Raw genomic sequence first — 141,464 nt, 5'->3', positions numbered from 1 at the left:
TAAAAAAACATCTGAATTGTAAGTTTATATAAGAATTATATAAGACTTTTTTTTATCAGAATGAGAGTTTGTATCTCACAATTCTGACTTTATAACACGCAATTGCAAGTTATTTGCGAGACTAACAACTTATCTGAGAAAAAAAGTCACAATTGTGAGTTTATGTCTTGCATTTCTGACCTTATAACTTACAGTTGTGAGTTTATATCACAATTCTGATACAAACAAAAAAGTTTTGTTTTGAAGCATGGCTGCTGGTTTGAGCTGGTTTAAGCTGGTCCTTAGTTGGTCATGAGCTGGTGTAAGCTGGTCATGTTCTGATCCTAAGCAGGAACTAGTTGCTTAGGACCAGCTTAGGACCAGCACGTGACCAGCTAAGAACCAGCTTAACCCAACTCATGACCAGCAGCCATGCTTCAAAACATACCTAACCAGCATATGCTGATTTTTCTTAACAGGGTTGCAAGTTTCTATCTCACAATTCTGAGAAAAAAAGTCAGAATTGTGAAATAGAAAGTTGCATTTATTTTGTAATTTTTTTTTATTCAGTGGCAGAAACAGGCTTCCAGAATCAGAATCAGAAAGAGCTTTTATTGCCAAGTATGCTTGCGCATACTAGGAATTTGTTTTAGTGTCATTAGCTTCGAGTACACAGAGACAGTAACAACATACAGACAATAAACAAAAAATGAGAATAAAATACACATATGTAAACATAAATAGACAAAACTTAGAAAAATAAGATAAGAAATAAATAAATAAGTGGTATGTACAGTTGTGCTATAGATGATAGAATAGAAGAATAGAATAGAATAGAAAGAGGTAGAGATGCAGGGATGTGCTAGGATGGGGGTGGTAACTAATAAATAAAAAGTTATTGCACATTATTTTGCACAATGGGGGAACATTTAACTGTTCATAAGGAGAATTGCCTGGGGGAAAAAAACTGTTCTTGTGCCTGGTTGTCCTGGTGTTTGGGGCTCTGTAGCGCCGGCCAGATGGTAAAAGCTCAAAGAGATGATGACTTGGATGTGAGGGATCCAGAGTGATTTTCTGAGCTCTTTTCCTCACTCTGGATAAATACAGTTCTTGAAGGGTGGGCAGGGAAGCACCAATAATCCTTTCGGCAGTCCGAACCATTCTTTGTAATCTTCTGATGTCTGATTTTGTAGCTGAGCCAAACCAGACAGTGGCACTTTCCAACAAAAAAAACACACACTAGAATAAGCTATTATCACCAAATACAAAATGTACAGATAACAAAAATCACTTAACCTTCTCTTAAGCACAAACCTAAAACCCAGCATTAACAGTAAACATTTTCATGCTTATCCACTGTAAGGTTTGACTCTATATCTATCTGAAGCTCCTATTCCTGAAGAATAAATGACAATTAATAGCTATAATTCTGAAAAGTTTTCAGTTGTAAACACATTCAGTCTTGTATATTTAAATCATTTCTGAGCAGGTCCACATACAGCTCAGTATAATAGTAGGTGAAAACTTGCAGCTCAGCTGTGGCTTTTTTGTCTGATTTCTGTAGAACTCAGAGGTAGTTAAAAGGAAACAGCTCTGATGTGTCTAAAAAAAGCTTGCACGTTTGAATTTCAAAGTTGACAAAAAAGCACGCTTGACGTGTCAAAATGTGATTTTAGTACTTATTCTGTATTTTGCTTCCCGATTTGCATTATAACAGTTATGCGCAAAGGTTAAGATGACTGACATTAAGATGTTAATCCACAAAGACACGCTGAGAAGAACAAAATGTGCTTTGTTCTGTGGTCTTGTGGCCAGCTCTGCTCAAAGGCCATTAAGTACTGAGCAGCACTGCGCTGATCATTTTCCTGCTTACGTGTTCTCAGTACAGTAGAATTCAAAATGTTTTTGGTTCTGTGAAACTCTGTAGCCATAGAGATAATAAGGAAGACAGCATTATCATCACCAGGGGAAAAGGAACCACGGAAACGTAACGAGGGACTCTGAGCGTATGTTCTGTACACAAGGCCCCTCCTTGAGTCAAAGAAAACCCTGTTGTCTTCTTCTCATTACTGCTTTGAAATGATGTCGCACTGTTCGCATACAGAGACCTCCTGTCACCTCAGAAGTGTGAAAAGGGATGTTGTTGCTTTTATCACATGTTTTTGAGTGCTCAAAGCATGTAAAGCTGCCTATGCGTACAAAACCAAGCCAGAGCGAAAGACAGACTACTGCTTTCCATTTGAGACCATTAGCTCTGTGTCCCCCTGAGGGTTGTCCTTTTAATAGACATTAAGCAGACTATTAGGCTTAATTTCCTGCAGAGTCTTCATGGCATAGAAAACTCATCATCTAGGCTGTCTGTAGTCATACAGCACGCCATGTGTGTGCAAAGTGAGAATTGTGGGATTGTGGTTCCGCTTTAAGTTGCAACAATTGTTTATGTGTGTAAAGTACACTACTGTTGAAAAGTTTGGGGGCAATACAATTTATTTGGTTTTGAAAGCCCACAAAGGTTGCTATTTCTATTTAAAAAAAAAAGTAATAAAAAAGATTGATATTGTTACTTTTGAAATAACTGTTTTCTTTTTTCTGTTTTCTATTTATAATATATTTTAAAAGGTAGTTTTGATGGCAAAGCTGATTTTTTACTTTGGTCTTCAGTGTCACATGATCTTTCTGAAAGCCTCCTTTTAATATGTTGATTTTGTGCTGAAGCAACTATTTTTATTTATTTATTTTATTACTGTTACTATCAATGTACAAACATTTATGCTATTCAATATTTTGGTGGTCAATGTGATATAGGCTACGTTTTTCTTAAAATAACTGAATTAAAATTTCTGGAATAGAAATCTTTCCTATCATCATAAATGTCTCTACTATCACGTTTGAATAATGCATCCTCGCTGAACAAAAGTATTAATTCCTTTTTTTAAAAAATGTAACTTATTTAAACAAAGTGAATGTGAATATTAGAATGATGTGACTGGAGTAATTATGCTAAAAATGTAGCTTTGATCACAGGAATAAATTGCATTTTAAAATATATGCAAATAGAAAACTGTTATTTTATATAATAAAAATATTTCAGAATTTTACTGTTTTTTTACTGTACTTTGGATCAAATAAATGCAGGCTTGGTGAACAAAAGAGACAATAAAAATCTCAATGTTCAAAAACTTTTTTTGGGGCCTTTTGGCTTTACTAAAACAGGACAGATCATAGTTGACAGGAAGTGAAATGGGAGAGAAAAAAGGGGGAGGGATCAGGAAAGGTCCTCAAGCCAGGATTCGAACTCAAGAAGCTCATAGCGCAACTGCACTGTATGTTGGCGCGCTGCCCACAAGGCTATCGGTGCCAACAGTGTTCAAAAACTTTTGACTGGTAGTGTATATACACACACATATATAAATTGTCTTGTCAGTCACAACCTACAAGTAGTGTTATTGACATAATTTTATATAATTTATAAACTTTTTCCTCATTGGGACCAAAAAAAATGTCCCCAAAAAGTCAAACATTTGGTCCCCATGGAGTAGTGAATACAAGGAAAACACACACACACACACACAGAGAGAGAGAGAGAGAGCAGGGTATGGGTCAGATTACAGACATTTTGACAACAGAATCTTTCTACACATTCAGCCACACCTTTAACTCATTAGCACTGATCAATAATGCAGTGCTCCCAGCACATTTATCTCACTACCCCTGTTGCCATGGCAACATAACAACCACAGCATTGTGGCACCAAAGTGGAGATGAAAAGATCAGTCAGAAAAAGAGATCAGAAAAAAATCAGATTAAGAAATGGGAACTACTGAATCAAAGAGCCAATTATATTCTAATTTGGCATGAAGACATCAACATATAGAGGTGAAATATCTCCCATCTCTGTAATTCAGTTGCCATGTAGCAGATGCCTCTTACGCAAAGCCAATTAGAATCTATCTATCTGTGGAACCACCTACATGGAGAAACCTGACTGACATTGCCGAAAAGCACAACGGTGATAGATCAGGTGATCCGAAGTTCACCGTGACTTGTAACTGAATGGGCTGTCACCAGCACCTGTGCTATTTTTCCTCTTTTTCTTTTGCAAGTCTTTATTGTTAATTTAGGATATGACCTCATTCAGACTCAGGGTCAGTACCTCATCGTCTTATGTAACATCGAACCACCAGATCTCCCGGATCTCCATTCTGCTGACTATGGAGTAAAAAAGAGCTTGTCTTTCAGCCCAGTCATTGAATCCAAGTGGGCGTTCTCTGTTCTCTCGGACACAGTGGACCAGCTGTCCTCAAGGGGAACAGTTACCTGTACCTAAAGGATATGTCTTCACAAAACTAACCTAAAACATCTGAATTTTATCTTTACACTGGGTAAATATTTATATCTGGCATCTTTGTATCATCTGGTATCTCCAATCATTTAACCTAGTATAATTACTATCTTATTTCTAGTGAATCCAAATCTTAAAGTCACAGCAGACAATGGCATTCTATAGAATTGTGTGCTTTCAATCATTTACTAATTACATTCTTTATGTTTTGAATGAAGATCAATAATCACGAATAAGATCTTTTATTCCCATTTCATCTCATTTTAGTTGTTTCATTCAACTCTTCAGTGCAGAGACTTAATGCAGAGTAGACTTTTACTTCTTGCTTCTCAGAAGAAGCTCACATGTGTTATCTATAGAATTACATAACATATCTTAAGTGCATTTATACATAATCCTCCGGTTTCACAGACAAGGCTTAAGCCTGGTCCTAGACTGAAATGTAAGTCTGAGCTGTTTCACCTGAAAGAAACTGACTGATCTTAAAATATATCAGTGTCTTTGTTTTGTCTTAAGATGCACACCAGTAATGTTTTCTAATGCATGTTTATAAAAATTATTTAAATGTCTTAATTGAACTATGACCTAGTCCTGTTTTAGGCTAAGCCCTGTCTATGAAACCCAGGCCACTGGGTTTTTTTTTTTTCATTTAGACTAAACCATTAATTAATCATTTTTATATATAAACTAGCCCAACTGAAATTGTAGCAGTATGTTTGTTAAACTTTTGACTACTTATTGTATGCATGCAATACAAGCTAGGTATCGTACCTGGGCAGTGACACCTAGAGTTGTTTCTGTAATGATTAGTGTAAGACCTTTAGTCACAGTAGTGTTTTGAATGCTAAAATACAATTAGCTATTGTTGGGACTGAATGGATTCAAAGATAGATAGCACAAAAGTTTAATCAAAAGCAAGTCTTTGGGAACAACTAGAAACTATTTGGAAGCCAGTAACAATCAGTAACAATTGAGACTGTGGAAAAGTGCATAAAAATTATGATAGAAAGAATGCATGCTTTATCAAGGCCAAAGGAAGCCATACAAAATAAAAAAACAAATATTTGTTTATTTCTATTTTTATTTATTTCTATATCTGTATTTCTCGGTTTTATAGGATGGTTTTGTTGTTATCAATTAAATCTTTTGACGCCCAATTGCCGCTAATTCTAAAGTGAAAGTAAAATTCGCATTTGCACATTTGCAATGCACGGGCATTTACAAGCTATTTAAAAGTGAATAAAAGCGAGGAAAAGAGGGAAAACTCTGCCTCGCTGTCACAACCCTACTGGAAAGTGGGAGAGGCAGACAAGTTGCCAGCTACGTCGTCAATATAATTTTTTGTGTTAAAAAAAAAGTTGCTATAATAACAAGTGGTAATTGGTGGTATAATACATTTGTTAAGAACTGTATATAGGTACATAGTTTTGTGAGGATTTGAACTGAAAATTAAACTTACAAGATGGTTATAACACCCTTTCTTGATTGCCAACGGCTACAAACTACAACATGAAAGCATAAGGCACATTCAGATTCATACATCTGTGAGTGAGGAAGTTTCATTTCAGTTGCAGAGAATTGTGTGACACCGCACACCATGCTCCTAGAATCTGTTTGAGTAATATATGGGCGTCGAAACAAAAGCGCGCGGGTTCACCTAGTATGTGTACATCCGGCGATAGATCGCGCATCCACTGATTTACGCGGGAGGAAACAAAAAAACTTTTAACAAAGCATTTAAGCAGTAGGCTACGTTCTGGCGAAAGGGTATAAGCCATGGCTAGATGGACATTTGAGAATACATCGCTTGCATTTGAGAATACATTTCTTGTCTTACACGAGAAAATTTATTTGCGTGGTGCCCCCCTGGACGTGGTGCCCCTGGGCACCTGCCCAACTGCCCATATGGTTAATCTGCCTATGCTATCAGCCAACTTAAGATAGCCATAAGTTTGGTTTCGTTCAAGCTATGGACAAAATAAAAAGTTTTGGAAAGGGCTTGAACCCAGGTTTCACATGGTACCTAAAAAAAGATAAAATTTCACCACGTGTTGGGTTTTCCTTCATCACATATAGAGTGACAGGAGAAGATCACTGAGAGGAAGATAACATTCAACAGCGATCATGAATCAGATTCACATCTATAACTATGAGGGCATAAAAAAATGCTAAAATAAAAATAAGCATTCATTAATTGTAATCAAGGTAAAACAATCAATTAATCGAGATTTTGATTTTAGGTCATATCGTCCAGCCCTACGTGTGGTGTTGCTGACGTAGAACCTGGATTCACCCTCATGAATACGGGTCAAAGACTGACACAGAAGAGAAGAAACTGTTGAATAAAATTGTCGTTTTTTTACACAAACAGTAATCTCATAGCTTCATAACATCACAGTTGAACCACTGATGTCACATGGACTATTTTAACGATGTCCTTACTACCTTTCTAGGCCTTGAAGTGGTAGCTTCATAACTGTCTATGGAGGGTCAGAAAGCTCTCAGATTTCATCAAAAATATCTTAATTTGTGTTCTGAATATGAACAAAGGTCTTACTGGTTTGGAACAACATGAGGATGAGTAATATCCCTTGTGGGTGACCTATCACTTATTGAGACATACTGTGATTAGATGCGCTAAAATACTCTCTTATGCAATCAAACAACATAGAACTCAAACACTCAACACTCAAACACTTGACAATGACATTATCTCAGCTACGCTATCTATGTTAACCATAGCGCTATCATAGTGCTACTCCCTCTTTGTCAATAGTTGTCTAATTGATCTAGATTTTAAGGATTAAGTAGAAACATCTGAGACCAAGTTGACATATTAAACAGTCCTAAGAATGGCATCAAGTCTCATGAGGTATGAAATTAGGTTATCAAAAAAAAAGAAGGCTATTCAAATATTTCATAATGAGCAGTATGCCTGAGATTCGGATCACATGTTTTATGAAGGAAAGTGATCTGCTGACTGCCCCATAAATAAACAGGACAACCCACAATCCTAACATCTCAAATCTACACTATACACAAAGGGATTTCTGCATCAAATTCCCCAAGGAACATAGGACAACAAAAGGATTTCTGATAGGTTAGCTGTGAACTTTACACAGCACCTCCCTTCTGCTTTCTGTCTTGCATCTCATCTGTTACATGACATGATCTCTATACTGGAAAACGAGAGCGAGCACATAAATACATGCCTTTTTAACTTCCAACACACTTGTAAACACAGGCCTGTGAAGATTCTTAATGTTCCATAGACAAAGAGAGAGAGAGCGCAGTAGTTCACCCACTGTTTACTTTATCCAGACTCCTCTCTCCAGCTATAAAAGGCAAAAGTCTTCAGGCCTTGATCTCACTCTCAGCCAGCTAAAAGCTCTTCACAGGCTCTTGACAAGGCTTGACTTGTGTGTGTGTGTGAGGATTTGTTCTTAAATGCTCGCTACACAAGATTGCGAGCAATGCAAGACACTATTTATGGAACCAACAGTGCCTATACTACACACACTTTAAGGTCAGAGTGCAAACTCCCTTCAGACTCTCCTCTTGATGGAATCACAAAGAAAAGAACAGAGAGAATTTGGATTAGTTTGTCAGTATTAGAAAATGAAGCAGCATGGAAATTATTAGGGAGAGAGAGAGGAGAAAAGAGAAGGTCCTTCTGAGATCTAGAGCGCTGATTAAATCCGGAAAATAAAGGAAGCCTGTGTTCTTAGAGTAACTGGACAAAATTACCCAAGAACACAGTTACACAATTATGTAGAGCCAGTTTTTCATAGCCAACAGCATAAGTCAAACACAGAGAAAGGATTTTTAGAAAAATATAACGTGCGAATACACGTAAACATGAAAGCAAGGCCCGAGATGGACTACATTTCGATGGTAATCTGAAGGAAGACTGGCAATGTGTGTGAGAGAGGAACAAGATAAGACTGAGAACAGAAATATCAAGATACAACACAAAGAAAGTATGTGAGACAGAGAACGATTCAAGATATACCTGGACACAAATCCTCTTTCAGTTTCTGTTCTTGCAAATTCCTTGTACTTCTGGCCTTGATGTGGCTTTGAACAGAACAGGAAGAAGAATTCTGTTGAACCACAAGTGTGCAGCATCAACAGTGTTTGTTCTTCTGCGGCTAAAAGGGAAATTACAGTACCCTCACTGCAAAAAAAAAAAAAAAAAAAAAAAAAAAAAATTTACAAGCATTTTAGTCTTGTTTTCCTATACAAATATTAAAGTGCCCCTTTTATGGATTTTTGAAAATTATTTTTCATGCAGTGTGTAACACAGCTCTAAGTGAATGTAAATATTCAGCAAAGTTTAAATCTGAAAGTGCACTGTGTATAAAGTTATTGCCTCTCAAAAGAAAGAGTCGACTCTGTTCTCGTTTTAAACGAGTCATTTTTAAAAGGAATCCTGTTTACGTCAGCATGAAACATCAGCTTATTGCCCGACCTGGGAAAACTGGAACACTGTAGCGGATTCCTGTGGATAGCATTACGTCAAAAAGATGCTGCACTCTGCACTGTGAGTGTGAATCCATTAGGGTACAGTTAGTGTATGTCAAAAAACTCCCATTTTTGCCTCCAACTTCAAAATCGTCCTACATCGCTGCAGAAGTAGCGAGCATGCGAGGAGGGTCAAACACCCTTTACAAAAAAAGGTAAAACACAGATGTAGGATGGTTACGAAGTTGGAGGAGAAAATGAGATGGGAGTTTTTCGACATACCCTAACTGTCTTGAACTAGAGCGCACAGTACACTTGCGCATGCATATCGCAGAGTTAGACAAGATCATCATTTGTGGTTAAAAAGTGTATAAATATTCATTTTTTTAAGAAAATGACTGATCATTTCACTAGACAAGACCCTTATTCCTCGGCTGGGATCATTTAGAGCCTTTTGAAGCTGCATTGAAACAGCAATTTATCCTATAATCTGTTGAGCACCATTGAAGTCCACTATATGGAGAAAATCTTGGAATGTTTTCCTCAAAAACCCTACTTTCTCTGCGACTGAAGAAAGAAAGTCATGAATATCTTGGATGACATGGGGGTGAGTAAATTATCAGGAAATTGTTATTTTGAAAGTGGAGTAAGCCTTTAAAAATAGTTGTTCTCATGTATTCCGTAGCATGCAAAATACGTATTTAGTAGGTCTCTGGTTAACCAGCAATATCTGTTTTCTCGGAATTGTCTAAAAATGTGTCGATGAACAGTGGATGTTTGTTGTTGATACTTGGAGTTCTGATAAAGAATAGAGCAATATGTTGGTGTACAGACTGTAGTGCTTTATCAACACATTTCTGTGTTGGGCTAACGCACATACCATGGATGTTTGGGTGTTCAGTGTAATGGTGATGGCCGTTCCGTTTCCGACATGCACTTCACGCAGTAGACCAATCACAACAGACTGGGTCATCGGACAATCACAGCAGATTGTTTATGATGATCAGACAATAAATCTTGAAATAAAGAAATAGTTTAGAAAATGAAAACTCTCAATATTTTTTTTTTCTTTTTGGCTTTACAATGACAGAAAAGTGTAGAGGAGACAGGAAGTGAAGTGAGAGAAAGCGGGTGGGCTCGGGAAAGGTCCTCAAGCCGGGATTAAAACTCGGGATGCCTGTAACGTAATAGCACTATGTGTCGGCGCGTTGCCCACAGGTCTTTCAGTGCTGACAAAATTCTATTATTTACTTTCCCTAACAGCACTGTAACTCTGTTTTCATTTTTTTAAAAAAACAGCTTATATTGAAGCCAGTCTGCCAAAATGACGGGATTTGGAAAGTTCTACTCTATGATGTAACAGTGTGGCTAAACACCGCCTCCGCAGATGAAAATTAAAGGAAGTGAGTACAGATAATGTACTCACCCCTTTTTTATCCAAGATGTTCATGTCTTTCTTTCTTCAGCTGTAAAGAAATTATGTTTTTTGAGGAAAACATTTCAGGATTTTTCTCCAAAGGAGAATCAGACATTGAAGATCACAGACTGCTGAGCATTTGAAGTTTATCGTCAAGCCAGATTGGACAACAATTTTGCTTGCAAAACTTGAAGTATTAGTATCCTCAATTCCAAACACTGTCATTTAAAAAAAAAAGTTGATGTGGCACAGTGTTAAACATGCCTCCATCCCACCTTTTTTGGAGTGTGTTCCAGCCATTCAAAATCAAAATTTGGTTATATTTACAAAATAAAATTCAAAGTTGGCCACTGAAAACTCTGGAAAATATTCTTGATTTTATGGCTTTTCACGAAACGTCCCAACTTTTCTGGAATTGGGGTTGTATAAGAGGACCTCAGAGAACAGTACAAAATAATAAAAAACGCAGATCATGACCCCTTTAAAACATTTTTGTTCTTTGTTAATAGTATATAGCTAAAGCTGAAATAATAAAATAAACTATAAATACAGATTAAAATAAATGAGAAATGTTGCCTTGGCAGCTAACTGAAATAAAATGAGTTTAATTTAAAGTACTAAAATATAATAAAATGACAAAAGGATGTTAACTACTAAAACTATGATTTAAAAAAGGAAATGGGTCGCCACCAATAGCCTTCTGGGTAGCGCACCGATATACAGCACTGTTGCTCTGTAGACATCCTGAGTTCCCGCCCCCTCTCTCTCCCAGTGTAGTGCTGCTTCCTGTCAGCTCTACACTGTCCTATCACAATAAAGGCAAAAAATGAAAGCGGAAAATATAAAATAAAAGCTAATTCAAAATATTAAATACTCTAATAGTATCTAAATAACACACACACAAAAAAAATCTGTTTTAAGTATAAATTACAATGCTTAGTAAGCATTCGTAAACATATGAAAAACAAAATTAAAACAAATGTTTTATGCGTGGCAGTACTGAAACTCTGTCTAAACTGTTTGCCAATCACAACGCACTGGGACAACTAACATATCACAACACATTTCGTTTTTCGGAAGGCGGGTCTTTATCAAACCCGGAACTAATCAAGCCGTTTGTGCCAGGCTGAGGAGAAAGATATTGTACAAATGTAAATTATGTAAAAATTAATGTGTTTTTTGAACCACCAAGCATGAGAGCATGTTCTAGTACACCCCCAAAACAAAATCAAGACTTCGTAAAAAAGAGCATAATAGGACCCCTTTCAAGTCTGAACAGATTTTAAAACAGTGGGCATCATACACCAACTGACTAATGATCAGTTTAAGGTTGTTCCAGTCACAACAAACACAGGAAGAAATGTGCACCCTGTTGACAGGAGACGCACGACAAATGAAAACAACGTGTTCTAATATCAGCTTAAAACATCAGACATGTTTGATATTCTCTGACTAGACAGAATCATAGTCTAAAAAATCTGTGGTCTGTGACCATCATACACTATGCAATTTTCGATGAAATCTGTCTACTCAAATCTGCAGACTGGCTCTGACTTTTGGCAACTAGCATCAATTTCTCCAGACAGCACATCAGCGAAAAATCGGGGCAAAAATCGTGCAGTGTATTCCAGCCTTTAAAATAATCCTGGTAAAAAACATGTTTTATTATATGTGACCCTGGACCACATTTATACATCATCTGAAAGCTAAATAAATAATCTTTCTATTGATGTATTGTTTTTTTAGGATCAGACAGTATTTGGTCGAGATACAACTACTTGAAAATCTAAAATCAAAGGGTGCAAAAAAATCAAAATATTGAGAAAACTGCCTTTAAAGTTGTCCAAATGAAGTTCTTAGCAATGCATATTACTAATCAAAAATTAAGTTTTTATAAATGAATGGTAGGAAATTACAAAATATCTTAATGGAACATGATCTAATTTCCTAATGATTTTTGCATTTAAAAAACGATAATTATGATCAATACAATGTATTTTTGGCTATTGCTACAAATATACCTGTGCTACTTAAAGACTGGTTTTATGGTCCAGGGTCACATATTATGGTTTTATATATCAAGTACACTCTTAAAAATAAAGATGCTTAAACGGTTCATCACAGCGATGACATTCACACGATGACACCATTGGGTCAAAGGTTCTTTAAATAACCATCTCTTCCCTTTTTATAATCCGAAGAACCTTCTTTTACCACAAAGAAACATTTGTGAAACAGAAAGGTTCTTCAGATGTTAAAGGTTCTTTATGGAGCCATTTAAACAAAAAACGTTCTTCTATGGCATAGTGAAGCACCTTTATTTTAGTGTACGTTTTAAAATTTTTAAGATATTTTTACTGGCATACCGCACAGAAATCCTGATTAAGAAAGTGGTTTTTCAGTGGTTTCTGGCCCCACACAATTATAGCAGAAAGCAAGATCTTGACGGACTCGCACATCCAAGTTAAACATACGCATTCATACATGTTTGGCTGCAGTGGGAGCAAGGCTTGTTTACACAAACTGTCCTTTTACAGAACACAGGGCTCTTTCATATCCAGATCAGAACAAGAAAACCACAGTCTTGTCCAAGAGCACATGTGACGTTACTGTGACGCTCCACCCAGGTGATGTTAAAGGAGAAGAAGGAGTCACCTCATTATGCTAGCAGACTTTCAGAATGATTTTGTGTTAGGGAAGAGTTCTTCTGGGCCTGTACATTTTTAGCCACACTGGCCTATAAACACATTCCGTAACTTTCCGTTATTCATAGCTGACCTCGAGTAAGGCATCTCGCAAATCATTGTCTAGTGTACTCTGAATTGCATGACCTTCAAAGGAAAAAATTCCCACACATTTGAATGAGAGCACTGGTGTGAGGAACTTGTGATTATAGGTCACACTGACGCAAGTGTGATTTGACACATTTGGGGAAGTGCAAAAAGAGGAAGAAATGTGAACGAAACAACTAAATTTGAAAGCCTACAATGCTCATAATCACATGGTTTACTTTATGAGAAATGCACGTGTGTTTAAGAGTAATGCTGCAATAAACAGATCACTTAACCATCAGCAATGACCAAATGAGACAGACTGGAAGTAAAGCAAAGTTCCGCTTATGTCTAACGTAATAACTGACAGATAAACAAGCTGAACATTTTACAAAGTGTGTTGCAATCCTAAACCTTACAGTACCCAAAAATGTCCTCTGGTTTAAGTATCCTTTGTCTCACTATTACCCGGCAAATCACAACATTAGTCTGACTACTTAAGAACAACAACGCCCCCTTATGGACAATATGAAATATAATCAGCTGCTTAAAAGAAGTTTTTGTGTTTTTCCAGAGCTGCTGGCAAGCTGGAAATCTCAGTTTAGAGGGAGTTACAGAGGTTGAGATCCTTGTAGTAGGCCTACTCACTAAAAGGCAGGGTGTCAGAATTAGACTAGCAACTAGGTTGTTGTGTGCATTTGTTTTTGTTTAGCAGATGGATTGGCAAACTAAAGTGTCAGGTGTTTGTTAGCTGTAAGAGTGTGAACAGGTTTCTAAAGTACACTGATTAACCCTGAACACATATGCACAGCACAAACAAATGCATGCATTCATTAGGCAGAAATTTTCGCATTGTGAAATGTCAAGCAAAAGTTGCATAAATGATGCATAAAGTCACAATATTGAGATGCAAAGCCTCAATTATAAATAAGTTGCAATTTTGATTTACAAAGTCACAATTGGAAGAAATAATGTTGCAATTGTAAGTTACAAAGCTGCAATAAAAGAAACAAAGATGCAGTTATGAGTTATGAAATGCAATTGCGAGATGTTAAATCACAGTTTCAAGACAGTCACAATTGGGAAAAGAATATTGTAATTGTGGGATACAAAGCTGCAATTACAAGAAATAAAGATGCAATTGTAGGATATGAAATTGCAATTGCGAGAAATTATGTTGCAATTACAATAAACATACTTCCAATTGCACAACTGCAAGAAAGTCAATAGAGTGTTTTCACGACACGTCATCAGTCGGCCATATTGGCAGCACTGAATGTAAACAACGCCACTGAACCGAACGAAACTCACATATTTTGCTGATTATTGCTGCTGAAAATGGTCAATTATTGTCATGTTTTGGGCTGTAGTAATCGGTCGGACTGGGAAAAAACATTTGGAGTACTATAGACTGCCAAAAGTTATAACAAATCAAGGAGAAGCGTGCAAAAAACTGTCTGAGGAACAAAATGCATTTGTGGTTGGCCAAACTAAAGGGCAAGGGCAAGAATCTTGACAACATTCGTGTTTGTTCTTATCATTTCCAGTCAGGCAGGTGAAATAGTAGGCTAATATCTTAATTAAACTGCTCATATATACAGTTGAGGACAATAGTTTACACACACCTTGCAGAATCTGCAAAATGTTAATTATATTACCAAAATAGGAGGGATCATAATTTTATATGAATATGATATACATTTACATATAGTTCACAAGAGAAAATAATAGTTGAATTTATAAAAACGACCCTGTTCAAAAGTTTACATACACTTGATTCTTAATACTGTGTTGTTACCTGAATGATCTATAGCTGTTTAGTGATAGCTGTTCATGAGTCCCTTGTTTGTTCTGAACAGTTAAACTGCCTGCTGTTTTCCAAAAACTGCCACAATTTCTTTGTTTTTACAGCATTTTCATGTATTTGAACCCTTTCCAACAATGACTGCATGATTTTGAGATGCATCTTTTCACACTGAGGACAACTGCGGGACTGCAGTGGGCAGAGCTAAACAGGCAGTGAGTGGAAGCAGATGTTTTTGATCTTCTTCTGCAGAGGCGGTGCTTATCTACACTATTACATCACAGAGTGGCACATTTCCCAGCCTGTCGTTTTGGCAGACTGCCTTTAATATACAAGCTGTTTTGGACTAACCAGAAAGTTTTGAGTTCTGAAGCGTACAGGATGTTTTTATAGTACAGTGACCTTTTTGGTGAATTTTGGTTTCTCGGTTCATGAGCCCTTTAATGACTAAATACTTTTCATACACCAAAAAACAGCTTGTTCAAATTTTATAAACAACTTTTAGGCAACTATTATAGAAGGTTCAAATGCTCACTGATGCGTCAGAAAGAAAAACAATGCATTGATAGCTGGGGGTGTGAACTTTTGAACAGAATGAAGATGTGTGCATTTTTCTTATATTGCCTAAATATTTTTTGAAGAACAGCTGGCAGTTTAACTGTTCTGTTTAACTGTCAGCTAACAACTATCACTAAAAAAAGAAAACAGCTGTGGATCATTCAAGTAACACAGTATTGAAAATCAAGCATATGTAAACTTTTGAACAGGGTCATTTTTATAAATTCAGCTATTGTTTTCTCGTGGACTATATGTAAACTTACATCATATTCAGGTCAGTACTAAATAAAAAATAACATGCATGCAACATTTTGTATAATCTCTTTAATTTTTGTAAAACAATTCACATTTTGCAGATTCTGCAAGGCGTATGTAAATTTTAGGTTGTCAAAATATTGCGTCCTTTCCTGCTTATTAAATCCTTCTCTGTATGATTTAGCAGCTTTTTTCCATGGTTTAAACAGCATAAATTAACAGAACAACGTATTCAGTAGTACATTAACTGTGCAATCCATGCTGTTGTTCACAACCAAGTATCACTATTATGGCCATGCATCCGGGTAACTGATGTAAGTGCAAACCCTCTATTGTGAGAAATAATGTTGCACTTGTAAGATAGAAAGCTGCAAATACAAGAAATTAAGTTGTTCAATATTAAGTCACAATTGCAAGAAATAGGCACACTTCTGAGAAATAACGTGCAGTTGTGAGATATGAAATCACAACTGCAAGAAATAGCGTTAGAATTGCAAGAAACAATGTTGAATTTCTGGTTTCACGCTGTAATTGACGTTGTTGTTAATCTCTAAATCTGATTTGAGGTTTGGAATGGGACGGTTTACTTCAAATCACATTTGAAGGTGTAAATCTGGGTTTAAAGAATGTATGGGACATATGGCGAACAGGCCTCTAAATCGTGACCCTTCGGGGCTTATCCACAGGGATAAACTGTGATTGGCACATCTGAGTGTGAATGTGTGTGGTTAGAAATCCTAACCTACTGTAGTGTGGCAGTCCCACACCTATGAGAGGAGCTAACGAAATCAAAAGGCGAAAGGAAGCAAAGAAATACTTATCTGAAGCTATATGAAAGCTGACTGACGAGCTGTGCTGTACTAAAGAATAAAGCGACTGGAACATGACCTCGATACTGCGCGCAGAGAGGCTGCAGCCGAGTGAACTTCAGGCTCTGTTTGGAGAGGAAAAGGATTATACATGCTCCCTGAATGATATTGTTAACCACACAGAGGTAGATATCTGACATTTTAATATAAAAGACCAATAAGTGATACTCTGTAATGGACGAACCACTTGATAGACTTTTTTTCTGTACTATAACATGTGGTAATTTTGGTTTAAATGTATCATTTGAACAGTAGTTTGCTTACGGTTTGCTTGCTTTTGCTTCTCAGGAGTGTGAGCTGCAGTCTGATAGTGATAATATAGCAGTGTGCAACTTGAGCTCTCTTTCCGATGTTGACTATGGGAAGCCATGTGGAGCCCCTCATCTGTTCTCCAAACAGGAATACTACACCAAACTAGAGGAGCTAAAGAGAGAACACCTGAGAAACATATCTGAGCTGGAAAAACTCTATGTGAGCCAGACCAAACCTGGTCAGAGAGAAAGACAGCTCATTACATGCTGGAGACAACATGGAGAAGATACAGAGAGGTCTGTGATTTTAATGAGAAAGAAAAAAAGGAATTACTAGAAAACTGATGGTTTATATTCAAAGTAACTTGCTTTCTTCACTATATTGTATCTAAATCCTCAGATTACACACATGGTGTTTGATCCCTGACCTTTGACCTCTTTCATTAGCGGACAGGTGGAGCTCATCCAGCTTGGGAGCAAGGCATCAGTGGGACGTCTGAAGAATGGTTTTTCTCATCTGAAGTTAAAGGTCAGTAAGTCAATCTGAAAATGAGAGCTGAGATGAACTTAAGAATTTGCTTATCATATTCAACAATCTTTTAAAACTCAGAAAACAGGCATAACTAAAAGTTGTTTATAAAGTTTGAACAAGCTGTTTTTTGGTGTATGAAAAGTATTTCGGCATTAAAGGGGTCATGAACTGAGAAACCAAAATTCCCTTGATTTTTTGACATATAAAAGGTCACTGTACTATAAAAACATCCTGTATGTTTCAGAACTCAAAACTTTCTGGTTAGTCTAAAAACAGCTTGTATATTAAAGGCAGTCTGCCAAAAAAACGAGAGGCTGGGAAATGTGCCACTCTGTGATGTAATAGTGTAGATAAGCACCGCCTCCGCAGAAGAAGATCAAAAACATCTGCTTCCACGTCACTGCCTGTTTAGCTCCGCCCACCAATTTGAGCATATAGTGTAAATAACGAGAGGTGAACGCACGTCTATGCAGAAACCAAACAAAAAAACATGGCTCTGAAGACGAGACACTGTGCAGTGTGAAGCTGTGGAAAAACAGCCTGCTGATCTCAACGTTATGAAAAAGTGGATGTACTTTATTTTTAATGACGTTCCAGACCACATCAATAAGAACTTGTCCTTTGTTCACTTCATTTTACTGAGATTAATTCACAAAAAAGGCACAATTTGACATGGTATTTTAAAAAAGATTGAAACTAAGACTATGCAGTGCCGACTATATTGGATCTGACAGTAATGTGGCACCACACGAGTGTGAGCAACTGTTTTTATTACATGGTCACTATTGCTTTGTCTGTTATTAGGGATCGTCTGATATGTACTAAGTATACGTTTTTATCCTTAATCTCAGCAGCGTTCAATTATGAAGGATGTAGCTGTCAAACATACACAACTATTAGCCAATCGTAGCAGTGGCCGTTTACTTCGGAGTCTACAATCCACCACACCTATTCAAACAGAGCGTTCTGATGAAGGGTGTTAAAAACAGGACAGAAATTAGCCTATTACTTCCAAAATATGTTTTTTGATGTAAAAATCTTAATACCACTATAAATGGACCTCAGAGAACAGTACAAAATAAAAAAGGCAGTTCACGACCCTTTTAAAAGAACTCTGTTTACTGAAGGATGTCATGGTGCATAGATATGCAGATTTAGATACATTATAAATATGTCCATTACAAAAACCTTTAAATTAGTCACCAGTCTAAATTTATTCAGCAGCATTCATTAGCCTTTTCTAGTAAATTGTACTTTCTATAAGAACGACAGTTTCCACTGAAAACACTGTTATGAGTCAGCACATGGTTATTTTTGGATGCTTTGCAGTTATGCAGGAGGAGTTGCAAGATCCGGACAGTTGTTGAGTGTAAAGGCCACTAATCAAATAAGCCAAGTTGCAACATTAATCATGTGAACCTCTTTTGTATGGACGATCAGATGATCTTGTTCCACTGAAGCACAAGAAGCTATTTAGATCATTCTCAAATCATGCTGGAGAATATGATCATCAGGTCAGGTGTTATACAAACTTATGAAGGTCAAGCGGCTCAAGTATTAGTGTTATTAAAACAAAAGGAGGACAAAATAAATACTGACATTTTGAAATTCGTGCTAATATTTCACAGTTTTTGTCATTCAAAATGTTATGCTGATAATGTAATTTGGAGACAAAACTGAAAGTAATAAAATTGAGAAAAACAAACACGTAAATAAGTGGTTTTCAGCACTTTAAGATCCACCTTTGTCTAAGACAATATTCACAGTCTTCTCCATCTAAGCTGACATGTATTTCTGTTGTAATAGAAATAAACTTAAAAATATTGTGTCAGTTTAATATTGTAAATCTTTATTTTCAAATTTTATTAATGTAGCTACATTTAAATCATTTTAAGGTTTATTTGGGGCTAGCAAGTTTGCTGAGGTCACCTAGTTGAGAACTATTGCTCTAAATTGTAATTCTTATTGTAATTTTTAGATATGTAAGCACTGCATATTACTGAAAACAATATCACATCACATTATTTTAAATATTAAAGGGGTAGTTTAACTAAAAATGAAAATTAACCCACGATTAACTCACGCTTAAGCCATTTTAGGTGTATATTTCTTCTTTCAGATGAATACAATCTGAGTTTTATTAAAAATTGTCTTGGCTCTTATAAGCTTTATAATGGCAGTGAATGGGTGTTGATATTTTGAAGTCCAATAAAGTGCATCCATCCATCATAAAAAGTACTCCACACGGCTCCGGGGGTTAATAAAGGCCTTCTGAAGTGAATCGATGCATTTGTGTAAGAAAAATACCCATATTTAAAACTTTATAAACCTTACTAGGTTCTGCTAACCGTCCTACGCATGTTTGCTTGATTCACTTCGGATGAATGCACTTTACTGGACTTCAAAAAATCAACACCAATTCACTGCAATTATAAAGTCTGGAAGAGGCAGGACATTTTTAATATAACTCCAATTGTATTCATCTGAAAGAAGAAACTCATATACACCTGGGATGGATTGAGGGTGAGAAAATCATGGGGAAATTTTCATTTTTGGGTGAACTATCCCTTTAAGGGAAAAAGGTAAATCTTTTGATTTTGTTGTTCTGATTTAATCCATTTTTTATTAAAGCGGTCTCGTCAGAATTCCTTAGAGGAGCAAAGGGCGTTGTTTCACTCTCAGGAGAACTCATCTCACAATGCAGCCAATCAGGGGATGGAAAGCCTGAGACGGAATTCCAAAGTAACCATTCCCAAACCGTTTCGCATGATGCTTCGTGAGGAGGATCGCAAGCGGCGCAATGTGAAAACTCGCTCTGAGATGGAGCTAGAAAACGACAGACTGAAAAAAGAACTGGACGAGCTGAAAGAATGTAGCAAGAAGTTTCGCGCTAAGCCAGCCCCCGCCTCCACTTACTTGCTCTTCTATGACATCATCAGTAAGCGCCCAAATAAGCTCGAGCAGCAAAAAAATCAAATGGATCACACTCTCCACGGAAACCACCACAAACAAGGCACCCAACACCAAACCCCACCTCTTCCGCAACAGCCATTTAGCTTCATCGAAAGAGAGCGAAAGAAAAGAGAGAAAAAACTAGCGGATGAGTTAAACAACCTGACTCCCAAATCAGAACGAAGGGCGTTCAAAGCTAGACCCGTACCGAGGTCTCTATATAGGCCCAGCTCACCAACCTGCCAGATATATGAGTCAGTTAATCTGAATCATAGAGGCTCAGCACTGCCTCCTAGCATCCTGGAGGACACACTGCAAGAGGGAGAAGAGACCGAGAATGAGGATGATGATGAATTTTCAAGGCCACAGAGCACAGATATATCACACTGCAGCAGCAACCTCAGGAAATGGAAGAACAAGGCTGCGCTGCAGGTGGAAGAAGAGATGGAGAGAAAGAAGAACAGAGAAAAAGACAGAGACTGGTCCTATTTTCATACCCTACGCAGGACAAGCCTCTGCCTCAGCCAAGAACCCCTGAACACCTGCAAGAGTGACTACATCAGTGTTTAAATTCTGACACATATAGACTAAACCACAGCCTACAATAGTACTATCATCAGTACTTTAACTCTATATCCACATGGTGTGATAGAAACAGATACAGTTTTTGGTTTTTCCTTGTGTTACTGTGGAGAAAAAAACAAATAATCTCATGATCATTTAATAGTCTCTATTACATGTATTTTGGTTGGACACACTTTTAGCTGGATTTTAAATGGACTCCAAATTAAGTTATTGCATTATACAACTGAAATGTGACCCTGGACAACAAAACCAGTCGTAAGGAAATTTATTCAATATATATAAATCTCAATTTAAAAAAATTGACCCTTATGACTGGTTTTGTGGTACAGGGTCACAAATGTCTTTGGGTGTCAGTTTCATTCCTTTGTTAACAGTGTTTTTTCTTTATTGTTCCCCTAGCAATAAACTTAATACATGTGCATTTTAAAAAAATTGAATATCATGAAAAAGTTCATTTTTTTTATTGTAACTTATTTAAAAAACTTTCATATATTCTAAAATATGCATTTATATTCTAATAATGCATTTCAGTCATTACTTCCTCACTGTTGTGTTGTTCCTAATCTGTGATGACTTTGCTTCTTCCACAGAACATTAACAGATTGTGCTAGTCATTCTTGAACATGCAACTGCAGTAGAGACTGAAGCCTTTAATCTTTAGTTGCAAGAAGTTGCAAAAGCATCATTAAAGCATCATAAAAAGTAGTCCATATGATTCGCGTACTATATTCAACGTCTTCTGAAGTCACACCATAGCTTAGTGTGAGAAATAGACAAAGATTTAAGTAATTTACTGATAATCTTTTAGTAATTTTCAGATAATTTTCAGATTCAAAAGTACAAATCATTCATAAATTAGACACTCATGAAATCTCATCTACTCCCATGGGCTAAAGCCAATATTTTCAGTGAGTAACAACTTAAATGTTTGTCTCTTACTCACATGCAAGTTTTATGATAATTTTACAGTGCTTTCAAACCTTGAATGCTTCCTTACCCGTTCACTGTACACTCTAAGGGAAAAAAAATGGGGCGGCACCCTTTCAAAAAAGTCATTAGGGTAGTTTTTTGAGATTTATACATCATCTGAAAACTGAATAAATAAGCTTTCCATTGATGTATCACATCATTTGGCTGAGATACAACTATTTGAAAATCTGGAATCTGAGGGTGCAAAAAAAATCAGAATATTGAGAAAATCGATTTTAAAGTAGTGCAAATGAAGTTCTTAGCAATGCATATTACCAATCAAAAACGTTTTGATTTTTTTGGTTTTGATATATTTACGGTAGAAAATGTAAAAAATATCTTCACAGAACATGAACTTAATATTCTAATGATTTTTGGCATAAAAGAAAAATATGGATAATTTTGACCCATTCAATGTATTTTTGGCTATTGCTACAAATATACCCATGCTACTTAAGACTGGTTTTGTGGTCCAGGGATACATATGTACTTAAACTTACTAATATGTACCTTTAAGCTATTTATATGTACCATTCAGGGGTAAACAAGGTACAAAGATGTAGCGGCCCAAGTGACAGTTTTGTGCACTCTTAGGTGAACTATGCCTTGATTCAAAGGATAGCTTTTACTTTCCACCTCCCTCATTCACTCACACACAATAACAGTCTTTAGTCTATATCCTCAGGTCTCAGTCCACACTTCCTGAGTGTACGTCTGACGTATGGTATGGCATCCTGCAGAAACCACTCTCTCCTGTAGAGAACCAGCATCACATCCAGTAACAGACTGTGCTCCCTCCTCCTGCAGAAACAACACAGAACCCACTACATAAGCTCTGACAGTCAAATATAACTCCTGTAAACTCATATTCATAAGATAGATGCACATATGTTTGTTTTAATCAACAGATGCTCACAGCTGCTTGTAGATGTTGTGAGGTTTAAACAGAGGCTGTTCACAGTTGCTGTTGTTTGTGGTTTCTGATTTCTCTGTAAACTCCACCTCAGGATGCTGAAATCTTTCACACTGACTAAAGCTTCCTGCTGACATGACAAAAACAACATCATTAGCAGCCTAAACACTGAATAATAAATAAGGCTGATATAGCTGTTTTTTCAAATGATGAAAAAGAGAATAAGTGGATCTCTTGCCTTGTGTGACACCTGCAGGACACTGCTGAGACACATGGTGTGAGACAACAATCATCTCGGTATTCGTTGTGACTGCGTGTGTGCTGGATTCTGTAAAGGGGGCTGAGTTGATCTCCCTCACAAATGACTTGAGTTTCTGTCTCAAACCAGCATTTTCCAAGCACACCTGTAAAAGCAGCATGCATGTGCAAAACACTCAGTTATTATATATACTACCATGAAAAAGTTCAGGGTCAGTAAAACATTTCTTAAAAGAAATTAATACTGAAAAAATATTACAGTTTCTAAAAAAGCTGTTGATAATAATAATAAATGTTTGAGCAGCAAATCAGCATATTCGAATGATTTCTGAAGGATCATGTGACACTGAAGACTGGAGTAATGGCTGCTGAAAATTCAGCTTTGCGATCACAGAAATATTTGACATTTTAAAATACATTGTAGTAATATTTCACAATTTTATTATTTTACTGTATTGTTTATTAAATAAATGACTTGGTGAACATAACATATGTTTCAAAAACATAAACAAATCTTACCAACCCCAACCTTTTTATTGGTAGCATACATCTTTGGTTACCTTTTCATAGGAATGTTTTGAGTCTTCTAAGTGTGTCATCAGTTCAGCCTGTAAAACGTAAATAAACTGCAGTTCAGTAATCTACCAATAAAGTATAAAACACATTTAATTTCTTTCTCCATTTAAGATGTGGTGTTTTTTTTACTGTTAAAATACTTTATTCTTCCCTTAATATCCAGACACAACTTGAAGTAAACAATTTGTAGGTTAATTTCCCCAAAAAAGTCCAAAAACGTCCAAAAAAATGTTGCTTGTTTGAGTGACACAATATAACAACATTGGCTCAACCAATGGTGTGAATTTGGGGGCGGGACTATCTGTTTGACTAACCAATGCCAGACAGGGGGAGTATTTCTGAAACCTGTCTGAAAAGATGTTCATGTCTTTCTTTCTTCAGTGGAAAAGAAATTCATGTTTTTGAGGAAAATATTCCAGGATTTTTATCAGTATAGTGGACTTTAATGGTGGCCAATGGGTTGAAGGGCCAAATCGCAGTTTCAATGCTGCTTCAAAAGGCTCTACACGATCCCAGCCAAGAATAAGGGACTTATTTTTCTAAAAGAAAATTAACATTAATATACTTTTTAACCACAAATGCTCATCTTGCACTAGCTCGGCTTCACGCATTAAGTAATTATGCACGCGTAAGGTAGGCGGAAGTACCAACCCTGTGTTTACAAAGCGAACATGCAAAGAAAGTCAAATGCCTTTTTTTATAAAAAAAGGTAAAACAACGATGTCAGACGAAGTTGGAGGAGAAAATGAGATGGAGTTTTTCGCCCTACCCTACATTTTTGAAGCAAAGTACACAGATGAAGAACTGACCGCATGCAACCTTTCCAATGTAATTACGTAATGCATGTAGACAGGCAGAGCTAGTGCAACATGAGCATTTTTGGTTAAAATGTAGACTAATTTTTATTTTTTAGAAAATAACTGATCGTTTCGCTAAATAAATTATTCCTCGGCTGGGAGGCCTTTGAAGATGCACTGAAGTTTGTACCTTTAACCCACCATTGAAGTCCACTATATTGAGAAAAATCCTGGAATTCATTTCTTTTTGACTGAAGAAAGAAAGACATGAGCATCTTGGATGACATGGGGGTGAGTAAATTATCAGGAAATTTTTATTCTGGAAGGGAACTAATCCTTTAAGGTCTGGTAACAGTGTATTGTTTCCAATTTATCTCCAGAAAGATAATGATCGTATGAAAAACGTCTAATAGAAAAATAGAGCAAACAATAAAAATAAAATATTAAGAACAGAATAAATCATGAAACCTTTTCAGTCTTGAGCTGGCTGAGGGTAAGAGACGCACTCTCTTGAAATCTTTCAAGCTCGTCTCTGCTGGTCTGTAGTTGTGCCAACAAACTCTCCTATCATACAAACAGCACAATAATAACATGAATATTAAACTACAATCATAGACAAAAATGAAAACAATCTAATGTGATCACACTACACCTCTTTATTTAATCATTAATCAAACTAGGTTGTGTTGTTTCACATATTCATATAATCAAACAGATGTTCTATAACTCGGCTAGGCTTTGTGTGATTTGTACCCGCTGGTTGTTAAGGGCTGAAACAAGCTGGCTGTTTTTCTCTCTGGTGCTGTTGAGCTGTGTGAGCAGTTCCTGGATGTCCTCGGTCAGTCTTTCTCTCTCAGAGTGCAGTGTTTGTGTCAGCAACTTCTCTCTCTCATGACATGCGCTCAGCTCTGATCTCAGACCTTCTGCTTCTGACTGCAAACACACCTACAGGACAGTCAAAGACATTTCTTTACACTCTTCCAGTCATTTTTCCTTAGCAAAATATCTTAATATAAAAATTAATTTCTTAGTCAATTGAAATATAGGGATCAGTGCTTTCTCCACTATGCATTATTCTATAGAAACAATGTGACAAAATACTGTCACATAATTCGGCGCATTCTCTGGTACCTCTGCTGTCTTTAATATTCCTGGATCTGCAGATGTATTGCTGATAGATTCTTCATTTCCTCCTTTCTTCTCCCTGTTCGACCCCTCTTCTCTCGGCTGTGTTGCTCTCATCCTCAACTCATTCTCCAGTTCTGCTACTTTTTGACTGAGAGAATCTTTGTCTCTCCTAGCCTGAACGATAATCTTGTCATACTCCTCTCGGATCTTTCGTTCCCGGGAACAGTTAGGACACTCCACAACTGCTGAAGGAGATGAAAAAGGTTCAAGAGAGGATGTGGAGAGCCGTTCTAATGAACGGCGGTGTGAGGATGAAAACTCTGATCCCTTTCCGGTTCTTTCTTTGCCTCCAGCATCATGGAGAACTGCCCCTGGCAGGGAACGGGACAGGGAGCGCGTCCTACCTGCAAAGAAGTTCAAAGTTCTTGTTTAGTGTTTAAAAAATGACTACTGATTTTATTTGGAAACGCAGCTTGTTACCATCAGCTCTGTTTTTTTCATCTACAGGTCGAGATCCGCGACTGTAATGGCCAGGTGGTTCGGTTTGGCCTGGTTTCTCCAGCTGGGGGAGAAAACTTCTGAGCTCCAGCCCATCTCCACTTGAGCTGAGTTTAGGTTCAGAGGGACTGACTGAGCTCAAAAGAACGGGAAGCAAGCATGTCTGTGACTGAAAATACAGCAAATGAACACAAAATATGAAGATACAAGATCATACTGTGTCAGAAGAAACATGCAGTAAATTATATAATGTTCAAAAGTTATTTGAATCTCAAAAGCAAGACATTTTTAAAACAAAGCTTTGAAGGTCTAGTGTACCATCTCTCTACCAAACCTACTACATTGCATGCAGGTTTACAACCTGACATTAACTAAAAATCTCCATAGTTAGAATTGAAGCTTGTCAAATTTTAAAAGACATTGTTTACAATTTTCTCCTTTTTTACTTTCATACCTGATATATTCACAAACTGCAATTAGTGTGAAGGGCAATATTTCATTTTCATTCATTTCATTTAAATACTCATTCATTAAAATTAAATACTTTAAAGGAAAACTCCACTTCCAGAACAACAATTCACAAATAATTTACTCAACCCCTTGTCATCCAAGATGTTCATGTCTTTCTGTCTTCAGTCGTGAAGAAATTATGTTTTTTGAGGAAAGCATTTCAGGATTTTTCTTCATATAATGGACTTCAGTTGTGCCCCCAATTTTGAACTTCCAAAATGTAGTTTAAATGCAGCTTACTACTGAATCATGTCGAAAGGTCACGCGGAATTTAGGCGGAACCACAGACCCAGTGTTTACAAAGCGAACGCGCAATGACTAAGAAAGTGCAAGTAAGTCAAACGCTGTTTACAAACGAAAAGGTACAACGATGTCGGACGATTCTGAAGTTGTAGGAGAAAATAACATGGAGTTTTTCGACATACTCTACCTTTTTGAGCCAGAGTACACAGACGATGAACTTGTGGTGATTCGAAGACGTGATTCGTAGTAGTAATGGAAAGTTCAGATTATTTTAGCAACTCGGACCTTTGAGTCTCGTTAAGCAAAATGAACAATTTTTTTTTTTGAGTCATTTCGTTCATTTTAGCAAAATCAGCATCACGTGACAGCCCCATAAGATAAACGAACGACTCGAAAAATCCGAAGACTCGAAACAGGTGAACTAATTCCAGTACAGAACCTAATAGAATGTTGCGCATGCGTGACTGAACGAATCTCTCCCCGAGATGACTCGTTCTTTCTGAGTCACATTAAAGATTCGTTCAAAATGAACGAATCATTCAAGAATGACCCGTGGACGCGCATCCCAGAGCCTGTGCTACACGAGCTTTTGTGCTTAAAAAGTATACACATTTTTAATTTTTCGAAAAAAATGACCGATCATTTCACTAGATAAGACCCTTTTTCCTCGGCTGGGATCGTTTAAAGCCCTTTGAAGCTGCATTTAAACTACATTTTGGAAGTTCAAAATCAGGGGCACACTTGTCCATTATATGAAGAAAAATCCCAAAATGTTTTCCTCAAAAAACATAATTTCTTTACGACTGAAGACAGTAAGACATGAACATATTGGATGACAAGGGGGTGAGTAAATTATTTGGAAATTGTTGTTCTAGAAGTGGACTTCTCCTTTAATATAGAAGTAGATTTCCCAACAGAATTTTTTAACACATTTTTCTCACACATTTTATCTTTTGTCTTTAAAACTGTTGCAAAATGGGGCCCTGCTATATAACCTTAAAGGGTTTTGAAATATTTTAAATGCTATTTATAAAGATATTTTTTAGCTATCTGACCCCAGGCTTGTTCCATGGGAATTTTACAGTATTCGTATCCCAGTTATAACATACACGAGGACCGAATGTCCTAATAAAACATTATATATTGTATATTCAGATTAACACTGTCCTCCTCTGGCTCAGAGTGTCCTGATCATGTTCTCTCTCACTATACTGTAACTTTAGAAACAGGCCACAAGAGGCAAAACTATTCAAATGAAGAGTCAAAGTGATGAGCACCATAAAAGTTGCCCCTTTCATTTTTACGACTCACTCAGCTGCAAAAGGGCACTTGACATACAAACACATTCAGGGTTCAAAGTGAAGCTATAAATTATGTCTATGTGAATATGTGCTGTGTATGTGTGTGAGTTTGAGTCTCACCTTTCTGTCAGAACCGACCGGCGGTAAAATCTGCTGTCTGTTCAGATGATTAATGTCCTTCTTCCCATTCAAATATACACATGGATAGAATATTTTTGTGAGATTACTGAATGAGAATTTATGAACGACTAGATTTTATAAAACAGATAAGAATGGCATGTCTAAGATTTCACAATCATTGTGCATCTGAGTATGATCTGTAAGTGTAAAATGGTCATTGGAAACAACCAGTCAGTCATATTTAAAGAAATAGATCATCTAAAAATGAAAGGTTGTTGAAGATTTCTTCACCCTCAGGCTATCCAAGATGTAGATGAGTTAGTTTCTTTATCAAAACAAATTTTGATTAATTTAGCATTACGTCACTTATTCACCAGTGGATCCTTTGCAGGGAATGGGTGCCATCACGAGTGAATAGGAGTCCAAACAACTCATAAAAACATCATAATAATGCACAAATAATCCTCATGACATTATTGTGATGTTTTTATCAGCTGTTTGAGCTCTCATTCTGACGGCACACATTCACTTCAGTAGATCTGTTGGTGACATAATGCTAAATTTCTCTACATCTGTACAAATGAAGAAACAAAGTCATCTACATCTTGAATGAGTCAATTTTCAGATAATTTAAAGGGCTAAACTGTTGGAAATATTAGTACAAAGACATTTATTATAGGACAATACTGCTGTGGTGTTTTTCTGGTGAGGTGAATTATATGTAGAAATGTGATGTGTCTGGGAAGACTGTATATGCATTTGTTGAAGTATGTGTTTTTGGAATGAAAATGTTCCTGGGAAGAGTGTGTATACCTGTTCAGGTGTGTAATGTAACTGGGATGTGTATATGGGTCGTGAAGGAACAGCCATGGCTCTGGAAGCAAACTGTAGAGAGCTGAGAGTTTCAGATACTGAAGATGATTGAGATGACACTGTGACCACTAAACATGTCCGACAGTTCCCTCCTAAACTAAACCAGACAGCAAAATAAACATCAAACTTAGAAAAAGTCAACAAACTTACACAAATGTTGAAGAAATGGGAGAAATGATGATGCTGATCCTGCTCACCAGTCCCTAAGTGCTCGAGTTAGTTTGGATTCTCTGTATGGGACATGCTGGGACCCCGCAGAACTGAGAGCAAAAATTACCTAAAAAAAAACAAAAAAGAGAGACCGAGATTTTCTTACGTAGCATGGGTATATTTGTAGAAATAGCCAAAAATACATTGTATGGTTTAAAATGATTGAATGTAAATTTACTACCGTAAATATATCAAAACTTACATTTTGATTAGTAATATGCATTCTTAAGAACTTCATATGAACAACTTTAAAGGCCTTTTTCTCAATATTTTAAATTTTTTGCACCCTCAGATTCTAGATTTTCAAATAGTTGTATCTCGGACAAATATTGTCCAATTGTAACAAATCATGCATTATCTATATCTCATTGTCGAAAAATTTACCCTTAATGACTGTGGTCCAGGGTCTAATTTTTTATAGTACTATATACTTTATACCAGAACAGTTATCAAAACATTTGTATGCAATTTATGTCAAAAATGACTCTCATATTATGGTATTTCCCTTCAAACACAGTGAGAAAACTCATAACAAGAAGAGGAGGCCTCCACATTATCTAAATGCAAATAATCAAAAGAAGAGGCCAATATTCTACAGAAAGCATTTTCTCTGTGTTAATGTGACATGACATCTTCCCTTCCCTAAATGGAAAGCTATGTATCCCTACAGATCATTTCCTGCGTCTAATTTCCTGCATATGCAGCCAACACATTGATATGATTAAGATAGGACCCTCAGACTGATAAATAATCACTGGAGTACGTTTTGAGATACTCAAAACAAACTCTGCTCTTCAAAAATGCTGTTAGTCTGACCGGGACAACAGTGATAATAGATAAAACATGCTCTTTTTTTGCTGACATGTTTGAGGTATTACTAACATTTCCGAATATGGTGAGGGAGCGCTTCAGCATCTTGGTCTCTTGTAGGTTTTCATTTGTGGCATTGAAAGCTCTCTTAATGTCAGGAACCACAGAACGACGACACTGGGGGAAGAGAAAGAAAGTGTGAACATTAAAACATTCAGATTTGTTTAGATACAGTTACTTTGTCAGTTTATTTGAGCTTCGACACCAAAAACAGTTACACACAAAGCCACGTCTGTTGCGCGTCTCTGAGCAACACACACTTGTTTAGTTCCTAGAGGTGTTTGAATGAATCAGCTGAGTCAATAACTCAAAGACTTTGAATTACAGCATCAAAGACTGACACAAAAAAGAAGAAATTGTTTATTTTTGTTTTCTTTGTGCACAAAAAGTGTTCTCGTAGCTTCAAAAAATTTAAGTTGAACCACTGATGTCACATGGACTGTTTTAACAATGTCCTTACTACCTTTCTGGGCCTTGAATGTGGTAGTTGTGTTGCTGTCTATGCAGGGTCAAAAAGTTCTCAGATTTAATCTAAAATATCTTAATTTGTGTTCCGAAGATGAACAAAGGTCTTACAGGTTTGGAACGACATGGGAGTGAGTAATTAATGACAGAATTTTTATTTTTGGGTGAACTATCCCTTTAAGGCAGTCACTCGAATCAGCGTGTTTTAACAAATTGAGTGAATCAATACTTTAATGACTCATTACGATCACTTGTTACCACCGACTGGCATATCAATGTTTTTTCTTTAGGTAAACATTTTTTATAACTTGAAAAATAGTCCCATGGTTAAAATAGTAGTCAGTTTTTAGAATAATTATAATCATTTAATAATATAATAGGTCAATCAGTGGTGGTCAATCAATTTCTGACTAAAATTATCAGTGAGGATAGAAAGAAGCATTTCAGAGTAACATATAAACTTACTTTTCCTGAACTTGCCAGATCCACCTACCAAAAGGCAAACATCAAGTGAGTTTCATAAATCTTTATTAATTCACAAATATGGTGCTCACCTCAAGTATGCCGAGAATGTGTACTTCTCACAGAGAATACCTAATATTTTAGTTATGCCAAAAGGAGTCTCCGATGCTATCATCTTACCAGAGTGAGTTTGCTGGCTGTCAAAACTCCCTCTGCAACCATTAAACGCAAACACACACAAAGGGAGGTAGTTAATCAGATTTGTATTATAGAACATAATTACACCACAACACTGTGAGTTTGCAACACACCATGCGGGGGGTACAGGGAGACCCTGTGGGAGGCTCTGGTATGTTCTATCTCTCTACAATAACAATCAGACCGCAGGCAGTGGTTCCTAGAGCTTACTAATGCGTAGGGGGTTGTCTGAGGGGGGCTATTGACCGACAAATGGACTGAGTTACCCAACACAAACAAGTAAAAATCTTACATAATGTCAGAGTAACTCTCCTAAAACATCTTTAGCATTTGGAGTTTATTTTATTAATCTAATAAGATAATAAAATCATGGCAAAATACATAATTTAGGGAAACTCTAGAAAGACGTACGTGTTTAGGAAACATAAAAACACCTACCAGGGGACTGGAGTATTGTGTTAATGACTACAATGTTGAATACCATGTGGGATCGGCTTGGAAAATCTCCTTTTGAGATCCCTGCAGAATGTTAGAAGGGTAAGACAAGTGAATCAGTGAATCATCAGATTGAGGTAAAGGAGTAGTTCACTTCCAGAACAAAAACTTACAGATAATTATGTTTTTTAAGGAAAACATTTCAATAATTTTCTGCATATTGTGGACTTCAATGGTGCCCGCGAGTTTGAACGTCTAAATGCAGTTTCAATGCAGCTTCAAAGGCTCTAAATGATCCCAGATGAGGAAGAAGGGTCTTATCTACTTTTTAACCTCAAATGCTTGTCTTGTCTAGCTCTGTGTGAACTCTGTGTATTTCGGTCCAAGACAGGTATGTTGAAAAACTCCCATCTCATTTTCTTCTCCAACTTCAGAATCATCCTACATCGCTGTTTTACGTTTTTTTGTAAAGGGCGTTTGACCTTCTTTGCATTTTCACTTTGTAAACACTGGGTCGGTACTTCTGCAGCAATGTAGGAATTTTAAAATTGGAGGAGAAAATGAGATGGGAGTTTTTCGACAAAAACATAATTTATTTACAACTGAAGAAAGACATGAACATCTTGGATGACAACAGGGTGAGTAAGTTATCTGTAAATTTTTGTTCTGGAAGTGAACTACTCTAATGGCTTTTACCTGTGTGTCTGAGCGCGGAGCCACGGCGATGCACCTGTAGCAGATCCTGGGCGGAGTGCACTTCCACTTCTGTCAACCCATCTAGACGCACCACCTCCTCACAGTCACGCACCCAGATCACCTCACTCGCTTTTGGATCCTAAACAGAGAAACAGAAACACAAGAGCATCTGAACACTTTCTCTATCTTAGACTTCAAAGCCTGGGACCAGTTGCATAAAAGGTTAAGACCAGTCTTAAAGGTAAGTCAGCTCATTTTTTTTCTTTAAGACTGGTAATTTTTACAATTCATTGACATAAAATGTAGATTAGTCTAAGTTGAATGCAAAAAAATAAGACTGATTACCCTTTAGCTAACTGCTAGTTGGTCAGACTAGTTTTTAAAACACTGTCTAAACTTAGAGGCTAAGTTTTTGCATTTCAGGATTTTTCTTCATATAATGGACTGATATGGTGCCCCGATTTTGAACTTCCAAAATGCTGTTTAAATGCGGCTTCAAACGATCCCAAATGCGGTTGTAAACGATCCCAGCCGAGAAAGAAGGGATTTATCTAGTGTAACGATTGGTTATTTTAATACACATAATACAATTTATATACTTTTTAATGCCAAACGCTCATCTGGTGTTACTCTACCTGGACTGTTTTTGTCCCTGTTCATGACAGTTAGGGTGTGTCGAAAAACTCCCATCTCATGTTTTCCCTCAACTTCAAAATCGTCCTATACTGCTGTTTTTTACCTTTTTTGTTAGGGGGTTTGATCTTCTTTGCATGTTTACTTTGCAAAGACTGTGTCGGTACTTCTGCAGCGATGTAGGATGATTTTTAAATGATTTTTGAAGTTGAGGGAGAAAATACGGTCAGTTTTTCGACATACCCTAACTGTCTTGAGCCAGAATACACAGAGTTCGGGGACTGCAAGGCAAGACGAGCGTTTGAAAATAAAAAGTATTTAAATTGTATTTTTTAAATGTAAATAACAGATCGTTTTGCTAGGTAAGACCCTTCTTCCTTGGCTGGGATCATTTACAACCGCATTTGAGATCGTTTGAAGCTGCATTTAAACTGGATATTGGAAGTTCAAAATTGGGGCACCATAGCAGTCCATTATATGGAGAAAAACGCAGAAATATTTTCCTTATTTCTTTATGACTGAAAAAAGAAACACATGAACATCTTGGATGACAAGGGGATGAGTACATTATATGTGAATCTTTGTTTTGGAAGTGGACTTCTCCTTTAAGCCTTGTCTGTGAAACCAGGGGCAAATGTTTCAACAATTTTTAAACAATAATGAAATTTACTGGTACCCTAAAAGTTCAAAAGTTTGGTGTCAGTATGATTTTTTTTTAAGTATTAGGCAAGGATGCATGCAAGGATGCACTAGAAAAACTACATGTAATACAACATGTAAATGTTCACATGAACTGATAAAAATATACAAAGCTCTGTAAAAAGCATCTGCCAAATGCAGTAATGTAAAATAATTGTGATTGATTGATTTAGATGATACAGTGATTTTATTACACTATAAACACTTACCAATAGGTCGTAAATCTTTTCATTAAAGATGTGGTAGAACGAGACTCTGATTTTGCAGTGAGATGCCTTGGGAGCTGGATTATTCAAATCAAGGATTGTTCTAGGATGCTGATGTACAGGTTTTATTATGCATACTTTGGCAGACATGATGCAGTGAATGAGGAGTGAAATGTTATCGCAATACATGTGCTATAAGTCTACAAATAAACATGAAATCCTAAAATGTGATTTTCTAAAACTAACAGCCTGAAGGTTTGATACAGGCAAAGATATCCTCAGCTGCACGGCTGATGATGCCTCTGTGTTTGGCTGACACGCTGCATCCCTGCATGGTGTGAGTCTTACCGCTGCCTGGAGAGCCATAGACAATCACACAGCCATTATAACCCTGCATTAGATACTCGACCAGAGACTGGGGCAGAAAGACAGAGATAGATTAGCATCTCAATTTACAAATAAAATATATTACGCACTAGTATAAAACGCGAAAACTATTGCTAAGAGCATTCTTTGAACCTTTGTTGTTGAATCATAAACATCCCTCTGAGAGGCCTCCTCATCTAAGACTGCGTCAAGGGCTATAATATGAGGCTTGTGACTCTGGAGAATGACAACACAGACAAAAAAATATATTTTGAAAACACCTTCTCTTGACTTTACTGCATACTTTGGTTTGAGTTGAATCACTTCTGTTCTGTTTTCGCAAAAGAGGATGATGAATCTAATTAAGTGACATCTTTGATCTCATTCAAGTCAACACTCACCCTTCCAGTGTCAACAACTACTCTGTTGAGATGTGTCACTTTAATGGAGGCTCTGGGTTCATCTAAAGAGACAGAATGTTCTGGTCTGTTCGCTGAGGAATTGAAAAAGTTGTGTTAAATAGCTGCAGGATGTTTGGAGAAATCAAGATAAGAACAAAGAAACGAGGTAATACAATGAAACACAGTCATTATGCAAACTTCATTGAAAGTTGTGCAAACCTTATATACATTGTATGGGTGAGGGCATGTGTATAAAACCTGTATGAGAGTGCGTGTTCTCACGTGCACATAGACGGACGACCACTCTGAAATTCTTCTCAGCATTTAGCCGTTTTGCTGCAGACATCCTCTTTAAACCTTGGATTTTTGCCAAGTGGATAAATGTTGTAGAGAAAGATGAAGATAGATGCATGATTATAATCATAAAGCATTTAAAAAATAAATTGAAGCATAATGTAGCATGCTTTTTAGTCAAACATGATCAAATAAAGTTAGTACCTGTTTCTCAGTGAGGCAGAGACTAATGTGGAACAGCAGTTTTATAGTCAATATGATACAATAAGATTATTATATATATTATTAAGAGTTAATGAGACAACGCTTTTGGTAAAAAAAAAAAGGACGATGCACTGTTTCATAGCCCACATACAAACACAAAACACCGTCTCAGTAACACATATGATTTTAAATACTACAATAAATAATAAACATTAACTCAGCCGTACGATAAACACCGTGAAAGCAAGATAAAACTATTAAAAACACAATAAACGAGAGTTGGCCTACGCAAACTGTAACTGTTGATAACATTCATGTACTGAAATGAATACGACACTACGTGATATTAATTAAAATGATAAAAAAAAATGATAATTTAGTTTGCTTATAAAGTTTATCCTACGGGTGACGCGCTTAAAATCGTCAAATAAAGAAACAATATGTGAGATAAGATGATTTGTGGAGAGACCTACCTCTGTTCAGCTGCTTCAGCTGTTTCTTTATGAAATCAAGCTCCAGTCTCTCCAGAGCACATTATTCCTGGAATAACAACCTTGGAATCCAATTCCAGATAACCAGCCTGTCTCTGTAGAGCTGCAAATATCACACTTAGAGTGCTGCTGACATGTTTTTGTTTTAATATTTTGAAAGCTCCTGTTGTTCATCACTCCTCACCTCAGGTCGCGCGGATGAGCGCGTTGTTTCGCTCACTGTTTAATTGGCGCATGCACGCGCGCGCGGTGAGGCGAGTGAACGCTTCACTCGGATTGTGACTGTGTGATGAAAATATGAACTTTTTTAACCAATAATTATCTGTATGTTGTTTGCAGTTTTGCTGACGTTTGAGTTTTAAATAGGCTTTTCTTTTTAAATAACCAGCGTGGTCATATTTATACACTGCTGTTCAAAAGTTTGGGATTAGTATAATTTTTAACTTTTTTAATGGAGTCTCTTATGCTCGTCAAGGCTGTATTTATTTGATCAAAAATACAGAAAAAAACAGTAATATTGTGAAATGTTATTGCAATTTCTAATATTGGTTTCCCTTTTTAATATACTTTGAAATGTAATTTATATCTGTGACGCAGAGCTGAATTTTCATCTGCCATTACTCCAGTCTTGAAAACAGTTTAATATTGCTTAATATTCTTTGGGAACCTGTGATACTTTTTTTCAGGATTATTTGATGAATAAAAGGTAAAAAAAAAAAAAAAAAAAAAAAAGTAGAAATCTCTTCTAACAACATTAGTCTTTACTATCACTTTTTATCCATTTAACACATCATGCTGAATATAAGTAATATCTTAAAAAATAATAATAATACAATGACTGGCCCCAAACTTTTGAATGTATTGCTATTTTGAATAAACACTGTTGTTTTTAACTTTTTATTTATCAAAGAATCCAAAGAATCAAAGTATCACAGGTCACCAAAAATATTAAGCAGCATAAACTATTATTTCAGCTGCTTTATTAAACGTAATATTAAACTGTTTCCAACACTGATTATAAATCAGCTTATTAGAATGATTTCTGAAGGATTGTGTGACACTGGAGACCAGAGTAATGATGCTGAAAATTCAGCTTTGCTGCACAGGAATAAATTATATTTTATTTTTTTTTATATTTTTTTGTCTGTGTTGTCATTAAGTATATTAACATAAGTACATAAACTGTTATTTTAAAATAGCAGCAAATATTATAATTGCAGTAATATTTCACAAAATTATTTTTTTTTTCTGTACTTTTTATCAAATAATGCAGCCTTGATGAGCATAAGAAAATAAATAAATAAATAAATAAATAAATAAATAAAAATAAATAAATAAATAAACATTAAAAACCTTACTGATCCCAAACTTTTGAACAGCAGTGTATATCAATACAGGATTGTATTTTCAACCATGCCACACTCTTTTACACCCAGATGTTGCTGGAGCAACAGTCTGGAATGCTTGTGTGTGACAGCTTATGGCTGTTCCTCTTGACCTCCTGTACCTTTCCTCCAGCAGTGTCCTTTACTCCTTTACAAGGTGCTTGGAGGAGGAATGTGTGTCATAAAATGGGATGTTTAAGCTTCTGATGCCCCTATGCAACATAGGAGCCACACATATACAATGTGGGAGGGAGGAGGACTATTTGATGTAACTCAAAAATACATATATTATGTTAATACACTGTCATAAATAAAGTATAAAGCTAAATCTGATTCTGAAATATTGCTCAATTTAAGCCTTTATATAATTGTACAAATAGGAGATGTAGATGTACTATACGCACAATGAGAGCAAAGAACCACTTCTCATTGTATAACACTGTATTTCATACTGTATTGTGAATGAAACAAAGAGGGAGAGAGAGGAATGATGGGACAGCTTAGTACTGCCATTGCCAGCTGTGTCAGTGTCAAAGGGCAGAGATTCCTGATGCTCTGTATCTCGGTGTCTTAAAGTCTAGTTTAACTGTCACTTCACCTGACATTTATCCTTTCTCTAGATCATAGAAATAAATACTTTATTTAGCATGGGTGCTTTACATGTGAAAAAGTGATGACAAAGACATTTACAATGTTACAAAAGATTCTATTTCAGATAAATGCTGTTATTCTAAATTTTTTATTCATCAAAGAACCATGAAAAAAATTTGAATCAGCTGTTTTCAACATAATAATAATACATGTTTTTCTGAGCAGCAAATCAGAATATTAGAATGATTTCTGAAGGATCATATGACTGGAGTAATGATGCTAAAAATTCAGCTTTAAAATCACAGGAATAAATTACATTTTGACAATATAATAAAACAGAAAACAGTTTGAATAGTAAAAATATTTCAGTTTTACTGTTTTTGCTGTACTTTGGATCAAATAAATGCACGTCTTTAGAAAACATTAAAAATCTTACTGTTCAAAAACTTTTGACTGGTGGTGTAAGTATTTACTTCTACTTCAGATGGAAAAATATGAAATTATATATCCTTTATTCAGTGGTTCTTAAAATAAATGAATATTAGACAAAACAAGCATTAAAATAAATTATAACTGCTAAAAATAATTTCATTTCATTTTTAAAATAGGAAAAACAGCACAAATTTATGAAAATCTTAAAACTTAGCTTATAAAAAAATATTTCTATAATTAATATACATTTTTCTGGTTATTCCAAGCTCTAAAATATTTTATCAGGTACAATCTGCAAATAAAGAAAGAAATAAAAAGTCCTTATTCCTAATCATTATTAATTAAATCACATTAAATCTCATTCTTGGAGTGGAAACCTTAAAGTATATTTGACTCTTATAAAAATCTTACATTTTGAAGTGTAATTACTGTGTTATTACTAGACAATGGTGCCTTAGAATCAAAAAGGTTGAAAACCACTGCTTTACATGCAACTCATGCACAAAACAGTTCAAATCGCACCTATAGATGGCAGTATAAGCTTTACAACGATATAAACACGAGCCAGTACTGGTTTATTTCTCATGTTGTGACCCACATTGCAATTAAGAATAATTTCTCTTTTCGTCTGTATAATTATATAACGTTCATGTAAATTCGATTAAGTAAAACATGCCTCTTTTTCTGGACTACTAAATAAAATCTCACTTAAGATCTCACTGCAGATGTCATTACTGTAATGTAATGTATTTTTTATATATGTATATATATATTTAATGGCCATCAAAAGACCGTAAATACAAAAAATACTTAACGTATGCTTACAGAAGTAAAATGCCAAGCAGGTTTTGTTTAGCACTAAGCTACCTGTTTAAATGAGTTGGTGGACTGGATTGACCCCTAAACAGCATTTCTGGAAGAGGTTCTACTGGAACCCACCCGACTGGATTCTGCCGTAAAGTGGGTCAGGGGGAGAGAGAGAGAGCTCATCTTTCCATTAGAGTGAATTTTACTGCAGGCAACTAAGTTGTCACACAAGCTCACAGGAAATAGATTACTAGCAATTACAAAACAGGTCCAGTTTAAAACTTTCAACCCAAAGTTCTAGAATTGTCACAGTTCTAGAAGTTCAGTGGAATCTGGGGGACTTCAGAACTTCACTTGGGTGTTTTTTGAAAGTTCTAGACCCAAACACAATCCCTGGGAACTCCTGGGACTTTGCTGAATTGTATCTCAAGAGCTGTGCATTGGCAAAAACAAACAGCAGTGATGAATTCAAACAACTGTCACGGCATGTCAAATGAGGCCTGCGTCTCCATATGGATCACTCGCGAGAACACAAAAAGAGATGCGTTTCTTGGGATGTGCGTATTAGAGTAGAACTATTCAAGGAAAATGCACCAGAGGAGAAACTCAACACTGCTCTTCCGTGCCAGTCACATCGCTCTCGAGATCTATTCAAACAGCAGGATACTGTTAGAGCTCAGAGTGGATGACGGGTTTCGTTTTAACCACGGCCTTGGAGAAGCATTAGTGCGGAAATGGATCTCAGCTGCTAGGATAGAGCAGGTGGAGGGTAATATTCTTGAAGATCAGCTGGTTCGACTCCAGCTGCTTGTTTTTGAGCTGGTGTGATATACAACATCCTCTTTATCAACCATGCTGTTGGGCTTAAAGGGATAGCTCACTCAAAAAAATTGTAATTCTGTTATCATTTTCTCTCACGTCATTCCAAACCTGCATGACTTTCTTTCTTTTGTGGAACAGTGTTATTAACTTAAACTATTTAAAAATGTTAGTAATTGAAATAAAACTGAAATGACTTGAATGACTAAAACTGAAATAAAAAAGATATATACAGGGGAGATCAACATGAAAGAACAATCTATAAATACTTGTTTTTATATTGTTAATCTTCATCGCTCAAAATTTGAAGGAATATTAGCTGTAGGTATACCACTGTTCTACTAACATGTTTGACAAAATAACCAAGGCATTTCAACAAAAACCTCTATTTTGTGAAAAAAAAACAAAAAACAAAAAAACATCAGCGGTCAAAATTGAAGAACAGTAACCACTGTAGCACAAAAGAAGATTACAACTAAAATTTTGGATGGATACAGATGTCAGAAATTAGTAGGAAGTGTAAAGGCACTTGCTTTGAATGACTTCAGCACATCTGTCTGTCCACAGGACATCACTAGTTTCTCACATTGCGCTGGTGTGATCTTGGTCCACTTTTCTTCCACTCTCTTCCATAATTTGGTAATTGAACTGGGTTTCTTAACCTCAACTTTGTCGCCAAAGATTTTTCAGAGATTTTCAGCCATATTGGGAGACATGAATGAATTGGTGTCATTGCAAACCTGCAATATTCAAGAAATCACAGATATGGAATGACCAGTTTCTCTTGCAGTGGCTGAAAAGATCATCTGGACAATCTCCTGTCACAGGGTTTCAGTCACCTTAGAACAACCCGCCATCTTGCAATCTCAGTGAAAATTGGAGGAATGCTGCCAGTTAAATAAGGTTTGTCATATAATGAAGGAAATTTGCACCTTCGAGGTGTCTGTAAGTGATCTCTAATTTGGATCAGAATTCTTTTTCAAATATCTCATTTAAGTTTATTATAGAGGGTTTACACTTCATGGTGTGGTCAGTTACCCGGATACGCGGCCATATTGGAGATACTTGGATATAAACAATAGCATTGATTGCATGGTGAATGTACTACTGAATATGTTGTTCTGCTAAAGTATCCTGTCTAAACCACGGAAAAACGTGTGGACGCTGCTAAATCATATAGAGAAGGACTTAGTGAGCAGGAAAGCACAATAGTTTGACAAACTTAATTTAATAGGCGGTAAAGATACGTACAAGAAGTATTAATTAAGATATTAGCCTAATATTTCACCTACTTGACTGGAAATGATAAGAACAAACATGAATGATGTCCTCAAACGCCTCTTGTTCCTCAGACAGTTTTTTGCACTTTTCTCCTTCACTTGTTATAACTTTTGGCAGTCTATAGTACTCCAAATGTTTTCCCGATCTGACCGATTAGTATAGCCTAAAACAAGACAACAAGTGACCATTTTCAGCAGCAATAATCAGCCAAATTTGAGCGTTCAGTGGCATTGTTTATGTTCCGTGCCGCCAATATGGCCGATTGATGACACATAGTAAAAACACTGTGCTTCAGAATACAATTAATTTATGAAATATGTTTATAAATTTATAAAACCCCTGCCATTCTACTCCTATTAGGATAACTTCTAATAGGACTAAGCAGTGACCTTGGAAGGAGGAAATTGTAGGTTGTTCTCCACCGTAGAAATTAAAATAAAATGACAAAAGGACATAAATTACTAAAATGAAAATATAAAAATAAAAGCTAATTAAAAATATTAATACATAATAGTATAAAAAAAATAGTGTGTGTGTGTGTCTCTGTGTGTATTCAGTTAGTTTTTTGTAAGTTCCACAGAAGAAAATACACATTAGAGTGTGAGTAAATGACAATTTTCATTTTTAGGTAAATTATCCCTGTGTATTTCTAATCTCTGAATATGTATGTACAAAAAAAAAAACCCCAAGAGAAACCAGACAGAATTATAAAATTCTTCCAACTTTAATCAGTTCAAAAAGTTTCACAACAAATGCAACACATAGTAAAGGGGAAATTCACCATTGATAATCAATATTTGGATTGGTACATTCTTCTTCCTAATGAGAATGTTGGCATTTCTGTCGTTTTTTTCTCTGAATTTAAACCTTTGTGTTTTATTTGGACAGGACTTAAAGATAAAAATGAAAAATGCAAAAATACAAAATTAAATGTAAACTGAGATTTATTTTGCTCTAAGTAGTGTCCTGCAACACTACAGCATGGTAAACAATGTAAATTAGTACAATTCGGAAAAACTCCAAAGCAGTCTCTGAGTGAGTTAACATGAGCAGTTATAAAGGTGTAGCCTACAAGAACCCATAAATATTTCAACCACTTTTTTTTAAACTTCAATTTAATGAAAGCTCACAAAAGGAGCAACCGTCCTCATTGAGGAAAACAAAAAACCTGATGTCGGCTTAGCGACAACACACACGCACGCACGCTCGCACACCCACAACAAAACAGGACGAAACATCCGCGTGTTCCCATGGTAGTAAAGATGCTGTACAGTGACGCTGATATGAACATGTAGAGGGGCTGCTGAACACTCCCATGTAGAAAAAGCGTTTCGAAACGCTGCTCGCAATCACAGCAGCGTCCATCAGACCATTCAACTCAGCGATCCGCTTCACATTCTGCTGAGAGCTACTTTAGTCCCGAACCACTTCTGGCTCCTCACCCAACACGCACGAAATAAGGGCCAATGAACGCACGGCACCTGGGCAATCTCACCAATCACAGACAGACATTCTCATTGGCTGGACCAGGTGTGATGCTCATTGGCCCACACACTGACACTAGGTACCATCTACCCACTGCCAGAACACATACAGCTCTCTGCAAACACAACAAACTGCACTCTGGTCTTTATAATATAATATACATGAACAAATACATAATGTGTGGAAGGAGAGGAGAAAATAGAAGGGGAGAGGGGGCAACGAAAAAAGCGAGCACAAGCGAGTTAATTGTACAGATGTGACACTTCATGCACGTTCGGATTACGGTGACCAAACGTAAGCAGTTAACAATGGAAAGGTAATAAGTAAAAGTGTCTGTATGAAACGCGTACTATGCAAATAGGGCCACTGGGTGACAGTATCTTTTACATATTGGCATTGTTTTGGTCAAGAGACAGCCAAGTGCGGAAATCGCCTTCTTGCAGGAAGAGCCTAAAGTACTCACACACACACACACACACTTACGAGAAAACACACAGAAGAGCAGCCACAACAGCGCTTTAGTCGTGTGTTTAGTTTGTTTAGGAGTCAGCGCAGTGTGTGTGCCGTGTGTTTGCGTGCGAGCTCAGTCGCACATCTCCTCGGGTATTTCGTGAGGGTTGAGGATGCCAGGCACGGACATCTGCAGCTTGTGTTTTTCCTCCTGGGCTTGACGTAGAGAAGCCTCCCTCTCCTCCAGGAACAGATCAGAGGTATCCTCACCCGCAAATTCCTACAGGTACACAGAGAAACGCGTAAGCATTGCTTGCACTGACCGCTCTGCCAGGGTGCTGTCATCTCTGCCATAATCTAATGCTATAATCGCTCTCTCTCCATCTCACACACACCTTCTGTCCCCTTGCACTCCAGATGACCCGTATGGTGTAACCATACGATCCCTTAAAGGTCAAAGGGACAGCACACTCTCTCTCACACCATCTCCTTTTACTCCATCCACACACTCGCTATAAATACTGCTATCAAAATATTTGCATATGACAAAGCTAACATTTTATTAACCGCTATTATACTATTAACTATAGCTGTCAGTGTTCTTGTAGCAGTAGGACAGATGGCTTGCAGCTCACCTTGATCTGTACAAGGAAATCCCTCAAGTGTTCTTTGAATGCTGGGATGTCTTGATTTAAACTGAACAGGCCAGTCACAAATACTTTGACCTGGGCACTACAAAGAGAAAAGAGAACACACACAGAGTCAGACAGGAAATATTAATAAAACCAGACATAAACAGTATTTCAAAAAGGCTGTCGCTGTGAAACAAAACCCTTTTAATTAATTATAAGGAACATGTCTACTGAGAGATAACAAGCTTATACCCAAGAGATATATTGTGTAATGCAATAATCACCACAACAACTGCAATTGCTGTATTTATAGGCACTTGACTTGTTTGTTCTTAAATAAAATAAAAAATAAAAGTCCAAGAGAACATACAACGGTCCTAAATGTTTTTGAAAAGTGTAAATCACACTTGTTATTAAAATATACAACAACCTTTCCTTATTCAACCTTATTCCTTTTTAATGGTTAAAAAAAAAAGTTATTAATCAAAAAGCATGCCTAAAGCCAACGTAGGATGACATGAAATAAATTCTATTTTCCCCCCAAATTCTGTTTTTTCCCGTTTAAATTTTTCTGTATTACGTTTTTTTCCCATTTTAATTTTTTTGGATTCCTTTTTAATGGTCAAAAAAAATGTTATTCATCGAAAAGCATGCCTACATCCAATGTACATTCATATAAAATCAATTTTATTTCCCGCCCCCCAAACTACATGTGAAAGGAATTTGATTTTTTCCCCAACTTCCATTTATTCTGTTAAAATTTTTCCCAGTTTTAATGGTTCAATTAAATGTTATTAATCAAAAAGCACGCCTAAGTAATTAAAATCATCAAACCTATACATTTTAATATCAATTTATTAAAAGTTGAACAAAAAGTACATTTTTAGGGCCCTATGTTTTACTGTTACCAAATTCTGTTTAAGCATGTCTAATTTGAATGAATAAAAAAAAAAAAAAAAAAAAAAAAAAAAAAAAAAAACGCAATTTATTAAATTTTATTTTTACAATAACTTTATAAAAGCTCTTAATGTTAATGTTAGCTCTTTTTTTAATTCTGTGTTGTGTATTTAATTTTTTCTGCCATAAAAACATTTATCTATTGTGTGATTATTCCTTGGAAAAAAAAGTTTTAATAATTTAGGCAGCATTTATAATAGTAGTAGTGTTACATATATTCTACTGTACAATAGTTCTATATTTCTGACAATTTCTTCCATGAGGACCTTTAAATTCCTGTGTGTATAAGATAGGATGATAGTTTTACACAAATGAAATGGTAAAATGCTCATGAAGTTCTCTCCAGAGTTCTGGAGTTTTTTTTAATATATTTTTGTCCTTATTTTGTCGGCAAATGCTATATTTAAACAACATATGCTGAAATATCTGTGAGCTTTTTAGTATGTGTGTAGTAAACGCACGTATCTGCCATTCATTCACACAGAGCCTCGCAGAACATGCAGGATTCATATTTAAACAGTCTTTTTGCAGCTTAATATTTACAGATACTAGTCCATATCGTGATTCAAGTGTACTGATCCACTTTTGATTAATTCATCCAAACTTTACAAATTCCGTGACATTCCGAGTAGTACAGTAAATTTTATTTTTATGATTGGATTCTGCGATTATGTCTATGTTTTCTGTATTGCAAAAATCATAGGGCCCTACCAATGCAACTTAAGTGCACTGTGGGATACTTACTCTTGTAAGTGTGGAAAAGCTGATTTGAGCAAGTTAGCCACATATTCCTGAATAAACACTTGGTTGTTGACTGGGTTTGAGGGGTTTAGAGCTGCACTGATTTTTCCTTCCTCAACAAGGTTAAACATGTATGCCAGAATAGAAGCATGCATGGTCAAACCTGCAAGACAAATATGCAGAGGTTGAATAAACAGGAAAAGACGCATTTATAGACTGAATCATATTTGGCATAATAAAAATGTTAACTAAATTATACAAATTTTCTTTCAAAATTAAAATGAATTAAAAATAACTTAAAATTTAACGGTTTATTCCTACACTATTTTAATTATTTAATCTAAATAAAACCCGAATGCTCACAATAACTACATGGTTACACAGTGTACATATAAAAAGAGTCTTTAAAAAGCAAGAGAGAGAAAAAGCTGGCTAAAACTGACCGGCTGTATGTGATGTATCTGTGACGACCGAGAAAATGTGTTGCAAGACGTCACAGAAGTATGTCTGATAGAAGCTCTGAGCTGCCGCTTCTTCCTGGGCCACGTTCTGCAGCAGCGTGTAGAGAATCTGAAGGCCTGCATGACATTTTTTCAGGGCACAGTTGGTGAACGCATGTTACGATAAATAATTAGGGTGAATTTATAAATGCATTTGTGTTCTCACCAGTGTCTGCCACGTTTCTCATAGTGTGTTTAAAAGCCCATATAATAGAGTCAAGCACAAGCTTAAACTGGGTTGGTGGGATGGCCAGGAATGCTGGGAAACAGTGAGAGTTCACCGCCTGCAGCAGGTAGAAGAAATGCGTCCTGTGCTCTGGGTATTCTTCAAAATCCTAAACAAATAAATAAATATGAACCTTTGTAAAAACAGAGAAAATCACACAGTTCAAAATGAAAAAAGAAACATTTCAAAAGTAAACAGAATCCGGTTTTAATAATAAATGACTATGGAATATTAAATATTTTTCACAGAATGTTGAGAGATGAATAAGGGCAGCTTACTTTGTTGATCATGTTTAATGTGCACTCAAACACTGCATCAAATATCTGTGGGATCTCTCCAGTAATGTGTCCACCCAGTTTGTTTACGATTGTTGCCATGGTACTAAGCACTTCGGGTTCTCTTGCCGCTGGGACATTGCGCTGGTAATCGATGAGCACGGCATCCAGCAGCGGAGGAACAAAGTTCTCCCCCACCTGGAGAACGAACACAAAACACACATGCGCATACAGGCTTAAAGGATGAGCGGATAAGTGTGTGTTGTGTAAGGACAGTGCTAATCTGAGCAGGTCCAGACTGACAGACCTGAAGCAGGTATAACAGAATGATCTGTACAGACACACAAACACTGGCTCTAACAAACACAAAGACATGAGACCAAAAGCCTTGAGCTGCACCTGCTCCCCAAATGAGAATTAATGACTTGTGGGTAGTTGTTGCATAAGGTCTCAAAATCAGAATTTTAGTTTAAAAAAAAAAATAGATGAATGTATAATAATGTATAAGTGCATATTTTGGATCCTGTTACAATTTCTAATCAAATTTTCTAGGGATGCACTGAAATTTATCGACCGAAAATTTCATTTTTCAAAAAATGTGAGCCAAAAATATATAGCTCGCTGCACCGCCCGGCAGCGTTCAGCACTTAGGTTTCACTCTCCCTCTAACTGCCAAATATATAAATAATAATATACTGATATTCAATATTAATATATTTACTTTAATACTTTTAATTAAAATGTGATTATTTTATAGGCTTGTATTTTCTTAAATTCAGTAGCATTAAAATTATTGTGTTAAATGAAAAAGTCTTAAATTGTTTAATATTACAGAATTTTCGGTTGCGGCCCAGAATTTTCATTTCAGTGCATCCCTAAATTGTTCTCGTCGTCACTAGTTAACTTTAAATTTGCTGTGACAAACTTTTAGAAGTAAAAGTATGCTACATGACATTTAATATTAATTTACTGTCTGTTCAGTTGTATCGTTTTACTTTCAATAAAAGGGTGGTTATCTTTTGGCTTGTATTTTCTTTTAATTTAGTAGCATTAAAATTATTCTGTTATACAAACTAAAAAAATGAATAAAAAAATAAATAAATAATAATAATAATAATAATATGCACAAAATTATTTTAGATAACTTAATACAATAATAAATAATTATTAAAAAGAATTTTCTGATCAGTTTTTGACCAAGTGCATCCAGAAATGTGTTTCGGCGCATCCTTAAATTAAAATATGCTCTGTGCATATAGTTTTATATTTTAAGAATTTCAAAAAATATTTTTATGTAAAAAAAGAAAAATTACAAAATGTTGTTAAAAATATAGAACTTACTTTATGCTGCTTGCTATGTTGCTACACTGATATTTTTTTTATATTTTATTTAAAAATTATGATATGATGTTTAAGATTATCAACTTCTTAAAAGTAGTTAATAAATCTGTGCTTTGTGACTCACCATCTGTGGGTCATTGGAGCGGCTGACCCAGCCTGAGATCAGCTTCAGAGTCTCTCTCTTCACTGTGCGCATGCTCCTGATTAGAGGTTGCTTCGTCACCATCTCACCTATATAAAACAGACAGCCACGAACCAAATAAACAGATGTAAACAAAACGCTTGTGGTTCTTGAGTGCTTTCAGTTATACAGTGTTTACACAAGACAAGTCAGACACTCTCATTAGTAAGAATTTTCTTTGGGGAACTATTTAGTTAAACTTCACTCATTCTGTTCTAGCTGCAGTGCTATATATAGCTGGCCAGACAGCCCTGTAATGGACTGCTGTTCACACACGCACATGGCGCTAAGCTCTGCGGCAGCCTTTTGTATTCCAGCTGAGTGAGTTTGTGTAATCAAACTGACTTCAGTTTAATGCGGATCTGTCACTCTGAGATAACCAACAGTGATGCAAATACACACATGCATGAGGTAATTCCGGAATTAAACTCACTATTTATCTAGAACACATACTCATATAAACTCAAACGTACACAGAGTGATTTTACTGCCTCAAGAAAAACACGCACCGTTTGTTTGGATGGCAGCGGAGATGTTTTCACTGAGGCACTTGTATACATTTAGCATGTCCAGGTAGATCCGTCCCAGCTGAATAACAAAAGGGTGACCCACTGCTTTACAAGCTCTGACGTTGGTCTTCAGGATGCTGCCCAACTGCTTCACCGTCTCCGGGTCCTTCAGGATGTCCACATTCTACAGCAGGATAACAGCATGCATTTAAGGTCAGTCTTTAAAATGGGTTAATGAACAAAATTCTGTTTCCAAACAAAATAAATTAAGCACCTTGGTGGCCTGCTGAATGATGCTGTCCCACACCTGGTTAGGCAACAACATGTACTTCTCTATCAGGTGTTCCTGTACAGCCTGGTCGGTCTGCGCTCCAATCATATATCCAACAGCTTCATAAAATGTATGCACCTGAAAACAGCAAACATCTCAAAGGTTGTGTATTTCTAAAGCACAATGTGTCACACAGGAGCAGGCTAACTGGGATGAATGGGGTTATTTGGTACCTGCTGGGGCTGGAGGTCACAGATGATAGTGTTGATGTTGTTGAGGATCTCATCAATGAAGGGCATCACCTCTCCCACCTGCACCTGGACAAAATGCCTCCTACACTTCTGAGCAATCTTAATGAACGTGTCACACGCCATGTCCTGCACTCCATCATGGGTTTCTAAGAAGAACAAAAAGTGAAATAATATTAGGAGAACATGATTATAATCAAGCTAAATTTAGAAGCTCAAATATATATAACAGAGCTGCTCCATAAATTACTAAAATGCAGCACTGCTGTGTATGTTTGATCAAAAGTGACATCAACTGTGCTTCTATTTAAAGATCAATCACAGCTGGATACAGATGCAAATCCCTGATTCTATTTTAAAGCTAAGAGACTCACCATGCATAAACTCAAACAATTTGTTGACAACAGTCTTCAGGAATTTCCAGTGCGCACGTAGAAACCGTGGATACTGGCCCACTATGTACATGATGTTGGAGGCAATGATGGCCTTGTTATCCTTGCCTCTTTTCTGCTCACATAGACCCAGCAGGTCCTGTAGATCACATGGGCACCAATATTAATTTTGACAGCAAATTCTGATTTAATCGTAGTCTTTTGACTAAAATGGCATTTAGTTTTAATCATATTTTAGTCGTCTGAATTGTTTGTTTTAGTCAACTAAATATCATAAAATGTCAGTTAACTAAATCTGCAGTAGATTTAATCAGCTAAAAAGCTGTGACACGCAACATGACGTTATATTAAAATTAAACGAAATCACTTCTCATTAAGAAACAAGAACAAGGTCTTCTTTTCAATGAAATACCAGTGGTTATATAGACTAATTACACACTCTTTATAACAACTTGTTTACCACATTCTTCATTTTTTTCCAAGCAGACATATTTATTTATATAAATAAATTTAGATTAACCTTTATTAGGGCTACTAAAGTGGTTTAGTCAAGAGCAGCAAGTGATTGTGTCTTTCTTTTGTTGCTTGATTAACATCAATGCCACAGACAATAGCAACTAAATTAGGCTGCTGTCCCTTTAAAACCAAATGCACAGATGCAATGTACTGATACACGTCTGATATTTTCTCAACTGTTTATGTTCATCTAAGACATAACCTAAAGCGTTTACATGAACACTTGTCAAATGGACAATTCAACATCATTTCGTGAAGAAGAAAGAGTACTTGTGCACTGTGTGAGAGATGCTGCTTTTGTCTGAAAACCGGACCAAACTAAGCTCTCATTTGCATCGTCAAATTTATCCATCTGCTTTTCTCTTACTCCCAGATATTGACATTTTGAATGTTTTATGAGACGTGCAGCATGTGTATGTTGGCTTATGTCCCACCAGATAGATCAATAGGCTATGATACAGTTTATATGTACGCATCTAACCTCCTAACCCTGCAGATTCACTCTGAATGAATCTCTTTCCAAATTACCCCTTCCTAACATGTTTTGTTTTTATTAAAGTGTCAATAGATTTGTCAGTTTTTGTCATTCAAAACGAGTTTTTGTTTCGTTATTGTCTCGTTTTCGTCAGTGAAAAAAATGTTGATGGTGAAAATTATGACAAAAATTATTCGTCAACTAAATTAACACTGATGGGCACATTATAATTCTATTTAAATTTTAAGACTTTGCATTGCAAGATTTCTGCACCTTAATAACTGTGACGAGGAACCGCTTCTCATCCTCTTCATGCATGGCTCCACTGATGGATCCAATGGCCCAACACAACGTGTTAAGGTTCTTCCAGGACCACTCAGTACCGTTCACCTGATTATGAAGCTTTTCTGTCATGATGCGCTCAGTATCAGCATAGTCCAGATGGGTAAGATAAACTGTGTAGAGAAAAATATGATGATGTGGCCAAAACCTCTGCATTTATAATATATACATTTCTCTTTGACGCAAAACTAAGCTTATGGGCAAGACTTCCGGTTCATTAGCTGCTATAGGGAAATAACGTAGAACGTGCAGTAAACAGTAAAACTGTTTGCACGACAAACCAGTGTGCTCATAATTAAGATAACACTTTAAAGACAGATAAGGAAGAACAGCTCTCACCAAGCGTCTCCCTCATGTTCTTGTAGAGGTTAATGGAGTCTGTATCCTTCATAAACTCTCGAACCACCTCGCCCTGATCGTTCTCCACCACCAACACTTCCTCCGGCTTGGCCATGCGGCTCACCATCAACAAACGCACCTGCAAGACAATAACACAAACATCCTTATATTTTTTTTTTTCTTAAATTGTCATATTTCTTCTAGAGAATCATGCTTGTGAACCAACCTTAGACAGCACAGGCAGGTAGAGTTGTCTACGGGGCGGTACATCAAAATGTTGGCTCCCTGAGAGAAGAGGAGAGGTGGATGTTGAGAAAGGACTCTCTCTATAAAGCTCAGCTGCCAGGTGGTTCCAGTACTCCAAACAGATCTTAAAGATCTCGGTCTCCTCCACCTCTGACACCAGCAACATGTAATGCAGAGCCTAAATAGAAAAACAAACAGGCTTAAGACAATAACATCAATGACTGAGGTTGATGACTATCTGAAGTTTGGTCTGTGAGTGTTTGTACCTCCATGAGCGTCTCTCTAAGGTTCAATCTCTTTTCTATCAGCTGTCCGTGCTCTTTGAGGAAGGTGCAGAGGAACAGGCTGAGGTTCTGAATGAAGTTTTGCTCATCATCTTTACCATTTGCATACGCCAGTCGAATGTTGGTGTTCAGAGGAAGCATCTTCAACACACAAATAAGAAAGAGAACATCAGACTGGCCCAAAAGCAATGGTATGTGGGAACTGTACTTTGATTTGAACTAGAGAAGAGGTTACCTGTTTGAGCTGCATCATGGTCAGAGTGAACAGATTGACAAACTGCTCCTCGTACTGGCTGACACTGACTCCTGCTATCTCAGTCAAGCACTTCAGTGTCACGTTGCGAAACATCGGCACGTTTAAAAACTACAGATCATACCAACAGAGGAGAGGGGCCAACAATTAGCAACTGCTTTGTAAGTGTGAAATACAATCTTTGCAGGAGTGTGTCAATGTGCAACAAAAAAATACAGATGTTACAAATCCATTTATTGCACTATTGTCTGGAACACTTGATTCTGATTGCTTAATTGATACATGCTACAGCCTAATATAATATTCTAATATGAGATAAAAATGAAATCATCTATCAAACAACAGCAAAAGCATTTTACAATATTCCTAGTTTTTCAGTCTGTAAGAGTAAGAAAATCTCCAGGTATGTTACCTTGTACACCAGAGTACTGATGAGTTTCGTTTCAAAGATATAGCCCAAGGGAATCCAGTTGAGAAACCTCAGCAGAGTTTCTAAAGTAGCGTGCACGAGTGGGGCATTCTGAGAATTTTCCTGTGAATTGTATGGAAAGAAAAAAAAAAAAAAAAAAAAAAAAAAAAAACCTTCAGCCCACCTTCAGATATTAACATTTGGTTTGTTGTATATACAAATCAACATTTGAAGTTAATCATTCAATCACAAACTAGAACAGCTGGAATATGTATTGAGTAGGGATGTAATGATATTATCAATATTGTGATATTGCGATAGCAAAACGTGGTCACATGATAACATGAAACAATTGGTCTTCCAGGCAAAAAGTGTAGTTTCAAAATATATTTAAACTTCTTATTCTAACAAATAAGGTCTTTAAAGTTGTGTTTTGTGCCATTATGCTTTGACAGTATCTGTCAAATGAACTAAAACCAAAAGTGCTTAATCAAGTTTTCGCTGTGTTTCAAAGCAAAGTGTGCACTTCATTCAGGTGATCAGTTCATGATCAGTTTTTTTCCGTGCTTCAGAACGTCTTCGTTCACACTGAATAAATGCAGTGAACTTGTTTATTGCATGTACTGTGAGTTTAGCATGCACTTCGGAATGCAACAGCCACCAGTTATGCTTTATTTTCACAGCAGATGACTACAGCATTTCACTATATTTGAAGTGAAACACTATATTGTAGTGTAAAGCAAAAATAATATACCTATGAAATATTCATTTTAATTTATTATGCATTGCAATTACTTTACAATATATGGCTATTACTGTAATTGCTGTCATTGTAATTATATTCCAGTTTGTTTGGCTTCCTAAAACACCAGTGTGAATGTCATTTTGACATGGACAGTATTTTACAAATAAAAGAGTTGAATCCCCTTTAAAGTTCAGGTACAAGTCAATTCACTGACTTTTTTCTGACTAAAGTTTTCTTAGTTAAGAACATTGGTTGGAGATATTAATTTTGAACTCTCAAAGTGCATTAGACAGAATAATTTAACTTTAAAATGTACAAAATTGTCAAATGTTTTCCAGTTCTTCATTTCTCTCGCTCTCTTTTTTTTTTTTTTAATGTCGCAATAAATATTGTATTGTGGACTTCATATTGCGATATTATCGTATCGTGAGATTTTGTTATTGTTACATCCCTAGTAATGAGTGAGTGAGAACATTTGATATATTTGTTAATGTATGTGAGAAACAATACGAAAACAGCACATACCATCACGAACTGGCACAACTGGAATATCTGGGAGAATTCATTGCACATGCTGTGGATGGAAATCAGATCACAAAACAATACGGATTAATTAACAAGAGCAAATAATGTGAATATGACCTCATTCTCAACCATAAAATGCATGTTGTTCTCTTTTAATGCCGTCATACCTGTCCTTCAGGTGTTTGGCTTTCACTTGTGTCATCTGGCCACTGGAGAAGTCAAACACCTCCTCGCTGAGGAGCTTGAGAATAATCATATTGTTCTGGCAAAGGCTCTCACTGGTGCGGCTCGCTCCAACAATGTCACTGATAAATGTGGGCCAGTGTTTCGGCCACTCCTGCTTCAGGATCTAAACACAAAAACAGCAAGTAACATAACATTGGAGTCATCAAATATACACACACCTACAGTATCATCATGTCATGTGACATTTACTGTTATTCGTAAAACTTTGGCTATAAATCTGTAATGTACTAAGAAAGCAGTCAAACAAACCTCACCTGTACTAATATCATGTTGAGTTTTCCAATGTACACTTTCTCTTTCTGAAAAGAGGCAGAGCATAGCATAAAACAGACAGCTGGACAGAAACCACAGGAAGACAGTAAACAAAATAAGTGGAAGTTCACTGACCTCAACATTGGCTGCATCTGATGATGTCTTGATAATGAGGCCCACAACATACTTTTTAATGCCTGAAATAAAGCAGAGCAGTGAAGAGCGTCAATGCGTACAGTAAGGCAGCATAAAACCCCATGAGCTCTCCATCCGGATGAAAGCAGCTCGTCTCAGAGGACTTGTTACTGTCTGTTCATCTGCAGATCTGCATCAGCATATATCTGCCATTTTCACATTCGAAGATACAAAAACAAAACACTCTTTATAAAAAGTAAAATTTAAACTTTTAAAGAAACTGATGTAATGAAATGTCTATTGACTGAATATCAAATACTGCTTAATTTAGCAATAATTTGAACAATAAAACATATTTGATCAATTAAAATGATAAAACTAATGTTTTACCATAATTATAAGTCAAACTAACCAAACTCTTTGTGTAATATTCATTTTTATTCATTTGGCTGGGTGTAGACTGACAGCTCATACAGAGACATGTTTTGGATGTTGTTGAGACATCAATATTGGTTAAGCTGCGTGGCATAGAAATTATCTAAGTGATGATTTATTAGCAATTAAAAGCTTACATCATGTTTTTCATGTCATGTGATCTTTCAGAGAGCAGGGAGTTTTTTCGGAAACAGATGAACACTAAGCTGAGCAGACGACCTTCCATGCATTTTTAAAAGGGGAATTCAGCTCAACTTGGCAATCGCACACTTGATTCCAATGAATGTGTTGGCCTGCTAGAAACGTCTTGTAGAGTCAAGTCCACTGCAGAGTGAAACGCTTACTTCTACATTTCAAAGATCCCTTCACCGCTTGCCCAAATCCAGCCTTTGAGCTGCTTATGACTTAAGAATTGATTTAGGCTGAGCTATGAATTACTTGTTCATCTTAAAGTGGTGAGGGGAATTCTTGTGAGTCAGTCTTACCTTCACACTGGTTTCTGGGCAGAATCTTCCATCTTGTTTTAATAACTGTTTCCAGAATCTGCAGAGCATAGTACTGTAATGCCAAGAGAACAAATCAAGAGTTAATGATCCAAACATTAACCAGCCAATCTGCCAGAGCTGTACCGTTACACAAGGAAAACAAAAACAATTGCTCTTAACTTTGACTGCCTAATATATTTCCACACATTCTTTAGTTTATTCCAAATGAATGAAAAAAAAAAAAAAAAAAAAAAAAAAAAAAAAAATACATCATGCAGATCTGACTTCAGTAAGAATTTTATTACAAACTCAAAAAGAGAACCAAAAAAATCCATAATCCCCCATCAAAACTCTATACAGTGTTTGTATGGGATTCTGTAGAAGTTTTGCTGTTTCTGGCAATGTCACACCAGATTGTGAAAGACAGGAAAGTAGATGTTAATGGCAAACAGCTAATGATTTGATTCTGTGCCCGGCCACAACAAAGCAAGCAGCTTGGGGGAGCGACGCAACAACTGTGTCCCAAAACAAAAAGAACCGAAGGATTCTTTTAAGAGTCAATAGCCACTCACAAGGCTTTAATCATCAGTCATGTGTTTTCCGGTTGGTCAAATAAAGACCACACCCCTTTCTGTCTTAATGTGACACTACTGTTTTCACCAGTAACTGGTGTGAGTCTCAGGAACAGCAAGACGAGCCACAGGATTGGGTCTGTAGACTACCTTAAGATGTTTTATATACTGCTTTTCATGGTGCATTAGTGTTCTTGTCATGGTCACTAGTGTTATTTGGATTAACAGCATTTCAACTGTAGGGATTAATGAGAAAAGAGGAAAAAATGTGAGGCAAAAAGTTAATGTGTTAAAGCAAAACAGGGAATACAGGTCACATACTGAGTGAGGATATTAAAGGTGAGGCCTGGAGAAGTAGGACATGTTTAACCCTGTAAAATAAAAAATATCACCAGGATCCTTTCACCTTTAATTTTTCATAGATTAATAAATAAATAAATAAATAAATAAATAAAGGCAAGACAAAAACATTGCAACACTACGCAAAGCATCAAGTCTTTATGTTGCTCACGTGCGATGTTGCAATATTTCTTGGTTTACAATCGAGACAGGAAATAGAGTAGGCTAGGGTAGAGGAGAAATGCTTGGGGGAAACAAGGGGAACCACAGCACACAGAGACACTGATGATCCCTACAGTGGAAATAACTGTTACTATCCATAACTGAGGTTAAAAAAAGGGGGTAAACTGCCTGCCTATCTCCCTGCCGTCTCTGAGCTCCATATGAGGCATGTGCAGTGTGAATGGAGGCACAGCAGAATTGAGAGTAAGGGAATGAAAAGGTAGACCTTGTGGAGGCCTGCCGCCAAAGCCTAGCTGTGTCAAGGTGCACAGGAAGACACACCCCTTTTCGTCCTATTACAAGCAATCAACATAATGGAACATTGTGATTAATATCAAATATGAACAACTTCAATTAATTGTCTTTTGTTTGCTTTTTCACCTACAAAAAGGCTGTTAATAAATTAAGCAAAAAGCCAAATGCGCTCTTTCTGTATTTTGCTTGATGAATTTAGACAAATTCAAAGAATTTACCTGCTCTGCATATTTTCCTGTCTGTTCTTCTAGAGCCCTCACTTTTGGGCCATTATCATTTTGATATTACAGATACTGTTGATAAACCAACTCAAACATTAGTAATGACCAGAGTGTTAAGAGCAATCTTAAAAGGCAAGCAGACGGCAAACTGGGTCGGCAGTACTTTGAGGAAGTCTATTAACACACTGAGGAAGACAATTCATCCCAAATTCTACACTATTTACAAACTACTAAATGATTTACATTCAGCCTACACACTACGTCGTACTATTAACTCTACACTACGTGGATCCTCTGAAATAAAAATCCATGGATAGGAACTTGGATCACATGGATCAGGTGTTTTACATCTCCCGACCCTAAACAGTCAGTCATTAACACACCTCTGGCTGCTGTACAGATGGAGATACTGAGGTATTTCGCTCTCAACTGAGGATCCTCACACACCAACTTTAACTATGACTTTCCTTGACCAGGACAAGAATGTGAGGAGAGGTGTAGGAAAATGTGATCTCACATGTGTACAGAGGAATCTGTTTTTGACAAAATGCTAAGCAACCCCAGTACACCTAAGAAACGGGTATTGCTGGTTTGAAGGAACAGAAAACAAATTCGTGTTTCTGTATAATGTGCAAAAAGAGATCAGATCTTCCTCAAAGTATAGAAACCATGACCCTCCACCGGAGTAAGTTGGAACTTGGCTTACTTTGGTGTTCATATTCTGAGAGAACTCCAGGATAGTGTCGACACGCGTCCATGCGTCTGGGTGCTCCTTTAAATGAGTCAGCACCTCCTGGGCCATTCTTTGCTAAAATAGAGAATCAAATGTCTTAATTTACAATCCAAAAACAACAAAAAAGTGGCTAAATTTTAATTATGTCAATACACACACACACACACATAATCTTTTTTTCGGTATGTACACAAATAAAGGGTTTGCACTTATGTCACAGTTTGGTCAGTTACCCGGATATTGGCGATACTCAGATGTAAACAACAGCATGGACTGCATGGTTAATGTACTATGGAGTATGTTGTTCAGTTAATTTATCCTGTCTAAACCATGGACAAAAAAAATGTGTGGAAGCTACTAAATCATATAGAGAAGGACTTTGTAAGCCAGAAAGGGTGCAATATTTTGACAAACTAAAGTTAATAGGTGGTAAAGATACGAACGAGCAGTATAGTTAAGATATCGGCCTAATATGCCACCAACCTGACCAGAAATGATAAGAACAAACATAAATGTTGTCAAGATTCTTGCCCTGGAAATCAGTTATTTTGCACTCTTCTCCTTGATTTGTTATAACTTCTGGGAGTCTGTAGTACCCCATTTTTTTCCTGGTCCAACCAATTAGTACAGCCCTAAATATGACACTAATTGACAATTTTTAGCTGCAATAATCAGCAAAATATGCGAGTTTCGTTCAGTTGCATTGTTTACGTTCAGTGCCGCCAATATAGCCGACTGATGACATGTGATGATAAAACTCTATATATTTTTTTTTTTTAATAAATATGTACAATATGTGTTTTTGGTACTGTAGTTCACCTGTTTGTGAAATTTCTTACTTACCTGTGGCCCAACCCCATGGTACAGACAGTTGACCACATTATCCAGCAGGTTGATATCCAGTTTCTGGTTAAAGTCCAGCAGCTGTCTGGCTGCGTGGTCGGCTAACATTGTCATAATTGCTGGCATAGAGCTCTGTGGGGCACAGGGAGGAAACATCCAGCAGGGGCAAAGTCAAGTGAAATGAACATTTGGGTACACAAATCCAAACAGCTGACCACTAACCAGAAACCCCCCCCGCCTCCCTCGACCCAGGACCATCCAAAAAGCCTTATATGACCTGGCCTGCCAACACACCAATGCCTGCTGGAGGGTTAATCCTCAATAACAATGAAATAGGTGGGAGGCGCGATAAAGGTAACATGCTTGCAGAATGAATATCCTAATATGTCCGAGAAACAAGGGCCACTCACTGGGCTCCTGATCACATGAGCCATTATTCTGTGAATGAGACCACGTGCTAGGCAGCCTTTCGCTGACGTCATTCTGTTTACATATAACACAAGAGACGTAGCCAGCTCTCTGACATACAAACTGTTTTTTTCTACTCTTATCGAGCTTTTATAGACCCACGAGACTTCAATAATATTTACATACAGTTTGAAGGACACTTGAAAGGCCAATGCTCAAGCTAATTCAGTTTGCACCCCAGAGCCAAACTATTGCGTAACGAGGTAAGCATTACAGCCAAGAACCCAGAAAAAAAAAGTTGGCATTGGAGGAAATTTCAAGAATTTACTTGGACACGACACAGTCGAGCTTTGTGAGACCACGAGTCTCTCAGGCCTAAATAAAGTGATGGTGCCATAACTAGTCCTTGGTACTGCGCAACCTGTTGATTTGCCCGCCTTTTGCACACCTCACCTTGTTTCATTCAGCAAGCAATGGCCACAATAGGATCTGTATCCCAACACAGAGCTACTCATCAGCTGATTTCATGCACACGTCTTCAAAACACAACCGAGTTGGACTAAGAATCAAGCTGAGGAGCGCAACTTCACTGTTCTCTACAGCCACGTTTAAGCGTGAAATCCCTAATAATCTATTGCTTTACAAACAGTGACAATTAATACGCATGCATGCTACCATACTAATGCGCTTAAATGGACCGCAAAGCAAACGCTTTGGTGCGCAATTGACGCACCTCGTCCATAACAAACACCGATGTTTCTGACGGTCTACACCCGTTTCAGATGACTTCCACGGGGGTGACTTTGCAAGGATCTCCCTCCCTGACTCTGGAGCAACCCCTCCCACCAACACCATGCTCTGCACCCTACACCTGAAAGCTCTGCAGGCTTTACTAGCAGTAAACCAGGTAAGAAACAGACCGAGTGTGTCTTTACATACGTTAATTCGTTAAATGAATGCTACAGCTCTACAATTGTTTTGAATGCGTTTTACAGTTGAATTTTGCTCGCTGAAACAACATGCGCTAATGGTTAGCGCTAGTAGCTAGTGGTGTATTTGTGATTGTTTTGATGTTACGTGAGCTATAACGACCGTTCAAACGAACAAAACCCAGCTACATTATTCAGTCCAGCGTGACACCAGTGCTGAACACGAGCCATCACGCAACACACCCGCAACATCCTTCATAAACCCTCAGCAGCAAAGCCATTTCACTTTCTCTCGACCTTAACCTCCATACGTGCAATTTCTAGGCATTTCGACACAATCTCACAGCATCATCATCATCATTCTCCACAGAGCACAAACCAACCCCAAGCACTCTAGCTGCAAGTTCTCACCCCATATTTACCTACCTAAAGTCCAAGCCTTTGAGAGAAAGAAGGTGGGCTTGTCAGCCAGAGTTGCTAAAATTATGTTTATTTGATCCAGTATCGTTGGTGCCTGGTTTGTACACGCTTTCTGGCTTTAGGATGACCCGTTGACTGGCCAGCCACACTATTCCTCTGTGAAGACTACACACACGAGCTAGTTGCTTGATATAAGGACCACTAGGATGTGAATTCCGCACCAACAATCACGGCGAGTTCTGTATTTTCTCAGTCCGGTTCATTTTACGAAACAAAGTTCACCTTAATTAAGAAATGTGCTCTGTACTGAAGTATATTTTGCACCAGGGCGGTATTAGAGACTGAGCCTGTGCCTCTTCTTCTCACAAGCAACAAACTCGTAACCGGTTGAAACCGGTTCAGACTGGGAGATTCCATCTCGGTTTAGTTTTCAGCCGATGGCGCCGCGAAAAGTTTGGATTAACGTCACGCCCATGGAGGTGCGCCATTGGGCGCAGCGTTGCTAAGGACGTCCTTGCTGGCCACCCATTGGACGGCGCGCACGTCAATCAATCTCAATTCTTTCGAGCGCCCACGCGACTGCTCCGCCCGTTTAGAGAAAAAGAAGGCAAACTGCGTGCAGAATGGACTTGTAATTTGCGATAATATTATGGTCGTGTATTCTTTGTTTATTTGTTGCTTTCGGAGGGAAACGCAACGAATTTTGCGCGAATCCTCCGAAAAACAGCCGCTTTTATATTTTCCGCGAGCTTTAAATGAACAGTTTTTGTTATTCATCAACACCAATCGCTTGGTAATTGTATACATGATCGGGAAAAAATCGTTCACGCTGGACTGAAGGAGATCGAGGGCATCGAGTCCGTCAGGCGGATGTTGGAGCTTGTACTTGTGCTGATTGTAAGCTGGTAATTTTCCACGAGCCACGAAGGGGAGTGGTTGTTCAGAGTCAGGGTATGATACGCATGGCATGGGTCAGAGCCTGATACAATTGGCTCGTAATGGTCTCCATAAACTTAACTACCGCGAAGTTAACTCCTATACGGCAGCGGTGTATGATAAACGCATCGAATAACTAGAAAACACAATAATAAACTGTCCGTTTGCGATGCTTCATAAACACGTCAAACGCTTGCATGTTTCCCCCCCTCCTTCCCCAGAGCAAGTCACGTGACGCAACGCCACTTAAACGTCAGTTGATGGAAAAATACTGGATTTTGTGTGTGCAAACTACTGTAGTGTCTGAACAAAGAATGAGAAAAATAATACATTGTCCCAAAATAAAGAAGTAATACATGCCTATACATTTTTTCATTAAACTGTTACATTTCACAAGGTCATGGTGTGCACTTTGTGGTAATATATGATACAGTATTTCGCTTTAGTCCAGCATGTGGCCCAGTCTACACACCTTTTAAAATGGTTAACTAAATAAGCAGTGTTACAGCAGTTTAGAACCCGTAATTTGGTAAATGACATGCTCAGCCTTATCCAACAAACTGATCTCACTTCCAGTGAAGGTGAATCTGTAATCCAGATGCAGCAGGTTTATTCTTGAGCAGACAGTAGCAATGCAGTTTTGTGCATTTAATGCACAGATAATGTTGTGTGAATCAGATCCATGTTTACTCCTTTTTTTTTCTATCTTTTATTACACGTGGGTCCCGTGCTGCAGTAAACTTTGGAGCTGAGATAAGTGATGTGGTGTAAATGAATTGTGGGTGTTCATGTTTACCTGTCTGTGAGTAAAGTCAGTGCTTCAACTGAAGTTTCTAGAACACAGTTTAACCTGCTTTCCAGGAATCACAGGTGAAACCCCAAGCCCAAGAAGGTTGATGTTCCAGTTTTTGTTTTTGAACACTGAATAGTGCAGGTTTGACACTAAAACAATTAACAATAATTAATTTACAGAGAGTGGCTGCGTCTTTATAATCTAAGAAACATGCCTGTGCAAGTTGAAATCCCAAAATTAAACACTAACTGCTTTAAAAACGGCAAACGGCAAATGTGCTCTTAGTTTAGATCTGATGTTCCTCAGGCTGTGACTTTACTTTGTGTAACAGAAAACTGGCCATGCTTCCTTTCTTTGTTGTCTCAGCTGTTTTAAATTATTTTAAGAAATACAATAAACTATTGAAACTTCTATGGACGTCTGGTTTTGTTTATTGCAGGTCCCAGATCGTGCACATGTATAAAAAGGACCGAATGCATTTTGTTGATTCTGATGTGAAACCCTTGAATGTTTCTTCTATTAAAGTATGTCAGTACTCAACACATACGGAGGGTCTGAAAGTTAACGGGGTCATAGGGGCGACCGAAAGAGGTCATCTTGCTGAAGCTAGCAGTAGGAGGGGTTGAGGAGAGGAGCAGTGCACGTGCATTGTAGCACATACATGTGAAATGAGGTGGGCTGCTCTGTTCAGGATTGGGCTGGCTTATACCCGTTCTATCTGGTCCTGCCTTGCCATTTACATACATTAGAATGACATCACCTGCTCCTCCCCGTCACTCAAACTAGTTTGACAGTTGTCTTGTTTAGGGTGTGTTTACCTTCTCATATCCTGTGACTACTCCTGCCTGATTTCAGTTTTTGTTCTCATTTAATAGTGAATATTTTTTAAGTAAAGTGGTCACATGAAGACCAGGCAATATTTAAGTTCTTTATTATTAATAAAAAATTATTTCTATCATTTATATAGTCATTATAAAATGAACAAAAATACCATCACGAAATATCGCTAATGTCATTTAGCACATTCACATTAAAATATAAAACTTATTAACATAAATATTACATTTATTTGTAATCATATGATGGGTTAAACTGTGCATTGTACAGTAAAGCATTACAAGCTATTTGTTGTAGCTTGGGCTATTTGCAGGAGTGTCTTCCTAATGGTGGTCCCTATAAATAGCTCTGTCCTTCTTGAGAGAGGTGAACTTCATGACAACAACACAGACAATGAGGGAGGCCTTGCTGCACAGAAAGTTTGGCTTCAGGAGGATCATGTTTAGATACAAACAGCTCCCTCTAGCGACGGTAGTACAAACCAAAACAAGCTATGAATTATATCTCCTTAATCTAAAAATGACATTATGGCTTTCCTCCATTCATGTGACTGATGGCTAACCAGTGTAGCTATGTTTGTAATAGTTTATAGTGCCTTTGTGATATGTTTAGCTTTAAAGAAATCTACAGTTGTATATCTGTGGTGTATTTTAGGAACAGGGAGATTTACATAGTGGATTATAATATACCTTCCTCCAAAATGATTAGCATAGTTCTTTCATTCCATAAAGAAAACAAATCAATGCCATTCTAAACAAATGCACACCACCAATGCCAACAAAGCATTTGTTACAAATAACAATAGACAAAAGAGCATTGAATGATGAGGATATGACCTTTGACCGAGTACTGAGGGAATGAGGGCAGCTACTGTCCGTCTACCTTTACCCTCGCTATGCTGAATTGCTGCTCTTTCTGTTCCTTATAACTGACACACACTCTGTAGAATTATTACAGAATTATTAACACTTGAAAGTTAATTAAGAATCTGCATGACACATTGACAGTCTTCACGATGCGTCATCAGTCGTCATCAGGCCATATTGGCGGCACTGAATGTAAACAATGCCACTGAACCAAAAAAAAAAAAAACCTTGCATATTTTGCTGATTATTGCTGCTGAAAATGATCAATTATTGTCATGTTTTTTGCTGTACTAATTGGCCAGACCAGGAAAAACATTTGGAGTACTATAGACTGCCAAAAGTTATAACAAACACAGGAAAAGAGTGCAAAAAAACTGTCTTGAGGAACAAAAGGCGTTTGTGGTTGGCCAAACCAAACCAGGATTTCCAGGGCAAGAATCTTGACAACATTCTTGATTGTTCTTATCATTTCCAGTCAGGTAGGATCAGGCTAATATCTTAATTAATACTGCTCGTACATATCTTTACCATCTATTAACTTTAGCTTGTCAAAATAGTGCACCCTTTGCTGCTTACTAAGTCCTTCTCTATATGATTTAGCAGCTTCCACACATTTTTTCCTGTGATTTAGACAGCATAAATTAGCAGAACAACGTATTCAGTAGTACATTAACCGTGCAACCCATGCTGTTGTTAAACAGTTACCCATTTGTTTTGGCACTGCCCCTTTGTCCAAAGTTTCTGGTCTGACATTTGTATTTTTATTGCTGAAAAAATTGAGAAAGATTTCAAGTTATTTTGGAAGGATGTTCTTTTTGGCCTTTATGACCTCAACAGAACTAAAACTATGCCTAATGAAACTTTCATTATTAATTTCATTATTCTGTTGGCAAAATATTACATTCATAAATGTAAGTTTGCGCATTCCAAAACATCTTTTTTTGCTTTTAACAATGAGGTCAAGCAATATGTCAACTCGATTAAGCATTCTCTTAATCAAAAGGCAACAAAAACTGTGAATGTTTGTAAACACTTTGATATCTTTTTGTAAATTCGTACTTCCCCTGGCAAAAAGTGATGATGTGAGTCTTGTTTATGTTTTGTTTATGTTTTGTTTATGTTAAAACACCTGCAATGTTGGAAAATGCACATTTTGTTATTTTTATAATGGAGATTAACATTCCTGTAAATTGTGCAATTGTTGAATAAAGTATTTATAAAAAAACAAACAAACAAAAAACCCCATGCTGTTGTTTCCAGGTAACTGACCAAAACGTGATGTAAGTGCAAACCTTTATTAAATGAGTTTGTCACACCAGAAAAATTGTATTAACAACCCAGCCAAATTTAATTGATAAAAAAACGCCAAGCAAACAAAATAACTTATAAAAATCTTTGAAAAAAAAAGCAGTATTCTCTGCTCTCATACCATGGGGGCGTGTCTGATGTCGGCGCTGAAACCACGCCCACTCGCGGGAAAGCTGCCGCTTCTTTCAACCGTCAAAAACAAATTTAAATAAGGAGACGGAGCTGTTTTGTAAATTACTGCAAACAGATAATATGCATTTGCGTGACTATGGCCCAGCTAGCTAGCAAACTGTAGTCTGTAACTAACGACAGTAACTCGCGATTGAGCAGGTGAACTACTATGTTAATGAGCTCTAGTTATTATAGTGTTAGGGGAGGGGCCATGAGCAGTGGCTCTGTTGCGTTATCAAGTCATGATTTTAGCCCCGCCCAAAAAGTCCTGAACACTGCCTGTACATAGTTCAGTCTTTGTACCGTGTTTTCAGCGATACATTTCTAACATTTATGTGTTTAACAATTCTCAGAATTGCCTTTAATCTTAAGAGAGTCGTAAACATGTTTAAAAAATCACTAACCCCAAACTTTTGAATAGTAGTGTAAGAATAACTGTCCTGTTTTTAGTATTCAAAACACATGATGGAAGCAAACTGGTAGTTTAATAATAAAATGACAAGTAATAACCGTTTTATAACTGAGTCACAGTATGATTTAGAACAGCTTGGTCTGCTTCCTTAGAACTGTCAGTGTTTCAGAGTAAGAGAGTCAACTCCTGGAAAGAGAGAGATATCTGTCACATTGAATGGTGGGGGTTGTGATGGATCTGATTCCCACCAGCAAAGAGGGAATTAACACATGATCATTTTTGTTCTTGGCTGGCAGGTGGCCCAGTACTGTAACCCAACCAGCCTGAGCTCAATCAAACACCGACTGTCACCAAAAAAGGCAGATCAGCTCATCGACGCTCCCCCCACACACGCAGAACGTTCTACTTCCCTTTCCTGTTGTCATGGTGACAGTTGTGCTGGAAATCCTCTTCAATGATATGACCGACCGATCATGAGATAAACCTCTAATACCTTCCTTTTTTTAAACGCATGAAGTAATTGTGTAAAAGAGGTCTGTGTATTTTTCATTTTCCAAATCAAAGGCCAGGAAATTACTTGTGAGTTACTTGTAATAGTTCTAAAGCAGTAAAAAAGACACAGGTTTATTTTCAATGATTTTTATTCTACTAATTCTATATTCTACCCCATGTCACATTGGTCCAAATGGCACAGTTGTGATAGTTTCAGTGCAACATAATCATGGACCTCACAGGTATTAGTCATCAGCGTCTCGCTTTACCCAGCGGCTTCTTTGCGTATTATACACGTTTGAGTCATTGCATTAAGACGGCTTAAAGTGCAGGGTCAGTACCACGGAGATGAGCTTTGTCTGGTCACCTGAGTCGGCTAGAATGAAGCAGGGACATTACAACACGCTGCGGCTGCGATGAATCCTGAGCTAGACGTGAGATGAGATAGGTGCAAAATAAACTTAAACTGTACTGGTGTAACACAAATAAGTGGGTGCAACCAATTCATTAGCAGCCAAAAGCTTGTATTGTTTACAGTGCAACTGATGGTTTTATTAGGTCCATTGTTTATGCTCTATAGCTACAGTTATGACATCAGTGACCACACCAGCAGCCCATTCTTCTCCCGGGACTGTAACGGAAAAGAGTCTAATGCTATTCCTGCTGTGTCTGGACGGAGTTTGGAAGGAGGAGTGGAGCGACGGAGGGATGAAGACAGTACTAGGCTATTTTGCCTCGTCAAACAGCAGCAACCTCTTTTACTCGTCCTTTTCAAAAACTCATCCACTTATCTCCATTTTTTCTATGTCGGTCTTGACGGCCCCGAGCGTGTCTTCGCTCTAAAAAGACCAAAGTGCTGGTTAAAAATGGATCTGAGAGAATAGGTGAAAGGGAGTAAGTAAAAAGGTAAAATTAAAGCTACAAGCAAGTCAATTACAAAGTAAAGCAATATTATATAAACAGTAAACTTTGGGTCTTCCATTAAAAGTTTTTGTATTTTAGATTTACTCATTCTCATGTTGTTCCAAACCTGAATGACTTTCTTTCAGTGAAGACAATATTTTGACAAATTTACAACAGCTAATGTCTATACAATACAAAAGTTAGTGGGTCCAGGGTTGGAAATTAATCAGGGCTTGTGGCATCAAAAAAAAAAAAACATAAATTCAAGACAAAGGGGGAAAAAATGTCCCTGCACAATTAAACAACGCATTATGGCTGTCGTGATTCAAATTAAATGTGAAAATGAATTAGTGTCAATTCGTGGAATTACATTTGTGACCAGTCATAAGGGTCAACGTTTTGAAATTGAGATTTATATATCATCTAAAAATCTAAATAAGCTCTCCATTAATGTATGGATACAACAATTTGAAATATGAAAATCTGGAATCTGCAAAAAAAATGTAAACAAAAGCCAAAATGAAGTTCTTAGTACTAATCAAAAATTATGTTTCGATATATTTATGGTGGGAAATTTACTAAACATCTTCATAAAAACATGATCTTTACTTAACATAAAAGAAAAATTGATCATTTTGACCCATACAATTAATTTTTGGCTATTGCTACAAATATACCCGTGCTACTTATGACTGGTTTTGTGGTCCAAGGTCACATTTAGATTTGCTCACACTGCATCAGATTGCTTTCACATGCTGTTTTGTGCAGCGTTGAGCCTTATAACCAATCAAATGCCTTTCTGTTGAACTTAAAAATGCATTGGCCAATCAGAAGCGCTTAGATTAGTCAGCGTTGAAAATACTGTTGATGAGCTCGCTCGCTCGCGAATTTCCCTCATTATGAACAACACAGTGCAGATACGATGTAAATAAAAGATCAATTTTGTAGCTTCAGTGATTATAACGGGAGTTTTTGCATAACTTGTGATAGACTTGGCTAATGTCATGGTTTGACATGTTTGTCTGTGAAGCCAGAATGTGATGTGCTCAAAAAAACCCCAAAACGTTTTATATTGTTTTCTAAATCGATATTAATAGTCATTATTACAATATAAAAAGCAATAATCTACAATAATGATTTTTGTCATAATATTGCAGCGCTATGAGGTCCTGTATACTTTAGATACAATTTTAAACAGTCTGTTATTAACCACAGTTTAAAATATTAAGTAATGTAATTGGGTACATTTAAGTATTTGACATAAAAGGCAACATATGGTTTTCATAATAATAAGGTGATTATATAAATTGCCCTCACAAATGTAAAAAATGCCCCTGGAAATTAATTCCAGAGGGCAAATGTTGCTCCTTAATGGAGAAGTTAATTTCTGACCCCGGTGGGATGCAAAACAACTTTCACTATATGGACTAAAACATCTTTTGATTTCCACAGAAGAACATGTTTTTTATTATTTGGGTGAACTATCCCTTTAAATTTGCCTGACAAGAGCAGACAAGCCAGTTTAGTAAGTGCGCTAAAACAAACATGTTCCTAATCCTTCCAAATCTCATGATTAAAACCATGAATCATAATGTGAAACACTTTCACTCGTTTGGCTCATCTGTGCAGAGTCCTCAGTGCTGGTGGTGACTGTGGTACCTTAGAGTTTTCTCTGAGCTGCTGTGTCTTCCGCTGGACTGAGAGGAGGCCTTAAACTGGGCCTCTAGCCTTGAGTAGAGCCCTCCTGCAGGCTAGAAGCACACAAACACACATGGGTGCAAAATACTAGACTACAATGTTGAAATACTGCTGTGAATGATGGTAATAGCAACAAAGCAGAACACACATGTGAAAACATGTACAAAAATGATATTTTGTACCTCTTTTGTGTCTTTAAACTTTGTCTGCTCTTGGTCACCAAAGCGCATTTTAGTGAGATTTGCTATAATCTCCTCCATTCTCCTCTGATCTAAAATGAACGTATAGACATCAATCAAGATCACTGCAAATCTACACATAATCTACTTAAAAGCTTCAGTGTCAGAAGCACAGCCAAAAATGCTTCTAAATTATTTAATACCATTGATTAATTACCATTAAGTAATGTTGAGCCTACAGTTTTAATCCTATTTTGAATACAAAACTGTTTATTAAACAAAAACAGTCATTTAGTCTTCTAAAGAGTTGGCGGATGTACATGCTGATGGCTGGATTTCACTTTCTCTGATGAGATTTTCTAAGGTTTTCAAGTGGATTTAAATCATGACTCTTTTTATTATAAGATTCGCTCTGCCACTGTGCGATTGTGAGGATCTTTGTTACAGTCAGAGGATCTGAAAAAGGTACTTACCCTCCTCCCTCTGCGCGTCCTGATTGTACCTCATGGAGCGATTGCTATCCCACTTATTCTTCTGGATGCTGACGCTAAGAGCAAAAGAGGGACAAAGAAATGGGAAAAAAATGCCAAATGACTCATTCAGAAGCGTAGAAATCCCTTCTCAAACACATGGCATGAGAAAGCAATACAATACAGTGTTTAAAAAGATCTACAACTGAGATCACTCATACAGAAAACAAAAGAAAAGCAATACTACAGTATATAAACAGTGGACTTTGGTCTTCAATAAAAGTTATTGTAATAATTAAAGTAATAGTTCACCCAAAAATGTAGATTCTGTCATCATTTACTCATCCTCATGTCATTCCAAACTTGTATGATTTCTTTCTTTGGTAAAACACCAAAGATTTTTACTTTTTTTTTTTTTTTTCAGTACAATTAAAGTGAATGGGGTCCAAAATAAGATTAGACCCCAATGAGTTTCACTATATGTACCAAAATGTCTTCCAATGAAGAAAGAACAACATGAGAGTTTTTCATTTTTGGGTGAACTATCCCTTAAAATTTGCCACTTATTCTTCTACAGAAAACAGCAAGTTTTGAAATAACTTACATGAACGGGGTTGAGTCTCGAGATTGTGCCTTTAAAATAATAGGATAGAATGAATGAAAAGAGAAAATGTAAAGAAAATGTGTTTTCCCACATAAAAAAAGAGAGAAATTCACAAATGCATGTGTTTGCACTCACCTTTTCTCCAGATTTTTCCTTACGCTGGAAACTGGGGGAGGACATTTGTCTTTTCAGAGGTTTTCCAGATTTTCTTGCCTTCTTGGCAGCTATATACACAAAGTCACAAACCAAGCTTAAGGTCATTCTCGTTGAAATTGTACATGACTGCCACCTTTAGACCGTAATGAGGTACTACCTATTAAAGAATATTTGGTGATTCACTAATGTGTAACATTTTAGTCCACCTTGTTTTTTTGATGTGTCTTCTTCATCCCCGACCTCATCCTCTGTGACCTCTGACCCTGTAGTGTACTCCTCATCTTCAGACAGCAGAGATTGTTGCCGCTGCAAAAGGTCAAAGCAACATCTGAGATGTGTTTTTCAGTGTAGGTATATAGGAATTAAGGTTAAGGTCAACTTTATTATCCACAATGTAGCAATTTGTTTCAAAACAAGCACACACCACCACAACACAAAGACATAAAAAAACAATGATTTCCGTAAATAATTATATAAAATAATATAAAAATAAAAACAATGCATTGTATTTAATATTTGAGGAACTTCCTTCTTACCAGCTGAAGACTCCAGTTTTTTAGCAATGAAAACTGTGAGAGAAGGACGAAAAGGTGTTGTCATAATTTGAGCTTGGACAAACAAATTTAGATAAACAAACTAATGCATTCATCACCATAAATGAAAGTCAGATTTCCACTACTGAAAGCGTATTACTTTACATCTCACAATTATGACTTAATTTATATCTTAGAATGTTGATGTATTTATAATATAAAGACTCAAATGTTTACTGATGCTTAAGAAAGAAACACAATGCATTTGAAGATCAGGGTAAATTTAACTTATTTTGTCTTCTGGGAAACATAAGTATCTTCTGTAGCTTCTGAAGGGCAGTACTACATGAAAAATATATATATATTTAGACAAAATAAAAAAAGTCTACACATCTTAATGCATTGTTTTTCCTTCTGAAGCATCAGTGAGCGTTTCAACCTTCTGTAATAGTTGCATATGAGTCCCTCAGTTGTCCTCAGTGTGAAAAGATGGATCTCAAAATCATACAGTCATTGTTGGAAAGGGTTCAAATACGCGAAAATGCGGAAAAACCAAAGAATTTGCTGAAGCTTTATATCTCACAATGTGAATTTGTCATATCAAAATAAAATTATTTTAAATTGCAAACATTTGATTGGTAGTGTATGTTGTTGATAGTTGCATAAAAAAAAGAAAATGTTAAAAAAAAAAAAAATTGATAGACTCACAGCTGTGGTTTCCTTGGGTCTTTGAGCTGTAAGCACCCCTGGCTCCAGCATTACATCACATCCTGGCACACGTTCACTGCCAGCAGAAGGGTCCTCAGAGCTACAGCTAAACAAAATGGATTAGAGCATAAAACACAGTCAAAAGACCCGAATACAACACTAGGCAAAGCATCAAACGAATCAAACATGGCATGCAACAGAGAATTTTTTTTTTTTTCCTGAAGGAAGTTACTGACCTCTCTGGCACACACACAGCCTCTCTGTGTAGCAGTAGGTCATTGAGTATTCTGGTCTGGGTTGAGTTTACATTGTGATCGCCGCAGTCACCACCATCTGCCGCACTCACAATGTGGTCTCTTATTTTACAGCCCTACACAGACATACACAGGCATTCATGGTAGAAAGTCAGACAGGTTCAAAGGTCATCTGAGTTTAAGAGAACATATTCTAAAACAACAAAACACACCTTGGGCATGGAGGAGGGATCGAATCTTAGGACTTTCTGGTTGCAACAGGGGTAAAGACCAATGCCGTGCCATCTATGTTCTGCCCCAATGCCAGGATACACAACCGCCTCTAGGTGGTACTTACACTGGCCCAAATCTGTACACAGGAATGCCTGCAGAGAACATACAACATGCACTTTTTTATTTCACATTTTTATTTTTACATTGCCATTAAAAAGTTTGGGATCAGTAAGGTTTTTAAATGTTTTTTAAAGAAGTCTCTTATGCTCATCAAAGTTCTATTTATTTGATAAAAAAGAGAAAAAAAAATAATATTATGAAATATTATTGCAATTTAAAATAGTGGTTTTCTGTTTTAATATACTTTAAAATATAATTTATCTCTGTGATGCAAAGCTGAATTTTCATCAGCCATTACTCCAGTCTTCAGTGTCACATGATCCTTCAGAAATCATTCTAATATTCTAATATTCTGAAGGATCATGTGACACTAAAGACTGGAGTTGCATCACAGAAATAAATTCTATTTTAAACTGTATTAACATAGAAAACCACTATTTTTATATATATATATATATATATATATATATATATATATATACACATACATACACACACACATACTACATGTCCATAATTAAAGAAATAGTTTACCCAAAAATTTTAATTTGCTTAAAAAGATACTAACCTCAGGTCATCCAAATTATAAACGAGTTTGTTTCATCATAGAAACAGATTTTGAAACATTTAGCATCACTTGCTCACTAATGAATCCTCTGCAGTGAATAAGTGCCGTCAGAATGAGAAAGCATCATAATAATCCACTAGTAATCCACATGACTCTAGTCCATCAATTAATGTCTATGAAGCTAAAGGCTGCATGTTTGTAACAAATTAATTCATTAAGATGTTTTTTTAATCCCACTGTTGCTTCCAGTCCTCTATTTATAATATTGCTTTTTCCAGAGAAAAACATTGTCTCATCTGAATCAGGAGAGAAATATGCACAGATCAAGCTATTTTTAGAACTTAAGCAGTTCAAAACAGTTCCAAACAAATATATTGGTGGACATGAGAGGACAACAGGGAATGGACATAAATGGTTTTTTAACTGGTGGAAATGTTATGGATTGTGCACTGGAATTTCACTTTCACATTCATTAATGATGGATTTGTTTTTTATAAACACACAGACTTTCACCTCACAAGATATTAATTGATGGCCTGGAGTCGATTACTTTTGGATTATTATGATGTTTTTATCAGCTGTTTAAACTCTCATTCTGATGGCACCCATTCACTGCAGAGGATCTATTGGTGAGCAAGTGATGTAATGCTAAATTTCTCCAAATTTTTTCCGATGAAGAAACAAACTCATCTACTTGGATGGCCTGAGGGTGAGTACATTTTCAGCAAACTTTTATTTTTGTCTGAATTATTCCTTTATCTTCTAGCCCTGTACTAAGGTCTTAAATTATGATTTGTGAAGTACACATTTGTTTACCTGTTTGCAGCGTGAGCAGGTAAGGAAGTTAATGGTGCCCCAGATCCTCCAGTACACCAGTACCCAGGATTTCAAATCTTCATAAAGTCCATTCACATACTCGTGTACCTCCCAGGCCTTATGTCTACAAATACACCACAATTACCAACATGTTACTGTATATGTGTGTGTGTGTAAGGCTGGAATCAGTACTCTAAAAAAGTAATTAATTACTAGTTACTGATTACATCTTCAACAGTGTAAATAGATTACTGTACAAAGTACTCTCTCCAAAAGTATTTAATTACTTATTAATACTTGCTTTCTAAATCATATATCAACCTCGACAAGTTAATGATACAAGGATAGACATTAAACGGTTCTTTTAATTCGTTTAAATAAACAATAGATAACTACATAAATTATTCTGGTCACATTTTAGATTAGTATCCAATTCTCACTATTAACTAACTATTAACTGACGTTTGCCTCAATATACTTCTAATTACTGCTTTTTAGTAGTTAGTAAAGTAGTTGTTAAGTTTAAGAATTGGATAGGATTAAGAATTTACAATAAGGTCTTGCGCAATGAGACATTAATATGTGCTTTTTAAGTAATAATAAACAGCCAATATCCCAGTGATATTCATGTTAAGAACTAACTAGTTAATAGTGAGAACTGGACACTAAAGCGTTACCAATATTCTTATTAATGCACCAAATTGTTTAGTGAGCAGGTTACATAAAAATAATCCATTTTTAAGGTTAGACTTTAAATTTTGATGTTAAAACCACTATTGTACTGGATATAAAAAAAGAAGAGTAATCCCTAACTTTACTTTTACAATGGAAAAGTTATTAAGTTACAGTAACTAATTACTTAGTAACTAGTTATACCCAACACTGACTGGAATATAAGCATTTAGAACATAAGACTTCAATGAAAGCGTGTTTTAAACATTGTGTGCATGGGATTAAAATACAGTATCTCATATAACCTGGTGTGAGTGAATACAATGTTTCCCCGGGCATCTATGTTGATTTTGTTTGGAACACAAGGGATTTTTCTTTCAGTTTCTTTGGTTAAAAGCTTAAGGCAAAGTCCACATCTGGAGAAGGAACCACAACATTAAATTGCTACACTGAAATAAATTTTATTGCACCAGAAGAAACATTTATAATACCTCCAGTGCATGTCTATACAATAACACATCATGCTATTATCATGCTAATACAGTACATTGTACAACAGCATGCACTGCAATGCAAAAGTCTCTCACCTGTACAGAGTAGATGCATTTCCAGGGGAATCGTGATTCTGATAACCATGATCAAATAATCTCTCAATCTTCTTCTGAAACAGTTTACTGGTGAGAAGGTACAAATTACCACAGTTAAATTGGTAGAATACTTATATGCAAGCAATATTTCACAACATTACTGTTTTAACTGTATTTTCAAAACAATTCCAGTCTTGGTGAGCACAAGAGGCTGTTATAGCCAATAAATATTCAGCACCTTTAGATAATTATGTTTTTGTTCCATGTGTGTGCTGTTCTCACCTTTTGAATTTGTCTTTTTTGTCCTTGAGGTCATCTGCCTCATTGTGGCTGAACAAATCAGCGATGCGTCCAGCCAGGTTGTTGTTGATGCAGTTCATATTGCATGGCGTTGCTATGATGGCACTCATGTGTTTGTGACAATACTGGATACACTCCTCAACCTTCAGATCCACAAAACATATGATAATCAAACACCTGAAGCCCATTTAACAACTGGATGAATAACTTCTGATGAGATCAACCAGCATGCTTTTTGCACATTGCTCAGACAAGTTTTTGGATAATAATAATCATTTAATTATTGATTGTGTTCTTCAAGCACATACAGCCATAATAACTCACTAAGTCTTTCCTGAAAATTACTATTGTGCAACTCATTAGTGCTTGTCTGGGCAGTGCACAGAGTTGTCCAGAAGAACAACACAAATGATGAAACAGCCATCATGCATCATGCTTTTTAATGTGCACTACTACCTAAAGGTCACCCAGCTCAGAGCACACTTGCTACATTACCCAAAACATTGTCCCTCCTCACAACACTTACTAAAGTTTCCATCTTCAAGAACTCGGAGGAGATCAGGATTGAGATGACATTGCTGTGCTCTGCAACCAAACACCACATAACATAACCGACAACATCACAAACAGCGAAACATCAAACTCACAGCCAACGCATAACCGTTTACAACCACATGAAACACCATCCACCACTTACAAACGCCATTCAGCCAGGTCAGAGGACACACATTTCACAACACCTCTGATGGTATATTTGATTATAGAAATTAAAAACACAACAGTAAACACATAAAGAGCATTTGAAACAGTTACCGAAAGACAATTACCCAGTTTGGGTTTGTCCATGTGTTTTCCGTGCGAATGTTCAGTGTTGTGACTCTTGACATAATTCATGAGCCAGTCGAAAATCTGGACGTCACAGTGGACAGAAATGTCCACCTCGTCCCAGCGCTGTGGGTCCACAGAGAGATACTCTTCAAAGTAACGCATCTCTTTTACCAGAAGGTTCCTTGGACACACAAAGTCCTGCTTCAGGTTCTTTGCCTCATCACAAACGTGGATTACCATGTTGGGACTATGTGAAAGGAAATTTGAAAAAAGCAGTTATTATTTGTAATGTGTAAGATGATTATTTGATGGTCTGGGTGGTATGAATATGCCTTACCTTTTATTCCCTTCAGTTTTCTCAATCTTTTTGGCAGGATCTGCAATCTCGCTCTCTGCAGAGGCTCCTCGACCAGTAGGGATCACAGTGAGGCCTAAACATATATAAAAAGCCCCATTAAGTTTTTTTTTTTTCACCACAAGTCAATAAATCAAAGACGACATTGGTTGCCCATTTTCCACAAGTTGGTTTGATTCTTTAGGGTCTTCATGAAATGTCTGCAACATACTTTAATTAAAATTCCTCAAAAACAGCTCTGTTCACAGCGAGCTGTTTTGTGTTTTGGTGCATGGCTCTTTAAATGACAATGAGCTCTGCTCACACCGCCCCCTCTTCCGTTTTTTGTGTATTCAGTGGCGCATTATTATCAAAAACAAAACTAATCCACTGCGTCCTCAATGGGAGAAAATGAAGATTCTTATGTTCACTTTTAAATCCAAGTACATAACACCTGCATTGCTTATGAGACATTGTCCGTGGGCAGGGCCTGAGCATTATGACACCATACTGCTCAGAAAATTAAAACTGGGGATGAATGGATGTAGAGTGGTTGTGTCTACACACTGCTAAGACACATTTATATGGAAACACCATGTAAGTGTGAATTTTGCATCCAATGTCCCCTTTAAGGAGTAGTCCAGCATTAAATGACAGATTGGACATTTTTGTCCAGACTCCAGCGACTGACTCACCTGGCACTGAGAGATTGGCCTGATTGGATGGTGGTTCTCCTGTATCTTCGGTATTGTCCAGTAAATTGGATTTGATGTAGGTGGAAAAGGGTTCCGATGGAGAGCTCACTGCTCTAGTCAGTGGGTTACACTGGTCATCGACATGAGGGAAACTGCCTGTAGTCTTCAGCTCTTCAAACCTCTGTGCACACTACAAAAATATAAGAGGAAAAGCTGAACGAGTAAAATATTTGGTGAGGAAACTTCTGGATCTTTCTGTGAAAGGTGTGGGTATTAAAGTCTCAAACTTACACTACCAGTCAAAAGTTTTTGAACAGGAAGATTTTTAATGCTTTTTTAAAGAAGTCTCTTTAGCTCACCAAGCCTGCAGTTATTTGATTCAAAATACATTCACAACATACACAAATTTTGAAATATTTTACTGTTTACTGAAATATTTTAACTTTAGGTTTTCTATTTGAATGTATTTTAAAATGTAATTTATTCCTGTGATTTCAAAGCTGAATTTTAGCATTATTCCTCCAGTCACATAATCCTTCAGAACTCATTATAATATTCTGATTTGCTGCTCAAAAACATTATTATTATGTTGAAAAAAGTGTAGAATTTTTTCAGGTTTCTTTGATGAATAGAAAGTTCAGAAGAACAGCATTTATCTGAAACAGAAATCTTTTGTGACATTATAAATGTCTTTATCATCCTTGCTAAATAAAAGTACTAATATCTATAATTTCTTTCCCCCAAAAAATGGAAAGATGACTCCAAGCTTTTGAATGGTATAGTGTATAATGTTGCAAAAGCTTTTTATTTCAGATAAATACTGATCGTTGCATCTTTCTATTCATCAAAGAATCCTGAAATAAATATACTTGACTGTTTTAAATATTGCTAATAATAAAAAAAAAAATTATACAGCAGATCAGCATATTTGATTTCTGAAGGATCATGTGACACTGGAGACTGGAGTAACGATGCTGAAAATTTAGCTTTGATCACATATTTCAGAATTTTACTGTTTTTGCTGTACTTTGGATCAAATAAATGCAAGCCTGGTGAGCAGAAGAGGCTTCTTTAAAACACATTTAAAATCTATTGACTGGTAGTGTATGTACTGTGTTTTACAACAATTTGCTGAAAAATATTATTGTTAAATATTAAAGATTTTATTCTATTATATTTATTATATATATATATATATTTTTTTTTGTGATAAAATGTTTGATTACATCAGATATCATATATATATTAGTTGTAGAATAAAATCGCACAAATGACTTTTTCCCCCTTGCTACTGTTACTGTAGCAGGCATTCTACATAAACACAATTATATTATATTTACATTTTTTTCTTTGTGATTTTACAAAATATAACTTCATTGGAAACATCACATCACAGATTCACTGATATTTTTGTCTCTTTGATAAAGTATGCCAATATAATAAAAAGGTATATTTTCACACAACAAAACCCTAAATCACACACACATCCTACATCTTAGATTCTCATCCTAGTTTAGATAATCATAATTTTTAATAAGTAACTACCACAGACTATATATAGTTTTTGTAGATTACAACAGCAAATATTTAGCTCATATAGTTAAAAGTCCTCATGTGTCTTACCTCTTTAGGTGTGAACCCTGGGACCAACTTGGCAACATTCTCCCAGTTGATTGGCTGAGGCGAAGCCCATAGTGAGCTGAGGACCATGTCCAGCACCAAGAGGTTGTTATCATATGGAAAGTTATTATTAACAGAGCACAGACGATTCATTTCTGCGTATAAAGAACAAAATTGTCTATTTTAGAAAAATGTCTATATTTTAAGATTAACCCTGACAATCGAGACCATCGACTGTCTACTGTCCCTTTGTATTAAATGTCAAAGAAGCAAGGGACAATCTGAAGGAATGACAGCTGTCCATTTGATATCTGGCAAAGTAATGTTATGAGCTCAAATACTACAAAAACTAACAATGTACATTTTGAAGCTAAGAACATTCAGTGTGTGCAGATGTAAGAACGCTTAGCTAGCATTATAAATAACAGGTCGTGGCACTCCCCACGTTTTGTGTCGCATCATCCTGTGAAATGCTAAGCTAATACATGCAAACACAGTCACATCGCCAGTTTACCCTGTTCCAGATTTATGCGTGGTTTCCTCTGGTAACAATGCTCTTCTTTCATTCCAGCTGAGTGTTGATAACGGGCTGGATTTGAGTAACATCAACAGAGATGCTGTGGCTTACTTTGATTTTATCCGGGGGAACCAGTAAAGTTCACATCCACACAGCATATACAAATAATAATAAAAACAAATGCTCAGCGTGAAATTCGCAGATTTTGTGGGCATGACTACCCACATCCGTCTCTCTCCTCCTGCTGAAGCGGCTCTTGTTAAAATGCCAGAGATGGCAGAGAGACTGATGCGGCTTTGAGCGCGTGTGCCATGATGATGCTCGCGCTGCAGTGTCCCCGATTGAGAGCCTCGTTGTCCCTCTTCTGTCTGTCTGCTGCGATTTGACGGGATGCCAAAGCTCGTTGACCCGAGCCTGAAAAAGGAAACTGACAAAAACGACTGAAGGCGACCCGTGGCAGAGGATTAACTCCACATCCCCTGCTCAGCCGCTGTGCTGTGCTCTTTATTTCCGGTGCCGCAGTGCAGCAGGTGCGCGCCGGCGTCCCCGTTGCTAGGCGACAGCCCCAACATTCCATTTGATTAATGGGATTCTGTTTTTTAATATGGGGCCCAGACAAACACAAATGCATTTAGTCTCTATAATAAGGTCAACGAAGTTGCTGAAAAACAAGTAGGGCTGCAGACATGCTCACAGACGCTTATTTTTAGACAGAGACAGTGTGCGGCCATGGATTTAACTTGCATATGGGCTATTCTACAGAACTGGTGCAAACACATTTACGTATTCAAATCGTAGATGTTTACTAAGATCCTGTTCAGTGTCTATTGAAACCCACAATAATATTTAAAATATCAGTAAGCTTAATATATACACTACCGTTCAAAAGTTTGGGGTCAGTAAGACTTGTCATAGTCTTTAAAGAAGTCTCTTATGCTCATCAAGGCTGCATTTATTTGATTAAAAATATAGGGAAAAAAACAGTAATATTGCAAAATGTTTTTACAATATAAAATAATGTTTTTTATTTTAACATACTTTAAAATAGAATTTATTCCTGTGATGAAAAGCTGAATTTTTATCAGCTGTTACTCCAGTCTTAAGTGTCACATGATCCTTCAGAAATCGTTCTAATATGCGGATTTATTATTAGAATGATCAATGTTGGATAATATCAACAGTTGTGCTGCCAAATATTTTTTGGAAACTGTGATTTTTTTTTTTTTTTTTCAGGATTCTTTCATGAATAACAAGTTTAAAAAGTACAGTGTTTATTCAAAATATAAATATTTTATAACAATGTAAATGATTTATTATTAACTTTTAATAAACTTTTAATGATTAACTTAATACATCCTTGGTGAATAAAAGTATTAATTTCTTAAAAAAAAAAAAAAAAGAAACAATAAAAATGTACTAACCCCAAACTTTTGAACAGTAGTGTATATAAAATCATAATTTAGTGGGTACTTTCAGTTGGGAGGTGGCTGTCCCAAACCCTAACCCCTAAATTTCAATTTATGAAAATTATATTGAAATAAATTTTGCGTTTTATTCCATTGTTGTTTTTAAAAATGTCTTTTTGATTTTTTTTAAAAATGTGAAGTTCAAAAACATATTTATTTTATATTGTATTTGTAAATTATGGAACTTTGTATAAAAAAAAAAAGTATCCCGCATTTTCACGTCACTACTGAAACACACTAGTGTATGTTTTACAGACTGATTTTAACTACCTACATTTATGATCAGGAAATATTCATTTGTCCGCCTCGCTCATAGCTACAAGGTGTAAGTAGATATAGGTCTCATCATTTTCAGGTAAATGTGTTTAAAAGTATGAAAAATAATGTCACTAACATACACCATTTTTCTATAATTAAATACACTTTTTTGGGAGTTATATGTGTACAACTGTTAAGAACCGTGTTAGCTAACCATGTGCTGATTAGCATCTTTGAGCTAGGTTCAAAAGTATATAAAATTGACTGAAAGGATGAATTAAAAGGATTGACATCTTTTTTTCTTTGGGTGTTATCCCATAAAATTTTCACTACCGCAACAGTCACCAACTAAACATTTCATTATTGTTTTGGTGGTGACAAAAGGGAACACCTAATCCTTTATTTGGGGGAAATAAACAATTTTAGTAGTTATGCAATTTTTTTGTATTTTAGTATGTTTTAGTATGTGGGTTAACATTCTTTATTTATGTGATGTGGTCGCTGTCAAAACATTACTCTCAATGTGCTGTCACGACCAAAACTTGGGATGTTTTGTCAAAAATAAAATATACTGAATTATCAATTAAGATGTTATGATAGTGTTTGGTTCAGTGTATATTAATATTATTGCAAACTAATGAATGCTTAAATGAAATCAGTATGATAAACTTTGACTTTTACAAAGAAAAATTGGATTCAAAATTCAACAAATCTCATAAATCACACTTGAAATATTGTTAAACTTGTAATGGATTTACCTCTGAAAATGTTGGAATAAAATATACAAATATATTTACAAGGAAGATGTAAGCAAAAATTTTAATATGTCAGTATAACCCTTCTTATTTAATTATATATTACTGTGTTTCTGTAGTGACAAATCTGGGGAGAGGAAAAATATTCCAGAACTTTCTGAAAATACAATATGAGAATTAACTGAAATATTAGAAATGTGTACCTTGGACATTATACAGTTTGCACACATACATAATTTGTGCACAAAAGACGTTTCCAACTCTGACTTTGAACAAATTCTTTGGAATAGCCCATATACAGTACTACTATTGAAGTTTAAGGTTAGTAAGAAATAAATACTTATATTCAGCAAGAACGCATTACATTGATTAAAAAGTGACAGCAAAGACATTCATAATGTTAAAGTTTTCTATTTAGTTTTCTAAATGTATCTCAGATACAAAAAAATACTATAAATACAGGATCAGTGACAAAGAAGACTGGAGTAATGACTGCTAAAAAAGCTGTGCTATCACATGAATAAATTACATTTTAAAGTATATTGAAATTTAAAAAAAAAAAACAACTATAAATTTAGTAATATATCCTAATATTACTGTTCATATTATGCTTTCAAAACCCAGCAAACACAAAGCAAAAGCACACATCACTAGCAAATTGCTCAAAGTGGGTGCTCAGACAAAAATAACAAAGTTGAAAAAAGAGATTAAGTTGGCACACCACAGCTCCAAAAATATAGACTTTTATTGACAGACTCTCACAAAGGTGATGTTTTAAGTTCTCTTCATCTGCGGACTTTATCTTTCTTGTACTATATTATTAAATAAATAAATGCAGCCTTAGTGAACATGAGAGATTTTTCAAATCTATTTTTAAACCCCAAACTTTTGAAGGCAGAGTAACTGTTAGCAGACTTGCAGTGTAACATATTTTTATGACTTATTTTTATTTATTTATTTATTTATTTACAAACACCTACATTTCTTACCCAGCTAAAAATGTCAATCAGTAATTTTCCGTAATCTTGGAAAGGCTGGAACTTTGCTATACAATTGAAAATGACAGGAGATTGATTTTTTTTTAAGTGTTTACTGCCAAAATAATTGCTTGTATTTACATAATTGCACACTGTGTTAGTAGTATGAAAAAAAACAAGCAAGCCTGAAGACACAGAAAAATGCACACACTAATCCTCGATACAGCACAACTTAAAATATTAAATATTCACATTACAGAAAGATGAACCGTAATCTAAAACTTACATTAGGAGAAATCTGTAATAAAGACTGCATCATAAATTTAGGTTGATTTGAGAACCCACACTCTCATTTATACTAATCAGATGCATTAACTGTGTATGACAACAAGTTTGTAACATTTTATGCTTGATGCGAACGTATCAAAACAAACTGAATCCATTGTTCCTAATAATTATTCAAAATAAATTAATAGGCATTATTAACACAATCTAACAAACTATAATGCTGAAACACGCAATATTTTTTGTGGAAGAAAGAAAATGTGAACAAACATTGGTAATGGCTTTCAGTCTAACAGTCTATTGAAATTTGCAGAATTATGCAGTTCATACAACGAATTATAAAAGAAAATGACAATTCAACTTTACTTCAACACCTCACTTTTTCATTTCCCCCCCCTTGTTGGATCAAATTATGTAGAGGGTGATACATTCTAATGAAGGTTACAATTTTTCTCCTAGCTCCCATCACACACACACACACACACACACACACGTACGTACACACACGTACACCTCTCCTTTCATTCAAATGATTCATAAGTCCATTTTTTCTGAGGTTATCACTACAGTATCACTATTGATGTTTGTGGAAGGTTGCACCTCCAAAGCAGCGTGAAGACCTTGTGTTTCACCGTAAACAGACTCCAGTAGCTCATCTGGATTTGATGTGGTAGGGACCGCCAGTCTGGAGTTGGGAACGGAAGCTGTAGCCAGATCAGTTTGAGGTGCTGGAAGGTTCTGTGCAGCCTGCTGGGCTGGTGCCATCCTCTCTAAGTCTGCATGCTTTTTACCTCTCCTCCGGCCCAACACTTTGACGTAGTTGGCAGGTACGAGGCCAGTGGTCTGCCCATCCACACTGGCTAACAGCCAACCACGCACCCTGGGCTGTTGTTCTGAAAAAACAAACAAAAAAAAAAACACTGAGTACAAGCTGTAAGTCAGTGTTTATAATACCTATGACAAAATGTACATGGTACAAATATGCTTGACATTAGTCAAGTTTAAAATGTTACACTGTTTAATTAAAGTGTTTAAAGGGACAGTACACCCAAAAACGAAAATTGTGTCATTACTTACTCACCCTCATTGGACTTCATTAAAAATATTTTAATTTGTGTTCCGAAGATGAACAAAAGTCTTGCGGGTTTTGAACGACATGAGGATGAGTAATTAATGTCAGAATTTTCATTTTTGGGTGAACTATCCCTTTAAGTACACTTACACTGCCCTCCAAAAGTTTGGAAACACCCTAGAAAAGTGGTGTTTTGGACAATATTTGCATTAATCCTTTTTAATTTGTGATAATTTTGCACTGATAAGGGACAACACAAACTATGAAAACATATTTTAATTACATAAACAGTTTTTACATAGAAAAAACATACATTTTGGATTCATCAAAATATCCACCATTAGTAGTTATTACAGCTCTGCATAATCTGGGCCTAAATTCATTTTATTCTAAACTTAATTGGCAATCAATTGTTGAAACTATTAAGGTGTGCTGACCCAAAAATCTTTTAAAAACCTAGGCCAAGTTTAAACCAGTACCCAGGCATCACAGCGGGAAAAGGGGCATGTTTGACTTTGACATGTATATATTGCCATTATTATGTAATCAAAATAAAAATTATTGCTGGTCTGCAATGATAATGTCAAGTTACTTTAATGTATTTGCACCAAAAAACGATAAGGATTTATGCTGATATCGTCCAAAACCACACTTTGCCAGGGGTGTTTCCAAACTTTTGGAGGGCAGTGTATGTTCAGCGTTTTTCTTCTTCTTTTACCTTTAGGGGCAAGATTAAGCATGTCTCCAGCCTGTAGAGAGATCTCTTCCTCTGATGCAGCTGTGAAGTCATACTCAGCTCGTGCTACCACATGGTCATCCTCCCCACTTGCCCAGTTAGTGCCTATAAAACAGAACAGACAAATGCTTCAGAAATCCATCCAGCACAAACATACAGATGCAGAAACACATTCAGACACATACAAACAAATGTATGTCATCCAATATTTTTTTATAGGCTGCTAATGAAAATATGCATTTGTGAATGATAAAATTACTTAACTCTGCAATATATTTAGTGACCTAAGTGCTACGTCAGAAGTGTAGAAGCTTCTGTCTGCATTGTTCTAAAGTTTGTTTTCTAAATGTATTATTATATTTTGAATTTATTTGATCAAAAATACAATAATATTGCAACATATTACAATTCAAATGAACTGTTCTCTATTTTAATATTTTAAAATTACTCATGTGAATTTTCAGCATCATAACTCCAGTCTTCACTGTCACATGATCATTCAGAAATCGTTCTAATATGCTGATTTGGTGCTCAAGAAACATCTCATCTTATTATCAATGTTGAAAACGGTTGTGCTGTCTAATATTATTTTGGAAACTATTTTTTTTTTTTCAGGATTCTCTGATGAACAGAAAGCTAGTTTTGATTTTTATTTACCTAAATTTAATTTATCCTAATTATTTAAAACAGAAATAATTTTTAACATTATAAATGTTTTCGCTGTTATAATAAATGCATCCTTGCTGAATAAAAGTATTTGTTTCTTAAAAAAATAAAAAACTACCCCAATCTTTTAAATAGTAGTGTAAATCATTCTCATAATTGGTCCTATTGTCCCACATTAAAGCCAAAATATGAACAGCAGTTATATGCACTACCAGTAAAAAGTTTTTGAACAGTAAGATTTTTAATGTTTTTTAAAGAAATTAATTTATTTGTTTATTTATTAATTTATTTATACACATTTATTTGATCCCAAGTACAATAAAATTAAGTAAAAACAATAAAATTCTGAAATATTTCTACTATTTAAAATAACTTTTTTTATTTGAAAATATTTTAAAATATAATGTATTCCTGTGATTTCAAAGTGGAATTTTTAGCATTATTAGTCCAGTCAAAGTATTAATTTCTCTCATTTCTGAATAGAAAAAAAACTTTGGATCTTACTATTCATCAAAGAATCCTTTTTTTTTTTTTTTTTTTTTTACTGTTTTAAATACTGATAATAATAAGAATGTTTCTTGAACAGAAAATCAGCATATATTAGAATGATTTCTGAAGGATCATCAAAATTTAGCTTTGATCACAGGAATAAATTTGGTTTTTTTTGCCAGACCTGTAAATTGTGAAAAGAGTGTGCAAAGTTTAAGTGTGAGAACAGACAGAACAAGAAGGGAGAAAAATGTCTCACCATTTTCCTCAAGACCCTCAGCAGACCGCAAAAGCTTCCAGATCAAATACGGCCCACCAAGAACTACAGCAAAAAACAAGAAAATGGGCCATGACTTGACAGAATTCGCTCTGGGGTCTTCATTCCCTGTGCCTCTGGCTCCTGAAGCAGACACGATGGAGGAAGCGGCGCTGTCTGCCCACAAATCATCCACCTCTGAATCCTGACGCAATCCCAGCAGCCTCTGCAGCCTGCGATATAGGTATCTAAGGGTCCTAACCAAGGCGAAAGCAGAAAGCACTTTTGTGAAATGTATGCGTAATCGGGAGAAATGATTGGCCACATCCAGAACAGCACGGAAGCTGTTGTAGACAGCAGAGAAAGTAGCGTCCATCATCATGCTGACTGACGAGAAGGCGTGGACAATGCTTTCAATGGACTGAAATGCTCCGCGGCTGCTCTCCTCCGCCTGCTGGACGAATCGGCTGGGTGGGATGTCATCTGTTAAGTTATAACGGTTATAACCCAGACCGCCTCCAACTCCATAACCACTGTAGCTGTAGGGGCTGTAGCCCCCATAGATGGAGCTCCCATAAGGGCTGTATGAGGAGGGAAATGAACTGTACGTAGGGCGGTATGCCTGTTGAACGGGTCTTGGAGGGACGGGTGGTGCCACACGTGTTAGAACTGGAGGACCAGACACTGATGGCCCACTATGTGATACTGATCCAAAGTCAGCTGAGCTAAATATTAAAAAAAAGACAGAGTCAAATGAAAAAGCATGTATAAGTAAGTGCAACAATAACAGTATCTTGGTCAAAAAATGTATATTTGAAAATAAAAGTCAGAAGACAAAATGGTATGTTGGAGTGAACTTTGACACTCGCATGCAAACAGTTACTGACGTGCTCAAGCATTAAGTTTACGTAACTTATTAGCACAAGTTAAACTGTCAACACGACCAGATAGTATTTTTCCCAGTGTTGCATTAACACCAAACTTATGAACATATTTATTAATGCTATAACTAAAAACCGGTTTATCAAGTACATATATTTTGAATATATGCGTGTTCGATAGCTAACAGGCTTGCTAGCGTTCCTAACACTTCCTCTCTTGGATATACTGGCCAAAATAAGACGAGTTTTTACGAACCGATAGTTTAGTGGTGCAGTCATGGTTCCAGGGATTCGCCTTTCCCATGGTTTTGGTGGTGGCTGAGCCATTATTTTATATTTAGACCAAAGTCGAGCTGCACTGAGCAACAAACGTCAGGAACACAAACTGGCCCATTCGCCAGACAAAGCAATCGCTCCTTCACATCGTTCTGACTGTCTTGCGACACGAGACTAAAGCAATCTATTACTGAATCGATTGCAATGTGCTTGTTTCTGTTCTTGATGACTGTCTTTTTGTAATGTTTTAACTATTTAACATACAGTAATGTGTATGATGTGTCGTTAATGAATTCAATATGTAACGATGGTCTAGCTGTCGCTAAGATGACTGAAACAGGACTCCTACTCGTCTGGCGCTGCAAATCGAGCAAAATCACTGACTAATCTGACTCACCCTTTTCTTTTACATGGAAATCGTGACCGCTGGAGAGCTGTTAAAGATTGGACATTGCTCTAGCAGTAGCACACGACGTTCTGCGTCAATATGCCTCGTTTTTATTTCGTGTTCTGTCACTACAAAAGACTCTTGTCAGAAGTGGGATTTGAACCCACGCCTCCATTCGGAGACCAGAAGCCTCATTACCTGAGAAGGTTGAAATCCTTGAGTCTGGCGCCTTAGACCGCTCGGCCATTCTGACACTACGTTGTGTTTTTTTATGTGTTGGTGTAATTAATTAAATATTTTGGAATCCAAAATGTTTCATTGTTATGCTGTGTATGGATTTTGAAATATTTAATATATTTTAATTTAATTTGTAAACATAATAGATTCAAAATCATCTAGAGAAACAGATTGAAAACTTCGCTTTTGCCAAGTAATAGATATTTGACATAGTTATAATCTGAGAACACATACTATATTGCTTGTGTCGTATTTTAATATACAAGTATTATGGCATTTTCTCGAGTTTCTAAAAGTTGCTGTCAGAAGTGGGATTTGAACCCACGCCTCCATTCGGAGACCAGAAACCTCATTGTTTGAGAAGGTTGAAAGCCTTGAGTCTGGCGCCTTAGACCGCTCGGCCATCCTGACAGTACACGAACAACATTCGCTGCAACTGCCAGTATAAGTGAATTACACAATAGAGAATCCAAAATATTTTAAACATAGGGAATCCAAAATGTTTTATTTTTATGACTTAGGATTTTGAAATATTTAATAATTTTGAAATAATCTTGTTGCCTCAAATTTAAAAAGTCTAAATAAAAATTCCTGTTTAGAACATCCACAGGGACATTTTTACAGAGATTTTAGTTTGTTCTTCCATTCCTGGAACTCTTGAACACATGTGACATGTTTGGATGTTTTCAATTAGCTTTCAGTGCAAATTAATATTTATCCCTTAGTTTTAGAAAATACCATGTTTTTTGGGAATATATTGAATTCCCTTTTTTCTGACATAGTGGATATTGTTATTTTGGTTGGTAAATACCACATTTAGTCATGAAAATGGAAGAAATGTAAACCCTACTTTACTATATTTCATAGATTTCGTGAGAATATTTCAAAGTTTGATTACAAAAACTAAGTTCAACCCTAATTCTAGAAAAGTTGGGACGTTTTGTAAAATTATAAAATCTGTGATTTGGTAATTCTATTTAATTTTTATTTAACTGACAAAAGTACAAAGAAAAGATTTCCAAAGTTTCCACTGACCAACTTTTGTGTTTGTATTTTGTGAATATAAACACTTTTTTTTTTAGTTATTTATTATGCAACACACTCCAAAAAAAATTGGGACAGAGGCAAAATAAAAGTAAAAAGGTTATAGAATTTTCAAAATAGTTACTATTTTAGTGCTGTGCTGATTTATATATTTATGTTCAGTTAAATTTCAAATCTTGCTTTTTTGTCAGTGTGGTTTGCTAAGGAAATGATACACCGTCTAGTCTAGAAGCGGGAGTATTCTTTTAAACTAGCAGCTAACACTAATGTAACACTACTACACTGGCTGCGAACTGCTCGACATGTGTTAAAGCACATAGATCCCGTTATAATCAGTCGTTCAGTAACAACTGAGCGCGAGCGCTACAGTAAACGGATGCCGCGTTCTATTTCTGACGCACTTGCGCTACCGATAAGTTGTAGAGACGGCGTTAGGATGTGGCAGACCATTTTCTTTTGCAAGTTTCAGCTCGTACATCTTTGGTCTAAACTCGTCCTAACCAAATGCCCCCCAAGAACAGATCAGCGCCCCCCTTTCAAAAATATTGCTTGCAACGCCCCCCGATGCTCTCTGAACACCCACTGGGGGGGAATTTGACACATTCATAGAGAACACGTACTATATTGCTTAAGTCATATTGTAATATATAAGAATTATGGCATTTTTTCAGGTTTCTAAAAAGTTGTTGTCAAAAGTGGGATTTGAACCCACACCTCCATTCGGAGACCAGAAGCTTCATTATCTGAGAAGGTCGAAACCCTTGAGTCTGGCGTCTGTGTTTTCTGTGACTGTAAGTATCAGTTAATTAAACAACAGGGATGCCAAATGTTTTATTTATTTTATTTTTTTACATTTTGAAATAATTTGCAAACATAATTAATTCGAAATTGTCGCGAGAAACAGATTTCAGAAAAAAAATCCAGGTTAGTTATCGTTAAGTGAACGATATTTGACATTCATAATCTGAGAATACACTACATTGCTTGTGTCATATTTTAATATATAAGCATTTTCTCGAGTTTCTCGAAAAGCTGTTGTCAGAAGTGGGATTTGAACCCACGCCTCCATTCGGAGACCAGAAACCTCATCGCTTGAGAAGGTTGAACCCTTGAGTCTGGCGCCTTAGACCGCTCGGCCATCCTGACAGTTGTAAAAGTCCGCTCGCTGTAACTACTGATATAAGTGAATTAAACAATGGGGAATCCAAAATATTTTAAACAATACAGAATCCAAAATGTTTTATTTTTATGAAATAGGATTTTGAAATATTTAATATATTTTGATTATATTGCTTAAGTCATATTTTAATAATAAGCATATACAGCATTTTTCCAAGTCTCTGAAAAGTTGTTGTCAGAAGTGGGATTTGAACCCACATCCACATTCGGAAACCAGAAGCCTCATTGTTTGAGAAAGTCGAAACCCATGAGTCTGGCGCCAGACCGCTCGGCCACCCTAACAATCGAACCACAGTTTTTTTTCAGTAAGTGTTTTTTATGACATGGGATTTCGAAATATTTAATATATTTTGAAAAAAAAATTACAAACATAATTGATTCGAAATTGTCGCGAGAAACAGATTTCAGAAAGAAAGAAAAAAAACTTTAGGTTAGTTTTCGTTAAGTGAACGATATTTGACACATTTATAATCTGAGAATACATACTTTACTGCTTGTGTCATATTTTACTATATAAGCTCGAAAAGTTACTGTCAGAAGTGGGATTTGAACCCACGCCTCCATTCGGAGACCAGAAGCTTCATTATCTGAGAAGGTTGAAACCCTTGAGTCTGGCGTCTGTGCTTTCTGTGACTGTAAGTATCAGTTAACTAAACAATAGGGATGCCAAATGTTTTATTTATTTTATTTTTTTACATTTTGAAATAATTTGCAAACATAATTAATTCGAAATTGTCGCGAGAAACAGATTTCAGAAAAAAAATCTAGGTTAGTTATCGTTAAGTGAACGATATTTGACATTCATAATCTGAGAATACACTACATTGCTTGTCATATTTTAATATATAAGCATTTTCTCGAGTTTCTCGAAAAGCTGTTGTCAGAAGTGGGATTTGAACCCACGTCTCCATTCGGAGACTAGAAACCTCATCACTTGAGAAGGTTGAACCCTTGAGTCTGGCGCCTTAGACCGCTCGGCCATCCTGACAGTTGAAAAAGTGTGCTCGCTGTAACTACTGATATAAGTGAATTAAACAATGGGGAATCCAAAATATTTTAAACAATACAGAATCCAAAATGTTTTATTTTTATGAAATAGGATTTTGAAATATTTAATATATTTTGATTATATTGCTTAAGTCATATTTTAATAATAAGCATATACAGCATTTTTCCAAGTCTCTGAAAAGTTGTTGTCAGAAGTGGGATTTGAACCCACATCCACATTCGGAAACCAGAAGCCTCATTGTTTGAGAAAGTCGAAACCCATGAGTCTGGCGCCAGACCGCTCGGCCACCCTAACAATCGAACCACAGTTTTTTTCAGTAAGTGTTTTTTATGACATGGGATTTCGAAATATTTAATATATTTTGAAAAAAAAATTACAAACATAATTGATTCGAAATTGTCACGAGAAACAGATTTCAGAAAGAAAGAAAAAAAACTTTAGGTTAGTTTTCGTTAAGTGAACGATATTTGACACATTTATAATCTGAGAATACATACTTTACTGCTTGTGTCATATTTTACTATATAAGCTCGAAAAGTTACTGTCAGAAGTGGGATTTGAACCCACGCCTCCATTCGGAGACCAGAAGCCTCATTGTTTGAGAAGGACGAAACCCTTGAGTCTGGCGCCTTAGACCGCTTGCCATCCTGACATTACGAGACAAGCACTCGCTGTAACTACTGATATAACAATAGGGATTCCAGAATATTATCGCTTCTGTCATATTTTAATATATAAGCATTATGGCATTTTCTCGAAAAGTTGTTGTCAGAAGTGGGATTTGAACCCACGCCTCCATTTGGAGACCAGAAGCCTCATTGTTTGAGAAGGTCGAAACCCTTGAGTCTGGCGCCTTAGACCGCTCGGCCATCCTGACAGTATAACAAACATGTGGTAAGTATTGGTAGAATTAAATAATAGGGAATCCTAAATGTTTTATTTTTATGACATAGGATTGTGAAATATTTAATATATTTTGAAATAATTAGTAAACATAATGGATTCGAAATTGTCGCGAGAAACAGATTTACGAAAAAAAACTGTAGGGTAGTTTTCGTTAAGTGATTGATATTTGACGCATTCATAATCTGAGAACACATACTATATTGCTCAAGTCAGTGTTCTCAAACTCAATTCCTGTAGGGCCACAGCTCTGCACAGTTTAGCTTCAACCCTAATCAAACACACCTGATCAAGCTAATCAAGGTCTTCAGGATTACCAGAAACTTCCAAACAGGTGTGATTTGGAGCTGGTTGGAGCTGAACTCTGCAGAGCTGCGGCATTCCAGGAATTGAGTTTGAGACCTCTGGCTTAAGTCATATCTTAATATATAAGGATTATGGCATTTTCTCAAGTTTTTGAAAAGTTGTTGTCAGAAGTGGGATTTGAACCCACGCCTCCATTCGGAGACCACAAGCCTCATTCTCTGAGAAGGACAAACCCTTGAGTCTGGCGTCTGTGCTTTCTGTAAGTATCAGTTAAGTAAACAATAAGGATGCAAATTGTTTTATTTTTATGACATAGGATTTTGACATATTTAAAATATTTTGAAAAAAATTACAAACATAATTGATTTGAAATTGTCGCGAGAAACAGATTTCAGAAAAAAAACTTTAGGTTAGTTTTCGTTAAGTGAACGATTTTTGACATTCATCTGAGAATACATACTTTATTGCTTGTGTCATATTTAATATATAAGCTCGAAAAGCTGTTGTCAGAAGTGGGATTTGAACCCACGCCTCCATTCGGAGACCAGAAGCCTCATTGTTTGAGAAGGTCGAAACCCTTGAGTCTGGCGCCTTAGACCGCTCGGCCATCCTGACAATTGGAAAAGTCCGCTCGCTGTAACTACTGATATAAGTGAATTAAACAATGGGGAATCCAAAATATTTTAAATAATACAGAATCCAAAATGTTTTATTTTTATGAAATAGGATTTTGAAATATTTAATATATTTTTAAATAATTTGTAAACATAATGCGAAAAAATGTATAGGTTAGTTTTCGTCAAACGAACGATATTTGACATATTCATAATCTGAGAATACATACTATATCGCTTCTGTCATATTTTAATATATAAGCATTATGGCATTTTCTCGAAAAGTTGTTGTCAGAAGTGGGATTTGAACCCACGCCTCCATTTGGAGACCAGAAGCCTCATTGTTTGAGAAGGTCGAAACCCTTGAGTCTGGCGCCTTAGACCGCTCGGCCATCCTGACAGTATAACAAACATGTGGTAAGTATTGGTAGAATTAAATAATAGGGAATCCAAAATGTTTTATTTGTACGACAGAGGATTTTGAAATACTTAAAAGATTTTATATATTGAAACAATTTGTAAACATGATAGATTCAAAATTGTTGGGAGAAACAGATTTTAGAAAACGTTAATTTTGTTAGGTAATTGATATTTGAAACATTTACAATCTGAGAACACATACTATAATTGTAGGGATGGGACGAAAAATCGTTGCAACGCGAATCAAGAAATGATTCAGCATCGATTCTGAGATTTTCCGAACACATCGCGATTCTGTCTCAAATCGATTCTAAGCTTAAGCCCCGTTCACACAGAGGCTGGCAACGAGGTTGCTAGTGGGCGTTCCCACTACTGGCTGCCTTGACAGCGAATCAGGTTTCTTGCCGCTAAATTCAAACATTTTGGAGGCAAAAGACTAAATATAATATAAATATAAATTAAATCTGTACATACAAACAAAAACGAATGAGAAGCAGAGCCTACTTTTTTCATTGACTATGTTATCTATGGCTGAGAGAGGAGAACGATCACATGAGCTCTACCGTCTTCTTTCCTATTGGCTGTCGCTCCCGAAAGTCGCTCTTCATTTGCATAAAGTTGAGGGATTCTGAACTTTGTCGCGTCGCTGGACACGCCCCATCCGGTCGCCAACGGTCGCTGTAGCTCGATATCGCGCTTGTCGCCGGAAATCGCCAGCTCTCCATTGAAATGAATGGGATCGCGTCGCTTTGTCGCTGTGTGTCGCTTGTAGTGTGAACGGGGCTTTAGTTTTGAACAGCAGACGGCACTGCTTGCTTTAGAAACAGACGTGCTCTGCTTATTTCCAAAGCCTTACACGCACTTGTACGTAAATTAGTCATTCATACAATTAGAAAAGGTTGAAGCGAATTACACGGGTGATCACAGTAGGCTGCGTTTACATTAATCTCGTGTCATAAAAGGTGAAATTACATAACTCAAGTCAAGCCCCGTTCACACTACAAGCGACACGCAGCGACAAAGCTGGCGATTTCCGGCGACAAGCGCAACGGCGACAGTTGGCGACCGGATGGGGCGTGTCCAGCGACGCGACAAGGTTCAGAATCAGGTCAGTATGACTAAATATAGCCCATATTTGGGAATCCGAAATTCTGATTTGTTATAATGCCATATTCTAGCGATTTTTAAATAATATGTATTAATAATAATAATATGTACACATAATAGATTCAAAATGATCTCCAAAAGCAGATTTTAGAAAATATCTTGGTCAGTTTTTGCCAGGTGAGTATTGATATTTGTCACTTTTGTAAATTGAGAACACACATTGTATTGTTTAAAGCAGCTGTATTAAGTTTTGTGTATTCTTGCGACTTTGGAGCCCCTTACAGTTAAGTGAGTGGAATTTGCTGTCGTAAACATAACACTGTTGTAACTAGATAAGTTTGTCGAGACAAACTTTAAGTTGGCTTGAGAAAGCCAGAACAGAAAGTTTTAAAAAGTTTGAAAAGTTTATAAAGTTTAAAAAGTTTAAGAAGTTTTAAAAAGTTTTACATTTGATAGTTTTCAGTCTCAAGTCTAAAGTAGTTTTAAAAGGTTAAAGTTTGAAGGTTTTGTAATTACAGTGCACGTGCATTTGCAGATGTCAATAAAACACTACAGGAAAACATTTAATTACATTGGAAACAGAAATTATTATAAGAGGATTTGTTGTTTTATTTTTCAAAATGATACATAAAATTCTTACTGTCATTGTTTTTTAAGCCTGATTTCAAATGCATTAATGTCTATTGCTTTACCCTTCAGACCCAGACGTTAAACATAAAACTGTATAAAAGTGACATAAACACAACCCCTTTCAGTTTTACTGTATGAAAATTATTTGTAGAAATCGTTTAAATATATACAGTCGCATGTTAACGTGAACCATTTTACAATTTAAACCACAGTACAACACATGATAGACATGATTAATGTACGACAATTATATAACGCCTGTTGCATTAGAGGCAATGTGTCCCAAGTGCATAATTCCATGATTGTCCTGTGCGGCACTATCTTTGACAGTCCACAAGATGGAGCTGGAGCAATGTTCGCCTCCGTTTGAATTTGGTTTAGCACTATTGTAATCTATTATAAATGTGTGTCTCTGGACTGACATAGATCAGGTCTCCAGCAGCAGTGAAACATTAGTTGATAAAGATCAAACAGGATTTGTGAGAGGGTATTTGCTGCCAGCCAACACGGGGATTAATTGTTTCAATCAAGTTAATGAATGCACACCCAGTGGTTAAACATATGCATTGCTATTGCCTGAGAACTAAACAGTTCTCAGAAGCAACCAGAGGTCATGTAAGTACCTCTGCCAATCTCTGTTAAAAATGCTACTTGAAAATCTAAAAACAGCTTGTGCATGGTACAAAATATGACTTTTTGGCAATATTAAATTTCTCAGCAGACAGGGTCTATATTTATTAAAGAAAATTTAGGAATTAATGAATAGACATTTGCTTTACATTATGCAGTGATAATGCATCACTAAAACTCATTTTACAGCGTAAGCGCCATGTATTAGAACTCGTCAGTCCATTAATTTCAAAGTGCCGTTTATTTATTTATACATTATCATAAGCAGCACAATGCGAAATGTTCAATAATATGCAGCCTTTTAACTAGGTAAATTATGCAAGCAGTGAATTCAAACTGTAATAATTATAGTTAAAAGGTTCCAGAGAGGAAATAATAACCTCTAAAAACTATTGGAAAATGATGCTACTTCACTGATCAATATACAGTGCAAACACTTCATATTCATGTATTAAATAAAATGGTTTGGAGGTTGTTTATGTAGTGCAGGGTTGGGGCCATTCATGAATTGAATTGAGAATGAGTGGTAAATTCCAATTCACTTCCTGGAATGGAACTGGAATTGGAATTGCATGCAGCTGACAGGAAATGGAATTGGAATTGAATTGGAATGTCAGGAAACAGAATTGAAATCAAATAAATGCCACTGAATTCCACTTGAGATATTTAGGCCTGAGAGATGCAGTCTTAGCGATGCCAAATTTCAGGAAATGATGATAATTCGATGCAATAAAAAGTGAATGAAATACATGAATGTACATGACTCATGTGGTAATCATATATTGAATGTATAGTACATCCAAAAACTTATCACCACTGTCATTCAATTATTAATTCATAATGTACAGTTCTCATTTTTATTTACTTGCATTTGATCAACTCTAACTCATTACTTGGTATTTGTAAAGCATCATAAATAAAGTTCAAATGTATGTCTCTAAATGCACTCACAAATAAATGCTCAGAAACGGCAATAAACGGAATTCAGTGGAATTTCCCTGAATGGAATTCCACTTCCTGTAATTCCAATTCAATTCCAACTCTGTTTCCTGTAATTGTTGTTGAATTCCAATTCCAATTCCATTTCATTCTTTGAATTGGAATTGTTGAGTTCCTGAATTGGCCCCAACTCTGATGTAATGTATGTAACTTCCTAATAATAATATTAATAATAATTGTAGAATAAATAATTACATATATATATATATATAATTTTTTTTTCTCATCGCCTTTGCATTATTTAATCATTTCGTTTCCTTTTTATGATATTTGTCAGTTCAAAACATCTGTATTGCAATAAGGCTTTATTTTATGGAAAAAATAAATGAAAAGTGGTTTCATTGTCACAATAACAACAACAACAACAACAAAAAAACAACGTTCTTGTGACAATTTTTATGCATTATTTGTCGCGATCACAGCCATTCGGTCTCTGCCCGGCATATGCCGTCATGACGCAGGACTTCCAGCGCGTTGACGCGATGTTACGTTCCACCAATCAGCGGCAGTTTCCGAAGCCCAGGAAAGGAGCAGATGATATGGCAGCTTTGTGAGCGACCAGGTGGAACTCGCTTTTGTTTAATCGGGCTGACAGCGGAACATGAGTACACTTTAACCCGCACGCCGTAGCGGGGGATCCGAAAATGATATACCTGGTATTAATTTCTGCCTTCTCCGGGGCCATCGTCACGCTCCTTCTGCAGCTCCTACTGTTGTACCGGAGGAGCCCCGAGCCTATCGCTAGGACAGTTCAATATGTCAAAGCAGTTCCTGATCCCGCACTGAAGGATTACTTTAGCAACCAACAAGCCGAATCAACGCAGCAACAATCAGATATCACGCCGTCTGCCTCCAAGCAACCAGAGGCCGCTTCTCCCAAGCAGCAAGAGACCACCGTCCCCGGCAGCAGCCCCAAACAGCAGCCGTCCTCGCCACCGCCTTCATTGAGCGACCCTCAGCACACCTACAAAGCAGAGACATGCGATTTCCTCAATGCCATCTTTCTGTTCCTATTCCGGGAGCTCCGAGACACCCCAGTCGTCAGGCACTGGATCACCAAAAAGATCAAGGTAGAGTTTGAGGAGCTCCTCCAGACCAAGACCGCCGGGCGGCTGCTGGAGGGGCTCAGTCTGCGGGATATCTCTCTGGGCAACTCGGTGCCCGTCTTCAAAACAGCCAGGCTCATGAAGCCAGTGGCTCTCAATGAAGACAACATGCCAGAGGAGCTCAATTTTGAGGTTGACTTAGAATATAACGGCGGCTTTCATCTGGCCATTGATGTCGATTTGGTATTCGGGAAATCGGCTTATCTGTTTGTGAAGATGACCCGGGTGGCAGGCCGCCTGAAGCTGCAGTTCACCCGCATGCCTTTCACGCATTGGTCCTTCTCCTTTCTGGAGGACCCGCTCATAGACTTCGAGGTCAAGTCTCAGTTTGAGGGCCGTCCTCTGCCCCAGCTCACCTCCATCATAGTCAATCAGCTCAAGAGAGTTATCAAGAAGAAGCACACTTTACCAAACTACAAAATAAGGTAATGTCTCAGTGTCCTACTGCTGTCACCTGTTTATTGCAATACTTGTCGTCTGTCCCTTGTCTTTGACATGTCAGTGAAGTTCATCTGGAGTGAATGTCCTCAGCTTTGGCAGAACAGTCACAGTTAGGGGTCTTGAAGATAAATGACTGCAGCTGATCCCAAAATTCATTCCCTGCAGGGTTATTTTTCACTGTGATGTTGGACAGTGTTCAACCAAGATATATGACCCTGGACAACAAAACCAGTCATAAGGGTCATTTCTTTGTAACTGAAAGCTTTTCATTGATGTATGGTTTGTTAGGATAGGACAATATCTGGCCAAGATACAACTATTTGAAAATCTGGAATCTGAAATGTTCAAGATATTGAAGAAAATCATCTTTAAATTTGTCCAAATAAAGTCCTTGATACATGATCTTTACTTAATATCCTAATGATTTTCAGCATAAAAGAAAATTGATAATTTTGACCCATACAATGTATTGTTGGCTATTGCTACAAATATACATGTGTGAATTAAGACTGGTTTTGTGGTCCAGGGTCACATATTGTTTCCTATGCTGATAACAATTATTTTTTGTTAAAGAGTATATCAGACCAACTTTTAATTATTTCAAAATATTCTTTCTATTTATTATTTCTCCTTACTTTTTGGCACAATAAAACTGATCAATTAAAAAAGAAGATATAAAAATAACTTTTTTAGAAAGCAGCAGCAATATTGCTACTACAACTAATACTAGTGCTACCACTAATATAATAATTAAATCTATATATCTTTAAGATAAAGTCAAAAAAAATATTTTTATTATTTTATTGCAATACAGTAATAATACTAATTTTTTAAATATATTATTTGTCATAATATTTGTAATTTATTGCCATCCAGACGGTTACTTTTTTGTGTAATTGTTAAGCAACAAAGTTTCAAAACAAAGTTTCAAAAATGAAAGACCTTTATGAAAGACCTTGCACTTATTAAACGCATTTCTTAATGCGTTTCTTATTAAACAAATTTTAGACATCACCGTTGTTGGATCATTTTATTTAGAGACCTCCCGAATGGTGGCAATTATTGTCAGACCTGTTATTAAATTGAAAAGTGTAATTATCTGTAAAAGATATCGCTCAAGCTAATATCTGAGCATTGCTTTAAATGCAACATGAAGACTCTAAAGAGGTTGTGAAACCGGTAGTGTGTGTTCATGTCTGAATGTGGTTGTGAAAAGTGAACAGACAGAAGTACTGTGCCACTCCAACAACTTCTCCAACAACATCTTCTGAGCTCATTGGCAAAGTCATGTGTCGAAAACAGCAAGTGTTTCATTTTCCCTGGGTGAAACTGGAATTGGAGGTCATCTTCCCCATTCAGTCATGATTTCCTTTACTGTGCTCATATTCCTGGCCGTTAAAAGTGAAAACAGCTCTGAGGGTTTTGTTACTTCCTGTTTTTAGCTGAGAAAAATATAAGGTCTGTGACTAAGACGTTCAACCAAGCTGTGGATTGATTGCTTGCAGGATTTGTCCACCTACACCTCACTGCTGTCTATTATTCAGCATTACTTGGCACACCCAAAACGTTTGGTTGCCAAAAAACATAAAGATATCTCAGCAAACATGTGTGCTTTGACGGGATTTCTCAGGTGTTGTAGGTTCTTTAGGTGTAACATCGTCTTTGTAAGTCAGCAGGTGCACAGAATGGTCTGAGGCACAGTTGTTTTTGGCTCATCAGTCAAATTGCTCGTCTTTTTGTTGACATACTGTGTCTGTGTACAGTCAATATGAACCTAATGTGCAAATCACAAAGTCAAACACAGCACCGAGCACCACGCTGTGATTTTATCCATTAAGTTAATTGTAATGTCCGTGGAAGGCAAAAACAGCAGGGCGAATTTAATCTTCGTCAGTTCGAATGGTGCATTTGAACTTTGACCCCACACAGCTGGGATTGTGAGTAGTGAATTAGATCACTGTGCTCTCTGTTAAACGTCACGCTTAACTATTGATTAAATGCAAGAACATGATTAGTCCATAGAGTTTCTTTTCATAACATTTCTCTCTTTTCTTTGGATTCAGCATTCTAGCATTAATGCTGTGCCCTCTGTTATACACCATAAGAACGCGTGCTGCAGAACTAAAGAGTTTTAGTCATCACAGCGCCGCACACGCACAGCTGACAGCGACGTTACTGAAGTTAAGCGCTTTACATTACCCAAAGGGAAAGAACTTCTCAATGATGTGAGACATTAAATGACACACTCATTTGCTCAGTATTGGCTTCTTCCCAAAAGTCTAATCATTGGTGTTTGAAATGAGATTTTTCCTCTGCATGTGAGCACAGAATTCATGCACTAGTCATGTTTTACCGCCTCAGAGTTTAATGGTGTTTGTTGTACGGCTTGGATGAAAAGTACCTACTGTTTAATTTGTCACGTGGGAGGTGACGTTAAGGAGCTGACAATATTCTCTTTTAAACAAGTGTGTGAGTGGGAACTTTGTTTAAAAAGCAGACAGCATGGCCCAGGGACAAAAAAGCGGGCAGGCCACAATCCGTTTCAGTCGTCTCTGTGTGGGATGGAAGTGTCACAGATGGAGGAGGTGTTTAGAAGAGGACAAATGTGTGTGTGCGGACAAAACTGCCGGAGACTTGAATTACGTAGTGTGGTTGAAGTGCTTTTAATATACTGTGGCAATAAATATGGGATGACGAATCGATAGATTGCTAGATAGATAGCAAATCTAAAATACAGACAGGGGTGGGTCATAAGGATGAAGAAAGAGTTTGCCTTGGTGAATATAGTGGTGCTTCTGGTGAAAGTTGAAAGTTTTAACAGTTTTGTTTTTTTGGAATGCTACCCATACTGCTGTTTTCTATTTGAATACACTACCAGTGAAAAGTTTTTGTTTGGACAGTAAGATTTGTAATGTTTTTTGAAAGAAGTCTTAAATATTTTCTATTTGAATATGTTTTAAAATATAATTTATTCCTATGATTTCAAAGCTGAATTTTTAGCATCATTATTCCAGTCACATGATCCTTCAGAAATCATTTGAATATTCTGATTTGCTGCTCAAAAAACATTTATTATTATTATCATTTTTATTATTATGTTGAAAACAGCAGAGTAGAATCTTCAGAAAGTTCAGAAAAACAGTATTTTGTTTTAAATAAAAAAAGTATACAGACTCCAAGCTTTTCGATAGTATAGTGTATAATGTTACAAAATTAATTTCAGATAAGTTCTGATCTTTGGTTCTTTCTGTTCATTGAAAATACCTGAATAAATGTATTCAACTGTTTTAAATTTTACTACTACTACTATTACTAATAATAATAATGTTCTTAAACAACAAATCAGCATATTAGAATAATTTCTGAAGGATCACGTGACACTGAAGACGAGTAATGATGCTGAAAATTTAGCTTTGTCACAGGAATAAATTACATTTTAAAATATATTCAAATAGAAAATAACTATTTTAATAGTAACAATATTGCTGTTTTTGCTGTATTTTGGATTAAAGGAGAAGTCCACTTCCAGTACAACAATTCACAAATAATGTACTCACCCCCTTGTCATCCAAGATGTTCATGTCTTTCTGTCTTTAGTCGTGAAAAAATTATGGTTTTTGAGGAAAGCATTTCAGGATTTTTCTCCATATAATTGAACTTCCAAAATGTAGTTTAAATGCAGCTTCAAAGGACCTTAAATGATCCCAGCTGAGGAAGAAGGGTCTTATCTAGCAAAATGATCGAAATAAATGCGAAATAGAAGCTTGTTTGCTGTTAGATCTCTTGTAGAATTTTAGACAATTTCAAGTTTTACATACATGCTGCGTTTGCACTGATTCAGTTAGTCAATGTAAGAGCATTTTCATGCAGAGAACTGCTCTAATTTCCTCAGCAAACACCTTCTGTTATTGTGTAGTGGACGGCCCAGTTAAGCTGATCCAGCTCCTTTGTCAAAATGTAGATCTTAACAGTCTTCAGACTTTGTTTAAAGTAAAATTGCCATCTTTATCTGTAGCAGTGTCATGAAAGGTCTGTAATATTGGGATACATGTATAAGCTCAAAATGAGCTTATAAGCCACAGTGGCTTTCTGGTTAATGCTGAGTAATACTTGAAATAAAATGGTCTAAACTAACTATATAAAAGTTTATGATAAATTATTCAGTGTACAGGAGTCCTATACTCTGTACCTGTGGGGGTATTTATAGAAACCAAGACCATATGACATCATCTCTGGTGCATCCTGGACAGGCTCCATGTCACAGATGGCCAAAACTTGAGAATCAGAAATATGCATTTGTTGTTTATATATGTTTACTTGTTCTTCAGCCATCCCAGAATGTTGTAATTAGAGATGTGATTGCGAAGGTTTCTCCCTTCCCGTCATTAGTAGTTCTGTTAACACAAATCAATTATGAATGATGTTCTCAGATGTTGTAGATGTTTGATATATGGTGCGGGGCAGGTGCACACCGTGTGTGCGTAAGAATAAGTTTCTGTGATCTCTACGAATTAACCCGTGCTGTTCTCCGGTTACACCAGTTGATGTCATGTCTGGTGTGTTTGCGTGTCTAGCTGTTATTGATAGGTGTTTAATGACACCTTCTGTTCTCAAAGATGGAGTGACTCTGTATGTCTGGGTTAGTACAGTCCCTGTTGGGGGGTGATCTGTATGAAAGCGTTACTGAGAGACCCCTATCAGCTGCGTGCCCTTGAGCAAAGCTCGGGACAAATTTTCCTGACTGTGCTGATTTAATGGTCCAGTTCCTCAGAGGCATTAGAGAAACACATTCTCAGTAGAAAAAGACACGGCGTTCAATCCATCCATCCATCCGTGTGACAGTGATGGAGTTTGGCTTTGTAAATGCCCCTTGCCAGAGAAACTGTCAACTGCGCTTGTTTGAAACTGTCAGCTTACACTTTCCTGTGAAGCACATTTAGAGCAAACAGGAATTGATGTCATGATTAACTAGTAACCTCGATTTAAGATGCCGTTTTTGTGTGCATATGCAACTTGAAATACCAGCTCCAGATCTGATCGGCTGGCTTTACTTTCAGGATTAAAGGGGTCATTGGATGCAAAGTTCACTTTTACATGTTGTTTGAACAATAATGTGTGTTGGCGGTCTGTGTACACATCTACCCTATAATGATAAAAATCCATGCAGTGGTTTTTTAATTAATCTATAAAAATAATATCCCCATTTTCAAATCGAGCCATTCTCAGATGTGGTGTCACACCGAGACAGGCTGCTCCCACGATAGCTGACTGGCATGAGCGTCTTACCTCAGACCTGCCTTAAATCAGCTGTAACAGTCCAACCTCCATTGTTTCGATGCCGGAGCAGGGATGTAAGTTAGACAAGAATATCTCCGATTGAGCATTTGAGGTGTTGTGTTGCTGGATGGTAATAATGAACATAGTGGTCGTAATTTACTCCCAACATCTGAGCTGCTGAAGATGCAGTGGATTACGTTTGTTTGTGAAGGGAATGCGCCTCCCGATCTACATATATCCATCTATGTTTGCATGAATCATTTGTGATCCAGCTTCACTTACAGCAGAAGTGATTGTAAGAATTTTTTTTTTTGAATCTTTGCGATCGCCTTTTCCTAATAATGTGCTAGTTAGTAAGTTTAACGGCTAAACGCGGCTCAAGTAAACAGGCTCGTCACTCCACAATGAGTAGAGAGGGGTGGGGTGAGCAGAGCTCATTAACATTTAAAGCAACCTCGACCAGAACAGGGTGATTTTTGCAGAGTTGATTTTGGCAAGGTAAAAAAGGTGTTTTTTACACTATCATTGAGAAATTTTAACCAAAGCATGTTATGGACTTTTCATCAAGGCCCTAAAGAATAATATCAACTTGTGGAAAATGGGCATCCGATGACCCCTTTAGGGACATACAGTATTTGCAACTCATGGATATTTATTGAAGTACAAAGAACCACCAAAATGTCAGTATTGTAAGCACTTCCTTGGCTGTAAAACATTTTTTAATGTCAGCAGTATTTGTCAGGACAAACTTTGAAGGACTTTTTTTCCCCCTTAGAAGTATAGACCAATTTGGTGTTTGCGAACAGCATTTTCGTTTTTTTGTGGGCAGAGCTTATCTGGTGGCTGAAAATGACAGTTTTCAAGTAACGGTCTATGGAAGCCATGGAAAGAATAAAATAAAATTTGAGTTTATGTTTAAAAATTCTGACTTAATTGCTCGTTTCCCCTCGGAAAATCATGAGTTTGAGTTATGAAGTCCGAACTAGGAGATATAAACTTGCATTTGTGGAGAAAAAAACATCAAAATTGTGAGATAAAATAGGTAAATGTTATGTAAAATGTATGTTATAGATTTAAATTTCATGCAGTAACTGTAATGCAATATGTCCCCTATGAACTGCATAAAAAGTTCATAGGGGACAAATTGTTTAAATCAAATTTATGCTTTAAAAGTAGAATAATCATAGTAGCTTTCATCTGTGGACTGTCTGTTTAAACGTCCGCGTTTAGCTTTAAATGCCATTTTTGATGACAGTGTTCTATAAAAATTATTTACATTCCGATTCTGACATCCAAAGGTACAATATTTTTTTTTTCTCTTATTCCATGGATTTTACCCATTTCCCTCAACTTGTTACCAGTGTTTTTCTGCCACCACAACGTGCACAGCTGCCAGTGATGTAACTCTGACGTCTACTCAGATTGGTCTATATATGCATATACTTAGTTTCTAGTGTTTAAGTTTGAAAAACTAAAACATTTTGAAAGACAAAATAGTAGAATATAGATATATAGCCTAGTTATTGCTTATCAGCCATATCATGAAAAGGACACAGATATAGATGTGCTTAGTTAATTGTGCCTTTTCTCCCTAGTCGTCACATTGAAAAGAACATCCTTGAGTGATCTGTCAGTGACTCAGTTCTACATTCGTCATCTGTGACTATGCAGTGCGCATTGCGGCCGTTTCAGATCATCAGCAGTGATTGACTGGACGGTGATGGAAACTTATACCTCATTCTCTGTTCTTTCCCTCTCTCCATGTCTCTAAAGTCCACTTATGTAAGTGCTCTTCCGAAAACATCTGCTGTGCTTCCGTTTATATGCGCTTACAAATACTTGTTATTTTACATCCCCTTTCACAATGCGTATATTCCTTCTCTCTCTCTCTAGAGCAGTGCTTTTAAAATAACAGTAACCTGTCCTAGGCCAGATGGCATCGTGATGTCAAAATGCACCTCTTCGATCATTTCAGCCACGCTTCGTCTGACCACTAGGGTGATTAAACCTCTTATCTCAAAGTGTAAAGTTCTGTGTACATTAGCAGATACAGTCAGGCCGAAGTTCAGCTGGGATGAAATCCCTTTATCTTCACACTTTCATGCTCTCTTTATGAATAGAACATCAGAGGCTAGAGAAAATGATCAGTTTTGTAATCACTTTCATTTGATTACATCACACAAACTCCTGGGAAAATATAGACATTCCTGAGCTCCGTTTCCTGGGATATTAATGCATTAGGCTGCTGTTTTGTAATCTTTACTACATTCTGTTTTCTTCGCAGATTTGTGTAGGGTTGCGTATTAAAATTCTGGCTGATACAGATAATCCAAAAATTATTTTCATGTTGTGATTCATAATCAGTAAGTAGCCTGTACTATTTTGTCTAAATAAAAACACACTGAAAACTTACACTGATGCAATTTAGGAATCATAAAATTATAATGTCCAGTATAAAAATGAAATATTGTTTTCAGATTCACTAAATATTACATTTATTTCATTATTAATGTTTTTAAAGATTAAGGGTGTGTTCGAAGGTTATCTAAAAGTTTAAAAATAGCATGCAAAAATTAATCAAGGAATGAATGAACAATACAGCCAAAAGTCAGTATGGAACTGATATTGTGCATCCCTAATGTAAGTTATATTTTATGATAGCGTTTGTAATGGTTCCTATGAAAACCCGTTTCCATCACTAAATAAAAATTGCAACTTTTTATCTCATGATTCAAACAAACTGGCAATTCAGACTTTTTTTCCTCAGAATTGCTTGATACAAACTTGCAATTCTGGCTTTTTTCTCAGAATTGTGATTATAAATTCACATTTGTGAGTTAAAAGGACAGAAGTGCGTGTTAGAAACTCAAAATTCTGACTTTTTTCTCAGAGTTGCGTGACAAACTCACAATTATGACTTTCTTTCTCGGAATTGTGAGTTTGTATCTTGCAATTCTGACTTTTCCTCACAATTCTGACTTTTTTCTAATAGTTGCTTGATAGAAACTCGCAGTTCTGACTTTTTTTCTCAGAAATGTGAAATATAAATTCGCATTTGTGAATTAAAAGGACAGAATTGTGTGATATAAACTCACAATTACTTTATAAAGTCAGAATTGTGAGATATAAACTCAGTCTGACTTTTTATCAGAATTGTTCTGAACAATTCTTGGAATTGTGACTTTATATATTGCAATTCTGACTTTTTTTTCGGAACTGTGAGTCATAAAATCTATTTTTGAGGGGGGAAAAGTCTGATGTGTTCTCAGAATTGTGAGTTAATTTCATAATTCTCACAATTTCTAAAACTCACAATTGCGTGTTATAAAGTCAGAATTGCTTGATATAAACTCGCAAATCGCAGAGTTGTGAGATATAAAGTGGTAATTTGGAGAAAAAAGATTCTGACTTTATAACTCACAATTGCAAGTTTATATCACATTTCTGAGAAAAAAGTCAGGTTTGAGAGTTTATATCTCACAGTTCTGACTTCTTATATCTCACAAAAAGAAAAAATTCAGAACTGCGAGTTTGTATCATGTAATTCTGAGTAAAAACGTCAGAACTGTGAGATGTATACTCTCAATTGCGAGAAAACAGTCAGAATTATGAGATTAAAAGTCACAATTACCTTTTTTATTTTTTATTCGGTGGTGGAAACGGGCTTCCATAAATTCTTAAATGCCCTCTCCTGGTAACAGTTATTTCTCACTGTTATCAAATGAAATAATCATTGTACTATTACACTATAGTGCTTGCACGTGCAGTTTAAAACAGGCCCATTTTTTGCAGTCAGTTTGCAGAACACACATGATAAGCTCTTAGCGCTTCCACCCGATTGGCAAAGTCATACGTTTCTTCCTGCTGCACAAAAAAGCAAAGCTGATTTGGTTTGTCCTCAATGACCTGGCTGTGGTGAATATGAGATATTTAGAGAGGTGCTGGTGATATGAGTGGGTTTTAATCCGGTCAGCAACACATCCAGAGTCAGAGACACAGCAGGTGCATTTGTGTGGCTTACATAAACTTTTATTACACACATGTCTGACCGTATCATTCTTATACACCATTTTTGTTCTATTAATGACTGTTAGATGCTGATTAAAGCATATATGTGCACTATAAAACCTAATTTGCTGATATTTACTTTCATGGCCATCGTTATGAAAATTAATTATGCATTATAATTATTTATGTTAAATGTTAAATATAATTAAACTGAATAGTTTGAGGTGTGCGTGTAAGTATTTGTGTTCCTTCTTCAAATGAGTGTGTGTGTGTGTTTGTAGTTAACCAATGAATTTCCTGTGGTTTCTGAAAGGTTTCGCAGATATGGCAGAAGTTTGAAATATGCTATCTAATGCAACTAATGCGCCATTTGATTAATGACTTAAAATAGAAAATGTTTTTTAACTACTTACACTTAACACCTCAAGAGTACAGAGTAAGATAGATGGCCGTAGGCAGGATAAGGCCTTCACAGTTGATAGTCGTTTGCCGGCCTTTTGCCTTACCGCAAGTATTTTCACACTTCTGCTGGAAGCCCTTGAAAGTGCTTTGAACAGTGAAGCATTTCACCATAGAGGTTAAGTGTTCTTCATTTCAGTGCAGTGAAGTTCATCCCCTAGAAGATTATCTTCTGTATACTATAATGAAAAGTAGACAGGATGTTATTAAAGATAACACAATGATAACAGTCTTTCTACTACTTTTCCTTTAGCAAGAGAGCCAACATTTTCCTCAGAATGAGTTAAAGTGTTTTAAAGAAACAGTGTGCAATAAAAACTAGTTTAACAATGTCTTTAACAAGGTCAGAAAGCTCCCGGATGTCATCTAAAATATCTTATTTTGTGATCAGAGGATGAACGAAGGTCTCTGTTTTCTGAATTGCCTTTACACAGACATTAATCCTGTCATGCTTTACCTAATTCAACTCTATGCAATACATATAACAGTGTAACAAGATTCATGCAGTAACTGTATATTGTTTATGAGCTAATTACGGTTGTTAATATACACTGGTGTATGTGTGTGCATGTAGCTGCTTACAGTTGGCTTAGACTGCAGGGACCAGACTTGAGGCAGTGCTTGCTTGTTTCTGTGAGGTGAGTGAGTGTTGTATTTTTAATGCCGCAGGCTGGCTATGTTCCTGTAACGGTGTTGGTGGTAAGCGATAGGGCTGCGCTCCATGCCCTGTGTGTGCTCTGGAACAAACTGAAGTCATGTCCTGCAATTAAGCAGCTGGGAAATGGAGAGCGAGGAAGGGGCACAATGAGAGTGTTGCCACACCAGGATCTTGTTCGTACAGCTTTGCATCACGAGGAGTCTGAACAGGAAGGAAGTAGAATCATTGAACTGCCCATTTGAGTCACACAGTATTTTGGACGCTGTTTACATCATTATTTTAACATTATTTATATGACATTGTGTGTTTAGTAGGGCTGTCAGTTTAACATGTTAACTTAAGACATGTACGTCGTCTTATATTTTATGTAGTTGATTGTTGGCAAAAATTATGCAGGGCAACAACTCAAAATACTAAATATTCAGATTTAGTATTTAGAGTATAATTTCATATTTAAAAAAAAAAAGAAAAAAAAAGAAAGAAGATTAAAAATAAAAAACATTAAACGGACAGTTCACACACACACACACACACACACACACAAAATTCTGTTATCATTTACTCACCCTCATGTCGTTTCTTTTGTGGAACATGAATGAAGGTATTTTAAAGCTGTTTTGGTTAACAATGACTTTTTGTCATATGAACAAAAAAATACTGAGGTGTTTCTCAAGTACTCTTCTTTTAAGTTCCATAGTTTACGTTAGGCCGTTGCAGCCTATATGGTTATGTGTAATAAATTCTATGTTGAATCAAAATATTTCTTTCTAAAGCTACAATTTGTAATGTCTGCTTTATACTTTCTTATTTAACCCAAAAATAGCTTTAATCTTTAGTGGGTATTTTAACAGTCAAATTTCTTTGGCGATTTAATTAGAGTAATTAATTGAAACATCATTAATAATTAATTAGAATTAAAATTATTTAATTAGTAATTAATTAGAGTAAAAATTTTAATAGATTTACAGCCCTAGTATTTATTAACGTTTTGAATTAGCTTTTAGTTTTATATTTTCAGTTTTATTTTTTTTTTTTTGTTCTTTATTTTATTTTATTTTTAGTAATGTTTGTATTTCAACATATTTTATTCATACATTTCTAATGTTCTTATGTTTTTAATTTCAGATTTTTATTTTATATCAGCTTCAGTTAATGAAAACAAGTTTTAATAGTTTCAGTTTTAATTACCAAAACCAACATCGGTTTAAATGTTTAATGCTGTCCACTTTTAAATGGATCAACCACAATGGATGTAAACTGGGTGTTTAGGTTAACAGGGTTGCACAGAATTTGCAATTGCAATTTGCAATAATGCATTTTAGGTAGTTTAGATGGTTTAAGTCATTTATAAGAAAAATCCATGGTCATTAAAACATCTCTGTCTTTGATTTAGAGCAAGACTAAGGAAACAATTTCAAAATGCAGTCGTTTAAAAGGCTAAATGGTTAGAAGACAGAGGACAGATGAGTAGTAGTGATGAAGAGACAAAATTTTACAAAACTAAGCAACAGACACAAATACACTATCTCAGTTTTTTTCACGCTGCTTTTTTTGCATAAAAGATAACACTGGTACTTTTGATAAGATCTGCTGTGTACAGGCTTTGTTTACACAGCGTGCATAGTTTTTGACTTTTTTTCACAAAGCATTATGTCCATGTGACTCCACTAAATTGTGTCTTAATCTCAGGATTTTGCTTGTGAAAGCCTCACTAGAGTTTACATTAGAGAAGTTAATGAAATTGCCTTTTGTCTGTTTGTGTGGTTTAGAGGAGTGTTTCATTTCACTTTGACCTCTTTTTTGTAAAAGCATGTGATTTTGTTTTTTTTTTTTTTTTTTCTCTCTCTTTTTTTTTTTTTTTTAGGTACGTGACAGCTTCACCCAGCATATTTGGAAAATAAAGGTTTTCAGAGATTTTGTATGTTTAAGTAGCAGTGGTTTGACTTTGTGATTTTTGTCTCAGAATATAAACATTCATTCAAAGTCCTTACATCCTCTATTATCTGTTAATGATAGTGTGAAGATTTTATGGGTCATGCATAAAACCTAATGATTGTTTTTGAAAATTGGCCATTCCTCAGCCAGTTTCCATGGCAATTTGTATGATGATAAGACAGAAAAACAATCTGTCTGGAGTTTCAGGAAAAAGGCCAGTGAAGCAATTTCGGAGACTGACGGGTTTTATAATATTTTGTACCTTAAAAGGGCAAATCGGAGGGCTTTGTGTATGGAGAGAGAGAAAGGCACTTCCTGTTTTAGGAACACTAATCTCTCAGGTTATTATTAGCAGTAAAAAATCTTGGAATAGCAACAAGCCATTCTCCTCAGATGAATATCAGTGCTGCATTCTGAATTCGTGCTGCATGAGGAATCACCCTGTTTTTAAACTTCCTTATATTCAGTTCGGTTTCCCTGCTAGTTATGATTGAACACATGATATAGAGACTTTTTTTTTCACATGAACAAGTTTTTCATTTTGAAACAAATGCTTGCTTAATGTTGGAAGTTTTAAATACTTGCAACACAGTTATGCACAAAAAGAGGATGATCAGTCACACTCCAGAACCCAGAATTAAAGGGATAGCTCACTCAAAAATGCTAATTCTGTCATTAATTACTCACCCTCATGTCGTTTCTAACCCATAAGACCTTCGTTCATCTTTGGAACACAAATTAAGATATTTTTTTTATTTTATTTTTATTTTTTTATAAAATCAGAGCGCTTTCTGACCCTGCTTACATGCACGTTAACTGATGGAAATTATTTTTGTTACTCTCATAGCTACCACTGACTATGGACTATTTTAACAATGTCCTTACTACCTTTCTGGGCCTTCAACGTGTCAGTTGTGTTGCTGACTATCCAGGGTCAGAAACCGCTCAGATTTCATCAAAAATATCTTAATTTGTGTACTGAAGATGAACAAAGGTCGGGTTTGGAACGACACGAGGGTGAGTAATTAATTACAGAGTTTGCATTTTTTGGGTGAACTATCCCTTTAAGAGAACTCTTTAAGAAAGAAGAATCTCGCATTATTAAAACATTTAGCTTGGTCTAATAAATATGTGGGAAATGCTTTAAAAGCATCTTAAGCGAGCAGGTAATGTTACATTAAGAGGAGGAAGCTTGTGAGAAGTTTTTCCCTGTTGGCTTTCTGATCCGTTTCTCGTCATTTCACAACCTTTTTAGGATGGGATAGAAGTGACTTCACAGATGATATAAAGGGAACAGAGTCTGGGTGTTTCAAAAGTGGTTAACCTTTTGCAAATGTCAACATCAGGAGGTTTGAATTTTATATGAACTGTTTTTTTAATAATACTCAAATTATGCTGGGTTAATATTAACTGCTAGTTTTCAATAAAACAAACAAACACAGGATCTGTGCTTCTGCTGCAAACATTTACAGATAATGTACTTACTCTCGTCATCCAAAATGTTCATGTTTTTCTTTCTTCCGTCATAAAGAAATTATGTTTTTTTTGAGGAAAACATTTCAGGATTTTTCTCTGTATAATGGACTTCTATGGTGTCTGCGAGTTTGAACTTCTAAAATGTAGTTTAAATGCAGCTTCAAAGGGCTCTAAATGATCCCAGCTGAGGAATAAGGTTCTTATCTAGCAAAACGATTGGTCATATTCTACAAAAAATTTACGATTTATGTAGTTATTTTGTAGTTTTTAACCTCAAATGCTCATCTTTTCTAGCTCTGCGTGAACGCTGTGTATTCTGGTTTATGACAGTTAGAGTATGTCGAAAAACTCCCATCTCATTTTTGTCTCCAACTTCAAAATTGTCCTAACTGATCATTTAGATAAGACCCTTCTTCCTCGGCTGGGATTGTTTAGAGCCCTTTGAACTTGCGTTTAAACTGCATTTTGGAAGTTCAAACTCGGAGGCACCACTGAAGTCCACTATATGGAGAGAGAAATCCTGAAATGTTTTCCTCAAAAACATAATTTCTTTATGACTGAAGAAAGAAAGACATGAACATCTTGGACGACAAGGGGGTGAGTAAATTATATGTAAATTTTTGTTCTGTAAGTGAAGATGCCAAGGTGTACTATAATTCATAGACATTGCTGGGTAATGAGTAGTAACAGTGAAAGTGAGACCTCGAGCAAAGGCATAAGATTTAATTTCACCTTGATGGAGTCTGACATTTATCATCATAGTTTTCACTTTAGTTTTGCTTGAACGCCTACCTGTCTGACGATTTGCATAATTTGAAAGGGCCTAAAGATCCTTGCAGCGGTATTTAACAGAACCTGCTGTTCTGCCCCTCAAGTGTTCTGTGTGGAAGGACAAAAACACACACACAGAGCTGAAATGCTTGTTTTTCCGGTAAGGGAAAAGTGAATGGTTTACACACACCTAAAATGACCATTGACTTTGTAAATGTTTGCTGTTGACCTCACGATTCAAGTCGTGACTTACTGTTTTGCAATAGTGAATTTAAGGCCTCTGTCAGGATTTTCTAAAGTCACGCAGTGAAAAATTAACAATGAAAAGGCGTGGACAGTTTTTGCGGTTTGCATTAGTAGGAGTTTCCTTTTCAGAAATTTAAGGAAGGAGTGTTTTTAAATGAATCATGCAACTAAGGTTAACTAAGGTTTGCGGTTGTCAGTTTACAATAAATAATATAAGTACCATTATTCATTGGCCAAAGTAATGTAGATGGCATTGGTCATTATGGAAATGAGCTGAATGCGTCTCGTGCTAAATTAACTGTTTAGTAAATCTGGCCATTAATGTCTATAAAGCAAGGATTATTATTAGTGGATTATTGGTTGTCTGACTTTGTCTGTTTTTGATTGACAGGTACAAGCCCTTTTTTCCTTTCCAAGTGCAGCCACCACTGGCGTCATGTGACATGGACATCTCCATTCGAGACACACTATTGGTGGAGGGGCGTCTACGTGTCACACTTGTTGAATGTAGCAGGTAGGGCAGACTTCTGTTGCTGTCTGTGATGCAGTCAACATTTACCTTTTAATCTTTTTATCTTTTTGGGCAAATAAAACATGGGAGGTTAGGAAGAACACTTCACTATTAAAATAGGGCTTTAATAATAATGCACTGTCATTAAAATGCTGGCCATTGTAAGCAGATGGTTATTTGTTATGGCTGATATTAAAATTCTGTGGTGTTTTGTCTAAATACACTACCAGTCATAAGTTTTTGAAAAGTAAGATTTTTAATGTTTTTTAAAAGAATTCTCTTCTGCTCACCAAGCCTGCATTTATTTGATCCAAAATACAGCAAAGGCAGTAATATTGTGAAATGTTTTTCTTATTTAAAATAACTGCTTTCTGTTTGAATATATTTTAAAATGTAATTTATTCCTGTGATCAAAGCTAAATTTTCAGCATAATTTCTTCTGTCTTCGGTCACGTGATCCTTCAGAAATCATTTTAATATTCTGATTTGCTGTTCAAGAAACATCAGGATTCTTTGATGAATAGAGAGATTCAAAGATCAGCATTTATCTGAAATAAAAAACTTTTAATAATATACATTGTTTTAACATTATACACTATACCATTCAAAAGCTTGGAGTCAGTATAATTTGTTTTGGTTTTTTTGGGAAAGAAATTGGGAAATGAATACTTTAAGTGATGGATTAATTGATTTAATAGATCAAATGATGATAAAGACATTTATAATGTTACAAAAGATTTTTATTTCAGATAAATGCTGTTCTTTTGAACTTTCTATTCATCAGAGAAACCTGAAAAGAATTCTACTCCACTGTTTTCAACATAATAATAATAAATGTTTTTGAGCAGCAAATCAGAATATTTGAGTGATTTCTGATGGATCATGTGACTGGAGTAATGATGCTAAGAATTCAGCTTTGAAATCACATACGGTACTGTGCAAAAGCCTTAGGCCACTAGTATTTTCATTAGCTAAAAAATGGTTTAAAGTCGGTCTTTTGCTGTAGTGTATCAGTAGGAAACATCAGATTACATTTCCAAACATTCATTTTGCCATTAATCATAATAATCCAGTGAGATTTTTGTTTGCACAAGGAGTCTGACAACAGCGAGTGCTCTGCAGAGATCTGATCTCATCATCATCCAGTCTGTCTGGAATGACATGAAGAAACAGAACAAACTCAGACAGACTAAATTCAGAAGAACTGTGGCAAAGTCTCCAGGATGCTTCAAGAAACCTACCTGCAAAGCTGCAGCACTATTAAAAGTTTTAAGCACTTGTGTAAAAATGCTGTAAAATGAGGATGCTGTCATAAATAGATTTTTTTTTTTTTTTATCAATTACCTTCTATTAACTAAATGAAATCAACATTTGGTGCGACCATTCTTTGCGTTTACAGCAGCTTTTGCCCTAGGTGCACTTGCACAAAATTTTTCAGGTAGCTTTGCAGGTAGGTCTGTTGAAACATCTTGGAGACGTTGCCACAGTTCTTCTGGATTTAGTCTGTTTCAGTTTGTTCTGTGTCTTCATGTCATTCCAGGAAGACTGGATGATGATGAGATTAGATCAGTGTGGAGCACTGGCTGTTGTCAGACTCCTTGTGCAAACAAAAATCTCACTAGATTATTACAATTAATGGCAAACAGAATGTTTGGAAATGTAAACCGATATTTTTTACTGACACACTACAGCAAAAGATAGAAATAACTTACTTTAAACCAATTTTTGGCTGGTGAAAATACTAGTGGCCTAAAACTTTTGCACAGTACTGTATATTCAAATAGAAAACAGTTATTTTAAATAGTAAAAATATTCAAAATTGTAATGTTTTTGCTGTATTTTGGATCAAATAAATGCAGTCTTCTTTAAAAAAACACACACTGAAAATCTTACTGTTCAAAAACTTTTGACTGGTAGTGTAACAATAAAAATAAAACCCTAAAAAAATACAGAGAAAGTGATTTTAGCATTTAAATAACAGTGCATTTAACATTTAAATATAACAGTGTTATTTAATTATTAGTGTATTTAAAAATTGGAATTAGAAAAACTGAAAAACTTCACTCACATGTGTAGTTCTTTAAATATATGTATAACTCTTACTGTATTCCAAAAAAACATTCATAAACAGAGTCTGAAATAATAGGTGTCTATTCAGGGTAGTACACACTGCTGTTTTGGTTTTCTTATTCTTTTGGGACACGAAACAGCCATAACATAAAGGCCAATGAAATTTGAAATGGCCTGGTTGCAGGCTGTTGTGTGTGAGAACACACACACACACGGTGCAACAAAAGCTGTATTCTTCTCACCATTGTGTGTCTTTGTGTTTTTGTCAGATTAGTAACAGCCTTCAATAGTGTTTATAATGGGCTTTCTATTAATAATGCAGAGTCTTTGACAATTACAAACCCAACTCAACCCTGATGTGCGCACACACATGAGCACAGACGCAATTTGTGGTCTGCACACTGGATTTTTCCATGTGGCATTAAGTTAAGAGTTTGGTAAAGCTGCTGTTGAATAGCCATCCAGTCTGTTTATGTCTCAACTGTGTGTTAGGGCTTTTCCACCACCAGAGGGCAACAGTTGCCTTTAACTTGATCCTCGTTTACCAGCATTTATCATTCTTGCTTCTGGAGGACCCGTTGTGTTTTGCTTTTTGGGAATTGTTTAGTTAAGAAAGGAGACCCTTCAGGAACAGGATTGGCATCACAGCCTTAGTCACAAATGTGATGAATTTTAGATTTTTATTTATTTATTAATTGGTGGAGAAAGTGTTACTGTTTAGTCAAAACACAAAGAAAATACAGTCTGGTCAGGCTTTATGTACATCACATGGCTCTGATAATCTTCACATCTGTTCTTAAGTATCATACTTTTGTATTTTGTAATACATTTACACTACCATTCAAAAGTTTGAGGTATGATTTTTTTAAAAATGTTTTTATTTCAGACTGTTTATGAATGTTTTTTGGACTATATTAAGAGTTATAGATATTATATTTAAAGAACTACACATGTGAGTAAAGAGAATTTAAGAAAACAAAGGCAGTTTTTCTAATTCCAATTTTTAAATACACTAATAATTAAATAACACTGTTATATTTAAATGTTTTTAATCAGAATATATGAGGTATGATTTTTAAAAAATGTTTTTAAAGTAATTTTATATAGTAATAGTTTAATATGATAGTATATAATACAATTTTTCAAAGTTTTGGTGAATAATAATAATAATAATTAAAAAAAAAGCATTTATTTGAAATATTTTTTTGTAACAAATACTGTCACTTTTAAAAGTATAAAAGTATTAACTATTTTTAAAAATCTTACTGATTCCAAACTTTTGAATGGTAGTGTGTATGTATTTTGTTTATAGCCATGGTTTTTTTAGTATTTGTAGTCAATATGTTTGTTAGCTCTAAATACGCCAGCAGATGGCAGTAGTAGCTTTATAAACTGTCCTTTCAAACTGAAAGACTGTTGATCAGGTTTCAGAGCTGACTTCATTTCTTTTGATCAAATTATTAAAACGCTGTTTCCTTTTCATTTTGTTTGTCCGTACACATATTCAATTATTGTATATAATAATGTACTGAAATATACCAGTACTTCTAAAATAATTAAAATGACTTTTTTTTCCCCCTCTTTGTTTTGTTCTTTCTATAGGTTGTTTATCCTGGGCTCATACGAAAGGGAGACATATGTTCACTGCACCTTAGAGCTCAGCTCTGACGAATGGCGGGAAAAAACTCGCAGCTCCATCAAAGAGGTACACGTTACATGTCCTGCTGCATGTGTTTCTCTCTGCCTGAGGGCGTTGCTCTACATGTTTGCTGCACTACGTTCATGCACAAACATGCATGTTTGATATGCATTTATAAATACACATGCACAAGCAGAAATGCATGCCCACAGCAGTCTATAACACAGGTCAAAGGTCAAGGATGCATCGATGAACCAGTAAATATCCAGCTGTTATTAAACTATAATTCTTTACTAGTAATTTTAGTGTTTGCCAATGTCAGAAACGGGAGATAATGATGTGCAGCACATGACTTTAGAAAATATGTCTTGAGTTGTTTAGGGATGCTAGTAAACATGGTAGAATGTTCAGGAAGTGAATGTTGATGTTGCTCATTTATATTTCTTTGTGAGGACTTATTTAGACTCGGTACAAACATTTAATATTGGTTGTGCTTTAGTTTTTAGTTAGAATTAGGTACATTTCAGCCAAAATGCACAGCTTTGTAAAGTGTGAAGTAGCTTGTGTCCATAATAAATCTGTAGTCTCCCATTTCCCTCTGTTGTAAATGTTTGTTTGTCTTCCTTTTGGAGGAAGGACAAACACCATCTAATTGCTATTGATTTAAACAAATTCATATTTTGCTTAACCTTTTTCTTTACTACCTGCCAACTGTGACTTCACCAAGCAGTCAATGACGGCAGTCAGAAAATGTCAATTTAAATTGCTCCATTCTTGTCAATTTATTTTGTCTCTCATCTCCTATTAAAATCCAGCATCAAGCTCACATCCGGCGTAGAAAGAGTAGGTTGTTTACATTTCCAAGCGACGTCATGACTTTAATGAATGTAGAATTCAAGTTAAACAGGTGTTCGTATATCGCCTATTCATCTGATGCGATTTGCAATCTATTACTTATTAATCTATGAGTCTTTTGTTTTTAATATGGGCGTTACATAATGTGGATTTGTTTGTGCACCGATGCCAGACTCATCCTTCATTTGTATGAATAATATTATCTTTTGGTTTGTGTCTGAACAAGCTGCTAATGAAGAAAAAAATAAGCCAAAGAGATGAAGCACTGTTCATTTGTAAAGTATTTAATTTATTGGAAATGAATATCCAAATAGCCAGTAATACATGGCAATAAAAATGTGACCCTGGACCACAAAAGCAGTCTTAAGTAGCATGGATATATTTGTAGCAATAGCTAAAAATACATTGTATGGGTCAAAATGATTGATTTTTCTTTTATGTCAAAAATCATTAGGATTTTAAGTAAAGATCTTGTTCCTTGAAGATATTTTGTACATTTCTTACCGTAAATATATCAAAACTTAATTTTTGATTAGTAATATGCATTGCTAAGAACTTAATTTGGACAACTTTAAAAGTGATTTTCTCAGTTTTTTTTTTTTTTTTTTTTTTTTTTTTTTTTTTTGCACCCTCAGTTTCCAGATTTTCAAATAGTTGCCAAATATTGTCCTGTCCTAACAGGAAAGCTTATTGATTTAGCTTTCAGGTGATTAATAAATCTCAATTTCAAAATATTGACCTTTATGACTGGTTTTGTGGGTCACACATGATTTTGAATTACATTTATAATAAACAACAACAAACAACAAAACAATGGTGATATATACTGTTATATAGAGTGACTTGTTTGTTCACAGTTTATTTTAAGGTCCAATTCTAGGTAGAATTAGGGATGTGGAATATCCAGAATATGTGGTTAATAAGTGCTAGTAAACAGCCAATATGTTAATAATAAGCGTGCTAATAAGCAACTAATAATAGTAAGAGTTGGTTCCTATACTAACTTTGATATAAGAAAATTACTTAAACCATGATATCAGATTTTGGGTAATACCAATCAACCCTAGTGAGTGTTGATATTATTGGTCTATTTATTTGATCAAAATAAGTAAAAAACGTAATACTGTTAAATATTACCTAATTTCTGTTTTGAGAATTTAAAATGTAAATTATTCCTGTGATAGCAATTTAACAGACATTATAGTTTTCAGTGTCACATTCAGAAATCCTTCTAATATGCTGATTTGGTGCTCAGAAACATTTTTTATTATTAACAATGATAAAATTAGTTGTGTTGCTTAATATTTTCTGAAACCTTGATACTTTTTTTCAGGATTCTTTGATGAATAGAAAAAACAGCATTTAAAAACATACATTTTGAACACTGTTGTAACATAAATGGCTTTGTTTTGTCCTTTGATCAATTTAATGTGTCTTTGCTGAATAAACATATTTTTTAATTTAAAAAAAGTTTTTAATGTTGTAATAAAGAAGTCTCTTCTGCTCAATATTTCAGTTTAAAAAAAAATGTAGGATTCTTTGATGAATGGAAAGATCCAAAGATTTTTCTGAAATAAAAAGCTTAGGATGTTTTATATTTAAGAAATGCTGTTCTTCTGAACTTTCTATTCATCAGAGAAACTTGAAGAATTCCACTCAGCTGTTTTCAACATAATAATAATAATAAATGTTTTTTTTGAGCAGCAAATCAGAATATTAGAATGGTTTCTGACGGATCATGTGACTGGAGTAATAATTCTAAAAATTCAGCTTGGAAATCACAGGAATAAATTACATTTTAAAATATATTCAAAAGGAAAACCGTTATTTTAAATAGCAAAAATATTTCAAAATTTACTGTTTTTGCTGTACTTTGGATCAAATAAATGCAGGCCTAGTGAGCAAAAGATACTTCTTTAAAAACATTACAAATCTTACTGTTCAAAAACTTTTGACTGGTGTATGTATAATAACATGCAAGTTCTTATTTTTCTTATTTACTGTTTATTTATTCAATTATTATACTTCATCTGATTTTTAGAAGTACAATAATACATCTGGAATGAACAGCTGTACTGAAACTGCAATATATTTCTTTGTGTGTGCCTGGAGACTCTACTTAATTAAGAAACACAATAAGCCAGTCTGTGTGTGTGTGCAAGAGAGATCTGATCACTATAACAGGCATGCACCAGCACTGACACAGCATGTTTATATGCTTGATGACTTTACATTGACTTAAGGGTTCACATATGTAACATTAACCAGTCAGCAAGGTCGTGCGGTGTTTGAGCGCCTGCATGGATGCTTAAGTGTGCATTTGCGTAGACGCTCATGTGAATGTGCACACAATGCAGGCATGTTTATTTGAAATACAGAATTGTGCACGGAGATGCAGATGCACATTTGCCGCTGTGCGTTTCACCTCGTGTTTATCAGCATCCCCCAGATTCAGAGACCTCAGCAGGGACTCAAACACAGGATTAGTACAGATATCATCTGGAAAAGGTCATTGTTTTTCTTTCCCCCTCTCTCTCTCATGTTCTCCCACCCTTCTTTTTCTCTCTTACTCAACTGGATATATCTTTCCTCTTTTTGTGTTTAGATTACGTTCCTTGTATCCTAAACTAATTTTACATGTAAAACAGCGTTGTGATTTTTGCTCGTAAGTGCAATGGTTCATATACACGGTATTTACGTGGGTATAATCATGGTATGTGCACAAAAGAGTATGTGCATGGTAGCACTTGTGACACCCATTTTGTCTTTGTGTGCATGCTGGGGGATTGTTTTTTAACGCAATCTAACCGCTGTAAAGTGTTAAAGCATGTTTTCCTAGCTTACGGCTCTGGTGCAGAGAGGCTAACGCCGCTATCGGTAATAAGTAAGTGATACTGAGCCTCTGGGGTCTTTTCATTTGTTCTTATCTCCTGCCGTTCCAGCCGCTCTCACCATCGACCTGCACCGCCCTGCAGTTGCTCACCCGTCGATGCCCATTTCCAGCAAACCTCAGTGTACGTGGTCATCTAGATAAGTTAGAGACTGAGAAATGTCCATGCAAAGAAATCCTTTTTTTAACATGCATATGCTGTGTGAGGTTCCTATGGTATTGGAATGCCTTGACATAACAGGAAGTTCTAGATTAATAAAATTGTGTCATTTAAAATAGCATTTAAAAATGTAATAAAATCATGAAGTCATGTTTTTTTTTTTTTTTTTAACATTCATATATTTTACCCGTTTACTGAGAGTTAAATAATATTCAAATTACACATATATTCAAAATTCTAATTATTACTAATTTATTAATTATAATTGTATTAAACAAAAAAAGAATCATTTTATAGAGTTTGCATTCAAAAAGATTTTTTTTTAATATTTAGCATTTTTGAAGTGAGATCAGCTGTAGTTTTCTGGAAATTACAAAATTATTCTTAATAAATTTTACCTTTTTACTGAGAATTTAATGTTGAAATTAGATATATATTAAAAATTAAGATTATTGATAATTAATTAATTAATTAATTATAATTATATAAAAAAATCATCAAAAATAAGAATAATTTTGAATATAAAAAACTGTAAATAGCGTGAGATCAGCTGTAAATTATTTTCTAGAAATTGAGACTGCAAAATGATTCTTAATGAATTTATAAATGACTTTATATATTTTACCTGTTTACTGAGAATTTATTATTACAATTTCATATATATTAAAAGTTAAGATTAATTAATAATTAATTATATTGGAAAATCACCGAAAATAAGAATCATTTTAAGAGTTTATATAAAATATAATATAAAGTATATTATATAATAATATAATATAATAGCAAATATAATAGCAAAATATAAAACAAAACAAACAAATACTAAAAAGATATAAAGCAAAAATAAAAATTAAAGAGATGTTTTTTACACACATATTAAAAATTAAGATTACTAGTAATTGATTAAATATAATTATATAAAAAAAATCAAAAATAAGATTCATTTTGTAGAGTTTGCACTCACAAAGAGCAAAAATAAATATTGTTTTGTATATGTATCATTTTTGACGTGAGTGCAGAATTATTCTTAATAAATTCATGAATTACTTTGTTTTTTTCCGAAAATGTAATAATATTAGTATTAGATTATTAGTAATTGTATAGAAAATATTTGTTTACTCACAAAGAGAAAAATAAAATAAAAATAAAACTTTTTTTATATTCAGCATTATTGCAGTGTTATCACTGTAAACTATTTTAGAAATTAATAGTTTCATAATTGAGTATATTTCACCTGATGAATTATAATTATAGAAAAAAATAAGAATCATTTTATAGTTTTCACTCACAAATGACAAAAATAAATATTTAGAAAATGTAACTACAGTGAGATCAGCTGTAAACTATTTTCTAGAAATTGAGAGTACAAAATGATTCTTAATAAATTCACAAATGACTATATATTTTACCTATTTACTGAGAATTAAAAATATGACACGTATATTACATATTAAGATTATTAATAATTGATCATTTTTAAGTATCAGAAATAAGAATCATTTTATAGTGTTTGAGGAAAAATACATATAAAAATATGTAAATAGGGTGAGATCAGCTGTAAACTTTTCTAGAAATCGAGTGCACAAAATGATTCTTAATAAATTCATAAATGATTAGAAATTCTTATCCAATTTGTGGATAAAGTCACAGAAGTTTATTGGCCAACAAACATTGCTCTTTTCCAATACAGCACTGAGTGAGTGTTTCAGTGTTTGAACTGACGTATATTTGCACATCTGCTCTGATGCCTGACTGATCATTTCTTTTAACAACCTGTCTTCATCCGGTCAGCCAGACCATAGTGACCCCTGGAGAAAGTGAAAAAAGCTTTATTTCTGTGTGGACGTTTCTGTGCAGTCAACAGACTTTTAAATCTTTTCTGTTGTTGTTATTCCAGCTGCAAGATACATTAGAAACATGTTAAACATTTCTGTGAGAATAACACACAGTCCTCGTTCTTCAAAATATGGTCTGTGTGAGTTCCTTACAATCCAAATAACACCATCGAGCGCTGCAGGGAGTGTGTGTGTGTGCTGCGTTTATTTGTGTGTGTGCATGTATATGTAAGTGTGTGTTATGGGAATCTAACTCTGCTACTGGGTTTTTTCTGTCATCGTTGTTTAGAGAGTTGTGACGTTGTTTAAAACATGTTGCCTCTCATCATTTCAGATCAGTGGCTTTCATTTCCTTTGCTGCTTTTTTTATTGCTGATTGACATGCGTTTTGCTTATTTGAGAGTGTTTTATTTTTGAAGTCCTGTTACGTCCATATAGCTTTTATGACGTGTTTGTGATGTTCTCTGAGATGTTTGCTGTTCAGTGTCCTTTAGACATGCACGCTCGCACGTGCACACATGCACTTTTACTCAATTTTGCTTTCAATTTGGTGTGTGTGGTGGGTTATCCAGCTGCCATGTTTGCGTGTTTCCATTTGCCCACCTAGATTTAAATCTTATTAAAGCCAAAGACAAATAACCCTCTGTATACCTGCTTTGCCAGGATATCAGTTCAGGTCCTATTAATCTTGGCTTATTCAGATACAGACATCTCTCATAATGGCTCTAAGATGGCTGTTTCATCCGCAGCACCCTGTCTTATCACAGTCTTTCCCCCACCTCCAGAGGACTGGCTTTCAGGCCACTGTGAAGCAGTGTTAGTGTCAATTTTATATGTATAAAATTTAAATTAAATTTTGTAATTTATTGTATAATTATTAATATATTTTTATGTACAGACATTTCTTAAATCTAGAATTAAATATAGAATAATAATTTTTAAATAATTTATAATAATAACATTTTTTATAATCATAGGATACATTAACCTAACCTTATCTGTTCGTTAAAAAATAAAAATAAAAAAATAAAATCTCTATATATGTATATATAGTATTATAAACGCAACACTTTTCATGAGCTGAACTCAAAAGATCTAAGACTTTTTCTATGTACACAAAAGGCCTATTTCTTTCAAATATTGTTCATAAATCTGTCTAAATCTGTGTTAGTGAGCACTTCTCCTTTGCTGAGATAATCCATCCACCTCACAGGTGTGGCATATCAAGTTGCTGATTAGACAGCATGATTATTGCACAGCTGGCCACAATAAAAGGCCACTCTGAAAAGTGCAGTTTTATCACACAGCACAATGCCACGGATGTCGCAAGTTTTGAGGGAGCGTGCAATTGGCATGCTGACTGCAGGAATGTCCACAAGAGCTGTTGCCCGTGAATTTAATGTTCATTTCTCTACCATAAGCCGTCTCCCTAGGCGTTTCAAAGAATTTGGCATCCAACCCGCCTCACAACTGCAGCCCAGGACCTTCACATCCAACATCTTCACCTCAAAGATTGTCTGAGACCAGCCACACGGACAGCTGCTGCAACAATCGGTTTGCATAACCAGGAAGCTCATCTGCATGCTCGTCATCCTCATCGGTGTCTCGACCTGACTGCATTTCGTCGTAACCGATTTGAGTGGGCAGATCCTCACATTCAATGGTGTCTGGCACTTTGGAGAGGTGTTCTCTTCACGGATGAATCCCAGTTTTCACTGTACAGGGCAGATGGCAGACAGTGTGTATGGCGTTGTGTGGGTGAGCGGTTTGCTGATGCCAAATAGTGGATTGAGTGGCCCGTGGTGGTGGGGTTATGGTATGGGCAGGCGTATGTTATAGACAAGGAACACAGGTGCATTTTATTGATGGCATTTTGAATGCACAGAGATATTGTGACGAGATCCTGCGGCCCATTGTTGTGCCATTCATCCACGGCCATCACCTCATGTTGCAGGATGATGATGCACGGCCCCATGTTGCAAGGATCTGTACACAATTCCTGGAAGCTGAAAACATCCCAGTTCTTGCATGGCCAGCATACTCACCGGACATGTCTCCCATTGAGCATGTTTGGGATGCTCTGGATCAGCAAATACGACAGCGTGTTCCAGTTCCTGCCAATATCCAGCAACTTCGCACAGCCATTGAAGAGGAGTGGACCAACATTCCACAGGCCACAATCAACAACCTGATCAGCTCTATGTGAAGGAGATGTGTTGCACTGCGTGAGGCAAATGGTGGTCACACCAGATACTGACTGGTTTTCGGACTCCCCCGGAACCCTCCAGTACAGTAAAACTGTACATTTTAGAGTGGCCTTTTATTGTGACCAGCCTAAGGCACACCTGTGCAATAATCATGCTGTCTAATCAGCATCTTGAGGTGTGAGGTGGATGAATTATCTCGGCAAAGGAGAAGTGCTCACTAACACAGATTTAGACAGATTTGTGAACAATATTTGAGAGAAATAGGCCTTTTGTGTACACAGAAAAAGTTGTGGATCTTTAAATTCAGCTCATGAAAAATGGAGGCAAAAACAAAGTGTTGCGTTTTATAATTTTGGTCAGTGTGTATATATGTAATTTTTTTTATTTATTTATTTGTTTATTTATTTTTTTATTATATGTATATGATGTCTGTTATTATGGGTTTCCCAGGCTGTTTTCTTGTTTATATTTCCAATTGATTTTGCTCTGTGTGCCAATGACGATGATCCAACTAATTTGACAGCCGTCTCTGTGCATGACGGAGCATCTGATGGGTGTATTACCTACGCCACGCATCTAACACTCGTTGCTGTCTTTTCCAGCCCCATCACTAAATGAATCCCAGCTCCGCCCTCCACATCAGGAAAAGCAGCACACTGATTGGTTTGTTGAGTCTTGATGTACGTGAACACGCAAACAGTGTCATTTTTATATATTCAAAAGATGACGCAAGTTGCAATGGATAACGGAAATGTTATAACAGGCTGGATCATTTCTAATAAATCAATATTTTGGAGATCAGTTTAATGGATTTCTATCATGAGACACAGACAGATGCACTTTTCAAAGATTTTCGCAAAGATTTCTTAATGACAGCATTCTTAATGACACGACAAAGTGGTGTAAATTGTCATGATCCATTAGAGTAGCATTTTGCGAGGCAGTGTATGGAGAAACCTTGTCGTCTTTAGTCAGCACAACATGATTTTTAGTCCGTTGACTCTTGTTCCCCACAGCAGAGTATGCAGGTCAGGGCTGAGTGTCTTTAACTTTGTTTTGAAGTATGTATTGCCCGCAGTCAGCTGCTGCTGTATTTTTAGTTAATTGTTGTTTGTACTGGGGTGTCTGACAGGCCAGCTGCTCTTTGTCTCTGCTGTTACGATTTGATGCAGTCTGAAGTATATTGCCGCTAAATCTCATTTTTATGCCGTTTATTGCTGCTCTCTGCTTGGCCGGGCACCTCTCCTGGAAATAAAGGATTTGGAGAGAGAAAGCGAGACCCGCAGAGATGACTGTGAGGCTCTAACGTTATATAGCTTCGCTTATAACTACTTTTTTTCCTTTGCTTTGATTTGCTTTGCTCATTTCCTTCCTTGCTTTGTCCATATCCTTTTTCCTTTTTTGATTTTCTTCCTTTTCTCTTATATTCATCTTTTATATTCTTTCCTCTCCCTTCGTTTCCTTTCTTTTTTCCCCTTTACTTCCTTCCTTCATTTCCTTTCCGTTACTCCTTTACCTTATTTTCAGTCTTTCCTTTCCTTACTTCCTTCCCTCCTTTCTTTCCTTACTCCTTTATATTACTTCTTTCCTACCTTTATTACTTCCTTCCTTCATTTATTGTTTTTGCATTTCATTCTTCCTTTCATTTCATTTCCTTTGATTTGCTTTGATCATTTTCCTTTCTTGCTTTTTTCCATTTCCTTTTTCCTTTTTTGATTTTCTTCCTTTCCTTTTATTTTCCTTTTATTATCCTTTTGTCCCTTCATTTCCTTTCCTTTTCCTCCGTTTGTTTCCTTTCTTCCCTCCTTCCTTAATTTCCTTTCCTTATTCCTTTACCCTTTTTACATGATCGTTTCCTTTCCTTATTTCCTTCCTTTCCTTACATGATTTATTTTCTCCTTTTATTCTATACTTCCTTATTTTCTTGTTTTTGCATTTTTATTCTTCCTTTCCTTTCCTAAACTTTCCTTTCTTAAGCTTTCATTTGCTTTACTTATTTCTTTCCTTGCTTTTTCCATTTCCTTTTTCCTTTTATGATTTTTCCTTTCCTTTTCCCCTTTTCCTTTCTTCCTTCCTTAATTTCCTTTGCTTATTCCTTTACCCTTTTACATTATCATTCCCTTGCCTTATTTCATTCCTGCCTTTCCTTACTTTACATGATTTCTTTCCTCCCTTTATTCCGTATTTCCTTATTTTCTTGTTTTTGCATTTTCAATCTTCCCTTCCTTTCCTTTCCTTTCCTAAACTTTCCTTTCCTAAACTTTCCTTTCCTAAACTTTCCTAAACTTTTCTAAACTTTCCTTTCCTAAACTTTCCTTTCCTAAACTTTCCTTTCCAAAACTTTCCTGAACTCCTAATAGTTCATAAAGTTTCCTGTTTACTATTTGTGACCTTATTTTCTTCCTCAGCTCATTTCCTTTTGTCCCATTTTAATTTCCTTTCCTATTTCCCCCTTCATTTCCTACCATTCCTTAGCTAGTTTCTTTATTTTTTCTGCATTTCTTTCTTTTTAACTTATTAACCTTCATTCTTTTCCCCCCTATGTTTCTTACACTTAACTCATTTCTTTTTCTTTTTTCTTTCTTTCTTTCCTTAGTTCTTCTTCTTTCGTTTTTTCTTTCTATTGCTGCATATTTCTCTTTTTTTTAATAACAGTGATGTAGAGCTCTGGTGATGGTTGGGTTGATAAATAGTTTATTTCATGGCAATCTAAAGAAAAGAGCGACAGTGGTCTCTTCCTGTTCACACTGCTGACATAAGTTGTCCTTCAGTTAAAACCCATATTAACGGACGAACAGTGTTTGACACGTATAGCTTCCTACAAGCCTCATCAACTGCACAGTTCTCCCTGGAGCATTAATTGCTCAGTCAGATTGGAGCCAGGCGCTGGTCTACCCTTCATTCAGAGTCCATCGCTCTTTGAAGCAAAATGTCACCTGTTGAATATAGAGCTGCTGTGGAGTGTGTTATAAAGCCATGAATGTTCTGACAGTATCAGACAGCTGCCGATTGCATGGGAAAGGGACATTTGAAACTCTTACTTTTAAGTAACTGACTCAGTTTAAGCTGAGAGACTGAAAATGACAAACAAAATGCCAGAGTGATAAGGACGCACTCTTGATGGTTGGCCTTTGAGCGTTGATAGAAGAGACTTTTCATTTTCCCTTCCATCTTTCATTCGGTCGTTCTCATTCTACCTTTCGTCCCGTGTGCGTGGGGGTTAAACCGGGGGCGGGTCTATGTAGATGAGGGGACAGATCCTGAGCAGCTGAATAACAATGAAGGTGCTAAAAACGGTACCGACTCGAACGGCGGACGCTAAAGAACGCTCTGGCCGCTGTGAACAATTGCAAATGAGAGGGATGAGAAGGGTCTTGTTTTTTGAATGCCCCCCGTCTCCATAACAACCCTCCCTTTTGTGCGGAGCTCTCTGAAAAGCCTCCTCCTATCACAAAAACGTAGCGGCAACATGAAAATTCAGCCCGTCCGTGATGAGACGCGACTGCATTCATCCCAGCTTTGAACAAATGCGTGCAAATCAGAGTGTTTCCTGGAATAGGTTTGTCCACGAACAGAAAATGAGAAGCAATTAGAGCAACTTGCTGAACCCATGATTGAGGGTTTCTTCCAAGAAATAAAGGCTTACTTTGTTTTTTCAAAATATATGTTTAGCACTTAAGTTTGATTTAGAATCAGCAAATTTATGATAGATTTTTGTGGAGGTTTTTATTCTATTTCATATTGAGTGCAAATTCTCTCTCTCACTCAAAACTTGAGTCAGAAATGGATATGGTACATTTCAAAAATTATAACCTCATGTCACTGTCATGTAATTATGTGTTACGCAGTGTTTTGTTAATTTGCATGGCTTGAGGATGGGTAAAATGAAGAATGGCAAGTGATTGAATTAGCCAAGTGTCGGAAAAGGGCAGTGTTGACAATATTCTACCACGCCATGAGTTATTATGCTACATGTGACTCAAACCAGGAAACTTAATATAACACGCATTAATCCACGGTAATACTTCCTGCTTAATTATCCTCACTTCCTGCCAACTTTAGTTGTCAGACATTTTGAAATTCTGTTTTTAATCAAGCTCTGAAATTTCTCAATATAACATTTCCACTGCTTAATGTTTAACCTTGTCACTAATGGGATAATTGAGAATAAATGTTTTCACTTGATCTGAGGTTATGTGAATCATTGCAGTTTCATTGTAATGCTGAGGGGGAAAAAACATTAAGAACCTTTATAGATGTAAAAGTCATGTCACTTTACAAATATGTGTATTAGTTTTGTCATTCGTATAGGCTTTTGTTTTCCAAAAATTAGTAATTGATTTTAGTTTTGGTGATCGTGTTGATCAGCCATCAGCCAGGTCATTAAAAAAAATTTTCTAATCAATATTTTTGTTTTATTTTGTAGTAAAAATTTCTAAACATGGATGGATGATAGATGGATGGATGGATAAATGGATAATTGGATGGATAGATGGATGGATGGTTGGGTAGACGTAGATGATAGATGGATGGATGGATGGATGGATGGATAGACATAGTTGAATGAATGGATGGATGGATAGATGAATAGACAGATGATGGATGGATAGATGGATGATAGATATAGGTGATAGTTAGTTGGATGGATGGATGGGTAGACAGTTGGATGGATGGATGATTGATAGATAGACAGTTGGATAGATGGATGATGGATGGATAGACAGTTGGATGGATGGATGATGGATGGATAGACATAGTTGGATAGATGGATGATGGATGGATAGACAGTTGGATGGATGGATGGATGATAGACAGTTGGATGGATGGATGGATGATAGACAGATGATAGACAGATGATGGATGGATGGATGGATGGATGGATGGATAGACATAGATAGTTGGATTGATGGATGGATGGATAGACAGTTGGATGGATGGATGGATGGATAGACAGTTGGATGGATGGATGGATGAATAGACAGATGATAGATGGATAGATGGATGAATAGACAGATGATAGATGGATAGATGGATGATAGATATAGGTGATAGTTAGTTGGATGGATGATGGATAGATAGACAGTTGGATAGATGGATGATGGATGGATAGACAGATGGATGGATGATGGATGGATAGACAGTTGGATAGATGGATGTTGGATGGATAGACAGTTGGATGGATGGATGATAGACAGATGATAGACAGATGATGGATGGATGGATGGATGGATGGATGGATAGACATAGTTGGATTGATGGATGGATGAATAGACAGTTGGATGGATGATGGATGGATAGACATAGTTGGATAGATGGATGATGGATGGATACACGGATGGATGGATGGATGATAGACAGATGATAGATAGTTGGATGGATGGATGGATAGACAGAAAGTTGGATGGATGGATGGATGAATGGACAGATGGATGGATAGACAGATGATAGATAGTTGGATGGATATATAAATGGATGGGTGGATGGATGCTAGATAGATGGATGCAAGATGGATGGACAGATGGATAAATGGATGGATAAATAGATAATTGGATCGATGGATGGATGAATGGATAGATTAATGGATGGATGGATGGATAGGTTGATAGATGATGGATGGATGGATGGATTTATGATTGGATATATTCTATAAATTTTCTAATATAAATTGACTTTTCTTGTTTAAGAATACATTTAGCAAAATTAATGCTTGAAACAAGACACACATGGGGTAAGAGAAATAAAAATTCAGTATATTGATATTTGTTTTATTTATTTTTTTTGGAAAATAAAAAAATAGTGTAAAAGAGCTAGTAAAAGTATCAGATTTGTTATTTGAGAAAACATGTTCTTTTAAAATCGGACGTTTGCTTCTTTTTTCACCAGCTCCTTCTAAAATCCTCTATTTGTCCATTTTAGATCGATCTAAGCCTTTCACATCTGTTACTTTTTTTTTTTCCTTCTTCCTTTGAAATAAGCTATCGCTAGAGCTCTCTTGTGCTGCGTGTGTGTGTGCGCACATGCCTGGCGGGGACTGCTACCCTATACCCTAACACTAATCTCTCTGACATGTGCCAGATGATTCGATTACTGACCATTGCTCTGACGGCTCTCACTACTGCATCTGACCACTGAACTCAGCCACTGTGTGTGAGGAGGATACAGAATGTCTGAGGAGTAGAACGGTCCAATATATTGTAGCTACAAATATATCTTGATGTTTTTCAGCCTTTTTAAGGTACCTTTTAAGGTTTGCTCTAAAAATAACTTAAAAGGATGCTTTTTAATTCGAGGAATCATAATTTCTTTACAACTCAGCAACTAATGCGGCCAGTTGCATTCAAAATGTTTAAAAAGTAAAATACATAAGATTCTGTTTTCACACTCTTTCTCTAAGAAAAATTAAAAATTAAAAGGAGAAAGTAGAAATTTGCATTCTTATTCATTTAAAATCACCTCAAATTGTTTTATTTTAAATATTATTTACAGCAATATATTTCTTTGTTGAACTTGTGGCGTGACTCTTCGGTTTGTGTTTTCTCTTTTTGCCAGAGTGAGTCTGAATGTGTTTGTCGATCTTAATTTCATTAGCTCACCTCTGTAGTTCAGCTTGTGGATAAAACTAACAGATTAAAAGAGAAACAGGCTCTGGGGAGACAGAGTGTACAAAAAAAGGTGTATGCTGCACTTCTCTCCGTGATTCTTCATGCATCTGAAGTTGCTGAAGGCCGCTGCCTTGATCCTTACTGTTTGCATCAGTCATTCAAACACGTTAAACAGCATTACATTTTCAGAGAGCTGTTCCATCATTGTTTGATGATAGATCTTTTACCGAACACCTCATTCATTCAACAAAGGACAAAATAAACCTGCTGCTTCATTGTTGATTCTGTTGATTTATCACATGATCACCCATGGCACGAGTGTTTGACTTGGCACGGTCTCTGTCATCTCTCAAAATTTATTTGATCTGGAAGCTATAGTTGTGATCTAGATAATCGCAATCCATTTCAATCAGTACTTTTATTTAGCAAGGAGACATTAAAATCAAATTGTAATCGTTTTACTGCAATTTTGATTAAATAAATGCAGCTTCGGTGGCATAAAAGTTTTTAAAAGAGCCAAAATATAGTTTGTAAGCAACCACAAACTGCGAAGTACATTTCTTTTTTTTTTTCCTGAATCTATCTAAAAGGTAAAGCAAAGTATGTATCTGTTTCATGTTGTCTGTTGGGCATCATTATTATCGCCCGTGTTGCTTAAGTAAAGGATGAGAGTCTGTTCTGAAAAGGGTAGATTTATATAAGCCAGTCGAAGAGAAAGGTGGGGGATGAAGGGAGTGGGAGGATGAATGAAATGGATAGCAGGAAAAATGAAGGTAGAGAGAGAGAGAGAGGAATGGAGAGTGGGAGGTTTGGATGAACACACACAGTCGCTCCTCCAGCAACAGGTGTACACACAAGGCAACTGTCCGTTGTGCACAATAGCTTCAATGGGCATCTGTCAACAATCACACCGGTGCACGTAGCACGTCTACCACCTACAAACACGCATGCACTCGCTGACACCTGATGACTGGAAGAAAACTTCCATTTTGTTGCACAGGGTGTGCCAGGTCTGATGCGAGTGTGTAGGGCTGATTTTGTGTGACATGTTTTCTTTCTCTGAGCAGTTATTCTGTCTGTCTGTCTCTTTGAGTGCACAGTACGATTTGATGTCTGTGTGCATTTGGAGGCAGTATTAGGGTGGCCGAGCATATTGCTGTATGTTTTGTGTTGTGCATGTGAGAGAGAGACTCATGTTCTTTTTGGAGGCATCAGTGGAAATCAAAAGTTTGATGCTGTTTTGTTTGCCTCTCTCTCCTCATCAGATGCTTTTAACATTGTCATTACTCCTTAAAAACAATTTATTTGGCAGTTTTAAGATTACTTTGTCTATTTGCTCACCCTCATGTTGATCCAACTTAATTTGAAATACAATCTTCCATGGAAAACGAAGATTGTCACTATGTTTGTTGATCTTTCACATGTGTATAGGATTCCTTAATGAATGGAAAGTTCAAAAGAATAGCATTCATTTGAAGTTTGTCAATTTAATCAGTTTAATGTCAGAGATTATCGGGGTTCAACTGTTTTTGAAAAAAGACATGACGTATTTATCAAGCCTGTAATGACCTAAATCAGTGATTTAAAAAAAAAAAAAAAAAAAAAAAACATTTTTGGCAAATTCAGGTAATTTACCATACAAATATAATGCTTAATACATGATGTGTTATAGTGCCAGCTGTGGTCCAATCTGTGTAAAACTTCACCATGTTTCATGAAGTTTTGAGTTTTCGTTTAGGCTTCATAAGCTTTTGGGTATATTTGGACAGGCCCCTTTTCTAAACAACCCCATTATAGCTTCCCAAACGGTAAAATTCAACTTTTTTTGATAATTATTGACCTAGAAAGTCTAGAAAATTGCAGTGTTTTTTTCCCCAGATCCTCAGTGAACAAAAGTAGGTTTTTTACATCATCTCAATCATTTAACAAACAATTTGATTGACAGCAGTGGTTCTAAAGGTAAAGTTGTCCAGAATTTATTGTATGATACCAATATGTGTGAAAAACAGCGCAATATACAATTGTTTACAACCTTGAAAAATGCAATTTCACCCCCTAGTGCCCATTTTTAAAAAATTTCTCAAAGTTCATCAGCCTCTGGCGGCCATGTTTTTTGAGATGCACAAATGTCCCTATAGCCACTTGTGGCACTTTGGACCAACACTGTGCACACCAATTTTCATGTCGGTAGGACAAACAGTTGTGTAGTTATGGCCAGTTTTATGTTTTTTCCCCTCTTATAGCATCACCAAGTTGCCAAACTCCAAGACTTTTTTTAATGTGACCTCAGATTGAGCTCCTACATATGATTTTGGCTCATTCTGTTCAAAAGTTATAGCCATTTTAGTAAAGACAGCTCTGACCCTTTTGAAGTTTTTTTTTTTTTTTTTTTTTTTTTTTTTTTTTTGATAATATTGATATTTACTCTCTAGAGAATCTTCCTGCACTGGTTTGGTTCTGATCAGGTGAAAAATATAAGACTAGTTTGCAAAAGTAGGTTTTACAAAAAAAGGCAAAATACCCAAAAATTGTTTCAGTGGTGTGCGACTTATCCGGCGTGAGCCATGGATTCCAACAAGCCTGTTGCCCCCATCAGGCCGACTGGGGTAAGCCTTGGTGACGTTGTAGATGGTGTGAGTACTACCATTTCAAGTTTCAAGTCTCTATGACTCTACGATCAGTTTTACATGGAGATTGCTGATCCTTGGCCATTTTTTCAATTACAGTAGCGTCGTAGCGTTTCAGTTTTACACACTCGAACCCCAAATAAAATATTATAACTACAGTGGCTTAAAAATCCAATAACAAAGCTAATTTGTTAAAAATATTGGCAGGGCAGCTACAGATCTTAAAGGGATATTTCACCAAAAAAATAAAGTTCTGTCATTAATTACTCACCCTCATGTCGTTCCAAACCCGTGAAACCTCAGTTCACTTTCGTTCACACTTTTGAACGTGTCGAAGACTGACACGTAAGTGAAAAAATTGTTGAATAAAGTATTTGCATTTTCTCATACCTTCAAAAAATTACGGTTGAACCACTGATGCCACATGGACTATTTTATCAATGTTCTTGCTACCTTTCTGGCCCTTGAACATGGTAGTTGCGTTGCTGTCTATACAGGGTCAGTTAGCTCAGATTTCATTAAAAATATCTTAATTTTTGTTTTGAATTAATAGTAATTAATTACAGAATTTTCATTTTTGGGTGAACTATCTCTTTAACTACATACATGTATGGCTTCAGACATGTAATTATGTGCATGATTTGTACTGAAATGCTGCTTTTTTAGTTTTTGTGCCCTGAACCAGAATATTATTCACAATTTATATTTTGCAGAAGTCATATTTGATTGGCATGACATGTGGGTGAGTAAATGATGACAAGAGATTTCATTTTATCATCTGCAGACTTGTTTTTATCGTGGTTCTATTGAATGTGTGTACTGGTATGTAAGTGTTGTGTTTTAATCCTGACATTTATGCTGTAATCAATGGAAGTGACCTGAAAATGCCCCCCGTCCCCTCCCCTCCCACAGGCCCCCTGTGTTTGTTTGTTGTTGAAAAGCTGTTTTATATTTCCGTGATACTTGATGTGAGGGTGTATCTGCGAACCTTTTGGTGATGAGGTGAGACGGACAACAAATTGACACATGAACAGCATCCTCACGTACCGTTTGGAGCGGCAGCAGTCCGTTTACCTGCACTCAACACATGCAGACACACAGTAACGCACGCAATGAGTGTGTGTGCGTTCCTCCTGCTGCGCCTTTCCATGGTTGTGTAATTACCCCTTAGCCACCGCTCAGCTACAGAAATCGCCTGTAATTGCCGCTCAATGTCGCCGTTTGGTTCCTGTGTCAGACAAATCTTTCTTTCTCTCTTTCATTTCTTCTCTCCCTGTCTTTGAACATTATCATTTTGTCGTTCTAAAAGTGGGAAAACAAAGGTACACGTTAAGCGCAGGTGTCTCTTTCACTCTGCTGCTAGTTATTATCTTTGGTCCAATGTAGGTCCAACCAGTTCTGATGTTGACTTACAACATGTTCCTGTACCAGAAGACTTTGATGTGGATGTTTGGAAGTAATTTTAATGTTTTTGTTTTTTTTTAAGGTTAATATCAGATGAAAGCTTTCTCTAGATCACAGCACCATGCAAACAATGGTGTCTTGTTTTCTGTTTGTGTCGTATTTGTTTCAGTAATTGACCTCATTAAATCCAGAACATCAGTTTTTTTCTGGATTCCTCACATACACTTTGCTCTTCACATACACTTTGTCTCGAACAGGTTGCAATGAATTATCCCAAACATTGCTGGTAAAAGACCATCAGTGTCCTCAAAAGAGCCTGGAGCTTTTGTTTTTCTCCCACGAACCCTCTCTGACATGTGTAAAGGGTGGGATCAGGTTGTGTCCTGAGGGAGGATATGTTCAGAATTAATCATCTCTGTGGAGAGTTTAACAGCAGGCCTTCAGTCATTAAGATTTATGTTCCTGTGTATTTATTTTGTCTGTTATAAACAAACTTATCTTCAGCATCTCAGCTGACATGTATGCAAATAGTATTGGCACAAGTGTTTTCCCCTTGTCTCATTTCTTACACACTCCTATGGTTACCACAAATGCCCTCCTTCAATGGCAGAGCAGTTGAATAAGTCAAAAACATGCTTTGAAATAATTTGATGAATCAGTTTTGAGCTTTTTGTGATGCTTGCTTGACAGTTTTAAACAGTGAATATTCAAATAAAACATTTCATGCTTTTACATCACAAAATATCAATGTTAAATAGATTTATTATTAACATATACATAGATAGATAGAGTCAATTTTATACTGTTGAATTTGGGTGTTTTTTGTAAGTTGCCTTCAAAGAACTTTCAGAGGGTTCTTGAATGTTTCTATAGACAGTTAGTCATTGGTCAAAACTGGGCAAGTCAGTCTTCTGCTTGCCAGCTTGAGTAGATTGTCTGTTTTTTCATCCCATGTTTAACTCAATCAGTGCCCTTCTCAAGGGTTATAACAAATGACAGCAGCAAAATTACAGTCATCCATCTCGGCAGCGTAGATCTGCATCCTGTCTTTTCTTGCCCACCCCCAGCACAAATGACGAGAGAGAAAGAACACAGGAGACACAGAGGACATATCATGGAAAGATCAATGAAAAACAATCATACTGGTGTTTGTGCGACTATTATACAGTCCAGATCATTATTCTTTTTTTCTTGGTGGATCCAGTGGAATTTTTCCTCAGTTTGGCACATTAACTACCTCCTTATGTACCTGTTGTTGAATGGTATCACCCTGAGGTGCAGGTGGACCTGCAGGTGGATTTTGTGATGCAGCCAGCCCCGAAACAGCAGCTGCTACTTCGTGGCACGTTTGCATTGAAATTAGCAGTAATTGCAGACCTCCCTTCCTTCGTTTTAGAGAGCATTGTTTTATCACCATGAAAATTGTTGGATGTGATGGGAAGAGAGAGCTTTCTATAGAAATCGAAGGCTGTCTTGTTCACATCATAATGTAGGTTGTCCGCCCTAATTATAAACTGCTATTGCTGTCAAAAAAGAAGCTTTAAAAAACACTGTCTTTTGGCTTAACCGCTAGAGTTCCCCTCAACTAATAACAAAAGCTTCCCCTAACTTCTGCTTTCCTATCCAGTCGAACTTGGTGATCTTATGACTTAAAGAATTGTATGCCAGAACAACACCTGCAATAGAAAAAAGATGTTACAAATTGTGAATCTACTCGGAATCTAATTATAATTGTGAATCTCAAGTTTCTTCAATTGCACAACCTTATTCGTAAATCTGATTTTTTTTTTTTTCTTATCTGTTGCAGACTGAGGTGATCAAAGGACCATCTGGGAGCGTGGGAATGACGTTCAGGCATGTCCCTGCCAGTGATGGTGACACTGTGCATGTGAGCATAGAAACTGTCACCCCAAACTCCCCAGCTGCCCTGGCAGACTTACAGAGAGGAGATCGCCTCATTGCTATTGGAGGTTAGAGATTGCATACATTTACTTTTTACTACTCAAATGGAATGTTTGATATGGTGGATAGTTCATTCGATGCCCAGTTTTATAATAGATTTGCAAAGTTTCAAGTGTTCTTCATGTCTATTTGCACAGGAGTCAAAGTGACGTCCTCTGTTCAAGTGCCGAAGCTGCTAAAACAAGCTGGAGAGAGAGTGTTAGTCTTATATGAGAGGCCGGTCCGGCACCAGGTGCCTAATGTGGGCTTGGGGGCGCTCCAAGAAACCCTAGGCCCAATGGAGGAGCCTAGCTATCTTAATCAGCCTGGGGGCTACGAGGAGGACCCAGCCCCAATAACCACCATGGACATATCTGATAACAGAGACAATGACTCTGAGTTTGAGGAGCTAATCGTCGAGTCCAAGTCAACTGCAGCTCCAGTAACTGTTGACACTAAAGAGGATTTCCTGCTCTCTGTAAACCAAAGTCCCAAAAAAACTGTGGCCAATTTGGCCAAGCCCCTTGGTTCCATCTCGCCAATTCTCAACCGCAGATTGAACCTTCAGTCCCCGCTCAAACCCCAGCCCAAAGAATCACCAAAGGCGCCAACTCTCAAGACTGCTGAACCTTCTGAATCACCACAGAGACCAACGGTGCCCCCTCCTCCACCACCTGCACGCCCTCCTGTCCCTCCTAGGCCCCATATAAAAGTCACATCTGCCTCTTCAGAGACCCAAAGCCTGGTCGAAGGTAACGAACCTGTGGTGGAAAAAAGTCCGGAGAAAATGCAACCCACTCCTGGGAACGGTGACAAGCCAGTAGAGAAAATCCCTGTTAAGTCACCAGAGGCAAAGCCTGTAAGTAAGCACCCAGAGCCAGCAGAGGAAACCCCAAATATTCCAGCCACAAACAAGCAAGATTCAGCCAAAGACAAGATATCCGAGAGCTCCTCTAACACTAGGGACAGTGTCGATGAGCAGGGTCTCTGGGAATCGTCTGAAACCATGTACCGCAGCAGAGCTGCCCGCTGGAACAAGGCATCTGTCATCTTTGAAGTGGAAAGCCACCACAAATTCCTTAATGTAGCACTTTGGTGCAAGGACCCCTTCAAGCTCGGTAGTCTCTTGTGCTTGGGGCACATCAGCTTGCGCTTGGAACACATAGCACTGGAATGCTTATCTACGTCATCTGCAGAATATCAAAGCACCTTCCGTCTATCTGCTCCTGAACCAAGGGCCAGTGTCAGCCGAACTGCTTTGCGCAACTTGAGCACCCACAAAGGTTTCAACGAGAAGCTCTGCTATGGAGATGTTACGCTCAACTTCACTTACCTTGCAGATGGAGAGTCAGACCTCTCCAGTGGACTGGTAGAACGTGAGCGTGCAGGGAGTCTTCAGGAGGAGGACTTAAAAGACCGGGAAAAGGAACGGGAGCAGGTACTCATGGTCACCCGGGATGAACCAGGTTATAGCAGCATGCAGATCGGAGAGATGCGGCACAATTTTCAAGACACTCAGTTCCAGAATCCCACTTATTGCGATTATTGCAAGAAGAAGGTGTGGACCAAGGCTGCTTCGCAGTGCATGACCTGTTCTTACGTCTGCCACAAGAAGTGTCAGGAGAAGTGTCTAACAGATTACCCTTACTGCGTGGCCACCTTAGTCCGGCGTGGAGCGGATCCCGAGGCCAAGTCTACCATCAATCGGGCAACTACTGGCCTTACACGTCACATTATCAACACTAGCTCTCGACTCCTTAATCTAAGGCAAGTGCCCAAAGCCAGACTTGCAGAACAGGTTGCAGAAATGGGACCAGGGGTGGTGGAACCTTCTCCGAAACACACACCTAACACATCTGACAATGAGAGCAGTGACACCGAAACCTATGTCGGGGCTAGTCCTTCTAAGCAGCCACCCGGTAGCGGTGGCTCCAAACTGATGCGCAAGGAAGGCGGGCTAGACGACAGCGTCTTTATCGCCGTCAAAGAGATCGGTCGAGATCTTTACCGTGGCCTCCCAACAGATGAGCGTTCGCAGAAACTGGAGTTCATGTTGGACAAGTTGCAACAGGAGATTGACCAGGAGCTGGAGCATAACAACTCTTTGAGTGTGGAAGAGCGAGAGACGGTTGACTCCCGACGCAAGGCCCTCATCTCAGCAGCTCTGGCCAAGTCCGGTGAAAGACTCCAAGCTTTGACTCTGCTCACGATTCACTACCGTGCTGGGATCGAAGACCTAGAGTCTGTAGAAAGCACCTCACCGTCTGAACAGCACGGCTTTTCGAAGGCCAAAACCGAGGGTCTGGAGGAGGCACTGATGGGCACAGAAGTGTACGACAGTGACATTTGCAGTCCTGTTGATGTTCAGATGCTGGATGAGATTACAGAGGAGCAGATCTGTGTAGAGGCATTACCATAAAGATGGCAAAAGGCATCGGGACTTGGGATTCAAGACTTTTTCTCAAGCATGACTTGGTTGACCTGTGGGTGTCCCACAGGTGATTTGTGAGGTTTGTGAAAGTATTCCTAAAAATCACTGCAATGTACTGTCAATTGAGGAATTATGTGAGAGTGTCAGTAGTTTACCAGTTTTTTTTGTTTGTTTGTTTTTTTTACATTTTAATTTTTTTAATAAATATTTTCCCCCATCTTTAGTCCTTAGTTACTGTTTTAGAGAACAGAACCATCAATCTGTAGACTTTGAGCAGTATTACATAAAATACACAGAATATGAATTCCCATTACAAGATCAAACCAAGTTTTACCTGCCTTACCTGAAAGGTGCAGTCAGTTTTTTTTTTTTTTTTTTAAGCATAACAAGCTTCGATAGGGACAGTCAGTGTGAGCTTGAAGCAAGATGCGCTTGAATACGTATATTTATTTTAACTTTGTGTATTGGTAGAGACTGAATTATATACATGTGTGCTGTTAGTGACTTTCATGGTTGGAAATACACCCTGACCATTGTGTTTTGAGCTTCAAGCCCCTCTGCCTTACACTATATCCACTACAAAATGTAGGATTAAATCCTTAAGAACAGTCCATAGAACACGATGCCATTCCTAACCAACATTTTACTCTCTAGTAAACACCTTTTCTTGTGTTACTTTACAGTTGTTGCTAATTTTAAAGCATAATTTCTTTAATGTTAATGTTTTGTTGTTTTTTTTTTTTTTTTTTTTTTTTAGAATGTTTAATGTTGAATCCTCATCGGACAGATAATCTTGAAGTTATTATTCTACTTGGGGACCATTCTTTGTCTAATTTATATGTGTCACAAAGCCAATGTGACTGTTTTCTTTTTTTGAGGGTGGGATATTTATATTGCATATGTATGTTTCATAATATATGTTTCCAATAATTGTCACTATCTCATATAATCTCACAATTAATTTGCTTTGAGCCTTTATCAAGTTCTAAAATGGTGGCGATTTTTCTCAAAACCAATTTGGATACTTTTTATCCATCATCAGTTGGTCTTTGTGAATGGTTATGTTTGTGTGAATGTGTCAGCCAGTTAATTTTGATTTAATTTATGTATTGTGTTTCTTTTTTTTATTATCATGCAACTTTCAGTATGTCTCACATGTATGTTTGGGCATGATATGTTGCCATTTTACACGTGTACTAATGAATGTATCTCCCACATGACTCACTTTACATTCATTACTCTGTTCACCTCTCAACACATCATCTCTCAAAGTGTAAAACATCATTAAAAACTCTCTTGTCAATGCATACAGTATTCCTTAATTCCAAAAGCTAATTTGGAAGTTCATTAACAGTCTGTAACCTGTCTGCCAGGCTCAAAAGTTGGGTCTATTGTGGCCTCCGTCTGTGTATTGCTGGTTAGTTTTCATCATTTATTTAATTTCTTTAAATCAACTTGGATTTGATACTGCTGTTACTACATGTGGTTTACAAACGAACGACTGTAATTTGCTACATGCATTACTGGATCTGTTTTCCTGAATTAAACATTTTTGACGAGGCTTTTAGGTGACGAGGACAAAATTCCTAGTTTCATCCTAGTTCAGTTCTTAAGAGTTTTGCTCCAACTTTGATTATAACTGACCTGCCTATGGCTTTCTATCAACCCTTAGACCTTGATTACCTTCAGGTGTGTTTGATTAGAGTTGGACCAAAACTCCTAGTCCTGTCCTAGTCTAACCAACCTGTGTTAACTGTCCTTGTAACGTTTCTGCTGCTATATCATCTATTCAATGGGACTGGGACGTCACTTTTAAGGTTGGGTCCCCCTCACCCTGGCCCGATAAGTATGTATCACTGTTGGGCCCCATGTGGGCCTTGGACAACATACCCTATTCAGCTGGTGTAGAATTAGTTTGTCTTTGCTTGTGCAATATTTGCATAAGTTCATTACCGCTCAAACCAGAAAGGAGCTTTTTCTTTTTGAATCACTTTG

At 36.4% G+C, this 141,464-nt stretch overlaps 5 protein-coding genes and 7 non-coding genes across 17 annotated transcripts; 1 reads left to right on the top strand and 11 right to left on the bottom strand.

Moving 5' to 3' along the window:
- Positions 1-21,225: 21,225 nt before the first annotated feature.
- Positions 21,226-35,805, bottom strand: si:ch211-63b16.4 (kinesin-like protein KIF3B). The gene is made up of 22 exons (XM_051134249.1): positions 35,578-35,805; positions 34,889-34,963; positions 34,607-34,698; positions 34,359-34,442; positions 34,104-34,254; positions 33,843-33,916; positions 32,302-32,440; positions 31,609-31,689; positions 31,153-31,184; positions 30,976-30,999; positions 30,058-30,162; positions 29,163-29,242; positions 28,906-29,062; positions 28,093-28,152; positions 25,901-26,087; positions 25,424-25,824; positions 25,046-25,237; positions 24,761-24,856; positions 23,480-23,527; positions 22,900-23,065; positions 22,665-22,788; positions 21,226-22,549 (listed from the first exon to the last, which is right to left on the bottom strand). Exons 2-22 carry the CDS (start codon positions 34,950-34,952, stop codon positions 22,417-22,419), a joined length of 2,490 nt encoding a protein of 829 aa, XP_050990206.1. The 5' UTR covers positions 34,953-34,963; positions 35,578-35,805; the 3' UTR covers positions 21,226-22,416.
- A 5,810-nt stretch (positions 35,806-41,615) lies between these two features.
- xpo1b (exportin 1 (CRM1 homolog, yeast) b) lies at positions 41,616-60,257 on the bottom strand. 3 transcript variants are annotated; one of them, XM_051132855.1, is made up of 25 exons: positions 59,754-60,257; positions 57,991-58,122; positions 57,121-57,222; positions 54,806-54,878; positions 53,886-53,947; positions 53,753-53,797; positions 53,420-53,601; positions 53,253-53,301; positions 51,986-52,105; positions 51,556-51,684; positions 51,303-51,461; positions 51,017-51,214; positions 50,791-50,929; positions 50,383-50,564; positions 49,101-49,257; positions 48,712-48,875; positions 48,482-48,616; positions 48,208-48,391; positions 47,642-47,748; positions 46,180-46,374; positions 45,842-46,010; positions 45,619-45,753; positions 45,179-45,338; positions 43,481-43,577; positions 41,616-43,125 (listed from the first exon to the last, which is right to left on the bottom strand). In XM_051132855.1, the coding sequence occupies exons 2-25, from the start codon at positions 58,114-58,116 to the stop codon at positions 42,979-42,981; spliced, it is 3,216 nt and encodes a 1,071-aa protein (XP_050988812.1). In that variant the 5' UTR covers positions 58,117-58,122; positions 59,754-60,257; the 3' UTR covers positions 41,616-42,978. The 3 variants fall into 3 exon arrangements, with proteins under 3 accessions (XP_050988812.1, XP_050988814.1, XP_050988813.1); XM_051132857.1 differs by lacking the exons at positions 57,121-57,222; positions 57,991-58,122; positions 59,754-60,257 and adding an exon at positions 56,165-56,231; XM_051132856.1 differs by lacking the exons at positions 57,121-57,222; positions 57,991-58,122; positions 59,754-60,257 and adding an exon at positions 55,528-56,146.
- A 5,456-nt stretch (positions 60,258-65,713) lies between these two features.
- sanbr (SANT and BTB domain regulator of CSR) lies at positions 65,714-78,845 on the bottom strand. 4 transcript variants are annotated; one of them, XM_051132861.1, is made up of 21 exons: positions 78,563-78,845; positions 77,824-77,975; positions 76,201-76,390; positions 75,509-75,602; positions 75,171-75,418; positions 74,870-74,928; positions 74,326-74,486; positions 74,044-74,130; positions 73,762-73,872; positions 72,785-72,908; positions 71,280-71,432; positions 71,050-71,183; positions 70,814-70,919; positions 70,109-70,141; positions 69,779-69,878; positions 69,552-69,640; positions 69,417-69,445; positions 68,816-68,889; positions 68,346-68,434; positions 68,125-68,216; positions 65,714-66,401 (listed from the first exon to the last, which is right to left on the bottom strand). In XM_051132861.1, exons 2-21 carry the CDS (start codon positions 77,971-77,973, stop codon positions 66,365-66,367), a joined length of 2,160 nt encoding a protein of 719 aa, XP_050988818.1. In that variant the 5' UTR covers positions 77,974-77,975; positions 78,563-78,845; the 3' UTR covers positions 65,714-66,364. The 4 variants fall into 4 exon arrangements, with proteins under 4 accessions (XP_050988818.1, XP_050988816.1, XP_050988819.1 ...); XM_051132858.1 differs by having other exon boundaries at positions 65,715-66,401; positions 78,335-78,845; XM_051132859.1 differs by lacking the exon at positions 74,870-74,928 and having other exon boundaries at positions 75,157-75,418; positions 78,335-78,845.
- A 2,698-nt stretch (positions 78,846-81,543) lies between these two features.
- Positions 81,544-86,604, bottom strand: pex13 (peroxisomal biogenesis factor 13). Its single transcript, XM_051134116.1, has 4 exons — positions 86,435-86,604; positions 85,301-86,022; positions 83,869-83,991; positions 81,544-82,971 (listed from the first exon to the last, which is right to left on the bottom strand). The coding sequence occupies exons 1-4, from the start codon at positions 86,503-86,505 to the stop codon at positions 82,613-82,615; spliced, it is 1,275 nt and encodes a 424-aa protein (XP_050990073.1). The 5' UTR covers positions 86,506-86,604; the 3' UTR covers positions 81,544-82,612.
- A 380-nt stretch (positions 86,605-86,984) lies between these two features.
- On the bottom strand, positions 86,985-87,095 carry trnal-caa (transfer RNA leucine (anticodon CAA)). Its single transcript has 2 exons — positions 87,058-87,095; positions 86,985-87,030 (listed from the first exon to the last, which is right to left on the bottom strand). It is a non-coding gene; the product is annotated as a tRNA-Leu (tRNA).
- A 284-nt stretch (positions 87,096-87,379) lies between these two features.
- trnal-caa (transfer RNA leucine (anticodon CAA)) lies at positions 87,380-87,490 on the bottom strand. Its single transcript has 2 exons — positions 87,453-87,490; positions 87,380-87,425 (listed from the first exon to the last, which is right to left on the bottom strand). It is a non-coding gene; the product is annotated as a tRNA-Leu (tRNA).
- A 1,669-nt stretch (positions 87,491-89,159) lies between these two features.
- On the bottom strand, positions 89,160-89,269 carry trnal-caa (transfer RNA leucine (anticodon CAA)). Its single transcript has 2 exons — positions 89,232-89,269; positions 89,160-89,205 (listed from the first exon to the last, which is right to left on the bottom strand). It is a non-coding gene; the product is annotated as a tRNA-Leu (tRNA).
- A 911-nt stretch (positions 89,270-90,180) lies between these two features.
- trnal-caa (transfer RNA leucine (anticodon CAA)) lies at positions 90,181-90,290 on the bottom strand. The gene is made up of 2 exons: positions 90,253-90,290; positions 90,181-90,226 (listed from the first exon to the last, which is right to left on the bottom strand). It is a non-coding gene; the product is annotated as a tRNA-Leu (tRNA).
- A 787-nt stretch (positions 90,291-91,077) lies between these two features.
- On the bottom strand, positions 91,078-91,188 carry trnal-caa (transfer RNA leucine (anticodon CAA)). The gene is made up of 2 exons: positions 91,151-91,188; positions 91,078-91,123 (listed from the first exon to the last, which is right to left on the bottom strand). It is a non-coding gene; the product is annotated as a tRNA-Leu (tRNA).
- Positions 91,189-92,024: 836 nt separating this feature from the next.
- On the bottom strand, positions 92,025-92,135 carry trnal-caa (transfer RNA leucine (anticodon CAA)). Its single transcript has 2 exons — positions 92,098-92,135; positions 92,025-92,070 (listed from the first exon to the last, which is right to left on the bottom strand). It is a non-coding gene; the product is annotated as a tRNA-Leu (tRNA).
- Positions 92,136-92,423: 288 nt separating this feature from the next.
- On the bottom strand, positions 92,424-92,534 carry trnal-caa (transfer RNA leucine (anticodon CAA)). Its single transcript has 2 exons — positions 92,497-92,534; positions 92,424-92,469 (listed from the first exon to the last, which is right to left on the bottom strand). It is a non-coding gene; the product is annotated as a tRNA-Leu (tRNA).
- A 3,615-nt stretch (positions 92,535-96,149) lies between these two features.
- On the top strand, positions 96,150-140,776 carry pdzd8 (PDZ domain containing 8). Its single transcript, XM_051133663.1, has 5 exons — positions 96,150-97,451; positions 112,689-112,811; positions 116,481-116,583; positions 136,905-137,067; positions 137,197-140,776. The coding sequence occupies exons 1-5, from the start codon at positions 96,565-96,567 to the stop codon at positions 139,455-139,457; spliced, it is 3,537 nt and encodes a 1,178-aa protein (XP_050989620.1). The 5' UTR covers positions 96,150-96,564; the 3' UTR covers positions 139,458-140,776.
- The last annotated feature ends 688 nt before the right edge of the window (positions 140,777-141,464 follow it).

This window comes from Labeo rohita, chromosome 17 (genome assembly GCF_022985175.1).
Source record: "Labeo rohita strain BAU-BD-2019 chromosome 17, IGBB_LRoh.1.0, whole genome shotgun sequence".
NCBI lineage: Eukaryota > Metazoa > Chordata > Actinopteri > Cypriniformes > Cyprinidae > Labeo > Labeo rohita.
The sequence above is the reverse complement of the archived record's forward strand: the minus strand, read 5'-3'. Positions and strand labels throughout refer to the sequence as shown.

What these genes read in the sequence shown, in the direction of transcription:
- si:ch211-63b16.4 (XM_051134249.1), bottom strand. Translation starts at nt 34,952, where the DNA reads ATGTCTGCAGCAAAACGGCTAAATGCTGAGAAGAATTTCAGAGTGGTC. An exon ending in TACATTACACACCTGAACAG is followed by an intron (nt 28,153 to 28,905) that starts GTATACACACTC and finishes TTGAATGGGAAG; the next exon opens with AAGGACATTAATCATCTGAA. An exon ending in CAAAACATTCCTATGAAAAG is followed by an intron (nt 23,066 to 23,479) that starts GTAACCAAAGAT and finishes CTGCTTTTACAG; the next exon opens with GTGTGCTTGGAAAATGCTGG.
- pex13 (XM_051134116.1), bottom strand. Translation starts at nt 86,505, where the DNA reads ATGGCTCAGCCACCACCAAAACCATGGGAAAGGCGAATCCCTGGAACC. An exon ending in ACTGCACCACTAAACTATCG is followed by an intron (nt 86,023 to 86,434) that starts GTTCGTAAAAAC and finishes TTTAATATTTAG; the next exon opens with CTCAGCTGACTTTGGATCAG. An exon ending in GCTTAATCTTGCCCCTAAAG is followed by an intron (nt 82,972 to 83,868) that starts GTAAAAGAAGAA and finishes TTGTTTTTTCAG; the next exon opens with AACAACAGCCCAGGGTGCGT.
- pdzd8 (XM_051133663.1), top strand. Translation starts at nt 96,565, where the DNA reads ATGATATACCTGGTATTAATTTCTGCCTTCTCCGGGGCCATCGTCACG. An exon ending in TTACCAAACTACAAAATAAG is followed by an intron (nt 97,452 to 112,688) that starts GTAATGTCTCAG and finishes TTTGATTGACAG; the next exon opens with GTACAAGCCCTTTTTTCCTT. An exon ending in CTCGCAGCTCCATCAAAGAG is followed by an intron (nt 116,584 to 136,904) that starts GTACACGTTACA and finishes TATCTGTTGCAG; the next exon opens with ACTGAGGTGATCAAAGGACC.
- xpo1b (XM_051132855.1), bottom strand. Translation starts at nt 58,116, where the DNA reads ATGCCAGCAATTATGACAATGTTAGCCGACCACGCAGCCAGACAGCTG. An exon ending in CTCAGAATATGAACACCAAA is followed by an intron (nt 54,879 to 57,120) that starts GTAAGCCAAGTT and finishes TTGGCATTACAG; the next exon opens with TACTATGCTCTGCAGATTCT. An exon ending in TCATTCAGCAGGCCACCAAG is followed by an intron (nt 48,392 to 48,481) that starts GTGCTTAATTTA and finishes ATCCTGCTGTAG; the next exon opens with AATGTGGACATCCTGAAGGA.
- sanbr (XM_051132858.1), bottom strand. Translation starts at nt 78,386, where the DNA reads ATGAAAGAAGAGCATTGTTACCAGAGGAAACCACGCATAAATCTGGAA. An exon ending in ATTGTATTCACTCACACCAG is followed by an intron (nt 72,909 to 73,761) that starts GTTATATGAGAT and finishes GTGTATTTGTAG; the next exon opens with ACATAAGGCCTGGGAGGTAC. An exon ending in GACCCAAGGAAACCACAGCT is followed by an intron (nt 70,142 to 70,813) that starts GTGAGTCTATCA and finishes CTTCTCTCACAG; the next exon opens with TTTTCATTGCTAAAAAACTG.